Source organism: Glandiceps talaboti, chromosome 6 (assembly GCF_964340395.1).
Source record: "Glandiceps talaboti chromosome 6, keGlaTala1.1, whole genome shotgun sequence".
NCBI classification, from domain to species: domain Eukaryota; kingdom Metazoa; phylum Hemichordata; class Enteropneusta; family Spengelidae; genus Glandiceps; species Glandiceps talaboti.
Window position 1 is genome coordinate 9730641 of NC_135554.1, and position 127334 is coordinate 9857974.

The window sequence follows — 127334 nt, forward strand, 5'->3', positions numbered from 1 at the left end:
TCATTGGCAGTATGTTTTTTTGCAGTTTTATATTGTATACATGTGCAAAGTTTCATTTGTAATCTATGGTTGACATAACACTACTGGATCTCCTTAATGAGTAATTTGCATAATTAAGCCATACATAAAGAAGGTACTCTTAAAAGTTTGCAAAATTTTGTACATTCATCAACCATAATTAGCATACATACCATATAAAGCCTGTTGGCATAATATTTAGTTTTAATGACTATTTTGCATAATTAATGTTTTGTCATTAGGCTATATCTTAATTAAAAATGCAAGCTTCAAATTTCATAAAAAATTTGGTACATATATCAACCATAACAATGTGCACATGTACTGTATGAATGCTTGTTGATGTAGCTGTTAGTTTTAATGAGAATTTTGCATAATCAATGATTTTTGGTAATTAGGCTATATCTTAGGATGCAAACTTCAAATATATAATTTGGTGCCTCAGTACACCAAATACAACACAGCACATATATTTGATGTAGTTGTTATTGTATGTGTAATTTGTATAAATACGCCTTTTTGATAATAAGGTAATATCTTTAACCACAGACAGTTAAGAAGACTTGTCTGTGCTTTAACAGAATACAAACTTTAAATGTCAGATAATTTATTAATACATACATTGATGGTAAAGAAGCGTATTTGTCCTTTTAAACCTTGGTGGTATAGCTTATAATCTTAATAGTTTATTTTCATAATGAATGATTTTTCAATAATTTGGCAACATCTTATGTATGTATGTATGTATGTATGTATGTATGTATGTATGTATGTATGTATGTATGTATGTATGTATGTATGCATGCATGCATGCATGCATGTATGTATGTATGTGTGTGTGTGTATGTATGTATGTATGTGTGTGTGTGTGTATGTATGTATGTATGCATGTGTGTATGTATGTATGTATGTATGTATGTATGTATGTATGTGTGTGTATGTATGTATGTATGTATGTATGTGTGCGTGCGTGCGTGCGTGCGTGCGTATGTATGTATGTATGTATGTATGTATGTGTGTGTGTATGTATGTATGTATGTATGTATGCATGTGTGTATGTATGTATGTATGTATGTATGTGTGTGTGTGTGTATGTGTGTGTGTGTGTGTGTGTGCGTGCGTGCGTGCGTGCGTGCGTATGTATGTATGTATGTATGTATGTATGTATGTATGTATGTATGTATGTATGCAAGTTCAGATTTTATACATTTTCATATATTTTAATTTCCTAGAGTACACATCATGCATAGCTATAACTCAGAATATATCACATTTCAACAATGTATATAGGAACAATAATCTATGGTTTTGCCCTTTCGAGAGGCATTCAATTCAAAACTGGTTTGTTATCGTTAAAAGCATGGACAATAGAATTGCTAGCATTAAGTAGACCAACAGATGGCATTCTCGTTCAGTCAACATTGCAAACAAAACACTCACATAAAAATGGTGTAACACACAATAAACCACTCCAATATTCCATACATGATGGCTGAATATTTTTTCAGTTTTCTATTGACTCTGTATGACAGGCACAAGAAAGAAGACGCCAAGCATGTATGTAAATCATGAATTCTTTTATTTTGAATACAGTTACGTGTACACGTAGATCTGAGATTCAAAAAAAAAATATACACATTAATCAAACATGCATTAATTGCATCCTACATCATATTAGACAAAACATTACATATTGCTTATTATCTGTCTACTATCTACACCTATACTACTGCATGGGAGGGAAATATACATACAATTTAGTCAATTTATACATTTCACGCAGCATAGTTTATTAGACCCTACCACAGTAATACTTTATTTACAGTGTCCAGGCCCCACACTTTACAAGATCCCAACCAATGAATACTTTTATTTGTAGCACACACACACAGACACCTCCAAAAGGTAGTAAGACCCTAAATGGTGAATACTTAGTATTCATAGCACGCACCTACAAATTAGTAAGACCCTTACTGATGAATACTTTATTCACCGTTAAAAGTCAGACCCTGACAGATGAATATTTTATTCATACACTGTTATGTTAGTAAGACCCTTACTGATGAATACTTTATTCACTGTTAAAAGTCGGACCCTGACAGATGAACATCTAATTGCCTGGGCTGTCAAAGTTAGACCCTAACTGATGAGTACCCTCTTCACTATTAACAGTCGGCTACAGACAGTTGAATACTTTTGGTATTTAATAGCCTGTACTGCCCAAGTTAGACCCTAACAGATAAATACTTTATTATAGCATTTACTATTAATCAAGTAAATACTTCATTCACAGTGTAACTGCTAAATTAGTAAGACCCTAACAGATTAATAAGTTATTCACTTATTAAAGCTTACACATGTAAACCTTTGCATACATTTCAAAGAAATTTATACAACACAAAAGTTTTTTTTTTTTATACTGCTTAGGAATAACTGAAAAGTCATTTAGAAATGAAAATAACTAACAAGGCTTTGTCTCTGACTGCCTTGAAAATATGTATTCAACGAAAAGAATGATGAATTTTTTTTGTAATCACAAACCCTAAACCCCAAACTGACACCTTTCGTTTACCAGAGTATTACAAAAAAATATCAAATGCAAAATGGATAATAATATTCATGATCATGCAAACTTTTTCACAAAATTTTTTAATGAACATTTTTTTTCTTCATAAAAACAAATTTTATCCCTTACATTTGAGACACATTAGCTGCAATTATTTGCCAGTCTACAGGACAGTAGAGACTTTGGATAATTTTTTTATATTACGCTCGTTTGACTGTCTATGATAACAGTGAATTTCCGCAGATTTGAGCCAGAAAATATGATGTGTACATGTATCATGTTAATCATACGCCGACATTCACTTGCTGCTATCATACAATAGCTGATTTCCGAGTTCTCTTCATTGTTATGCGACGCAGCGCCCTCTATCATCAAATAGATCTCGATTTCGTCTGCAGTGTGAGATTGATTTTTGGAGTTTTTGGACTTTTCCATACAAGATTAATAATAAATATAGATGCTGCAGATATTGAAAAGATGAAAGTAGGTGAGCTAAGGAAGGTGTTGGGGGATCGTGGTATAACGTGTGGCGAGGTTTAAAAGGCAAAGTTGGTATCGCTAGTGAGGTTAGCCATCGAGCTGTCGAATCAATCCCACACTACGGATGAAATTGATTGCCTTCTGATGATAGAGGGTGCTGCGTCGCATAACAACGAAGAGAACCCAGAAATCAGCTATTGGAACAACAACCTATCATGCTCAGCAACAATACTGTAAACTCCAAATCTGGCTTACGATTAAAAATTTAGGAATGAACAACAGTTGTCTGGTAGCTAGCACTAATATTTCGGGCACACCTCCTACAAAAATTTGGTCCTGAACGTAAAAAAAAATTATCATGTATAATCCTCATTGCACCACTGATATGATAACATTTTATGCGAGAACCTGGGACTGAATCCTGGGCCTTTAAGATATAGCCAATAATTACAGCTACTGTGTCTAAACATGTAAGCACATCATGGTTTATAGTTATCCTATCAAAAAATCATAATATATTATATATATATAATATATACAGATGTCCTGCAACTGTCTTTCCCTCTACAAACTCACCCCTATAAAGTTCATACATTTCTATATCAAACACAATCAAATAATGTATATCTACATATCTCCAGATCACAGACAACCTGATTAAAATATGACACACACACATTCATATATACATACGTACGTACGTACGTACATATATACATACATACATACATACATACACATACATACATACATACATACATACACACACATACATACATAGACATACATACATACACATACATACATACATACATACATACATACATACACACACATACATACATACACACACATACATACATACATACATACATAGGTACATACATACATACATACACACACACACATACATACATACATACATACATACAGTAGGTACATACATACATACATACATACATACATACATACATACATACATAGGTACATACATACATACATACATACATACATACATACATACATACATACATACACACATATATGTGAAATGAACACTATCAATATACAATTTTCTTGACTGCAACTAAACATGTGAACAACTGACAAAGTTCAGTAAATTCGCCATGGCGACACTAAGTCACATGGTAGAACAAACAAATGAAGAGTTTAACATTTTGTACATCATATTTTAATCAGATTATAGCAAAGACAATACATTGTCATATAACTACAGACAGGGTACTATAACACAAGCTTAGATAGATGGATACAAGCTGTGTACTTCAAGATTGGAAATCACAAAAACATGTGGTTTAGGGGTGAGATCAATAGTTCAATGTAAGATAAAAAAAAACCTAAATTCTTTGGGGGGGGGGGGCATTTTAGTTCTCATCCTACAAAATAAATTTTACTTTTAATTGATGATTTGTACCCCTAAATACAAATATTTCTTCAAAAACTGTCAAATTGAGAATGGAAGAATATTTGCTATAGTAAATGCGTGGCACTAAAATAGAAGAAAGTGTCAACTAAAGAATTATTCTTTACTAACTACATTCTAGCTTTGTATTCATAACACTACATACTACTACTTACTGATTTGAAATTGATTGAAGCACTTTTCAATTGTACCAGATAACCCCCCCCCCCCCCACCCTCCATATTGGGGATCCAAACACTGATGACACACAAGCATGCAATTTCACTTTTTATCTGTCTTTACTTCTCTGTAGTACCCTATCTACAGTTGTTTTATCTATAACAAAGGCACGTCTATTCAACATGTATAGAGATGTAACCATTCACATAATCTCTCTCTCTCTCTCTCTCTCTCTCTCTCTCTCTCTCTCTCTCTCTCTCTCTCTCTCTCTCTCTCATACCACAGAGCAGCTCAACAATAAATAGAATCCTCTCTCTATTTTTTAATATAGTATTCACATCTGAAATCATATCAAAGTTTTATCAGTTTGAAGATTATGTGGCCACTCTTCCCTGCTCTATTTTCACTCATTGGTTATAAAATATTTAAATTTCAAGGAATTCATTTGATTTCAATATTAATGATAATTTACAACACTCAGATACGAGTTCAAAAAAACCATTTCATAAACATTTCTGAGATTTGGAAATATTGTGGCTTAGTTATTATCTCTTAAGTATATTTATATTTATATGCATGTATTCAAATGTATGCATTTATGTAAATATTATTCATTTATGCAAAATATATGCAAGCCCTAAGAACTATCAGCCCTACCCCAGAAACCTGCTTAAAATTTACAATGTGGCCTGATAATGGGTTTTAGAGAACAAAGCACTTGATTATGATACAATTCAATTGCATTATTTTGTATAATATTTTTGACAATTCTGTACAAGATTTGTTTCAAAGGAACACTACATTATGGCTTCCTTGCATAAATGAATACAATTTACATAAATTAGCATTTTATTCCAATATTAAAACTTGACAATGGTCTGTACTACAGAAAGTGTAATATTTTTCACAAAAAAACATTTTTTAAACTTAACTTTTAATTCTCAACATTCCAGCCTTTACCACACAAGTTTGATGTGAACATTACACTCCCACTGTCCAATGATAGACATCTAAAAGTTGAACAAATTGCCCAACAATCGGTGACCATACTAGTCAACCAATCACGGGTGATCCATTAATGAGATGCATCACTGAAATCATCAATCATCCAATCAAAAACCATTCATTTAATGAGATGCAAATATTGCATGAGCTATTGTAAACTCTTTGACTTTCTAAAGTTGACAGTTATAATTGTTCTCAAAAAAAGTGAATAAACTCAAAAAAAAAATAAAAAATAAAAATTATGAATTATGTGATTGGATTGATGAAACAGTTTTCATTAAAAGTGAATGTCATTTATGATTCTTTGGGTTTGCTTTTTTTTACACAATAAATTGTAAATATGATCAAATGTGAATTTAAGTACAGCAGTTGTTATAGCAACAAAACTTGCTGGAAATTAAAAGATGATTTTGATAGACAACCTTCAAAATGTAATCTAATTCACATCTGATACTTTTTAACAACTAATAAATACTATTCAATCACTCAATCATTCATTCAAACATTTCACAGTCAAAATTGCAGTTTTCTTCCCCAACAAATATTTATTAAATCTGGCAGATACAGGTTGCTATTCAAATCCTGACATATGTAATAAACTTTCAAGTCCTTTTTTTCTGTTAGAAACTGACATCAAATTTGAAGATAAACTTGTTTGATTTGTACTTTTATCAAACTGACATCGGTTTTTTCACACATACACCTGTAGGTTCTTTCTTAAAGGGAACTGAATCAAAATGAGGTAACAGTCTTTCTTAACTTCAAAATGTGATAGTTTTTTTTTTCGTGACAGAATGTTCTAAACTACTACGCAAAACAATAAAGGCTATAACACAAGAGACAAGTCTTGTTTCAACTCAATGTAGGTATGCTAAAAAGAAGCCTGTAAGCTCTAGGGTAGAATGTTATCAATACACAGGTTAGTCTGTAAGGTACGCCATGACAGGGCGCCCTCACACATTGAAGAGGCCAATGAGGGTGGAACGACACGTCGTATCCTACAGTCTATACACAGGTTAGTCTGTAAGGTACGCTGTGACATGGCGCCCTCACACACTGAAGAGGCCAATGAGGGTGGAACGACACGTCGTATCCTACAGTTTATACACAGGTGATCTCTTACTACATTTTCTGATCCTTTTTTTTTTCCTGCCAACATCTGCAGAAATTTATCATGATATTATCTGTGAAACTTTTTCTTGTCCCTTGATTAGCGTAATAAAAAGAAATGTCTTGCTGAAGAAATAATGAAACATAAAAATGCTACAGATATTAAATGAAAAAATAACGCAAACATGTCGTGGTCTTGGTGGGTATATTTTGATCACTTGACCGAATCTGAGTCACTACAGACTGATACATAGAAATGCAACTTACATCCTAACAAGCTTGTAAATTGGTCATACAAGATATATCGGACTTTGGTGGGAATATTGAAGTCTATAGAATATTAGAATTAAGTGGATATGGTTTGTTTACCTATGTCACTGACTATAGTACACAAATTGTGACCTGAATACAATACAGTAAAATACATTTGATTCAAGTTTTAAACATTTCTATAGTAAAGTCAGAACTTAGTAAAAACTTACAAAAATTTCACAATTTGATTTCTAAGTAGGGTAAGGCACTTCTTGGATGACAAATCACTATTAGGCATAAAAAAAAAGAGATATTGTGTGGTTCCGATTATATTCAATTTTAGAATAAATGGGGGAGGTAGATTTTTTTAAATATATATTTTTTTTAATTATTTTTTTTCATATGTGGGTGTCTAGTTCAGTTAGTTATGTGTTAGAATAGGTGAATGTCTAGTTCATGAGTAGCTATGTTTTCCGTTGTTTTCAATATGGTCTCTGTGTTATTGGTTTCTTCTCATCAGATGTGCAGCCATTACAGATTGGAAGAACAGTTTTGTATTGCCTTTTTAAGTTGATTTCAGTTTCTGCATCCACTATTTCTTCACGATTTTCACAATTTTTTTTTCTCTTCTCAAATACGTTTTTAAAAAGTTTAGGGTCGGCTTAAAAAACTAGGTGGGGTCGGATAACCGGAACCAAACAACTTTTTTTTTATTAGGCCTTACCACACTATTTTTTGTAAACTAGAAAGTCATGTGACCAAGTACACCAGCATTAATTCATCCCACAAGTTACTTTCAAACTTTCATATATACAATATGAATTTATAATGTTACATTCATGAAGTGTCATTCTGGATAACTTTACAATATTATTCATCCCTTTTTTTCCTTGTTTTTTTTTTTTATACAGGAATTATCTTTCCTTACATCTTTTACTGGAAAAGGTTATTTTGGATCAGGAGAAGGCACTGGAATGATTTTTAGTTTTTGTTGGGTTTTTTTTGGAAAATTTTTATACTTCATCTAAAAGTTAAGTTTTCTGGTACAATCACCTCAAATACTATGCACTGTGATTCAAACTCTTAACAATCCTGTTTATCTATCTAGTTCATACAAGTTTTTATTTTTTACAAGTTTCTTTATACATAATTCATTTCTAAGTTTTTTCATCTGTACATAGTCAAAATTCAAAATGTTTCTTACCTTTTATATATGCAAAGAGAAAATGGCAAAAATTCTGATCAAATTGAATCTAAATATGAAAAAATGGCATAAAACACATCATTTTGTGGTTACTTTGTTTTACTATGATGATAGAATAAATTACACAATTTTGAGGTTGAAACTTTTCTTGTTTTTTTTTTTCTGGTTCACTGAAATTTGCAGACACAAAGAACAGGTATAATAACTTGATCGAAAAGAAAATATAACCAAAGCAGGAATAAACTCAAAAAATTAGAATTGTCGTGTCAATTTATGAACAAGACAACTGTTACAAAATGATATATAAATGGTAAACAGTCAAACAATAAAAAGGAGAACAGACTAGAAAGTATCACTTATACAACCTGTGAATAAACACCGGTGCATTCGCTTGCTCCTACGTAAGGCAAGAATGAGACACGTTTCATGCAAAGACATACAATATAATTAGTGTCAGTAACTTATCAAAGTATAAACACCACAGGGAGCGTGGCTGACATAACTCTGTTTACTGATAGAACACTACATGTTAGAACAATCAAGTACGACTGTTACTGTTACTTTACAAGTTCAAAAGACATAACAAAGTGATAAAAGCATCACATAAACCTACATCAGACCCGCCTGTTGTTGTTTTGGATCATTTACATAGTTGTTTTACCTAATTCTGTGTTTACATCAAGTAGTTTCTTAGCTCACTTCATTCAAGCAAACATACCGGTGTATTTTTGTGGTTTATAAGTCCTGGCTATATATATATATATATTTTATATATGTATATGATAGAAACTGAGCTGCCTATTAATACAATTGATAAGGGTCAAAGGTTGACTTTTATTTAAATTTATCCTCCCATTGTGATGCAAGTAGACTCTTCCTTTTCATAGGTTTACTGTAACTTTTATTATCCTGAAAGATAAAATATCAAATAGACTTTTAGCTAAGGGACGTGGAATAGCATAATTATTGTTACCAGTTGAGGGTATGTACTTGTATGGAGCTGGCATCGATCAAAATGTAGGTGGAAGGGGACCCTGGGGGTTGAGGGGGTGTACCAGTGGCCAGCTCTGGTAGGGGTGTGTGGCCAATGCTGGAAACTCTAGGCCCCAAAAATCAATACCCCATTTTAGACCATTATGGGCTTTTAAAAGGTGAAAGTTTAGACCTAAAATGTATTTAATACATTTTACAATTAATGGCAGTTATGATTTGGTAAAGGACAATGGACCATACTTTTAGACCAAGCAAAAATCGAAAAATAATGCAAAGTGGACCCAGTTTTCGACTCTTCAGCTTGAATAAAACAGATCCCATTTTAGACCAAAGGGCCAGAAAACACACCCCAGGGCAGCCTGTATGTATGTATAGTCCAATAAAGGAGAGTAGTGGTTAGTTAACCAAGTCCCATATAGCAAGGCCTATACTTGACTTCTGCCTATTAAAGTTGAGATCAATGCCAGCTCTGTACTGATAATAGAATGTGAATAGTGAATAAACCAACACATCTTATCTTGTATGAAGTGTTTTCATGTATGGAAGTATGAACGACAAAGTACTGCAACATATATTGATACATTACTGAACTTGTCCTGATACACTGATGTAGATTTAGCTATAAGTAGTCATAACATTGCCTACTCAGCGGCAAATTTGAATTACAGTTTACTTTGATAACATCACTGAACGGGCATGCGATATTCAAATACACCCTTGTCTAGTGGTAGATATCATCATGGCTAGCTGTACAGAGTGATGTATTAGACAACAAACCTCGGTAACTGTAAGAGGCGCCAAATTTGAAATTTGTTACGATTGAATTTATCAATAATGACGCACACAATAGCGGCACATCTTTGATCTGACCCTACTAAATTATGTACAAAGACACAGACCTACTTTGATAATGTAATCAATATGTTGCTGTAATTTATCATTTCTACTTTGATTGGAAGCACTGTAACATCCAAGTTTTTCTTGTACATGTATCTTTTCCCAATGTAATCTTTCCATTGAATGATGTCCTTGAATGTAGACATTGAAATCTACCAAAGCTACATATATGTATATGAAAATGATATAAACATAAAAACCCAACTCACATGATACTCTGACCCCGTTGATGAGTCCTCACCCAGTGTGGATGGTGATGATGATGATGATGGTGAAGGAGTGTGTGATATCTGATTCATGTACTTAGCATAGCCTGGTTTGTATGTGACATGTTCTACAGGTGATTGGGGTGGTGGAGACAGTGATCCATGACTGCTTGTATCTACAGAACTAGTTGGTGACTTAACCGATGATCCGTTGGCGTTTTCCAGTCTTAGATCTGATGGTCTGTTTGGGTGGTGTGCACCATGTTCCCGCTTGAATGTCTCCTCTCGTTCTCTCTGACGTCTGATTTCTCTCTCAACAATAGATTCTCCTGCAGGACCATTGACTCCTTAAAAAATGAAACATGAACAAGTATTTGTTGAGGACACTGTCCTAATAAGGTGCAGTATATTGTGGTACAATTTTGGACAACACTTATTCCAGCTACCTATAACCTCTATGACCTGTCATTTCTGTGAAATGTTTCAGTATAAAAAAAAGTTCTTTATATTTAGTGGGGAGGAGGGTGGGGTAGGGGTGTTAGATCATACTATATCATACAATTATTATATACACATTAAATTGTGGAATATTCTAGATTTATCTGCTTTTTCTTCATTTCCCCATCTATTACTTTTATACAATGCACAGGCCAAGTTATTGTCTTTGAACAGAAAATATGGCTTATATACTTTGGTCATTCTACGTCACAACAACTTGTGTCTACATCACTAATTCTGTGGTTGCTAAAACTATGAGTCAGAACATTCAAAATTGCTGTTGTATATTATTGAGGAGATATGACTTTGTCATTCCCCAATATTTTTCTTCATTCAGCTAGAAAATATTCATAACCTAAGGCTTTGTCACTATAGGTCTAGCGACTCGTAGTGACAAGGCCCCTTAGGTCATCCATATTTTCCTCCCTTGAATGAAGAAAAATATTGGAGTATGATATCTAAATATCTTTTATCAATACTTTCACTAAAACTGTCCTTAAAAAATTGTTAATTCTTGTATTCAGATTATAAACTAGACATTTTCTCCTACAAAGTGAATTTTCGCACAAAACAATTTTTTCACACAATTTACCGTCAGTTTCGTTGTCATCTTCCTTTGATCTTGTTGATAGTCTTCTTATTTTGCCTTCTTTTTTCAGTTCTTCTTCTTTCCTACGACTCTCTGCCATATCTCTTTCGATGTAGTAACCAGCAGCACGTTTCATGTATTGGTCCTTAGCTACTGGGTCGGCGGAATGGTAATGTTTGCTTGTTGGTACTGGTGTTTCCTCCACTTCTGTAGGTTTCCTACGTTCTGTGTAAGTTGACGGTCTTCTGTCGTGTCTAGATGGTAGACCTGAATGAATTTGACAAAATTTCATCAATTCGTAAAAAAATTATCTTGGAAGTTTTTAAACTGATTATGCTTTAGAGAGATGGGACAAAATCTGACAACATTGAAATTATAACATGATATTAAAAAACTACTCCATAAGTTCTGTTCTTGTGAACCTTTAGAAACCAGTACTGTCATTGATAACAGATAATAATAATGATAGTGTTGGTTTTTATATAGCACTTTCCCACTCTGTGCTCAAAGAACTTTACAATTATTACTCCTGGCATTAATCTATAAAGGCACAACGGCCCTTTATACTTCCTCAACTCCCTGGGGAGCATACAATCCATTGCAGCCTTTATAAGCGCACATAATTGAAGCATTCACATTGCAACCTCTATCCTACCAGGCCCCCAATTATACAGCTGGGTTGACTGAGGCACAGTCATGGTTCAAATCTTGCCCAAGGACTTTAGCCACTCGTAAACAAACGGCAGTGATGGGGTTCAAACCAGCAACCTACAGATTCCAAACCGGCCATTCTAACCATTTGCTCATCATGACTCCACGATTAACTTACAGACAACAAAATACCAGGTCGAACACTGCAACCTAATGTAATATATTGTGTACATATACACCACACATTTCAATAGTTATGGCAGCATAGACAGTGAACTCAGCCTCAATTCTGAGGACTTTTCAATGTTACCTGTTGAAGCTTAAAGCTTTTGAAATTCAAAACATGTCTTTATTTTGGTGCTTGAATGTATATGATATATATTAATTTATATTTACTATAAATGTTGACAATTTAAAAGTGTATTGCACTTATCAAGTATGAATATACTAGTAATATAATTTTTAATTGGCTATCTAGACACATAAGACATTACCTAATTGGCTGGCAAAATGTTGTCACCCTAAAATTACCATAACAATAGACCAAACTTGACATGTCTCAGAAACTATATACCTACCTCTTTCTTCTCTATATATGTCTTCCTTTTCTCTGGCAAGTCTGATTTCTCTCTCAATAGGAGTTTCTTTATGTGTAGTGACTGTCTCTGTAGGTCCATTCTGAGTTGGTTTGGTACTCTTGGTACTAGATTCAGATGTTATCTGTTTGTCATCACTGGTAGGTGTTACAATTTTACTTTGTACACTGTGTACTGGTTTGGATGGCACACTCTGCTGCTGTGTGGTTTTAGTGGGTTGGTTGAAGATCGCCCTCGCTTGGGCAGTCCTTGATTTGGCTTCGACATTGCTGGGGGAGTCTGTGTCATCATCCGCTTTTCTTGTTCGAGAGACCGGTTTGGTTGCTGTGTAATGATTATTATTGTTAACAACACTTCCAGTATCTTCAGTTGATTTGACAACTCCAGCAGCTGCCCTCTGTCGCTGAAGCTCAATCTCTCGTTCTCGCTGAAGTCGGATCTCGCGTTCAATTATACTTTCATTGACGGGAGGTGGAGGATTGTTTTCATCCATGGTAAACCCAAAGTCATCAGAGGCGTGAGTGTGTATGTATTCGTGATCCACTTTCTATTAAAAGGAGTGAACATTTGTAGAGAAAAAGTGAAACCAAACTCTATAATGGTGAATTTTACTTTCAAAGTCAAATGCATTTGAAGTATGTCCAAAATATCAATATTGTTTTTTTCTCAGAAATAATCGATCTTCAAACATTTTCCAATTAAGAATAAAACAATTGACCAAACAAATAAATCTAATAAATAACTACATACATGAAAAACAAAATAAACAAAAAACAAAGTTAATAAAATAAAAGAAAACGCAATCAAATATCAAATAATGTAACCAACCCAAAATGGAAACTTAAGAGACAAATAAGAAAAGAAACTGAAAACTACAAATTATCAAGAAAGGAGAAAGTAATTAAAAGTACATGGAATGGTACACATAAGATCAGAGTTCTCAATATACTACTGGTAACATATCACCTCACAGTCTCATGTTTTCCAGAAAACAAATTTTATAAAATGTACCACATTTTTTTTTGACAATAACCAGTTGTATTTGTGTACCCAACTATGTGCAATAAGAAAATAAATTGGGGTAACTTGGGGTTTGGCAAATGAATGGTTTCACCATGAGAAGACATCAGTTTGGTGAAAAAATACTGACCTATGCGATAGATTTTACTGTCAAAATTTTCAAGTATTAGTAATCAGAGGGATTCTTTTTCTAAGTTTTAACAATAAATATAGATATATAATCAAGGCACAGTGTGAATTTATGTTTACTAAAAAAATTTCATCCAGCTCAAAGGAAGAACAAAGATTTTTTCATTGGACCACACAATATTCAGACAATTACAAATTATCATAATGGAACTGCAGTAGTGTGTTCCTCTATTTTTCACACCTGCATAACTTCAATGTGCAACAGTGCTATTGTATTAACTTGTACTACTATGGCAATCAAGGTTTCAGTTCACTAAGATAGACACAAACTAAAACTATATGCAACATGTTGATACAACAGTGATAAGCTATTGAATGGAGTCTCACTCAGTATGGCGGCTCTCTGAAAGCTATAGTTCCACAAACTTGCAGTGTACTGTTTTGGGACTTCCAATGTTTACACTATCTTGATCACAGGGTGATTACAGTCACACTACTGTGGGACTGCTATCACCCACTTGTGTAATCTACCACATTGACCAACAATAGTTTTAGTTTGTGTCTATCTTGGTAAAACCGAAGCCTTGATTACCAGAGTTGTATATGTTGTAGAATTGTCATTATTGGTATTCCAGTCAATCATTCACTTCACCTGTTTATGACAAATGATTAAAATGGAGTAGACAACAACGTATCCTTTACTCTACTCTAGTAAGACAGCCATTTCTGAAATACAGATTTTTTTTCTGAAATATTACACCCCAAATGCATCAACACACTTTCTGTACACGACTTTGTATACACAAAGCAACCATTTATATACACATAATTAGCAGTGTACAAACTTGTAAATGCAGCTCATTGAAAACTGTAAGGTTTCATGTTACCAGTAGTGATTAATTTGAAACTCTATACACACACAATATGCTGAAAGGGAAAACATGGTATTTAAAAGTGGAGATTCTGAAACACATTTAAACACAGCACACAAAATATGAAATACATGCACAGTGAAAAAAACAGACAGACACATGCAAAATGCAAGCAATGCATAGACCTATAGAAAGGTATGAAAGCCAAGCATAAGCGTAGATAGCAACTATATGTATGCGTGGAATATGTTTGTGATGAAAATTAAAAAACTTTGCGTATATCTGACAAAGTATACAAATATACCCACTACGTATGTTTAAAGTGAAGTGTATGCAGACCGAGGGATATTAGGGTTTTATAGACATAGGGTTGGGAAAGTGTAGATGTGATGTGTAAGTTGGTTAATTTCTGTATGTTAGAAGTGTTCATGATTCTAGTGTACGCGTTAAGAGTCAAGTCAGATTTATCCTTCCCCTTCCCGGGTATGATTCCTCTACAATTCTAAAATACACCATGAGGTACAACAAACAAATGTTTGATACTTCAGAAAAACAACCTAGAAATAAAAGATTTCAAACATGCAATCACCCGTTGACAATTACAACTCTAATTACCTCATCTTTATCAATCTTTTCATCAACTTGTTCTTGTTCCACCAAGATGACTTCTTTTGTCCTCTGCTGAGGTTTACTCGGTGTGACCGTTGTCTTGGCGACAGGTTTGTTTATTTCTCTTCTCCTGTCATCTGGTTTTGCATACATCTGTTTCCTTTCACTAAAACTTAACACACTGTCTGTGTTTCTAACTTCAGTGTGATGTGGTTCATATACGACATGTCCCTTTGTTTTAGGGTCTGGACTTCCAGGTGGTGTTACATCGCCATCATCAAACGATACACGAGTATTTTCTCTTACTGCAAGATATGAATCATCTGGCTCCGAGGGTGGTGTTGGTAATCCTCGTTCTTTTCTCAGCATTTCTTCCCGTTCTTTGTGTTCTCTGATTTCTCTCTCAATACTACTTTCAAATGTCTTTGCATGTCTATCAGATTCTTCTTCATCCTCTGCAAACATTGACACACTAACATTTTTCACTCTGCCTTCTCGTCTAAGTTCTTCCTCCTTCTGTCGTTGCTCTAAGATGTCTCTTTCAATAGTTGACAAACCATACCCAGACTGTTGAGGAGCTTGAGTGTCATCATCATCATCTTCAACATATGAAGTATCTTCATATCTGTACTCTTCTGGGCGTGGTGGGAGGGGCTCAAAATAATCTTCCTCTTCATCCTCTTCTTCTTCCTCCTCCCCCTCTTCATCTATCTCATAACTAGCCTGTCCGATGAAATCTGTACCTCTCTGTGATTCATACACACCCTTAGCAATCTGTCGTTGTTTCTGCAGCTGTCTTTCCCTCTGTCTCTGTAGTCGGATGTCTCGTTCGATGATAGTTTCATTTTCTGGTATTTCTTCCTCCTCTTCTCCCTCATCCTCTCCATCGGTATATATCTGTACAGGTTCACAGTAGTAGACTTCCTGATTCTCTGGGTTGGCGAACTCAACTTCAACACTGTGTTCTTCCATATCACGTGTCTTCACTTGTTGTTTTGGTACAAACGCCGGAGTATCCCTGTGAATTGAAAACCTCTTTTCCCACTCTAATCTGGTCTTAGACGAGTCGCTGATGGAATCTGCTTCGACATCTTTCTGGATCTCTTCCCGCACCCTTTTCTCCTTTTCCCTGATAGCATCGATATCATCTGGCTCATCAAAACTTAGTTTCTTATTCCACTGTTCAAGCAGAGCTGCTCTGTTGATGTGTTTGTCATCAACAGAAGATTCAAAACTCTGATTTCCATTCTGTCTGTTCACAGGGAGCACGGTGTCTGTCTCGGGCTGGTGTTGCTCATCTGACAGACTCTTCAAAGTATCACCTAATCCACTATCCCTAGATTCATTCAGCGGGTCATTTTTAGGTCCACTGTTCATCGCAGGTGTTAGCTTAACCTCATACTGTTTACTTTTCTTTTTTCTCTCTTCATACTGTTGTAAGCTAACAATCTTCTTTTCATCTAAGGGTGCCATGTCCACTTCATCATCATCATAATCATTTTGGGGGTTCCAAGACACTGCACTTCTCTTTTTAACTTTCTGCATAGCTATAACATCCTTCCTTATTTTCTCTTGCTCGTTGTCACAATCCTCGGCTGTAAGTGTTTCAGAAACACTCTCGTCACTGACTTCCTTTTTCTTGAATTTCGGTGTGGGGTCTAAGTACACATTTAGTTTCTTTTTCAGTTGTGGACGTTTCTTCTTGTGTGTGTAATCCTCAGGAGGGTCATTGCATGAGGCTAGAGTGTTTTCCCACTGTTTGATCATGGCTTGCTTATCAATAGGTTGATCATCGATTTTTTCTCCCTTATCTTCCTCTTCTGTGCACTTATATGACTGTACAGTATCCGTGGTAACCGTGTATGTTTTGATATCATCATCATCATCGGCATTATCCGTTTCACAAACTTGGAAATATTCTTTCTGTGGTTGAATGTCTGTGTTTAGAGTAGGTATGGCAGGTGGGTCAGTTAAAATCTCAGGTGGAATATCCATGGTAGAAGTAGTCGTCAGCGGCGGTGTCGAGTCAACACTGGGTGGACCATATAAATCCGATAGGTCATCAAGAGCAGAGCTCTCAGTTTGTGGTGGGGACGATTCCTCATCTTTGGAGTCAAACAAACTAAAATCATTTGACATGTAAAATGGCTGACTTTCTACTTTAGCAGGCTGTATTGGTTCATCCAATTGTCCAAAGTCTATAAGCTGTCCTATGTTATCATTATCATCTACAACAACTTCAGTAGGTGATGGCTTCGTTACATAAAACGAGTCATCATCGTCATCATCCCCCGAACTGAAGAAACTATTCCTTTTCTCTTGTATCTCCATGTTTTCGTCACCTAGGACACCCTCCCCTGTCACCTTGACAACATTCTCATCACTATTATTATTCACAAGGAAACTGTTTTCCCAATCTTTGATGGCATCTGCGTCTAATGTTTCATCACTTGGAAGCCACTCCACTTCACTGCTGTTTACTTTCTGTTAGTGACAGAATGAAAAATTCCAAGACTTTTTTTAATTTTTGTGATTTCACAGAATTTTTCCTCTTCATCTGTGGAGCGAAAAGCTACAACAAAAACATGAAGCTGTCGAGGGAGAAATGAGTTATTAAAACCAAACACATTTTACGCGACACATTTCAAGAAATACATTCTGTGAGGTACTGTAAACTTGGAAATTTTCGCTGAAGACTTATTTTCACTGATTTTGCTGGAAACCACAAATGCAAGAATAGGTTGTGACTAAAATACCTTCTTGTACATGTACACAATGTACAAATCTGGTAATTAGTAAGAATTATTCTTTAGGAACCAGCTAAAGACTGTAAAATCACTAAATTTTCTAGTAGCAAAATTATGTACGTTTACAGTAATCTAAGTCTAAATTAATTCACACATCTACATCAGAATTAGTAACTACTTTTAAATACATTCAAAGTCACTACTATAATCTACAAACTTTTTTTACACTACAATAAAAGTGGGTTACTTTGAGAGGCTTCACACAATTTAACATTTAACCATATTAAATTATTTTATACTTCTTAGGAAAATCTATAAGTTTTGAAATACAAGATTAAGAAAGTTGATAGTTTAAAAGTTGGCCATCTCTCTGATATCCAGCCATTGATAATAATCTGTTGATTGATAGTTTCCTGAACTCTGAAACACATGGGTCACCCGTGTCATTTACATTCTATCATAATGATAACAGACTTGAGTATTATATTTTCAATTTATCAACAAGAATGCTAGTCTGTAATCACTTGAGAGAGTTTTAGAGTTAAAATTCTGGCACTCCTTCACGTAATACAATGTATAGTAGAAATGCAGTGATGCATGTACACAAACTCTTCAAATGTCAACAAATTGCCATTTTGACACCCCACACTACACAGGTGACACTTTTAATCTATACAGGTCCCACTGAGACATAAAGGAAGACATTACCATGCAGCTGCAGGTGGCTCTGTCTTGAATACAGTGAACAACCTTGAAATGAACTAAAACAACATTGCAGATAGTATCACTGAGATTCCATACATCAAACCAAGTGTGTATTAAACACAGTCTCAAAATATTAGCAACCACCTGTTGATTAGTAGTTCCAACAAAATACTTCTTTCTCACCTAACCTTCACATCTGAGATATTATCGCTAGAATGTTAATGTCCACTGTAAAGACTCCAGCGTAGAGTGGCATTCAACCATGTGTAAATGAAAGGCAGTACCTGATTATAAACCCTTGACAACTTTTTTGTAATAACAGTAAGTAGATAAAATTTATCCGAGTTCCCTACATATTTTACCATGGTTTCTCCACCAAAATGATGGTACAAATGGTACCTGTGCAAATATTACCAGCATATTCTCTCCCTTGTTACTGGGGTTCCCAAACCATATATTAAAACCACTACTTGAAGCAAAAGTCGGTCAAGTGTTGAAACTTGACGCTATAGAAAACGTAATCATTCTGTTCACATTTGAAAGATTTGTTGTTGTATTAGGTTACTACTTGGAAAAAGATGGATTAAATGAACCATACCTAACTGTTGTACCACTTGACTGAGTTTAACATTAGGAACTTGAAATGATGTGTGCAATAAATCATAGACCTACCACCATGGAGGGTCTATGGATAAATCAGGACAACCTGATAATACATCTAAAAACCACAATGACCATCAACATAAGATTTTCAACTTTCAACCTGTGGAGCACTTGACTGAGTTTAACATTAGGAACTTGAAAAGATGTGTGCGATAAATCATAGACCTACCACCATGGTGGGTCTATGGATAAATCAAGACAACCTGATAATACATCTAACTGTAATGACCACCAATATAAGACTTTCAACATGTGTTCTGTCAATAGAACTCATAATATTAATTCTCAACATCTTTCAACATACTGGTGAAGTTTCGATCAAATTACAACAACTACAGATATAACCAGTAGGACTACACTGTGTAGAAATTGAAGGTAAAACAGTTCTCTAAGATGTGATGTTGCTTAATAACATTTTGAGCAATAACTCTTTATCAAAAACAGAGATTACAGTTAGATGGCTTAATAAGAGCCAGCCTATCCTATGTACCTGGTAATGAATATTATACATACAACTAAAAATGTGTTGTTGGGTACAAAATGTACAAATTTCAGAATGAAAAATAGATGAAATATCAAGCAAGAGAGTCAGTAAACAAAATGTTGTTAGTATCACCCTAAGTATACTACATACACATTAATTTTTTGCATATTACCGCTATGTTGATTACGATACCCTTCTTCACGTAATGTAACTCGTCAACATTTGTTCAATTCCTGCAACCGGAATCAGCCATTTTTACCAAACATCTGGTTACGAAGTCACAGGTAGGTATAAAATCAACAACACATACGGTTCTCCTACTGTGTATTCGGTTGTATTTACCAGGCTACAAATTTGTGCAGTAGAGCTTGAAGGTAAACTGTGCCACAAGTAGACGATGGCAGAATGCCAAGACTTCGTTATATACAGCCAACATTATACCATTTCATGCCTGTGAGCTACTTTCAGTCAATGTCCTTCACCTGGCCTTATAGCCTATATAAATCAAACACTTTACATCTGGCAGACACATACCAAGGAATTAAAAAAAAATTACAATTCTAATGATCTCAGCCTTCAAACTTTGTCATATGACTGAGAGGAATGCAAAAATACTTTTACAGAATTCACAACATTCCAGTCTGAAGTGTCACCCTTTCTGAAGACATTTTACTTGTGTTTATGCATAGACCTTCCATGTTGGTGAAGGGTCTTTGGTTTATTCAATAACCACAGTTTAGTGTACACATCACATCAAACTACTCGGCTAGTATTCCAATATCACTTCCCAGACTAAATCCAACGACTTGACGAAAATGAAAACCTGTTAGTGACGAACATCCTAGAGCAAAATTCACCTGTGTTTATGCAATAACAAAAGTGTATATAAACATCATATCAAATCACTTGGGCAAGTATTTCAATACTACTTCACAAACCAAATCGCACACCTTGATGAAAATGAAAACCCGTGGAGAAAAACAACAACAATTATTTGTAAATTATAGTATACACACTTTGACTAACCTTGTCTTTTAGTGTTGGTATGTTGTCACCCATTTTAACCAGAATTAAGTCATGGCACTACCATGACCACTAAATTCATGTATACACCTACTGCTTTCATCTCAACCCTGACAAGGGACACGCAACAACACAATTGACTGTAACCCCCTATACCATTACAAACCATAAGCTACTGATCACTGCAATTACTCCAAGCACTGGGGATAATCTTTCACATGTCACACAATACATGTTTTTCTGTACAACTGGTATAGATTTCCTTAAACCCTATATACTTACTATAGGTCACAAACACACACACACAGTTTAGCTACTAGACATAGACTGCCCTTTAGCTGTATATTATTGTATTCAGTACACAAGAAACCTTTCAACTGTGCATATATATACCAGTGTTTTTTCTAACAACACTGATGGCATACAGCTCACAATTGTAGATCAACAACCAGTAGAGATGCAATTTATAGTTTATCAATAGAAGATAGTTAGTATCACACTTTGTATGCTGTGTAAGACTTTGTATCATGTATATATACAATGTGAATGTACAATTGCACACTGCAACATGTTAACTCTTTCAGTTTACAAAAGAACTGAGACACAGCTGAGTAAAGTAAACATTTTTTTTCCCCTTATCCAAAACTTTTAATGAACATTATACCATGCACAAGCCAATGTATTGTCTCTGAACAGAAAATATGGATTATATACTCTGGTCATTCTATGTCACGACAACATGTGTCTACTTCACTGGTTCTGTTATGCTCAAAACATGGGTCACAACGTTCCAAATCACCATTATTCTTTCCAATTTTTCATCAGTCTTACTTGTGCAGGTGTAACTGTATTCCTACCCAACATCTTACTTCATTCAGCTGGAAAATATTTGTGAAGTTAGAGTCTAGTGACTCATAGTGACAAGGCCCCTTAGGTCATTCATATTTTCCCAGGCAGAATATAAACAAATATTGGGGAATAATATCTCATTATTCATAACAGAAAATGCATTTCTGAATTCAACTATTTTTGGATTTATGCCAATTATTAGATTCTCTACCAACTTTTTACCTGAGATGGATTAGTCTAAGATTACAGTAAACTCCATACCCTCAAATTACCATGTGACTGTATGGCATTTAATAGAGACAAAACAGTGAAGTCATTTATATCGCTTTGTCACAATTATAACCATGCTGAGTACAGGAAAACATTTGGAAATAATAAATTAATATTTATACTTTTTATGAGCTACAGTTATATGACATGGATATTTGTAGATAATATTTACAACTGTTTAATGTATGTATCGGTAGTCACACAGTGATGACATGGACACAGGTTGTCAACCTTATAACAGCATTACATTGCAAGATATTCAGTCTTGTATTTCATTTCATGTACATTTCTCCACACCTACAATCTCTAAGTATATAAACTTAAACGCTTTCCTTCTACACAGAAGGAAGGAAGAAAGCATTGAAGCTGAGACACTTCATAGATTCTACATTTTCTAGGCTAACTTCTATATAGCTTTACCACCCAAGAAAAGACACAGAGGTGTGGTATGTAGTTATAAAAGTAGTAGGGACGAGGCTCCACAAAAATAGTCTAGTCCCTATACAGTATAGTTACAATTTAGACCTCCACTCGTGGTTTAGTTAGTCTAGTCCTTACACCGTATCATTACAATTTACATCTCCACTAACGTTTGCATCCACACTACAGGCCTTATAGCATGCAAACAACTCTGCTGTGAAACCAATCATAGCTTTGAGTGAATTTAACACACGTGGATGTTTACAACCTAAAAACTTAAAAAGTTCCCCACCCTGAATAAACTTAGGACTTTGGAACTCAACAGTTAAGTTTAACCTTGACAAACTACATGTAAGCCATACACATACACATGGCCTTTGTTGTTATAAATTAAGCGCTACATCTATCTCTACAAATACAATAAATATATTTACTATGTACTGATATTGATTAAACCATTTAAGACTAATACATCAATATTGTGGTGTAAGCTAAAACAGATTAGGAGAAGTAAAAACACTACAAGTACAACACATTAATTTGTATGGATGTAGCCCTGCCTATAAAACAAACATGATATAAATGGTGAGAAACCAGGTCAGAACATAAATAAGACAACTGTTAACGTCACAAATTACACTGTAATCTAAATATATCAAGAAATCCTGTAGTATAAATATAGAAGTTCATGTACAACTGATGAGTGAGTATCAGTGTATCTGCTAATGGTAGCCAAATTTTGTTGTTCTGGGTCAAAATGATAAAAACTTTGATTTCTTGTGAGTCACCACATAGTAAGAGACACAGGGGCGTGTATTATTGCTTAGATTTCCGTTTTCTTAGGAAAATATCATACGAATCTTGCTGCTACAAATGTATCGATCTATAGTACTACGTATACTATAAATATGAGAAGGGTGGTCATCTTCCGGGTCATCTTTCTTCGTAACCTTTCAAATTTGAATAAAACATGCACATTTGCAACAAAAACATACCTGCATGAAGAATATGTGCCAAGTAAACTTATACACTATCACTGGGGGGCAAAAATGCTTTTGTAACGATAAAAATAGACCTTTTACAATGAGCGGGCGCTGTATAAAGTCCTCTGTATGTCAAAGGCAGGTCAAATGACATAGCCGTCTAATGTTCACTGCTGATTGGCCAAGAAAGAGGCGTTGACTAATGACGTCAGATTACCGCTACATTTCAAAATTAGAAGCACGGCCATCACTAAACCCGGAACCATGGATCTCGAAAAGTTTACGACAGCTTCCTGTTGAGTATACTTATACGATTTCCAATACAAATGCATTTTTACTATGTCAAACTGTGAATCTGTGTATACTGAAATTAATTTCATTTTTGGTGGCCCATAAAGTAGTGATGCTTCCGGGGGATTTGAAGGTCTTATTGTCGACAGCCATATTAGACTAGAATATCACCATCCTGGAAATGGTGGAATGGAATATTAGCTCACATGTGACTGTGAATCTGACACTTATGGAAGCGTATTAGTGCCAAGTTGTAAGGAAAAAAATAAAATTTAAAATCTCGTAATTACGAGATTTCAATTCTCGTAATTACGACTTTTTTCTCGTAATTACGAGTTTTCAATTCTCGTAATTACGACTTTTTTCTCGTAATTACGACTTTTCGATTCTCGTAATTACGACTTTTTGATTCTCGTAATTACGACTTTTCGATTCTCGTAATTACGACTTTTCGATTCTCGTAATTACGACTTTTTGATTCTCGTAATTACGACTTTTCTATTCTCGTATTTACGACTTTACGATTCTCGTAATTACGACTTTTTGATTGTCGTAATTATGAAATTATGATTTTTTATTGTTTGTTATTTTTGAATTTTTGAATTGTTCAGACACGAATCTTATGATTTTGATGTACTAAGCAGATGCACTATAGAGTGTTTGACACGGTAAACGGTTTGTATGATTTGATTGCGTTTTTCGTTTCTTTAAAAAAAAATCGAGTGCATTAAAACAGCGAAGAATATTCTTTCATTATATGTCGGCAAAATGAATCAATAATGGATTTGAAATTGAAGAAAATAGTATTTACCATCTGATATTTGGTAAAATTCACAACTTTAGTTTAGAATTTTCTTCATTAAGGTAAATCAGATTTATACGGTTTTGAAATTTAAAATTCAATAACGTGGCACCGTAGGTCGTTCGATCAAGTTTGAAAATGTGTGGAGACCTTTTCCACGGTTGATAAATACTTGAATATATGTATTTGGTATGGTATAATAATATTGGTTTGATGAGGGTCAGTTAGCCAAGTGACCGGTTTGTCGAGGTTATTGACCCTGGTATATCAGGGTGTTAGTAGGAAGACATTGGCGAGACTCCCCAGATAGAAACTTTATTGATCCTTCTTTTAAGACGTTTCGGACCGGCCGTTAGGTCCTTCATCAGTCGTAATCCTGTCTTGTATTGGACAGTTTCCCTACATCTTCATCATTGGATATAAGTTGGAGTTGTGTCCGAATTTCAGAAGAACATCTATATGTTTAATATTGGACTCCATTATTTGAACAAATTCTTTGCTGATGAAGAATTCTTGTTGTTCTTCTGGAATTCTTGTTTTGTGTTTATTATTTGGCTAAGTTCATTGACAGATTGCCTGTTTAAACATTGCAGTGAACCTACTAACTTCTTGTTGCATCCAGTATATGTGTGTACATATGTGAACACGTTATTTCATTGCCATTTCTTTTTTTAACCTATAGGTGTTATGTAATTTCACTGGACTTATATTAGAGTGTTCAGTTCACCTTAAATGTACTTACTACCCGATGATCGGGTGTTGTTGAGAACTCAGCTGTTGCTTATATACTTAAAATGGCAGTGTGATTTTCCCAGTTAGATATCAACTTACCGGAGAATTGCTTCGTAATTACGAGAATCAAAATGTCTTTACGCTATACGATTCTCGTAATTACGAGAATAGAAAAGTCGTAATTACGAGAATCGTAATTACGAGAAAAAAGTCGTAATTACGAGAATCGAAAAGTCGTAATTACGAGAATTGAAAACTCGTAATTACGATAATTGAAAACTCGTAATTACGAGAAAAAAGTCGTAATTACGAGAATTGAAATCTCGTATTACGAGATTTTACTTGAAATTTTATTTTTTTCCTTACAACTTGGCACTAATACGCTTCCGTAGACATTTCGTTTCCAGAGAGAGAAAATATATTTAGGCTGACTCGGTCCACCATAAATCGCCAAAAAGATTTGTATAAACCATGAATACGTTTTGGGTCGAAATACGGTAAATTTGATGAAACAATCCCTTTTTGTTTCGAACGCGGAAGTCATTCCTTACTGTAGCTATGCGTCTAATCTTCAGGTAAGCTAGGGGGTCTTTTTTACGTAGGCGTAGTTCGAGCAGCCAATCGGCAACGAGCGGGTTATTCAAAATAGCTAGACGTACAGAGGAGTTCATACAGGGTCGACAATCGTGTCTTCCCTTCTCTCTTTCCCTATACAGGTAGGAATATATATTCAAAAGGTTGTTATATTTAGTCTGTAGACCTGGAAAACAACAATCTATGCAATATTACACGCCCCTGTGGTAAGAGATAGGGGAACACCAAATTTTGGTGTGTCACTAGAAAATTGTGTGTCAGTGGAGCATCAAATTGGCTTCAGAGGGCACACTGGTGAGTATGTGATTGACTGTTGCTCCTGACTCACATTTGTACCTCAGACAGTTGAGACCCATATACTGAATTGCAACCTAGACATTGGCCCCCCTGTTGTACAGCAACAACCCTACTTTAATTGTAGAAGCCAAAACAAACTTGCATTTCGTAATGAATTATTTAAAAAGTGTGGTTTCCAGTCAGAAACAAAATATTTTGCATACTTCAGTATGATTTCAAAAACAGTGCCACCATATAAAATCAACATTTATGTTTGTCAACAATCTATTTATTAAGTATTATAATGACACCTCAATATGCATACACAACCTTCAATTTGCATACAATTATTACGCCACCATTTTGAATTCCAAATCCCACAACTAAAATTTGAAACTGATATCCAGATTCAGACTTCATGTTAACTGATAGGTAACAATGTCTATACCTAGACTAAGAGTGTGTTCATGGTCACAATCCAAACACTGTAGCTATATCTAGCCACTTCAAACATTGGCATATAAATAATATGACAATGTCTACATTCCTAATAATACTAGATAAGAAATACTGGTACAGAAAAAATGCTTGTATCAACTTTAAGATCAAGATAGTTACCTTACTTTCTTGATGACTGTAAAAGACACCAACCAGAGTCGAAGTGTTGAAATTACAGAATAAACAAAAATTATGTAGACAGACTTAAACACTCCTACCTTACTTTGTGAGTTCTCTCCACCAATGGGATTATATTTTGTGTAGTTTACATAACAAATACCATGAGTTACAACCTGAATGCGACCTGAGGTCTCAAGCATGGACACACTTGACAGACCAAATATTTGCATAATGGTTCAACAACATAATTCAGCAGTTTGACAGTACCCTGGAAACCATAACCACAAATATTAGATAACATACACCCAGTCTAATATTTGTAGCGTGCAATTATTTGGAACGATGAAAGACTAGATGTCTGCAATTTTTTGAACTTATCAGAGAACTGTTATCAGAATGTTTCTGGACATCAACGTGTGAACACCAGGTTGCCCAGGTACATGTACCTGTTTGTACTTCAAAGTGTGTGTGTGTGACATAAATTCAAATGATACAGTAGTCGGAGATACAGCTATATTTACAGTGTTAGTCTATGATAAACTTTACACTTGACATACCACTAAGACAGTTGTTGTTATCTTTTGTGTTTACAATATTTTGTGTTTACAATATTTCTCATCCATATACCTGAGGGAGCTTTAGTTTTGTGACAATTTTGCAAACAAAATAACTTTTCAAAATTCATGATTAAACTTTACAGACTTTTTCAATATGTGATGTCTGAGACAGCAATTTTTCAAAAAAACTGCAAAAGAATGAAAATTTTGAGATTTCAAAAGTTGAGGTGTCACACACTCAATTTTACACTTCCTCTCTAAATTCTCACTTTTCACTTCAGTCAAGATTGAATTAATATACATTTTTGTTCAGATTAAACAATTAAGATACTTATAAATCTAATTACAGTCCCTTTGTGCTTTACTGAGAGATAGTATTTAACACCTCCAGTTCAAGGCTTTTTCCAGAGATCCTTTGCCAAATATAGGGTTACATATATGCGGTAATAAGAAAAGTGCAGCTGGGCAAGGACTTGAACTGGGTCCTCCAAAACACTAGACTGTCAGTGGTACACTACAAACCATGCTGCCAAGGCTATCATCCCAAACATATTGATATTAAACCTCAGTCTTACCACAAACTGTTACTCTTAATTACCTTGTTACTATGGTTATAGAATGTTACATGCTGATTTATCTCTGGGGGGGTCATTAAATAATATGAGTATCAAAACAGACTTAAGGACTGCCTACCACTTTGATTGGATAATTAATGTAACAATAACAGGTGTTATTTATGGCCACTATTTGATTGGATAATTAATGGTGACAGTAACAGGTGTTATTTACAGCATTGTCAACAGGACATAAGGAGTCAATGTTAAGTTATAACTATACATTCAATTGGAAAGTCAACGACTTGGCTCTTAAAAAAAACTGTGTTCTATTTACAGTATTGGCTGGGTTTTGGTATTCACTTCTACTACATAGAAAGTGGATGCCAAAACCAATAGAAACACGGTCAACACTAAATGACTTGTCATACTTCCAACTGAGCCTGAAGATTATGTGCTAACATTGGCCAAGATTTAGTTTTTACTTTAAAATTCATAAATGAAATAAAGGTGACTACCAATTTAATAGGACAATAGACATACTACACACCTTTTTGTAGTGTAACTTAAGCCATTGTGCAGGTAAAGAGGTGACTCAATACCATGGGTAGCTCTATAGACTACCAATCATAGTAAACTACAAGGCTCTTTGTGACTCCATCCAAGACATATATAATACCTGCCTTCATTTTTCATTGCATCAGTGGAAGATAGTACACTGGCTTGAAAGAATGAACTTAGCCTGTCTACTGGGTAGCTATCTGTAGCATCAAATCACAAGATCTCACTTTACTAGTAAAGAGATGATTTTATACCACAGGTAGATCTAGAGCTACCTGTCTACACATGATTGTACTTAGCATTAGATTTGCCACCTTCAGAATACCAAGCTGCAGTGAATCCAATGTCATTGCTACTGATGATTTGTTACATGGTAATATTGCCAGCTTAGCAATGTCTACTTGTGACAAAACTCAGATCAATCTTCACACTAACCTGACATTAGCTGATTTAGAACTCACTGTATCCTCCTCTATATAGGAGAAGTCAAATACCAAACACAGAATACTGCTGTCAACAGAATACTGCTGAAGTCAAACCTATTGTCAAATGTCCTACTTTGCAACTGATAATTCAATACCAGTAACTTATAAGTCTGTTGTTACATAGGTGTTAATATTTGAATCCTAAATAAACAGATAAGTATTTCCAATACAAAGCCAGAACATTCCTGAATTACCTCAGTCTACAACACAAATTAGCATTAATTTTCTGACCAATATACTTGAAATAGATTTTTACCACCTAGCTGCATTATAAAAATAACATCAATCGATTTCTTGGCTGACACCATGCTTTCTACCCCAAGCACAATAGATACATTACTACAGTCACACATGATAGTAAGACCCTTCTTTTTTTAAATTTTAAAATTAATAGCATGAAGTAAAATGCTGTTACAGATATCAATTCAGCAATTTTCTGCCTGCAAATCAAATCATTTACAACAGTTTTCCTTCAAAATAAAATTGTAAATACTAAGTCTGAGTGAAAATTTGGACAAAATGAAAGCAGATCCATTTACGATTTGTAATCTTATTGGAAAATTGCCAGACCTCTTGACACCACTATCACCCCATACTGTTAACGAATACTAGGGTATTCTGATTATTTCACTTTTACTGAAACCCCAGAAAAAAATAGTCAGGGGGGAAAAACCTTCTCCTCCAAATCTACAGGAATCTGTATCATTACATTTATGAACAGCATAACAGTAAAATCATTAATAACTATAATCTCACTTAGAGCCAGATTTGTACCGCTTTTTGTTCATAGCTGTCTCACCCAGTAAATAATGGTCCATTCTAATGATCATTTGATGTGTGTAATGTACATAATTTTCTGTGATCGTTCCAATAGATCAATGTCCATGTGTGTAGTATAATAACATTATCTTGGGTGTCCCACCTTTAGAAATACTTCCAAATATGGGAATGAAATGTGACCACTGAAATGTTGACACACCACTGACCTTTGTCAGTTGTTATGCAAATGATGTAATTTACTATGCGATAGTGAGGAAACAACTATGTAACAATGTTGCTTTACTTACTTTTTTGACCTTGATGACTAAAACCTGTTATCAACCAGACAGAAATAATTTTTTTGTACTGATATGCACACACCAAAATGTAAATTTTTACCCCTCCTCCCTAAAATAGTTTTTTTGGTGTGATATAAGTAAAACTTTGAAAATGTTCAATGTTTAAACTGAACAGTTTTCTACCATGATTCTGAAAGTTATAATAGTACAAACTCTAAATACTAATACTTAGATTAATAAAAATGTGACCCTAAAAAACACAACAGAATTTCAATTTAAAAATTAACATCTTTTTGGGGTAAAAAAACCCCATACATATATGTTTAAAACCAACAGCTCTTGTCATGGTCATGTCAAAGAAAGATAAAAATTCAAATAAAAATGTTCAGAGGTTCAGACTCAAGTCAGTTAATTCAGCATTGACATTACTACATTTACAATCACGGTATTTTTGTCCACTCTACATAATCATTCATTTTCATTTTATGGCCACACTTAAACTAAATTTATTTCAAGTTCACAGTACCATGAGTGAGTTTCAAACAATAGTTACAACATTCTAAATCAATATTATCTAGCTAACAATTGACTGGTATTAAAAGTTATCTGGCAATAATTCTAATAAGGTGGATGGATATTAAATTTATCTGTCAACTAATCTACAATTTCTAATAGAGTCTGTATTGAGTACACTTAGTTTACATTGGTAGAGTAACTGGTAGATGGTACAAGGTGTCGGTGGATCTAATCAAATAAACCACAATACACCAGATCATAGATAACTGTACAATCTGTACACAACTTCAGAAGTAAGGGTAGGGTTATCTACACAGTAACACTACTATTTCAGGTTAGACGACACATTTACTAAAGTTCAATCACCATTGATAATGGTATCTCTCTCTAATTACTAAAGCCCCTATAAAAAAGTACCTCTGTGATAGAGGGATTTTGACCTTTAACCTATTTAGCATTGACAAAGTGTTTAATCTAACCCAGTGTCATTATAGTTCTTAGACTCTGGGATAAACCCGTTAAAAAAGTGTTCAAAATGTTGGGGTTTTTTTTTTTTTTTTTTTTTTTTTGGGGGGGTGGGGGGGGTGGGGGGAGTTCTTCAGACTTTGTTGCTAAGATGTTTATGAACTATGAACTTGAAGCAGTTTTTGACACTACATGCCACATTTATTAATCTCACTGAGACAAATAAACAATTTCAAAATATATGAAAAACCTGGTTTAGGTTTCCTAACGGTAAATTTACCATACTGTGGGAAGTCCCTCAAACACAAATAATCAACAAGTTACAAACGTATTGTCCATGTCTATGGTTCAACAATGTTGAACAGAAAGTTTCATGAATACATACAGTCACCGTACAATATTGACACGTCAATTTAGTACATTCACATTCACAAGATTCATTGACGCCATGCAACAAGATTTTTCAAACATAAAATTTGTGATGAATGAGCACAAAACTCAGACAAGTGTATTTGCCACACTTCACTACAACCTAGTTCTCTATATATATGATTGCAAAGGCATACAAACTAACACTGGTATGTGAAAAGTGACAGACATACCTATATATATACAATGACTCTCTTTCAAAAAATCATTTTTCAACTGTCTGCCAACTCCTTGCATTCCCCAAGTAGTTTTCGGTGGTTGTTATATCATTGCAAGGTATGGTTAGTAGATAGAGTATTACTGAATAAAGCTAGCCTGACAGTTCAGCTAACACTTGGTGTACAGTTAGTGTTTTATAAACATATGGTCTCAATACAACTCATTCTGTGTATAATAACCTTTGTCAACAATGTGCTGCTTAGAGGCAAGGGTATCAATCTTAGCTTTTCACACTGAGTGTTATGTTCTAAGGACAGCCATAAAGAATACACAAGATAATTCCTATGTTCATATTCAACTTTTTTTCTACAGCTGTGACAGATAACTATTTTTTACACCTAAATTTTAATCCTATTCGAGACTGGACCTATTACTTGGATTTGCTGACACAGCAGAGCAAAGTTGGGTAAAGGGTATTTCGTTGCGTCAGTGCAGTAAGGTCGTATCTGCCTGTACAATTGCTTAGAAGATACGATCTTTCTGTACTGATGCGATTTATATTTGTGACTGATAAAAGTAAGTGTAGAATCAAAACTATTGCAATTATGAAGACAAAGAATTAAATAGAGTCACAGAGTGTCTATCAGACTATCACCTGCATGTGTTGCATAATAATAAATCACAACATGTACATCATGCCAGTGTTCTGAGTACAGCGGTTACCAATTCAACACAACCCATTTACATCACTTTGTATATAGTCTACGGAGCATTGTGATAAATGTTCAACAATTTCACAATTTTTCGCATCTTACTGTCTTCAAGGTGAAAATTAGTTGACACTCAAAAGAAAGATGGCAGCTGAAACTGTACAATGTCAATGAACTTTGCAAAGACAGGAAGCAATTACTATATTGTCTGTCGCCTAGGGTGTATTTACTGTAAACATCAACAAAATACTCTTAGTATACACAGCAGGGTGGCCATAGTTAAATTTACAAACAGGTTGATCAATACACCTGATTTTCTTTTGTATACCTTTGTCAACTAAACAATGATAGAATCTAGATATCCTCTTCCCGTCAAATCCCATAGGGTGCATGTATTCATATTATACAGAGTACAAGCTTAACTCCCTGCTCTCAATATTCATAAGGTGCATAGCTTCATCTAACAGAGGCCAAGTAGTCGAAGAAGGTAACCCCCGCACCAAACAAATGCATGGCTTCATCCATTGGAGGTAGACGTCCTTCCTACCTCCATGCTTCATCTGAACAGAGTTCAAGTATGTAGTCCAAGGCAGTATCCCCCCCCCCCTCTCCCTCTCAATCTTCATGCCTGCATAGCTTCATCTCAGAGTCAAAACATTGATAGTTTTAAATAACAATGATGGTGGTTATACTCCTTCTAAGTTTATACACAAAGAAAACTTAACGTTATTAACTTAGGATAAAGGAAATAAGTATCTTCCTTTAAGTCTGACCAAAAAACACCCAATAGAAGTCTCTTATTTCTACAGTGCAGTTATCATGTATAAAACCTTCAACATTTTTTATACAACAACAATAATATCCTATAATATACAGAATCTTGAACCACTAGATTAGAATCTAAACATATCAACTCCAATGCTTTCCTTCCTCTACTAATGTAAACATATCAACTTAGAAGAAACACAGATGACTCCCTTCTGAGGAGGAAAGCATTGAAGTTGATATGTTTACATTTTAGGTTATGGATCACTGGTATGTACAATACAGTGAAGGTATACACCACTATATGCAATCTGTTGACAGATAAACCATAGTATCCCCAGTATTATTCATCTTATAATCTTTAATCTGATTATCATAATACACTATGTTAATATTTGTTGGCAGATTTAATTTTATAAATACTAGATACATATATGATTTAGATCTAGGCTTGTAGCTACTTCATGTATTTAGACTGTATTATGACACATGTCATGTCGACCTATCAACTAACTGGGTTAGATTGGCAGGCCAATAGGTAGACTGTATCATGACACATGTCATGTCAACCTATCAACTACCTCAGTTAGATCGGCAGGCCAATAGGCAGATTGTAAGATAGGCCATGTTGTTCAGCCCTATCAGGCTTCTAAACCAGTGAGTGGTAGCCGATAGCCTGGCAAGAGTGTCATATCTTACAGACTAGCCAACAGGGTGCACTTGACAGTGCATATATATCTTACACACTAGTAGCCAATATGAGCTGCCACTGTAAGCTGCTACTGTAAGCTGCCACTGTAACCACAGATCACGTTTTTTCATAATTATATGTAAACACTTGGTATGAAAAACAAATAATTGATAAGTTTATTACATGGCACAGCTAAGAAACCCACCAATTACAATCACCATTTTTGACTTTAAATTCCTGGAATTGAAATTTTTCAAAAGATTTCTTTAAAGTTAACTTGTTACGCTAGTTTAGTTGCAGCACTGTTAAGTCTCAAATGTTTGCAGTGTTTTTAAGTACCTCGGCGGACAGTACTTACTACATTAAATTTGCAAAGCTGTTAAATGATAACTTGACTTGAACTAATAGATAAAACTTACCAAATAAAATGTTCTTATTCTCTTATCCATTTTTTGTATACTACAACAAATCATTCAGCCTGAGGGTGAAGAATATTTGTAACCTTCAAAGACCACTGTGGCCGTCACAACTTTTTCACTTACAATGTTGAAAAAAACCTAATTACAGTGTCTACCACCTACACTTGAAACCATCTAAATAATCTGTCCCTAGTTTTACAATGGAATTGACAGAAGTTAACAACTATTCTATTGAAGGAATTTAACCCTCATTTAAAAGTCAAAACAATGTAATGTAATGTACAATACCTCAATGAGTTAATTTATGCTGGAATTTGTTTCCTTTCATCTCCCTGACAGAAAGCATAGATGAAAACAAGCCTTGCTGGAATAATAGTACCACACTTCTTGTGTACATCACAATATGTTGATGAACTACCTTCATTAGAATAAGTCCTGGGTTGACTTACAGACTTATTTTGTTCCCGGTTACTGGTCAGTGACAGTGTCAATCAACTTGGGTGGATCATGGATACTACAGCATCATTATAGTATATCTAACTTTGTTTGGTGATAACAGTTAAATGTAATGAACAACCACCATGTTGAATAGATTATTTCTTTCAACTCATGCAAGACTTTTTCAAAATACACACAGTAACTACCAACTGTTCTACTGCTGATCCTAAGTCAAAGTGTGCATCATATTAGAACTGTATTCATTCATTCATTTTATTGCCAATTTAAAGCAAGTTACAATTACATAGTGACAGGAAATAAATAATCAAATTGGCAATTTGGAGTAAAAAAAAAAAGCTTTTCGGTAATCAAGTTTGGCTCCACCTCAGAGTTCATATGCATCAACAGCGATAAGGGCTACACAGAACTAGTTATCATATTATGGAACAGTTATCATCTAGCAAAGTTAGCCTGTATAATGTGAAATGGTTACGGAAAGTGATCAACCACCTGTTGAATCTACTATCATTATGCATAGTGAAGAAGGACTGTGCACCATGTTGTCTAAAAACACAACTGTAGCTACAAAATGGCTCCTAAGTGTACTTCAAATTTCCATCTTAGAACTGTTTAATGACCTGTATAACATGTAAAAGTGACATAAAAATGAACAACCACCTAACTGTTGGATTGACTAGTACTGTTACCCTCAACTGACATCACTAGGCAATCTCAGAACACAACCCATAACTACACCATGTAGTCTACTACTGTGTGTCTCCTAAGTGTACATCAAAACGACACCTTGAACTGATTGAGACATTTAGTAGAGTTAGGGTGATGTGTATATTAAAACATGTGACAGTAACAGTAACAGAAAATGAAAGACCACCTGTTGAATCAACTGTTGTACCCTCAACTCACATCACCATGCAATCAAAAATATACAAAGTGTGCCTACCATGATGTAGTCTACTGCAGTGAGGCTCCTAAAGTGTACATCAAACTATCATATTGGAACTGTTTTGAACATTTAGCAGAGTATAAAGGTTGGTCTGTATAAACATGAAATGTTACAGAAAATGAACAACCCCCCTGTTGAATCAACTCGTGCCTTAAAACTCATATCACCGTGACGTTTCATAGAAGGACTTAAATGTGCATCATACAATCTCAAAATACACCTATAACTACCAACTAGTCTACTGCAGTATACTAACTCTCCTAAGTGCACCTCAAATTGCCATCTTGGAACTGTTTGCAACAGTTATCAGAATAAAGGTAGCCGGTACAGCATGTAAAAGTGACGTAAAAAATGAACAATCCCCTGTTGAATCGACTACTTCCCTTCAATTCATATTACTATGCAATCAAAAAAATACACAGCATGCCTACCAGTAGACTACAAACAGTTTTGTCTCCTAAGTGTACATCAAAATATCACACTGGTAAAGTTCTGAACATTTAGGAGAGTAAAGTTAGCTTGTATAACATGTAAAAGTGAGATAAAAACAAACGCCCACCTGTTGATTCCACCATTGCTGTACATATCAGCAGCACTCTGTATACTAAACACTGTATACTCAATACCCTCGATCCTACCAACTAAAACACACATACACAAACAAACCAGGTCTGCAACCCCTGTATGCCCACTTGGGGAGATTTTTGGCTTCACTCCATGTCTAACAATGCAAGACAATAAAAGCTGAATGCTTAAGGTAGTTTATAGTTCAATAAAGTGTTTGGTTATTGACCAGTACACGGACCAACAATACCACTAACACACTCCAAAACTACAAGTAATATGGAGACATTCATATACTGTATTTACTGACTATGTTATGTGATTACAAAGCACTGAATACAAAATATACTACTATTACTAACCTCTTAGTACTGACAACACTCGTCACGCAAATTTCCATACTGTCACGCACCTGTAGTTGACATATTTAAAGGTCACAATCTTACTACATTCCATGTCGCTGCATTTTTTTTATGCGTGTGTTAATGTTATTCAAATTCTTAATGGCATACATTAGAAACAAAAATCAATAGTCTTTCATTCTTTCATAATAGTGATTTCCCACGCCACCAGTGGGTAGCTAACATGTGGTGCTACAAACTTAGCACTTGACAACTACACACAACAATCAGCTAAGAATGTTATATTGTTATATACAAAGGAATTGGTGCAATATATCAGCACAAGTTCAGGGACTTGTGAGTAACAATTGGGAATAAATTTTAGTCTGACTAGTAAATAATACATTGATCAATATTCAAGTTCATGGGTTTGATTGCAAATCTTTGGTTGTAACTTGTGAAAAGGAATGCCAAGTTCATTGATTAGAGTGACACGGTACTACAAGTTCATAAACAAGTGTATCCAATTTTTCAATTTTATATATACAATGGTATTAGTTTATTGATTGCTACACAAAGTCCTGGACTCAAGAGTGCAATTTCTGGGCGTGAAAGTAAAATTTTGGCTATAACTTTAATGCAATGGAATTGACTGATACTATTTTGTAAGATAAATATCTTACAATTCTATATTCCATGGCAATCAGTACTTTGAAGTGGTCAAAATTATGTAACATCTAAAAGAATCCTTCAGACATTGGGTCGATCCCTTGGGTGAATGAAAAGTTTTTTGTCTATAATATACCTTAATCATCATCATCATCATCATCATCATCATCATTTTTGAGTTCTGACACATTTCCACAACTAAAGTTACGACCAAGTAGATAAGTACTGATTTACCTTGAGGAATGTCTTTAATATTTTACATGTAAAGTTTCTGAAAACTCCCTACACAGGTACAGGAAATGTACAAAATGATATAATTAATATGAGGTAGGGAAGTTAGTTACAAAATCTTATCATACTTTTTTTATGTACATATTCAGTGTTTCAATTCAAAGAATCATTTTTTAAAATTTATTACAAAACACAATAAATTAGATAAGAAAGATTTTTTTAGAGGAGAACTTCTTGTTTTTTGTGTTGATAAAGAGAGATAATGAGTGCCTATTACAATTTGACGAAGATAATAAGAGGGTTTCCATGACAACTGTATCATTTGAAACTACTGATTAACTTTTCTATGCATGTCCTTCCCTATCATGTATATCAGTTATGTGTCTACAGCTTTCAAAACTAAACAGACAATTACAACTATCTGTTATTGTAGTTAACAACCCTACCAGATCTTTACACTCAAGTCATTATACAACACTCAAGGTTCCCATAACAAGACTGAAATCATATGGAAATCGATCTTTTAGCTACACCACCACAATTCTGTGGAACCAACTGCCAAACGCTGTCTGCTCTGCACCAAGTATTAAGACTTTCAAATCAAGACTAAAGACATACCTTTTTCAAGAGAGCTTATTTGTGACAGAATCTATTGTAAAGAGCCAGTGAGCATTACTTGATGGATACTGGGTGCTTGATAAATCTCTCTATTATTTCATTTATAAACAACAATGATTCTTTAATAAAGCACACCATGATACAACTTGATCTCACTCACAATTGTGAATAACTGGCAGTCAAAACAACATGGTTATGAGATACACACATTCATCATAATATGTACCATATATTGATGCCCCATACTAAGCAGGAAATGGGGTGTATCTTACACATTTATGATCAAATTTTATCATTTGGCATTGAAGTTGAAGTTATTTTACTTGCAAGTTTCAGCTAAGCACAGCAGGATAATTGACGACAGTCTTATCTGAGTTAATGTAAACAAACCCCTCCCTCCCTCCCTCCCTCCCCAACAGCCTCCATCATACCCCTATTGTGTTCAACAGTAAACGGTCTGTTGTCAAGCACTTTTAAGTAAAACAATAACCTTAACTTGCCAAATGAATGGCTTTGATCATAAAGTGTAAAAATAATGTATATTACAATCTTCTGGTGAACACTCCCCATTTACACTGTAAGTTTCAAATGAACCAATTCTACAACTTGAAGTGCATAACACACCCCTGTGACAATACAGGGGATACGTGATGCTATGCATGGCTGAATGGTTCCACTTGGCTACACATGAACACTACTGAAATGTGGTTCAATAGACCAGGCAATAAAAGTGGGTATAGTAGCTATACACATAAATCATATGATACTATGGTCATGTACTCATCCATGAGACATCACTCACTATCACTACCAATTAGTTTGAAAATATGACATCATTTTCATATTTTGTATCAGCTATATGTAATAAGTACATAAAGTATGTTATAGTACTATACTGCTGTTTCTTCATTGTTCATTTTCTCTCATTTATAATTTTATCAAAGTCAGTTTTCTGTACAAGAATGTTAAAATATTACCTTATGATTACAGTGTACAAATACATAAATAACGATTACATTATTTCACAGAATACACATATTAATCAAGTTGATATGATCCATCAATGTTTACCTGTCATTTTTTAATCCCATCCCCCCTCCCCCTCCTTCCTCCACCCCCATCCCCTGGGCTTTGAACTCATCACTGTCAAAACACTGAGAGAGGGCATCATTTCAGAAAAGATTGGTCAAGTGTTTATTTTTGTGCTACATGTACGTGCAGAAAAAAAATATTCTTTGACTTATAAATGAGAACGCTGAAAAGCACTATTGCTTAGTACTGGTAAAATAACTGGTGCATATGTACCATCAGTTGTTACCCATAGCATGTGTACAGTATACTAAAACTACTGCTGTTTAGTACTGGTAAAATAACTGGAGTTTATGTACCATCATGCAGTTATTACCTGTACCGTTAAGTCTAGTCTAGTTTCCTATACGTTAGTTATGATCACTATGATCATCTAGTAGATAGTGATCATAGAAAACATTGACAGGTATAGCTAGGGCTAGACTGCATTAAGTTAGTCAATCACTACCAGTCTATTTGATATTTGGTGTGTATACACTTGTACTACCTGCATGTATCTGTTATGTAAGTCACAGTATCTTATCATTATCATGTTATCTCATCTTTAATAGTCAAGTTTACCCAGTCTACACAAGACAATTGGTAAAACCAACACAGCACTGTGGTTTGAACTCTTACACACTTCAAACTCTGCAGGGTACATTGTATCAAACCCCCATAGTATTTAGATTGTACAGTGTACCAAACCTTTACAGTATCAAACCCCCATAGTATTTAGATTGTACAGTGTATGAAACCTTTACAGTATCAAACCCCCATAGTATTTAGATTGTACAGTGTATGAAACCTTTACAGTATCAAACCCCCATACTATTTAGATTGTACAGTGTACCAAAGTCTACAGTATCAAACCCCCATAGTATTTAGATTGTACAGTGTATGAAACCTTTACAGTATCAAACCCCCATACTATTTAGATTGTACAGTGTACCAAACGTCTACAGTATCAAACCCCCATAGTATTTAGATTGTACAGTGTATGAAACCTTTACAGTATCAAACCCCCATACTATTTAGATTGTACAGTGTATGAAACCTTTACAGTATCAAACCCCCATAGTATTTAGATTGTACAGTGTACCAAACATCTACAGTATCAAACCCCCATGGTATTTAGATTGTACAGTGTACCAAACCTCTAAAGTATCAAACCCCCATAGTATTTAGATTGTACAGTGTATGAAACCTTTACAGTATCAAACCCCCATAGTATTTAGATTGTACAGTGTACCAAACCTCTACAGTATCAAACCCCCATAGTATTTAGATTGTACAGTGTACCAAACCTCTACAGTATCAAACCCCCATAGTATTTAGATTGTACAGTGTACCAAACATCTACAGTATCAAACCCCCATAGTATTTAGATTGTAGAGTGTACCAAACCTCTACAGTATCAAACCCCCATAGTATTTAGATTGTACAGTGTACCAAACGTCTACAGTATTAAACCCCCATAGTATTTAGATTGTACAGTGTATGGAACCTCTACAGTATCAAACCCCCATAGTATTTAGATTGTACAGTGTACGAAAACCCTACATATGATAACATTGAGGTACAAACTATGATAGCCAGTTTACGGCACTGTTGAGATATATATATCGTTACCTGGTCCTACCTCCTAACACCCCCCCCCCCCCCCCCCCCCCCCAGTATCATTACCATTTACACCTCCACTCACTGGTTTAGTTAGAAACCACCACATTGGCATCCAGACTAGTATATTTAGATTGTACATTCCAAAATCTGACATTTGACACATTGACAGAGACATATTTGAAAACTAGTAAATTACTTCAATTAGTGGTCAATTTGACCCTAGATGTGGGTTATATAAAGCATAAACCAATTTGACAGAAATGACAGGCAGGCACAAGTACACGATGTCAAACCAACACAGTATTTAGATTGTCCAATGTGTGCAAAGTCAACTCAGACATGATAACAGTGAGGTACAATGTACAAACACTGACATATAGAAATATTTGACACTAAAAACTCTAATAGTCAATTTGACCCTAGGTATGGGTAATAGGCTGACTGAGTTGGTAGGAGTTGTTAATTCAAACACAGCATCAAAGCTTTTTAGTATTTGGATTGTATACAAACATGCATAATAGTGTACAGACACTGTTTGTTTTTAGTATAAAACTAGAAGTTTGACAATAAAAACTAGTGGTCAATTTGACCCTAATAAAATGGGGCTAACAGCTCTACTAAGTTGGTGCAAATGGCAAGTCATTTCAAACACTGACTACACAATATCAAACCCACACAGATTATACAATTTACAAAAAATCTACATATGGTTAATTATTGAGGTACAAACTATAGAGACAAAGACATTTTTGACACTGCAAATTGAGGGTCAATTTTGACCCTAGCTGTGGGTATGACACTCTCAATGAGTTTAATAGCAAACAAAGACACAGGTCCCTGGCAAGTTGGTAAACATGGCCCAGGTTCCTGTGTTAAAAGTCTCAAGTTAGTAAACATGGCCCAGGTTCCTGGGTTAAGTCTCAAGTTAGTAAACATGGCCCAGGTCCCTGGGTTAAGTCTCAAGTTAGTAAACACAAAACAGTTATCAAGTTGACACTAGTTCTTGTTTACACTTAGTGTTTACTTTGAACTGTGAACACACTGTCAACATAACTGTTTTCCATTGCATAAGACAGTTATTTATGCTACTTGATGTAATTTATGCCACATGTTTACTTTTAATTTATGATATTTAAACACATTTTACTACTTTTTTCAACAATTTATAGCATTTTGAAGTATTCTGTCTATTTCAGTATGTTCCAAGGACATATCAGTGCATTATAGCAGTTCCACACTTTGATTAGCTAACAAAGTCACATGACTGAAAGTTCTTCAGTTTATTGGACCAAGGGTAGTACTTCAACATTGCGTGCTGTGACTAATGACAAAGTAGACAATCTACATTATAAGCTTATTGGCATGGCTTTCATTGACGGGTTTTGTATGTATTTATTTATTAATTTGATTATTAGTGTTGAAAGGAAAAACTCATACTGTAACACAAAATTGCCAACTTTTAAATTTACCTATAAAATGCTTTTATCAGACATTTAGTAGTGAATGTCTTCTAAATTAAAGTTTAAGTAAATTGAAGGCAGAATGGGTAACTGCTCCTTTTTAGAAAATGTACGTCTGTTGGAAATAAAGAATTCAACAGTGTTTATTTGTACTAGAAAGAGAAAGAGAAAGCGTAAGTTTTCTGCTCTCTTTGATAAAAATGGAGAATTCAGCTTGTTGGTAAGAAAAGATGAAGTTGAACAAATATGCCCACAGTCACTTGTAGGCTGAGTATACTATTCTCCTTTACAGTCCTCAGTGTTTTGACATTTGACAAAATTTAACATTAATAATCAATTTTATAATGACTCACATTTTGAACATATATTAAGCCCTATCAGTTTTCATATTTTATATTATGCATATATATCACAACCCACAAGTGCCTGTGAATAGTACATTGTCAATAACACATAATAGAACAAATGTGGGAAAATTACCATTTCATTCATTTACATATATCACAACCTACAATCCACAAGTACCTGTGTGAATATTGTGCACATAGTAAACAACTCTACAAATAACAATGCAACAAAGTATGCAATATGTTGTTTCATCTTTCCTTTCAACATACAGTAGACTTTACCTCACTATCTGGCTTTATGATGAAGTTGTTCAAGCCAGTATTAAAGTCAAGTCAGACAGCCCAAGTTTCTATGCTAGACATTACATACACCTAACCACAATAGTGTAAAACTGACTTTTACCTTTCACAAATCCACAACTTAGCTAACAGTTTATAATAATGGTATAATTGTATATTCATTAATTTATTAGCCTATCTACACTGTGATAGAGGACACGTCAGCCAACTAAAGTCCACAATTCCATTATTATGAATACCTGTATGGTGACCTCCCATAAACTTACAACCTCTACATATTTTCTAACGCAACTGATATATTTACCTATGGTCTGAACAACATATGACGATTTCCAATACAGTGCATATTCTGTTTGTTTCCACGAAAACATGCCACACTTAACATTATATAATTTTTTTAATAAAATGACATATAATTCATATTTATAAAAAAGATCTCCAAGGCAACACACGTCATACAGATCAATAATATATTAACTTTAAGGAAACAGTTACGATGGCAATTTTCAAACAAAACCACAGAAAACATTTTTTTTTCTTTCTGTTTACAGAAAATGTGATATATCTCACTATTAAAGCTAACATATATCTCAAATTTCAACAAAAACTATTCTTTATATAGTTAAGGTCATTAACAGATCTCTGAACTACCCCACACAGTACTACCAATGGTTTAGGAAACAGTTACAACATTAATTTGCATACAATACACAGTGCACACTCTTCTTCTCTTTTCCGATAAAAAAAATATGTCATGCTCAACATCATATTTTTGAATAAAGACAAGTCATAATTATGATAAATCATAAACAATATCACCGTAGTAACACTGTACATACCAATGTCTGCGGAAACAGTTACCAAGGCAATTTCTGTTTCAAAAATGCACTCTCTTTCCTAGTAATTTTCAGAAAAAAACGTGTCATGCTCTTGTCACCATATTTTTGAATATAACTATTAGTCATAGTTGTGTTTTATCATAAACAATATCACCATAGCAACGTACTACATACCAATGTCAGCGGAAACAGTTACCAAGCCAATTTGCACTATAAAACCAAAAAAATGCACTCTCTTTCTCCGTTTTAGGAAAACATGTCATGAACAACATAATGTATAATATTTTTTGTACATAGTTATAATTCATAACTGCAGTTATAAATATCAGTAAACAGGAAGTGAATATAATGCTCAGATTCAAAACATTCAATTATTAAGTAAATATTGCCATAGCAGGTGGCAGCTTTCACTGTGTCTCCTTTCGCAATGACGGCAACTTATTTGAAATATTTCATTTATAACTTTCCGGTCTAACAGGTGTTTGTTCATTTTTCAAAGCGTTTTTTGGATTTTTTAATTAAAATTAGAACGTTTTTAGGTATGAATACACAAGCTGGCAGGTTTGTTTTTTAATGATGTGAAAATACCGACCTTACAATTTAATTATATTATGACTGTATTTTGTATGAATAGCAAATTAGAATTGAAATTTGATAAGTTGTTGTACCACATTTCAGAGTTCACAAACCTCTCTATATATACATACAGGAGAAATGAAGTTGCCTTGGTATTTCACTCATGGTACATGGTGTTTTTAACACAAAGATAGACACAATTCAACTCTAGACTATCAATAACAGAGACACAATAAACACAGCAGGATCCTTTACCCAATCACATTGAACACTGATAAGCATTCTTTCACAGTGCAGTCAAAACAAGCTTCTGCTGAAAACATTACACATGAACTTGATGGTTTTAATGGTTTCAATTGTTTACCTTCCACACTGATAATCAATATGGTAACTTATCTACTTCTACATCCCCCACAGTACGTGGCACCTATATAAATTATAATTGTTTCTTTTGCATTTGAAGTTGTCTGTGTATGTGTGTAAAATAACAAATTGTATATCACAGGGTGAAACATCAAGACATCTTCATTTCTCCTGTAATATATATTTCTATATTTGTAGTAGTATTAAAATTAATTCTCAAGAGCTATCAACTTTGATATTTACCACTGATGGCATAATACTGAATATGAATGACTCAAAATTTCTATATCAAACATTGATGGACTTGAAAAAATAACATCAAGTGTTTTGTTTGGGTCACTGTTTTTATCATCAACAAAAAGTCTGCATGTCTCATATTTATATATAATTCTGACCATTTTGATGTATACAATTTGAGATCAGGGTTTTAATGACGTTTTTTTTGTGTGTTCATGTGAATCTTGATTGTTACTAGGAGACAACATGCTGAAGTACTGAAAGGAGAAGTTGTTCCCAAATATCTTTTGATTACTGTGAAACTACTGCTTCAAAAGTACACACTGTTATAGTTCTTGGTACTACTGCAATTTACATTGTAGAGCACAGATTCAGGATCCCTCATTGAAACTACACTTTTACTAACAGAGTTTTTGGGATATTTGAACAGTTTTTTTGTGTTTTTTTGTTCAGGAAGCTCGTGAAATTATCCTAAGATATCATTGCCATTATAAGGTCTATCATTCACAGTATAGTCTAGTTCATACATGGTATCGTTATGATTTACACTGCCACTCAGACCACGTTGGCATCCAGACTATTCACAGTGCTGCTGTATACATATCTATCATTGACACACAGACTGACATAATAAACTGACACATTGCATATAGAGTTCTCAGGATGTCTGAAGTTTTTGTTCCGAAACCCACAGAAAGTAGTCCAAAGGTATCACTACATAGGTCCTACGTACGTCTCACATTCACGTTGCTGTATATACACCGTTACATATAAATGTATCTATCTATCATGGACACACAGACTAAAAAACATTACACTGACGCATTTCTGTACCTTGATACATTGACACTTGTCCACTAGATTCATATCATTAGAAGTCATCAATGATAAAAATTAATGTCACAACCTGTTTTTAAAACGAGTAGTGTCTTACACTACGAGTCTTTACTGTCTAATGTCACTTTCTAATGAACTAACAGCTATCATACCTACGCTACATATCTATGCATCGTCACACTAAAGTTTATCCCTGCCACTATTATTACATACCATAGTTCTAACACACTGGTCAACCATTAACAAGTATAGATTACCTACTATTATCAACTCAACACATAAACTTCACCAATCCTCTCCATTCTTTTCTAATACCTACAATCCATTTATTCCTACCGACTCTACACATAGTAGCGCTGAATGAACTAGTACAATCATATACTCACTAAGTCAGTCATGTTGTACCAACAGAACAGCACAAGAGAACCCCAAACACAGAAACAGCTAGTGCCTTGTCTATACTTTGTACATACTGTACTGTGACCGTTGTATGAGGCATATAATATGTACATACATGGGTAACATATTTGCGTTACCATAGTACAAATAGGGTGAGGTAATCTAACTTCTCTCTGCTTGCTTCTAGCTCTACAAGTGTCAAAGGTGACGCACAAATGATCGTCCATCATCCAAATAATCTTAAAATCGTGGTATGTCACACAAATATTTCTCATTCTCACATTTGATTTAGTTTACAAATTTATATAACAGGATATATTTTATTTTTTTGACTTGCAAAGTTCAGAGTTCAGATTACATGGTACCGTATTGCAAATAGAAGTTGACAGAAGTTATCAGTATGTCTAACATGATCAATGAAGGTTTTGACAGATGCATATTATACATTTTACAATTATTTCAAGAATGGACGGTCACACAAGCTCAATAAGCGAACTTAATTTGTTGGGGGGGGGGGGGAGGTCTGGCATCAATGTGATTACTGAACTTTATCTTCGCACTTCCGATCAAATTTCGAAAACTTTCACACCTTCAATGATAAAAGCTTCTGTATTTACTACTGAGATGTTGATAAGGTGATAAAAATTTACTTCTAATGTCAGATACAGAGTTGGATTTCCGGTAGTATTTTGAGGTGTTTACCACCATCTCATTATCAGTAAACAGGTTTATAAAGTGACAACTTCATGTTTTCTGTCGTGTTTTTACATAGCATCGATTGTAATGGTGTGACTGCTACAGTTTTCATCATGGTATACATCGTATATAAACATGTGATGTCACACTTGTGAACTTTTAGGGCAAGGAGGTTTTGTCCTAGACGAATGATGTTCGTTTATTGACTTTGTGCGACAGTGTGCGATCATCACTTACAAGTTGCAAGTTTCATGTCTACAAAACACACAAAATATGACAAAAAAATTAAAAGGTATCAATATTAAAGTTGAATATATCAGTATCTACAAACTCAGCTCCTAGAAATACATATGGCCCTAGACTAAACTGTATATTACCAGACACCTTATTCCGAGTTACAAAATATTTTCATTTTTTAAAAAAAAATCTTTTTTATTTACATGTTAAAATCAAACTATTTTTCCTCATATTTGCTAAAACTTTATTTTGTAAATTTACTGCTATGTGAAGCATTTCTGTGAATCTTTAAGTGAATATATACAAGCAAAATGTTTCCTTTACGACAAAAATCTATCAAAACTACTGCAAGAAAAAGCATTAAAAATAAAGTGTTTTTTTTTTTTTTTTTTTTTTTTTTTGGGGGGGGGGGGGGGGGTGAAAATTACAAAGACGCCGACATTCAAAGGTATTCTGTTTAAAGACTAGAACACAAACAAATCTTAACACACCTAAAACTAAATAAATCATAAACACCATGGAATTTAAAGAATGCAAACTTTTGTTTATAGGTCAGGACAGGAAAAAAAACTACACAGATCTGAAACTTGAAAATTAAAATATCTTGAAATTTTAGGAACTCAAACTTTTTTTTGTTGAGGCATAGAAAATAAATCTAAATATACGCTTTATCTAAAACATTTAAATTACAAATACCATAAATTTTAAGGAATTTAAAGTGTCATTTTGACCTATAACTTTTAAAGTGTAAATAGATCTTTATCAAATAAAGAACTCAACCTTCTCTGCCTGAGGGCAAGAACTGAAAACATCTAAACATAGAGAAAACTTTAAAAACCAAATAACATAAAAGATAAAAAATTTTAAGTAAACTTCTGTTTGTGAGGCCATCAAGACTGAAAATTAACAGTAGTCTCGTGTCCACAGACTACCAATTCTTGTCATGGAGCTACCATAATTTGCAGCTGGTAGCCAAACTCAGGCTCCTACTGATTATGCAATGATTTAAAGGATGTAATATATACAGAAATGACAGTATTTTAATAATATACATATTTCCAATAGAGGAATTATTTTCAGATCAGGAATATAATTTATATCCTTGGGTTACAACTTCTGAAATTGGTAGCCCACTTAGACTACCATGGATAAAAGTTAATTTCAAGTCATGGCTACAAAGAGACCTACACCACCACAGAGACATAAAAACCAGTCATTCTTATTTATCTATTCAGTTTGTAAGATAAATCCGTAATCAACAAGTCCAGGGTTTAAGATAACTTTTATGAAACACCTCATTAATCTTACTAAACAACCAAAAATCTGATGTTGATATCTAAATGCCAATTAAGATATTTCTATAGTTTGGTTTCACATCAATTTTTCCAATGATAAACTTTGGTGATCTAAATTAGCTATTGGCGCCACATAGTCCAGTAGCTACAATTACTGAATATACAATATGCAGACTTCCTTATGTCATTCAGTTGTAGTGTTTTTGTAAACTTTGTAGGTATCAAATCTACCTGAGTTATTCCCCTGCTACTTTCTATAGGGTTTCCTAATTCACACGGTATGGTAACTTTTACCAGACGTCCCACCCCCACCCCTACCCCCACTCCCAAGCACACACAAAGAGAGTCACTGTTGCATCTTTTTTTAGTGTGTTGATGTGGCATATCTTTGTATGTTATTCTAATAATTCTTAAAGGAAAACAGAAAATAAATTTCACTACTAGTTACTTTCAAAAAATGCTAAAAAGTAATCCACTGAATGGTACATTTATTGACTGAATTTCAAGATCTCTTTTAGAGATGATATGTAAACCATGTTGTCATCCAGACTATAACTTTTGATAATCGAGCCAATTCAACAATCTTCCCCTTACTTCCAATATGGAAACCTTGAACTTGCTCATTCACAATGTCAAATTTCTTTTCTCCAAATTGAAATGCAAAATGATATGAACAATAACAATGTACATTGTCAAGGAAAATACAAATTATATAAAATTGTCTGTTGTATGTGGTTGACCCTAAATTGTAAAGCAATGTCACACTAAGTAAATCTTTGATCAATCCAAAGTTCAAACAAAGCAATGTAATCTCAGATAGCAGACAAGTAGTTTACAATGCATTGTGGGTAATCTACTCAACTGTCTCCATAGTCCAATCAGAACACATGTACTACTACAAGTCCATACCTCCACATTGACTTTGAACCAATAAACAGCAGGTTTACACAGAGATCAATACATGACTAGCTGTCCTATCACATTCATTGTTGTAAAACAAAGATAGCATTCCCTTTACACTAGTAAAACTGATCTCAGTCAAACCTATCTCCTAGTTGTTGTCACTCAACAAAACCATTACATGTATTCCTAACTGGAGAAAGTATGTAAGGTCAAAGGTCAATGTTTTATAACAATGCAGTTACTGTAATGTAATTGCTGTGATCATTATTGACTGTTTTGATACAGTCATTCACTATTGAATACTAATATCTTGACCCTGTTAGGGATCTTTAGGTTTGGGCTAGGTCAGAACACTGTCACTCACTATTCAATACTAATATCTTGACCCTGTTAGGGGTCGTTAGGTTTGGGCTAGGTCAAAATACTGTCAATACCAATATCCTGACCTGTTAGGAGTAGTTAGGTTTGGGGGTTGGGTCCAAACACTCCTTCACAGCTTAATTCCTATAAGAATCTAGTTTCATTGTCCAAACATGTGACATATTCATTACAAGCAAAAGTTGGCGCCAGTTATTTTTGGCTTCTTTTTTTGTTGTTGTTATTCTATTTTGTTTATGGTTGGGTGGCTTTAATTTATTTGATTGATTGCTGTTTCATCAAACTGATTTGTTTGTTTGATGGTGGTTGTTTGGTTGAATTGTTCATTTGTTTGTTTGTTTGTTTGGTGGTGATTGGTTAATTGGATTGATGTTTCATCAAACTGATGTGTGTGTGTGTCTGTCTGTTTGTTTGTTTGTTTGTTTGTTTGTTTGTTGGTTGGCTGTTCAGTTGGTTTTTTTTGGTGGTGATGTGGTTCATTGATTTGATTGATGCATACTTTTACACTTGATATGAATGTTATAAAAAAACGAGTGTAGCACACAGAGACAGTGCTTTACTTCAGTGTTTACTTATTGTATATGTTTCTACACTACACTACATTACAGACATATCACATGGATGTAGGAGGCTATATAATCAGTGTCCCTCTATCAATGTCAGGCCGTATGTTCTATAATCCACCTGGATAGACTATTTAATCTCTACCAATCTGACAACCTCATGATACACATGTATATATTATTACATTTATCCCCACACTAGTATCACCAACAAATAAACTCTATTCCCAAATCCCATTCCCTAATTCTCTTTATTCTATCTCTATCATCAACTGATAATTTCTAAGATAGTCGTACAGAATGTATTTCACACAGGACCTCTCACACACTAAAAGACTGTACTGTATACACCATTGGTATCAGCAGGTCAAAGGTCGCAGTGATGTCACTGCAAGGAGTCAAATGGCAAACTAAGATAAAAGATATTTCATGTAATTTGGTTTGCTTATCATTGTTAATAGATCATAAAATCTATTCTTTTCAGGGTTTAAAGTACATTTTAACTAATAAAGGGGGGTACCTACTTACACAGACTAACAATATCTACAGATACTGTACATGGCATACTTCTCTGACAAAGACTACAGAAACTGCATTTAAATCTAGATAATGCTAACTGATTAAATTAAATCAAATATTGTTTTGTAAGGAGGAAAAAGACTTAGTTCCCCTTTTTTTTCTCTGGGTAAGTTCCTTGTCAAATTAATCCTTACATAACATGCAATGAAAAATGACACAATTTTAAAAGTACAAGTGTTACAGTATTCATCACATTGAACAAAAACAATTTAAAATTTATAATCTTAATTTACTTCAAAACTTTGGGGTCCCAATTAGTTTATAAAGCCACTGATTGCTGGTTTAGGCAAACTGAAGACATTGATATTGTTGAGACACAGAACAGTCATGAAATAAATACTGTATTTTCTGTTCAAACACATACAACTTGGCTTGTGTGTGTGTGTGGAACAACTTACTATAAGTGTCCTAGTTCCATTGATTGTTCTAGATACAGTACATATTATTATGTCATCAAAGTGGCTACTTTTGTCATTGCTGTCTTAAAAACGTTATTTTATTACAATGTTGAAATTCCACAACAGTATGTCAAGTACCCTTAGGTCTAGACACAAGTCTGAGGTTTACTGAGGTACTAGGTACTCTCATAGAGGTAGGAACTAATGGTACTATCAGCAAGGGATGTGCCAACACTGATGGCAAGGAAGATTTCATTAAAAAAACACCAAAATGGCAAGTTGTCAAAAATACAAATAGGAAATTTTCCAAAGTATCAATCCTGTATTTCCCAACCTATAAGTTATAGTTTTTTTTTGTGTACAAACAAATACTTCCCTTGTAGAAAGAGGATTTTTAACTTTTTTCGTTTTTGATCACTGGTTAAGATTTATTCATGTCATAACATACCACACTATCTTTAAGTATGAAAAGAGAATCACTCCTTGGTGCTCAAAAATTGAAAATGTAAACATTTGATAGAGCAGAGATCAGCAATTAGGAAGCAATGTTATTATTTCAGTACTTAAAAATCAACTAATTTGGCTCATTTTCAGTGTAAAAAAGCAACAAGTCAACAGATCTATGACCCTCCTTTGTTGTAAAAAAACAAACATTAAATATTGACTACATTTTAGTACACATTTGTTTAGTTCCTGGAAAGAGCCAATATCACAATACCTTAAACACATCTTCACAAAAATCTGGCCTCAAATATCCCAGTTCAAGTATCGTACAATTGTACAATAAATGCACATACAAACAAAATCTTCAGCACTTTTCACACACCCTATTCAAGTATCATACATACACACATACACACACACACACACACACACACACACACACACACACACACAAAACAAAATATTCAACACTTTTCAGAAAGCAATGGCCAGTACAGTAAGAAGTCAACAGCTAAGAGAGATCACACCCTTCCTTGGCAGACATCCAATTCACAGCACTGCAAGACAAAGAAAGAGGGCTTTCCCCCCTAGACCTGTGTTTAAAGATCTTAGACACCCATTGATCCGTGTACTTTTGTTGACATTTATTAAGTCAACTGACCTGAAAAGTGAGTTGACATCATGACTCCACAATGTGAGCAGTTTGTACATTTACAGCCCTTAAACCTAGTCATATAGTAGTAATGTGCTATATCACGGTCATTTAAAGGGGCAAGTCACAAACTGTGTGTCACAGGTAGTCTGTACATTAATAGACAATAAACTGTCTGGTACATATTAACTGTCATTTTAAAGGGACAACTCACACACTTTATGTCACATGTAGTTTGTACATTTATAGCCAATAAACTGTCTGGTACATAACTGTCATTTTAAGGGACAACTCACAAAGTATGTGTCACAAGTAGTTTGTTAATTAAAATGTGGGAATTACTACGAATTATTGCTTTAGGCTGTATACTTATCAAAATAGACCTATCTGCTTGTAAGTACATGTATCTACTACAGCTCTAAATAATCCCATGGCTTCGCTGTTGTCAAGTGTTTGGTTTATAGTAATTGGTCAGATCAATCTCAGTTCCCCATTGTTTTACTGGGGTTCCCCACTGAAATTATGCAACTTACAGAAATTAAAGTTATGCAAGTTTTGTATGAGTTCACTACTTCTGTTACCAGGGTTCCAAAACTTTAGTATAAAGCTACTACTGTGTACATGTGTACATAAATTGGAATACACCACTAGCCACCATTATTTACTGCTATGAACACACATAACCAAAACACAGACTGGGCTAGCATTTGACAAGCAAGCCTGCAGTCAAATAGTATTATCAGGTTTCCCTCCTTCTGTTACCGAGGTTCCAAAACCTTAGCATGAGTTAGAATACCTATACTACAACTCAGTAACATATTGGAACACACATAAAAGCACAAACCAAGTTTGGCATATGCACTGGCCAGATCATTCAGTCAATCATTACTAAAAAGAACATTGCAAGTGAGTACCAAGGAACTAGAGCTTGGAGTCATAAGGTGTAAGCTCAGTCAGATACGGTAGGTACTATGTTGTTAATCTGGCAAATTTCAGAGCTTGTCTGGTCCAGCAAATCAACACTTTACTCCTAACACAGGAATCCATTTACATCAACAACAGGAAAAATTATATTTTACACTGAACACAAACTTAGACTGTGAATAAACCCCTACTGTGTTTTTCAGAAGCTTAAGAAACATTTTACAAAATGTAAAAATTTGTTGTAGCCTATTAGTTTGTCTTATCCAAGCTGTCAATGCAGTCATAAACAGAATAATTTCAAAATGGACGAAGACTTGACAACTTGGTGTTAAATGAATTTATATAAAGTCTAAATATTTGTACAAAACTTAAGCACACACTAAAACTTTTATAGCTCGGATTCTATTTCAAGTTCTCTGTGATTTATCGCTGCCACACAAAAATACAGTTTTAATTTTAAAAGTAGAATGTACTGGTATTGAGGTATGAATGAATAAAGGGGTGTATCATCAAGGGGGTGGGTCTCCTTATGTCAGTGTAGTGGGTCTCTTACCTACACCTCGGTATGCCCGACTGATGGTGAATAAGACATTTCTAATTTGTACATAACCTTGCAAGTACTTAACCTTGGTTTGTTGACAGTTAGATTATGGACAAGATAATAATATCTACTTTATTTGAATTTGACATATTGGGTAAACATACTCTCTGTAGAATCAGTTGTTAGGTGGTTCACTTTACTTTTGGACACTTTTAAGGTCAACCCTATAGCTAACTCTGGACTCTGGTTTGTTTGTTTTAACTTCTGTCAAGTGATGAAAATCAATAGTTTTTGTATGTCTCACTGTGTTCTTTTGTATAGGTATTATTAAACTGATTGAATTAAAAGGACTATGATGGATCAGTAATTGTAATGTATCTTGTGTATGTATTTAGTTTTTGTAACTGATAGGAGATTTGACAAAGTTGACAAAGTCCATACGAACACTCCCTTTAAAATAAAAACTCTACTATTTATACACTATGCACTTCAAAACAACTGTGGTTTGGTTTCTGCATAATGCAATAAAGGGGAGGTGTTCATTGCAGTTGCATAATTGGAACCCGCATCCACCTGAAATTACTGTGGCTCATAGTATAAATTATACACTGCTACAACTACACCCCAATATATGTTTAAAATAAATGGAACATTTCAGTTCACTTTGATTTCAGATGTTCCTAGACACAACTAAATGAATACACAATATTTACCAGGCTACCCAGACTGATGAAAAAAGTCATCCAATCTGTTAATTTACTGTCACAAAATCAACTAAAAACTCTACATATGGGTGTGTACAGGTTATTTTTTATGTCTTCAACTATAGTTACATTGTTTTGTTGTTATACACAGTGGCAATATTACAAACATACAGCGGTATTTCTGGATCAGTTCCATACATGTACAGTTTATACTTGATATATTATTGATTTAGTTGAGATTTCATGTATGTATATATTGTACATGTGTGTGTGTGTATGTATGTGTGTGTGTGTGTGTGTGTATGTGTGTGTGTGTGTGTGTGTGTGTGTGTGTGTGTGTGTGTGTGTGTGAGATCATTGCAGGGTAAACTACTTGCAGCAGAATTAGTATTACCTTCTCGCAATGATGGCTTTGAAAAAAAATTTCAAAAATCTTTTCACAGCTTGTAAATATCCACATGATCAATAAATGATAGCAATCATCAAAATTGACCAATATCATGAAAATATATCGCTGCTTGATCTGATTACTTTTTAAAAATTTTCACTAGCATGCTTAGAGGTCTTTCAGCTTGGATGACATCATGCGATTTGGATGAAAACACTGCATTTTGTGTTCCAAAATATACACAATGTAAACAAATCATGATACTAAAATAAATGCAATGAATGCTCAAACCACACAGACAGTAATTATAGTGCAAAAACAAACAACATTTTGTTGTATTTGCTGGTATATTTGCTTATTTTTTTTTGATGAAATTATCCGGCAAGCTTTGTAGGATATTTGCCAATCATGATGTATACATAGGCAGTGATACAGTTTTAAAATGGTGGTGATACGTATGAACACTAATTACCTTAAGAATAGTCACAGTTGATAAGATACATACCCCATGACAATGTGGACAAGAAAATACACCTTTAGGTAATTCTGGATGAGAGACAGAACCATTTACAACACCCTCCATCATCATTTCTTTCCTTCACACAACAACCTGGACAATTTTTGATTCAAGTGATCTACTTGATCGACAAGTCTGATTGGTGTATCGTTTTTTTGTGTCAAGTTTTGACAAATTCCCTTAGTCTCCCTCGCTATCAGACGTAGTAGTGGTGATGTATGGATCGATTTGACCACAGTTACGGTCAAGAGACTGGCAACCAGCATATGCAGACGTTGACAAATCTTCAACGGGTCGATCAAGGTACAACACAATATGTTGGTGATGGAGATATTAAAGGATGGGTGTGCAACACCTTTTTTTTTTTATCAATTCTGTCTGTTGACCGTACGACCCAACACAGGTTACCGGGTATGGTACAGCGGTGAATTTTTAACATGTAACATGCCTTCGGTGACAGCCAAAGTTGAGGATTTTGAAATAGTTGGGATGGCCAATCAGAAAGGTGCCTTGGTAATTATTATAATAATAGCAAAGTCCAAACTTGTAGCCAGTCAAATATTAATTTAGTTTAGTGAGACATTGCAAGTGTTGAGCAAGTGCAGGTGGGTGAGGACCTAATGGTGAGGTCATGACTACATTATTTATTATCAGCCAGGTTTACAAATCACACGCTAGACATAACACAAGCAGAGATGGTGTTAGATTTCAGCCAGGACACAAAACATCTTACATAACGGAAATCTTAATAATATGATAAAATACTTACCTGTAGACTTTAAAATAACACAGAAACTGATTAGGCTACCACCAGACTGATTTGACAATCTGCTCTATACTAACTTTACAATCATTGAGATGTGACCACAGGAAGTCGGGGGAAGTCCATTTCCTAAGCTGCTCACAATTGAACTACGCACTTCCAGACTTGCAAAACGATTAAGATTACCTAGCACTTAGCATTCCAACAGGTGGGTGGCAATCCCCTCACAAATCTCACATCCACCCCTAGTCTAGCAATGGACTGTGCTGGTACCAAAACAAAGATGGGGCAATGCCAATTGTGTGTTATCAGGCAATAGATTTAAAAAAAGATAAAAATGTTATCTACTAGTACCTGTATCTGTGCACCTCTACGCTTCCTCCCCCATAGTACTATTACTTTCAATGTGCTCTGGTACATTGTCAAATTTTTTCAATGAATATGCAAAGTACGAGGTAAAAAAAGGTAACAAAAGACTCCAGTAACCTTTCCACTCTATTCACATGTAAACTAGTTGAAATGAGCCATTTCCAGAATGTACTACATTGACAGCTGAGGTCAAGCCAGTCTTCCGAATACTCCAATATTTGACAACATTTGCTGTAGGTCACTGCCTATCAACGTACACATTCACACACACACCCACTGTTACACTTCGATCCTGGGGATGGGGGTGGCGGCAGCAATGGTAATTCATTGCAAAATCATTCAACTTAAAAATAGAAACACAGCGTTCATGAAAATATGTGAAGGATTTGAATAACAGCTGCTACGTTAACTCAGTTGTAATATTTACAGCCATTGGACCATGGCACTAGCATTGAATTCAAGTGACATATGTTGACTTGAATATGAGCTTGATTTTAAATAATCGCATTTAAAAATAAAAGCGAATGTTACTGGCCTATACAACTGATCCAAATCGGACAAACAGATCAATTTTCTTATAAAACATTTAATTAAAGTAATACAATTTAATTCACTAATTTACCAACATAGACTTTGATTTCCTAAATTAAAAGGGAGCTCTACTCCAGGAAATAGATACATTTTCATGAACTATGGGTTCTGGAGAGTCATGTCATGATTTTACATCACCTACAATTACTTGCAATTTCAGAGAAACATTAAGTTGATCTTGTGCCGTTTTAACTATGCTGTGGGCCAATGCATCATGGGAGTCAGCAGAAATGATATATTCATGGTTGAACAATGAATATTCATGACTCCTAAGTGTCTATTAGTAAGTATTACCTTCACTTTAAAACATATTTTGTTGTAACTCGAGTATCATTTTTTCGATCAGACAACCACAATATATTCACTGAAAACTGTTAAAATACCAATAATTAGAAATTGCACATATTAATCAGTGGTCAATATTATCCATAAGCAGTACAGAAAATGGTTGAAATTGTGATTACTATTGAGGAGGGTGCTGATTTTGGGGTAGACCCTTAAATCAATTTTAATTTTATTTATCACAAATACATCTACAAAAAATATGTTTACCCACAGGTGAATCAATAATTTTCACAGAGTACAATATTATGTGTTAGGTATTGTATCAAACAAAACATTCGAATACACAACTATTATGGATATGCTAGTCATAGTGGGAGATGGTGAACTAAAATTGCCGCACGACTTGACTCTAGACCAAATGGTTAAGGGATAGGCCTGGTCAATAACCTTGATAATCCAGGTAGATTCCCCCCTTGACATTTGTGACCCCGAAAACACTGCTGACATTGTTCTCGACTGAAAGCTTTAACAACCGACCTAAAAACAACTTGAGTCAATAAGTTGAATAGTCAAAAACTAAGTATGAATGGCACGCTAGCTGTGATAATAACATGACACTCTATATGACCCATCTACTTACTGTAAGTTGTATTCAAGGTAATTATTGGGGTGGAAAATCATGGCTGAAAGACATCTATCATTACCCACTTGTTATGATGAAAAGCCTATTTGTACACTGAGTATAAAAAACTTGTTCCTTGGCATCAATTCTTGCTTTACTTTTCTTAAGTGAACTCATAGCTATTGACAGTGGACGGTCTACTCTCTATGGTGGTGTACTAGAGCAATGTCAATGTTTTGTTAAAGGTGGTTAATGACTTTATCTACATAAATCTTGGCTTTTCAACAAAGTTTGCCCTCTAGAGCTATTGAAAATTGTCAATGTTAACAGATTTATCACTTCCTGTTCCAGGGGTTGGAGAACAATGGCAAAAAAAAAATTATGTGGATGTGAGTGTGCCCTCTAAGCCAAATTGACGTGTCACTGATATTCAGCCATTTTTACTATGTGCTGACTTACAAGTTACAAGAAAACCTATTTTCCATCACTTTGACTCACAACAAAATATTTGCCTCTCATCAGAGGGTGGTGATATAGCCAGAAAGCATCACAGACAATTCAAGAACATTACGAAAAGTTGTGTTTACCTGCTGAAATTAGTCTCAATCACCTACTCTTGATAAATTCACGATAGATACATGTGTATTTCTCTATTTAAAGTCTTGTCTCTTTGAAAGGGCTGCTTTCTACATTGTGTCCTTAATTTTCTTTCAATATAATGTCTTACTTGCATTTCATCAATTTATATATGATTTTGATCATAAACCACAGCCTCTTTTACGGCACTGTCCAAGACACCCCGCCAAGAGGCAGTGTTGTGGATCAAATAGCAGCTCTGGTTTGCAAGAATGATTTCGATGGATGGATCGATTGATTGATTGGTTGATCAATCTGGTTTTGTTTTTTCTTTTAGTGAAAGAACAGCCATGCAAATTAAACTGTTTTTTGTAAATTGTTTCCCAGTAAAGAATCACTGTAACCATGACAACAATCCATGAATTGCATTGGAAATAGCAGCCTTAGCAGTCTTGATTTGATAAAAAGGAAATCTAGTTGTGTAAAAATGAAACTGATTTACATTTGCTTGGGTCGGCAAACCCTGATATAATACTGTAAAAGCTGTGGCTGGTTAAGTAACTGACACTGTTATAGATATTCAAAATCAGGAAAACTGATTTACATTTCTGTGAATGTTTTCCAAAATTAGAAGTGAATTTGACTTAATTAGTAGACGACATTTAGTGGAGAGCTGGAAAATGGTCAGTTGGTGTTTCATTTGCATATCTGGTGTATTTTGGAGCTTCATTTGCATAATATTAGCATATAATTAATATGTTTTACTTTCCTATACGTAATTTAGATCACAATTTATGTCAGTAATCATGGTTAAAACTATACACTCGCGGTAAACTTAGACTTTTGGGACATTTTTTTCCATAATAGTCATCACATTCTTAAGGCTCCAATGGCAACATTTTTACTGGCCATGCATCACTACCAAGATAGCATTGGTAAATTATTGACAAAAAAATGAATTTTAGGAGGACTGACTAGACAGTGACTGTGAAGTTGCCACGGTCTCCCGCTGTTTAGTACTTTTATATTTAAAAAAGCCAACTGTGTTCTTTTGTGTGAAATAATAACCTGGGTGAGTGATTGCGAAACAGTCTACTTCTAACTTGGTAAACAAAACAAAAAGTTGAGGAAAACATTTTCCCTACAAGCTAAAAATGAATAAACTGAACGCATTCAAAGATTACAAACTCTTCCATGGAACTGGTGCTAGTCTAGAGGAATGATTTTTTTTAAATTTGCATTTTTCTTGTTTGTTTGTTTGTTTGTTTGTTTGTTTGTTTATTTAGATGTTGATGGTGGTGATTGATTGATTTGTTGTTGTTGTTGTTGTTGTTTCAAAAGATTACCAGACAGAGTGGTATGTCTTAGACATATAACATTTTACCTTATTATATAACTTAAAGGTTAACAACAACTGTCCATTTTCATTCATTCATTTGTTCCTTCAAAAGGATAACAACCTTGCACAGTTCTTAAGCAATGCATCTTAACTCTTTCTTGAATACAGTTTACACAAAAGGTATTCCTCCCTAAACTGGAATTGATGGGATTACAACCTAACATAGTTAGTACCAATGTCACTACCTGCCTTACAGTTAAAACTTTCAAAACATCAAATTCTTGACATACTTTGAAACCAATCATCTGTGTAGGCACAGGACTTGTTATATCAAATGAAATTAGTGTGGTAGAGTTTTGGTGCACTTTAAAGAAACATAAATATAGTACTGTGTTTGTGCATATGTAGTGGTAATCTGTAAGATACATATTGACATTCAGCTCTCATCTGCCCTGTCTAATTAAGACTTGACTGCAATGTTAAATGTAATTATTAAGATATTTCAAGTTGTTCAGTCTCAACAAGCGCTATCTTTTAAACTGGTAGCTAGGTTTAATAATAATCCCCTCCACTGTCTATGGTTTAATACATGATATTATGCTGTATCTTAGACTAGTTCATATACATTGCAGAGAGACAGATAGTAAATGTGGACAAACAAGATACATATTTCTTAGAGGATGAATCAATGATATATGATGGTGTGTTTTAGTATGCATGACTTGAAAGACGATGACACACATAAAGACATGTTAGATCATATCAGACTCTACTAGTAGATAGTTCATACATTGCAAAGAGGCAATGTGGGCAAACAAGACACATAGTTCTAGGGCTGGAATCATCACACAATGAAATAGAGCAATGATAGATGATGGTCTGATTTAGTATGCAAGACTTGAAAGAAGACGACACATAAAGACATGACCTTACACCTTCCTACCTTGTCATGATCATCAGTGCTATGAGAAAAAAGTAAGCAGTATTACCTGTACTGTCTGTACATCTACACTCTGTACATCTGTGTTCTGTACACTGGCATTCTGTACATCTGCTTTCTGTACATCAACATTCTGTACATCGACTTTCTGTACATTCATTTTCTGTACATCGACTTTCTGTACATCGACTTTCTGTACATCGACGTTCTGTACATCGACGTTCTGTACATTCATTTTCTGTACATCGACTTTCTGTACATCGACTTTCTGTACATCGACTTTCTGTACATCTGTGTTCTGTACATTCATTTTCTGTACATCGACTTTCTGTACATCGACATTCTGTACATCTGCTTTTGGTACATTCATTTTCTGTACATCTGCTTTCTGTACATCTACGTTCTCTTTATCTGCTTTCTGTATTTCCTTAGCAAACTGTTGAGACTTCCGTGTTATGATACCATGGCCAATTAGAATAGTGTATATACATCCCATGTTGTTTTGGCTGGTAGCAGGTAGCAGAAGTTATGCTAGATTGTTAATGATGTCACCTTGATGGATTGTTAACGCTTATTTTCACACTGGAGAAATTCCAGCTGTTATCAAGTTTTAGTGCATCCTTGAGAGTGCATAATCCCTTTCAGTGAGCAACTTTAAATGACAAGAATCCTAAGACAACAGGTTAAGTCTTCATTGCAAAAACATGTTCACCTTAAAGTTGCTGTATATACTAAAATCAACTAGTGATGTTATAGTGTTTCTTCACTGCAACACGATGTAATGAATGGATAAAACAGAACAGCATCCAGGCTGTTGGCTCAACAGATTGTCTGTGACAAGTTTTCAAACTTCAGCAACTTCAGCTGCTATCAACTTAGTGCATCCAATTCACTTTGAAACTCTTATGATGTAGACACTAAGACAACAGACTTGAACACGACATCACAATTCTAAACCTCACTTCCCTGTAGTACCGTTATCATATACCAGGACCAATTAGTTGATGCAGGTCTCCTGAATGTTAACGGATACACAATGTATATATATAACCAGTACCCGTCCCCAGAGAGCTTTGTGATGCAAACACAATTAACTCACCAGTCATCAGAACAAGAACATATACATCACAATACCACCATACAACACTATACTTAATCCTCAAAATGTCCGTACAACAAAATGTAAACATTCAGTCTTCAGTTATTTTGTTCCTACCCAGTACACCGTTGGACGTTTGTTATAATTCAAAAATGCCATCATATCCAACGCTTACACTGTTTGCAGTGAACTAAGAACCATATGTCTTTTGACGTTGAGTATACCAGCAATTTTTTTATAGCAAAAATATCTCATTTCACAACCCTATAATTTACAATTGCAATAATGAGTACATATAGCAGTATGTATTGACAGCTTAAACAAAGACCATTCTATAGACTGGGTCAAATTTTGGTGTACTGAAAAATATTTCAATATTTATTCGAGTTTTTACATGTTTTAGTTGATCTTAACCACTAATTTCATGTTTTCTTTGTGTATATAGAACCAACCCTTTCATTTAACTTTTTAATAAAATTATGAAAGCTTGCAAAATTGAAATGGAGCCAACATACAGTATATCGTTGTCATGTTTTCATTTATATTTTCAATTTATATTCAATGGCTTAAAAGATTTAAAGTGAAATTGATATGGAGTTTACACCTCATGTTATCTCCTTCTTCCTCCATATCTGGCCACCTTCAATATGTTGGAGATTTTTTATCGTATCATTCGGATAGCTAATTAGACTGCCATCAAATTTTATTGCAATTTTATTTTTGTTGATATTTTACAATTACGAATAAAAGTCAAAATGTTATTGATGAGTTTACACCTGATATCATTTTTATCATGTAAGTCTGATAGCTAATCAGACCGCCATCTAATTTTATTCTGACTTCATTTTTATTGATATTCCACTTAAAATGTCTGAGTTGCATACATTTGAGTATCATGTGAATAGTACTTTTATATACATTATCAAGAGTGACTTTAATTATCAATAATTATCTAACAAAATTAGTTTCTCTTCAGTTTCGGTATCTTTCAATTATGTAATAAAAATTAACAAATTTCAAAAGATTGTAAGCAGGGAACACTGCTTCATTGTAAATGGGATACAGGTTTACAAAATTGCAATTTTGACAGATAATAGCAACCAAATGGAATCAAATTTCAGCAAAGTTGAACAATACAAATTTGACATTTTTATTTATGATGACAGCAGTGAAAAAAACCCCCGAAAAAAACAACAATTGCCTTGTAAAAATTGAAAAATATGAAAAATATGACATTAATATACACATGTATCAAATTTTATCATAACATAAAACAAACAATATTTTAATGTTTTTTTCTGATATGTTGAATATATAAAGAACAAACTGTGCAAATATGAAGTCAACATCTTTATTTTTAAGAGAGTTATGACATTTATACTAAGCAAAGAATGGGGATGAAAAATAGTGTGCAACAACCTTACAAGTATTCAGGTACACTAAGAGAGTGCAAACTTCCAAAATGACAAAATATTTCCTTTTTAATGAATTGACATTTTCAAATGACAAGAATTAGATATCTTGTAAGATTGACAAAATGTTTATTTTGTGTGAGTTGCAAATTAAATTGATCAATGGGCAATGAGGGATGGTTTAACAACCTGTTGATTTCATTTAACTTGCAATTAGATATATTATGCAAATTTTTGATTAATTGGCAGCTTTAACTATGCAAATAAAACATCGACTGGAAAATATAGACAATTAAAAAGGAGAAAGTATAGGTCTGACCACCTGTTGATTGACCTTATTATGCAAATTTAAAATTATATGTAAATTTTAGATTATCTTGTTAGTTTGGGTAAGGATATGACCCTGATTGGATGAATTTGATTTTGGATTAACTTACAAACTAACTGCCAAATGTAATTTTTCAGAATGACTTAAATGAATTTCTTGTAAATTACATATAATGATAAATGAAAATGAGATTACAAATTATTGTACAATTCATTGGTTTCTAAATTATAGCCATGTACAAATTATTAACAATATTATTAGATCAACATGTTTAGTTGTACTGAAAATATTCACAAAAATTGTCTGACTGAGATTCACATAACAGCAGAATTACTGTTAATGTCAATATATGTTACTGTCACTATTAAGGCCTACATAATATCAACCAATATTCAATACACTGGTACAATTGAATTAATAAAGGTAAAGTGGGGTTCAAGGTCAAAACTAACCAAATTACCAATAACAGATAATGAGTGACAGCTGTATAGTTATTGGAACAATGACTTCAACTCAGGCCAGCATGTATTCTGGTATAGATAGTATTATGACCTCAACTAAGGCCAACTTGTATTTCATGTACAGATAGTATTATGACCTCAACTCAGGCCAACATAATCAGTTGTGTATTCATCAACTGAATCCATCTATACTACTTACAATATCCATTTTCCATTTAATTCATGACTAATTCATTTATACTTACATTAAGTCAACTAATGTCTAATTATTTTCACTTACAATGTCTTTATGTTTGCCTCCTTCAACTCATAAATGTTGCAATAATTCATTTGACTTCCTACTGGTTTTACTGAGACTCAGTGAGAGTTAAGTTTATATGTGCCCCCATAATGAGAGGCAAAATATTGTGTTTTGTTAAAAACACCCTGGGTTTTCTGTGAAAGTCAGTACATATAGGATAATCATGACTTATCATAATACTCATAACCTAAGGGTTGTCTAGCGACTCGTAGCTTGACAAACGCTCCTTAGGTCACTCGTGTTTTCCTTGGCTGAACAAAGAAAAAATATTGGGGAATAACAATTATACAACAATAAAAATCTAGACCATACATAATACCATTGAAATGAAATCCGTTTTACTTTAAGTACACATACATGTATGATCTCAGAAATTTTCCCCTATTTGTTCTTTACCACAGACTTTATAAGTTACATATATTATATGAAGTCCACAAAGAAGCCATTGTAAAAAGGTGTTCTCATAAAACTTATTCAAGTTGGCCATAATTAAATCAACAGTTATTCAAATTAATTTATCTCTGTTTATGTACATTAAAATTGAATTAAATTAATTGTAATGTGATAATAATTTTCTTAAATTCCGACAGTTTTGCATTTTTAGCTAAAGTGAAATCATATTGTGATGTTAAACTTTCTTACCTGGTTGTTTTCATCTAACATATAAATCTGTTGCACACAGAGGGAAAAATAAAATTTAGAAAACCTGTTAATTGACTGAAAATATACATTATTTAATTAGTCTATTTTACTTTATGACTAGTCTATCTTTTCCATGATTTATTATATACCTTATACCAAGAATTTTTCTTTGCGCATAACACTATACCTTCTACATACACAATGACATCATTCTACACTGCATGACATTACATTTTCTACCAAGATACAATTTCAACACTGCATCACATTACTTTGTGTGGTTGTACCATTCCTACTGCATGACACTATACTAACATTCTACCGTGACATAGTTCATAACTACATGACATTGCACCTTTGCCCATGATACAATTCATATGCTACCATGAAACATGACATAATTCCTACATTGCAGGACACTACACAATGTAAACATTGTACCTGCCACCATAACATGATCTATCACGGCATAACACTATACATTCTACCATGACACAATTCCTATACTACATGTGCATGACCTATACACCTTCCACCACCATGGTATTCTTTCCTACTCTACGACTTACATACCTTATATTACCATGCACTAACTCCTTTATCACATGACATGCATATTTCCCACTGATTGGCAATACAATAAGTTGTGGCAATGTTTGTAGATATCATTCCCTTATCACCTGATTACTGTACAACACGATATGTATCATCTAATGTGATAACATTCCCTTATCACATGATTTCTCTACAGCATACATGTACACATCATCCAATGTGATATCATTCCCTTATCACGTGGTTTGTTGTACACGGCATTCCATTATGCATCATCCAATGTGATATCTGCCCTTATCGCATGGTTTCTCTACAGCATACATCATCCAATGTGACAACATTCCCTTATCACATGGTTTCTCTATAGTATACATCATCCAATGTGACAACATTCCCTTATCACATGGTTTCTCTACAGTACATCATATTACATGTATGCATCATCCAATGAGTTATCATTCCATTATCAAATGGTTTGCTGTATACAGCATTCCATTATGCATCACCCAGTGTGATATCATTCCCTTATCACATGGTTTCTATAAAGTATGCATCATCCAATGTGATATCATTCCCTTATCACATGGTTTCTATAAAGTATGCATCATCCAATGTAATGTTATTCCCTTTGTAAAGTTATCACATGGTTTACTCAGCTACATATTATACATGATATCCAACATGATTATTATCACTCCATTATCACATAAATTCTTGACAATGCTAACATACGTCATGTAGTATACATTCTAATGTGATCATACAATCATATTATTACCCAGCATGCAACAATACTATGAGCATAGTCAGCCACTCAAATTCTAATGACTGTCTCGGCATCACGAACTCTGTATTTATATATAATGGTTTCATTGTATCAATAATTGTTGTAGTTGTGTGGCTTTTGATATTAGAAACAGATATTTCAATGCACTTGATTGTAAAGTGGTTCTGCAACAAGACAATTCCCTTACGTTAACATTAACACTAACAGACCCTTACAATTAAAAGTCTGGATTTACAGGAAATAATCTTGTAAAAACCAGTAGAGATGACCTGCACTATTATTTGTATCACAGGTGTGTGACTACATTTTATAATTGAGTAATTTAACTAATCCGTGACTCGTTGTTTGCAATCTGTTCTTTCAACTAAGCCAGTGACAATAATCTCTGGAGCACATCAGGTCATCTCATACCCCCTACTATTCTAACAAAAATTAACTCCATTCATAGACAACGAGTAACTGTCACATTCATTTTCAATAACTAGCAACAAATATGATATTTCTGTGATATACTACTTTGAATTCATGACCGTAATACTAAAACAAGGATGTTTCATTTCACATGAAGAATTTGATGAAAGTATAATACTACAAAAGATTTATTTAGCCCTATATCATTAGAAATGTGTGCAAAATTATTGTAAAAAGTTGTGACGTTTTAACAGCAATTAACTTATGCAGTGCTTAATATATACATAATTTATTAAGATGTGAAAAATATAGAGAACACCTTAACAGCCATGAACAAATATTTACTGTACAGCAGATATATTTCACAACAAGTTTATGATTAGAAATGATTATTTACCTCAATCAGCTCGTCTTCATCTTGATTGAAATTGTCGTTTTCATCTTGATTGAAATTGTCGTTGTCGTCTTCCACTGATGTTATAGTGAGGGCAGGAACTGACATCAGATTGGTTGGTAGCCTGTCAGGAACAGGTGGTGCTTCTACTGGTTCTTCATCCTGATTGGTTAACTGGCTGTCATTGTAAGGTGTGTTGTCACTTGCTTCAAAATGATTGGCCCACTGAATGTCATTCCCAGGTGTGTTGTCAACCCCTTCAATACTACTTTCCCATTGGTTCTCAGTACCAGGTATCTGGTCAACCTCCTCAGTACTACTGTCAAATTGGTTGTCACTACCAGGTGAGTTCTCATAAGTTTCAATGGGATCAGCCCAGTGAATTCCAGTCCCAGGTGCATTATCAACTACTTCTATATTACTGTCAACCAAGTTCTTATTGCCAGGTGTATTTTTGCTGTCTTCAATGTGACTGTCCCACTGAATGTCATTCCAAGGTCCACTACTGTCACTTTTGTGCTTAGTACCAGGTGTGCTTTTGTTGCCTTTAATATTAGTATCCCATTGAATGTCATTCCCAGGTGCACCACTGTCAAACTTGTGCTTAGTACCAGGTGTGCTTTCACTATCTTCAATATTGGTACCCCACTGAATGTCATTCCCAGGTGCACCACTGTCAAACTTGTGCTTAGTACCAGGTGTGCTTTCACTATCTTCAATATTGGTACCCCACTGAATGTCATTCCCAGGTGCACCACTGTCAAACTTGTGCTTAGTACCAGGTGTGCTTTCACTATCTTCAATATTGGTACCCCACTGAATGTCATTCCCAGGTGCACCACTGTCAAACTTGTGCTTAGTACTATCTTCAATATTGGTACCCCATCGAATTTCACTTCCAGGTGCACTACTATCAAGTTTGTTCTTAGTATCAGGTGTGCTTTTGTTGCCTTCAATATTACTGTCCCACTGAATTTCATTGCCAGGTGTACTTATGCCAAACTGGTTCTTTTTACCAGGTGTACTTTTGCCGTCTTCAACATTACTGCCCCACTGAATTGTATTCCTAGATGCACTGTTAATCAGTACTATTCTACTGGCAGATTGTTTTTTATTTCCAGGCACAGTATCACTTGTTTCATTGAGATTGGGTGACTGGGCTTCATTTTGAGACACATCTGCTCCTATAGGATTGGTTAAGTAGACTTCGCCAGCAGGTGCACTCTCATCAGCTGCCACGGGATTGGTCAACTGGTCATCATTCCCAGGTGCACAATAATAAGCCAAAATTGGATTGGCTGGCTGGATTTCATTACCTGGTATACCATCATCTGCCTCAATAGGCTTGGTCAGCTTAAACTCATTACCAGATGAACTCTCACCTGCTTCATTAGGATAAACTGACTTACTTCCATTGTCAGCTGCTTCTCCGGGATTGGTTGATTGTGATTCGTTAGGTGCACTCTCAAATGCTTCAACCTGATTGGTTGGTGTGTTAGGTATTGATGACCAGAGATCATCCTCTTCCGCTGAAACTGAGAGTCAATATGCATAATTAGACAAAAATATTTAATATGGACATACTGTGGTGTTATGATGGATGGTCTAATGGTTTGTTGTTGTTGGTTGTTTTTTTTCGGGGGGGGGGGGGGGAATGACTCATAGTCATACTCTGCATATGGCTGGTTTAATCTTTGCCAATATGCTATTTATTTCTGGTCAGCTTAAATCCTTTGACAAGGTCTGAACTATTTGCTGTACACATGGTGACCTGATAGGACACAGGTTGTTATGTAACAGGTTTATTCATTTTCTTTATTTTTGGGCAATTACAAGTTACAACTGACTGAGAAATTTACGGACATCTGACACGCCTATATTCATTTGGGAAGAAAACTTTAACAGTGAGAAAATAGTTGTTTGGCACATCTCTGAGAACCTGGCAATGAATTATGTGCTTTTAAGTTAACTCTCATAAACTGTATTTTTTTCATTTATGATATTTTTGTATGATTCCACTTCTACTTTGACTCAAGAATTTTGAGAGTAGTATTTCCTAGATCATTATACAACTGCTGACATCAGACCATGGAAGAACGGAACATGTTACAAACAGGGAAAGTAAACAACTGAATTGGATTAATAAACTAATAACACTTGGCTCAACATGTTGGAACAACAGATACTTGTATTACACACCATGGTTTGGTTTGACAACAACTGTTTTTTTCCCCCTTGTTTTTCCTTTTATAAACAAAACAATTTTTAAACAAGGATAACAACAGTTTAATGGCCTCGTTTACATGTACATGAAATGACAAGGGGAACGGGAAATTTGTTTGTGAACGTGAATAATTATGTAAAGTGGCCATAAAATTGTCCATATCAAATGATGAAATGTCATACTTGTCTCTGTGCTTTCAACATGCTGTGCTAAATTTCATTAGTCCAATTCTGATCAGTTCTTTACTTTCCCTGTTTGTAACAGGTTCTGTTCATCTACAGTCTGATGTCAACAGTTGTATTAGAGTTTCTTTTGTCATCTTTAATATCAATTTTCTGTTTACTTCAATTCCTCTTTTATTTTACTTATTTCATCTGAGGTTCTTAACCCTTAATAATTCCCCTGGGAATTCTATTATGTGTTCCAATAAAACCAAACTATGAATTATTCATTTCCAGCAGAGAGTTTGACCAAGGATACAATAAATATGACTATCACCCTTACTACACAAACTTTATCACCTTGTACTAATCATTAATCGCTATGATATTAATTTCCACTGGGAATATATGAATATCAATGTCATTAAATTATGAAATCAATAATGGCGATCTAAAATGTTGAAGTGTTTTTTTTTTAATTATTTTAGTTTCATATTACAAGCTACCTACTACTAAGTGAAGCAAATAAGTAATTCTAATTATAAACTTGTAGAATTCTCACGAATCATTGAATACCTGTATTTGTTTTAGCTAATAAAATTATCTCTGTTACACGTCAGGCTGACCTAATAAATGAGCCTTGTGTCATTAGTTTATGATGAAAGTGTTTTATTAAAAGCAGTAGGTAGGTAAAATACACTTTACTTTCCCTAGCATTGACGGCTAAAATTATGTTACAAGCATGGTATATAGGAATCTATACAAGTTTTCCCATATTCCCATCTCTGTTACTATCTAAGTACCCCAAATTTTAACTAAAGCCCTGCAAGGTCATTCTATTCCTGGGGTTCCTCAAATACATAGAACTATCATTACTCCCCCCCCCCCCCTCCCCAAACCACACCATCCCTCCCAACCCCCATCTCTATCCATGTTACTTGGGCTGCCAACACTGAACAATGAAACAAATTTTAAGTGAGCAGAATAATTTATCACAAGTAGTTGTGATATGAAATGTAAACATGTCAATATCCAAGTAAAATCATTAACTTGTAGACAAGGGTTATTGAAAGCTTTTAATTACTCATCTGTTGATACATTATAAGTGTATTATTAAACACTCTAATGACTAACCTAAGGGGTACATAAACACTCTAATTACTAACCTAAGGTGTACATATACACTCTAATTACTAACCTACAGGGTACATAACTCGTACAACTTGTATGAGTAAGTAAGTAGTCAACTGGTGATCATTATATACTAATCAATAATTTAATGTGTTTGTTATGAAATTACCTCCCGAGTGCTGATATACATACAATACATTACATATCATTGTGTTAGGTTGAACTAACAATGATTACACAACTCCTTATAATACAAGGATACAGTTAATAATATCAAGTTGAACAAAAAATATGGAATATATACTCTGGTCGTTCTACGTCACGACAACCGTATCGGCATCACTGGTTCTGTTGTGTTCAAAACATTCAAAATTGCCATTACCTTCCCTGGATTGCCTTTGATATTACTGGCACCGATATAATTATGTTATTCTCAAATATTCCCTCATTCAGCCAGAAAATACTCTTGACCTAAGGTTTGTGAATACTCGTCTAGTGACTCGTAGTGACTGTCAAAGGCCCCTTGGCTCACTCCAATTTTCCTTGGCTAAACGAAGAAAACTAATGGGCAATAACATCTTTCTATGAAATAAACGTTTTTTACTGTATGTACATAATATGAAGAAATACTATAATATTGAAATATTTTAATTGTTTATGACAAAAATGACAGCTAAAAACACAATTTGGCTTTGTACACTTTAATGATGGTTCCTCTGGGATTACAGTACACACATTATTAGTATACATTCCATATTTTTCTTTGGTCGATATTATGTATTTTATCTGAAGTGACTACAATGAGGATAATGTCTTTCATTCTCAATTTTATCTTTTATTAAATGTTGTTTGGAAAAGGTACATAAAACATCGTTACTATTTTTCGTATGATTTTAGTTGAAAGTAATTATATGAAAATGAAAGTATAGTATTTCTTGTGTTTTTAAACTCAGTTCACTTTGAATATTTGAGTAATATGCATAATATGAAGAAATATTGTGACAGTAATTAGACATATCTTTAATTGTTCATGCTACACACAGTCACTGGACACACTTGACAAATGTGTAAAAATAACAACAGTTGTCAAGTTTGGATGTCAACATATGATAACATGGAATTTCATCAACAAAATTTCTCAATATCATGTACATCTTTCTATGAAATAAATGTTTTTTAACTGCAAAATATTAATAATTTTTCAAAAATTGAGATCATAAAGAGGAATTATGAATTATTGTTCCTGACATCCAAATTCCCTATTAAACAGACCAACATATATCATTCATGCATTTGGTAACAGATGTGACAAATATTTCAAAAACATGATTTTTTTTAAATTATCTTTTTCTGCTAACATCCATTTTATCTGCTGATTCATTCCAGGTTGGTGTCATGCTTTGTAGCAACATTTTGTAATAAATTTTTCAAAAATTTAGTCTCAAATAATGTTTTTCTCCTCAAATCCATTTTACAAGCTGATCACTCTTGGTTGATATTAATGATTTTTAGCAACATTTTGTTTCAAACGCAATCTGAAATTATTTTTTTCTACTGCCGGTAACATCCGTTTTACCGACTAACCTGGCCATTGACAATATATGAATCATCCTTTTGATAATATTAAACATTATACAATGTTATATCTCCACCTGTCACACCTACTAAATAAATAATAACTCTATTTTTTGAATGAATAAAAGCATATTTTTCTACTTGATTCCTTTACTTTACTCACTTCATTGGGAAGCTCAAATAGATTTCTTAATCATTCCAAAAAATCGTTCATCACTAAAAAAACCAAATTACTGAATTCTGGACTACATTCTAACTATATATTTTACTCAGTGTTTCATGGTTCAAGGTATATCATTTTGACTAAAATTTTCCAAAACTACAATCGCTGCTTGAACTCCAATTAAGTTGTATATTTAGTTTTGGGGTATTCTAAATTATATCATTACATTCTACAGCAAAACATTTAAACTCCAGAGTGAATACATCATTTACCCAAATATTTGGCACTGAAAGTATTTATTCTGGTCAAATTTTCCAGTTTTAATGACTTCTCCGACAGAGAATTGCTTCAAAATATTCTATTTCTGTATCAAATACATTACGGCAAAAATTGTCCAAATTTGTATACAGTGTATATAATATAATTTTGAGTGAATGTGACCAAAAACTCAAAAACATTTACCACAAAATACACACAATCAAACATGGCACATCATATTTTGCTTCAGTTCAACAATTATTGAATTTTACTAAGGTTATTTTTACTAAGTGTTTCTTTATATAATTTTTTTTTTTTTTTATATTGATAAGATTTTTATTGGTAACTTCAGTTATTTACAATATAAGTTGCTCTTGTTTTACATAATAAGATGGTGTGACTTACTAATTTAAAATCATCCCAATAATCATTTTTGAAAGTTAAATTTCATTCATTCATCACTATGCAATTTACACCATTACAATCACAATTAACAATGTCACATATTATTTTCAACCATATATTGGACACACACACACACACACACACGTGTTACATGAGGTAATCCTACCTAGAATAATACAACCCCTTGTATTACTTCAGAAATGTGTTCATCTCATTTGCATTTCAATCCAATAACTATTAATACATCACAACTGTTGAACATTGTAAAATATTCAAACTGTGACCAGTAATGGATTTATATTGATGTCTTTGTACTACAAAATCTCAGAAAAATACTTTTAATCATAATAAAATATACATACATACATACATACATACATACGTACGTACGTACATACATACATACATACATACATACATACATACATACATACATACATACGTATGTACATACATACATACATACGTACGTACGTACATACGTACATACACACTATACATACACACATACATACATACATACATACATACATACATACATACATACATACATAATACACACACATAACACATACATAAATACATACGCACACACACACACACATTTGCTCTCTCTCTCTCTCTCTCTCTCTCTCTCTCTCTCTCTCTCTCTCTCTCTCTCTCTCTCTCTCTCTCTCTCTCTCTCTCTCTCTCTCTCTCTCTCTCTCTCTCTCTCTCTCTCTCTCTCTCTCTCTCTCTCCCCTTCTCTCAGTGTTGTCATATTTCTAACTGTTAACAACTTGGATGAAACTGCACATTGTATGTTACATAGATACATTTACTTCCAATATTACCGAGGTCACTACATACATTCTGAAATAAGTACTACGGTATATTTTTAACAATATCTTGGAACAAATAAATTAGGTTTTTACTTACCTTGCACCGTAGTAGTAAACTTGACACAAGACACAAACATTGTCCTGAATGTTATGATTATTCTATAGTCCACGCCCTAACTTAATTCTCATGTATATATGTTAAACTTTTCACAGAGTTGTTTTTTTTCAAATAAAACCTACCGGATACAGTTTTAAAGTCAGTGTCCAGTTCCACTGAAATGGTAAACTCAGCCTCGCTTTCTGAGATGTCTACAAAATTATCCTCAAAAATGCTTCCAGCGGGAGACGTTGGAACCTCTACTCTGCAACTAAATAGATCTCCACCTGTGAACTGGGGTTGACCTGACTGACTGGATGATTGGAATGGTGATTCTGCTTCCGAGGATAATGGACTATTCAATGGAGGGATTATCCCTTTTTTCCTTTCCTCTGTAAAAACAAAGATAATACGGATGATGGCACTGGCAATCCGGAGTACAGAGACAGCGGTGAGTTAACGACAACAGCCTTGGGAAAAGTACTGCGCTAGAATGCCGTGAGTTGGAAGGCCTAATAGGCTGAGAGTCACCAGAAGGGGAAATTCTCTGAGAGGTAGTTCACTGTTGCATGACCGGATGGGTAATTGAATTTGCATTTCTAGTAGACAGATGGGTTTTATTTCCCATTTTTATGCAAAACAACAGCACACAAACCGGAAGGGCCAGCAGAAAGGGAAAGTCAGGAAGTAAAGTTGGAAGCGTTGATGTCATTGTAAGCACACGAATTAATGTTTTAGTCTGTTGTCATGGCAACTAAGAGAAGGGTCAACTGAGGCCACTTAATGAACAGTTGACAACAATGTAAGGTAGAGTTGTTACAAATTACATTTGATAGCATTAATCTATTGATATACATAATGTAGTCATCAACTGTCAACTCATTTCATCACTGAGACTGTCATTGTTATTAATGGATAATTACGACCAATAAAGAGTAAGCTTGCATGCAAGGAGATAATGAGGGTTGCTTAGCAACATAATAATGTTTCCATCTGTGTAAACCCATCATAGAATCACTAACAGCTATGGGACAATCGCACAATGTCGAACAAGCTCAACAAACAAACACCGTTCGTTTAGGTCAAACCCCTCCCCCCCCTCCCCCTAAATGAATGTTCACAAGAGCAAAATCAGATGTTTTATATTATGTAAACTATGATGAAATGTGTAGCTGTCACACCACTATGATTGATGATTGTCAACACATTAAACACAATTAAATACTACCAGAAAGCCAGCACCATATATCACATTAGAAGTAAATTTTTTTCCAACTTTAATATCAACATCTCAGTAGTAAATACAAAAGCTGTTGTCATTGAAGAAGTGAGTTTTTTTTGTTGAAATTTGAGTAGAAGTGCGAAAATGAAGTTCAGCAATCATACTGATGCCAGACCCCCCCCCCCCCCCACCACCACCCATCCACCCACCACCACCACCACCATGAACAAAGTTTGCTGATTGAGTTTTGTGACATTGTGCAATTGTCCCTAAGCAGAATTTGGTAAAATATCATTAGGATACAATTTTTTACAAAGTATACAATTTTGAATCATTGTATTCAGCAATTTTTCACAAGCTTCAAATAGATTATCTAATAAAATGTCCCTCCTTTTTCTATTTCAAAATGGTCACACAAATAAGAAACTTTTCTCAGAAATAACCAAGTTAAAGACAAATTTTCCACTCAAAATACAATACATACAAAAGAAAAGACAGTTGGCATTGTTTCACTTCTAAGCAAGCATGATTATTGATACAGGGAGAAACTACAGAAAAATGATCATAAAATTGTTAGTACCAGATTCATCATCATCAAGTGCCCATACATCATCAATATCCATCAAGTCTGCAGCATGTGAATGGGAGGAGGAAAATGCAATAATAATAATGATGTTAGTATGAATGGATATATGGTGATGGTTTTTAAATGAAAAAATGACATGACGCACATGTCACTATAAGGGCAGCCATTTTTAATTTTACGTTTCCCATCATAACACCTTAAAAATGATGTCGGTTAACAAATGTTTAAAAAGTTTTAAAAACAAGTATATAAGTATATGTGAACAATGTTACATGTTGATAATTTAAATTCATAATGATTGTAAATGATTATCATATTTTCACTGTCTGAATGACTTACAAATGACAATTAAAGTGAGAAGGGAACTCTGAATTATTTCTTTTATTACAAATTTATTGAAGAATTTTAGCAGTGACCATTAATTTTCATTCAGATGTGTGTTTGTGGGGTTGTCGTCTTACACTCATGGCACTGCTAATTCTCCCATAGAGGGCATCTATTTTTTCTATTATTTCACTGGATTGATGAAATAAAAGATTAACCAGGTAATGAGAAACATAAAATTGAAAAGGTGTGTCCTTATGCTATATGCCTGAATGACAAATCAGTCATTTGTGATTCTAAACATTATGTGTTTTCGTAGCTTTTTCAAGATGATAATAGACAATTATTAACAAGAATTTCCTGACATGGCCCAGCAGTCTGTTGTTGCCATGGAAATTAATCTTGTTAAATTCTACAGATGTGACATGTATTTGAAATTGTGAAAGGTGATAAAATGTCCCTTTTATGTTGATTATAAACGTGTTATAGATGTTTGCATATGAAAGCTTAGTGAAAAGTCATATACAAAAGTTGGATATCGTTCCTCCCCCCTGTCCGTGTCTGTCTGTCTGTCTGTCTGTCTCTTTCATGTTTTCGTTCTGATTTATCAAAACTGAAATTTTTACTGATATCTTGAATCTAAATATTCTCAATCAATCAATCAATCAATCAATCAATGATTAATTGATTGAAATATTCTCACAAAGTCGATACAGTTTACTTTGTACTTACAACATTTTAAATTTTCATGATTTTTTTCCAGGTTTAAAAGAAAGATGTTTTGGAGTTTTCCAAACTGAACTTTTGATTCTGAACTGAACACTACAATTAGTCTAAATGACTTATTTACATAAGGTATGATGTCGTATTCATGCACAGGTTAACTGGAGAGCTTCAAGGACTACTGGAAAACTTTGTGTTTCATGCATAAATAATTCTGAACTTATCCATTTATCATTTCAATTTTGTTTCCATTATTCTAATGTTTATTAAATCAACATTTTATTATGCAATTTTTAGTGTTTCTATTATTTAGAGTGGCCATATGGATGAGGATTGGGGTATTTATTTTGGTTTATAAAACAATTTTATCATGGCTTCCTACTTGAGAAATCAAAGTGAAACAACATGTTACATTGAAAAAGTCTGTGTTTGTAAACTCAATGTATTAGTGTGTAAAAAGTGTGTTATTGTATGTACAATAACAACCATTTTACACATTTACCGGTATTAATCTTTTGCAATTTATTGAGTTACAAACAAGGACTTGGTCTATGTTGTTTTACATTCACTTTTCAAGTATGAAGTCATGATGAAAATGTTTTATAAATTCAAAATTCAAAATAAATACCCAATTCTCATCCACATGGCCACTTTAAATAACCAAATACACATTTTAAAAAACTGGAAGAAATATGAGATTTTGTAAATATAAATCGTATTATATTAAACACACAGTATGTAATAATCACACAAGTAGATGTTTCTAATCATATTTATAAACAATCAAATCAGGTGATGTCATGAGGTCAACAGAAGGTCATCCAAGGTCAATTCATGCACAGCAAAGTTAGAAGCAACAAGGTGGGTGAATCCACTATCAAACAAATCAACTCAAATTAGTTTGTGTGGTAAGGTAAGAAGATTGAAACAGTCAGGGGGTGCATCCCCTAGTGGACAAATCAACCAAATCTACCTTGTGTTCACATTAAAAGCAAAATACATATTATGCATAAAAAGCTAGGGAGTGTATCCCCTTTTGGATCAATCAACTCAAGTGAAACAACAAAAAATAAGCATTCAGGAACAGTCAGGGGGTGCACCTCCTATTTGACAAATCAACTCAAAATCTACTTTGTGTCCAAAGAAAATAAAAAAATGTGCATACTACAATCACTACAATAATGTTAGGGGTGTCACCATCACACAAATCAACTAAATATCTACTCTTTACTTAAAAATACACATCAAACATTTGTAGTATAGAATCACACACACACAAACAGAGATACACACAATACTGACAAAAGCAAATTTATCAAAACATAAGTAAGAGAAAACAGTCAAGTACCATCAAAGGAAGATAAATCATTTTTGATACTCCATGGATCATCTAGCAAAGCTTTTAGAAAGAGATGAGAAGAAAGAGATGAGAATGATGTGAATGAGTATTAGTATTGATAATGACAGTAAAATGAAAAATACGATAATGTATGATCAATGATATAAAGACAACTATATCATGCATTACTAAGGATCTCAGCTATTTATGTACTGCTATAATGCTAAAGAAATGTTTAGGATAATCACATTTATCTCCACCTGTACAAAGTATACACTTGCATATATTTCTACACCAGTATGTTGATTATCAAATAAAAATTTATATTCTACTGACAAGAAGCAAAAAACGAGTTGGAGCGAATCCGAAATTTTTGGACTCTGTGAGTAGAAATTTTCATTTGAGACTATGAACCCAGCGCCCATAAACATTTATTGTCAAGAGTATGTTTTTTTGTTTATAGAATACTAGTAGCTTATTTGAGTTAACAGAATTAAGCTCAAGATTGTCTATTCTCTTTACAATTGTACTGTACACAAATTGACCATATGCAGTTGGCTAAATGTGAGCGTTCCTGGTGGAAATCTAGAATTTGTGGTTAGGTATGAAAACCTTCTTGTCCTAGATCTTGTGACACTTAATTATTAACTCTTCTATTTATTTCATTCTCCATTAGTTTTTTCTACATCATAATGTTAGAATTACTAGCAGCTTTGATTGTAAGGCTATAATTGCCATTACTGTAAGTACCTTTTCTCCTTTCATGAAGCGAGTGAAATGGATCTATCTCCCTGCTCACTCTATTTCTAGCTGCCTCCTGTGAAATGGAGATAGGAAAACACAAGATTTGAGTAAACAAAAACCCAGAAATCTGGCAGAGTCATACTGTACTCATATATGTTCTAGCAATAGATGTAAGCCATTGAGATAGGTGAAGTGCGCCCTCTGTAGCCAGATTCTTGAATTTGAATTCCTTTTGTTTACAGCAGTCAAACCTTTAGTATGCTTATTTGGTCATTCTGAGGGAATGACACATTTTTCTAGTACATATTTTGAAACATGTCATCATGATACATTCCGACAAAACTCAAAACAAATCTAAAGAAAAATTAGATAATTTACTTGTTTAACTTCGTCAGCTTCTTTTTCATACAGTCTCTTTTCATGTTGTAATCTTTCTTCCTCTAAGTTCAGTCGGATCTCTTCTTGTAACAACTTGTCATGGTCAGCTGCTAAACTGTAGAAACAAACAGGAAAAAAAAAATTACGTAAATAATCACTTATAAAATGTGTAAAATGAATGTTCATCGACTCTGGGTTCACAGTATCAAATGAAAATTTCTATTCACAAACAAAACTCTGAGTTTTCATTTGACATTCATAAAACATATTTGCCAATCACTACAATTGTTGATAATCATATACAGCTGGTGTTGACATCAGAATTATAATGCATAATTGAGATTTCATGGGGCTCTGAGTTCAACGTTATACGTAACATTTGTCTAATAGTAGACAGTATTAAGGTAGCACGCATTCAAGGATTTCCCAGAAAATTAGTTTTTCAATTCTTTCCAAACATTGCCATATAAAAGCTTGTTCCCAGTCCTTCTTAAACAATAAAAGAAATGTTGGGATCACCATCTTTGTTTTCATGGAAATCATCAATCTTTATTCCCATAGAGTGAACTGTATTCGGCGGCCATATTGGATTCTAATATGACTGAAATCATTTTGACTTCTATTTCATAAATCTGTAGGGCGAACCCCGATTTGTTTTTGTTTTTGTCTTTATTTTAGCTGAGAAATGGTTTGCCTTTTCTTGCACAGAGTAACAGCAAAAATTTAAAGAGTTGAAATTATTTCTGAGGTGCATTTTACATTGATAATAAATCAAAACAGACAGCTGGCCCAAACAGTATACATCAAATACTATAGGTTTGCCCATACAATGTAGCTATCTAAACTCAGTTTCAGTACTCATATTACTTGTCACTCTTATGTCTTCAGGCACACAAGCTGTTTTCATACCGGGGTATTTTACTTTCTATGGCATCAAAATGGTAATCTAACAGACACACAACATAATTTTTTATTTTTGTACATGCAGTTTTACCGACTTATAAGCTAGTTTCAGTGTCAAACTAAACACAGTATAAAACAATATGTTTCTCTATTTCCTCCACAGACCTAAATGACGTTCTCTCCACTGAGAAGCTATGAAAGTAAGGACCTTTATACAAATACCAACTTACCGACTAACAGCTACTTGAAGTTTTTCTAGATTCAAGGTGTCAAACTTTAGTTGTTTTTCTTCTTGTTCAATATTGCTAAGTTGTACTATTCTACTGTCTTTGGACCAATGCTCCTTTTGTGCTTCTAGCTGTAAGTACAAAGTCAAACACAATATCAAATTAAAAACTTGAACACAACAAACGTAATCAACAACACAACAAATGTAATTAACAACACAACAAATGTAATCCACCACAAACGTAATCAACAACACAACAAATGTAAACAACAACACAACAAATGTAATAAAAAATACAAAAAAAAGTAATCAACAGCACAACAACCATAATCACCAAGCCAAGAACAGTAATTAGTTCAAAAAGAATAAAAGGATAAAATAGCCTCACCTTCATTTGCATAACTCTAATTTTGTCTTTCTCAAGTTCTGCTCTCTTGGTTTCTTTTTCCATCTCCAATCTTGTCTTCTCCTTAATGGCAAGTAGTTTCTGCTTTTTTATCTCAACTTCGGCAATTCTGTGAAAAAACAAGAATGAAAATAAATTACACAAAATAAAGTAATATAATCATTTTAGTTATATCTCAGGTTTCTTTCAGAACAACTGGAAGTCCTGTCCACTATAAGTTTTACATTCAACTCATAGAGTTAAAAAATCAAAATGGAAATCGAAATGATGGTTTAGATGAACCAAAATTTTGTGACTTTCAGAAACTATTTGCTTGATTTCCCTGTAGCATTGTTGCTAAGGTCTGGGAACCACAGTAACAGAGGCGAGAAATCTGGTAAAATCTGCAAAGGTTTCCATGCCATGTACCATAATTTGGGTAGTGAACCCCTGGTAAAATGCATGGGGAACTCAGGTAGATTTTACCCAAACACTCCCCCTTTATCACATACACTATGCTGAACGCCAGTCAATTCAGTCTTAGCTCTGTTCCATCTGCTTATTAAACACTATGGACATTGTCATACTTTCAACAAATATCTAACGATACAGTCACTTTGCGCACAGGATTAAAGCATTCACATTACAGCCTCTATCATATCACATCCCCAATTATACAGCTGGGTTGACTGAGGCACAGTCGTGGTTCAAATCTTGCCCAAGGAGTTTAGCCACTGAGAAACAAATGGCAGCAATGGAGCTCGAACCTGCAACCTGCATATTCCAAGCCGGCCACTCTAACCATTCGCCCATCGTGACACAGTTTTCCATATATTGTACTATTTTTGAAAGAAAAACTGACTAGAAAACTCTGGTAGATTTTACTTACTTACCACCCTTATCAAAAACAGTTGCACAAATCTGACAATATATAACACATAGACTGTACTTGTAAGAAGCCTACACTATGTGCATGTGAAGAGCTACTAGGTGTTATGACAAGACTGGATAGATTTACACAACACTTGCCATAAATAATACAAAACAAAATGCCATAGGGAAAACAATCTTGCATCATTACTATTCAAGCCTCAATGTCTATTTGTTGCATCTCTACATGTACATCGTCATAACCAAGTCAGAGAGTGAGATATTCCACTCATGTAAAATATAAAATCTCTGGGGAATGCGATTTCGCATATATTACCATCGAGACCGCAAGTTGTTGACAACGATAAATCAAAAACATGGATTGCCATAGTAAAATTTTACATATGGTATACAATACATACTTGCGACATCAAAATAATGAAATTCTACCAGCATAACGCTATTCATGTATTTACCTCCTTAAGATCATGATAAAATTGATAACTAAACTATTCCTTGAAATGATAATAATATTGTTATGACTTGAGAGATAATTTTAGTAATGCTAATTATGTAGAAACAATGTTACAACAACAAACTATTGAGCCAAAGTAGTAAAAATAATTGTGTATTTTTTTCAATGGGGAAAAATGTCTAATACCAGAAAAAAAAAGAGAAAAAAGACTATCATTTCAACTCACTGTCATATAACTTGAAGTTTATAACTGTTCCTTTTTGTCTTTTCATAATTTCACCTTCTATTAATACTGTCATACATACAACCTATTATTCTGTTCTCAACTGACAAAGCTAAATAAGACCTTGATAAAATCTATAGTGATGTTTTACACTGAAGGGAATAAGCCCTCAGGAGTCATGAATATTCATGAATGTTTTACATTGAAGGAAAAAAGCACCTTGACTTATGTTCATGAATATTATATCCAACGTGGGAAAGTGCTGCATAAAAACTAACATTATTATAATTATTAAGGGAAAAAGCACTCAGAATCATGGATATTCATCAGATATATTTAACACTGAAGGGATTAATCACTTAGGAGTCATGAATATTCATTGTGCAACAATGAATATATTATTTCTGCTGATTTGCATCATGCAATGGTCCACATCACAGCCCATGTATAAAGGCACAGGATCAAGTTAATGTTTCTTAACAAGTAATTGTAGGTGAATGTAAAATCATGAAATGACTCTCAAGATACATAGTTTATGAAAATGTCTCTATTTCCTGGAGTGGAGTACCCCTTTAATATTAATTTGATACTTGACAATGTTTTAAAAGGTTAAGATGAACTGGAACCAGCCTACTAAGTACCATACTGGCCAACAGGTTTTAATCAAAATGTCTAAAGCCAATCTCATTTCATTTCAGATCGAGTGAAGATTTTCTGTGCAACAAATATCAGAATCAAATACAAATATTCATGTATATATTTATGTATGAGAATTCCATCAAAACAAAACAAAATTGATACAATAAAAACCAGATTTATACAAAAAATTATAAATGATGAAAATTAAATCACTAATACCCAGTACCTGGACCGGTGCTTAATTTATTTTGTACATAACTTTATTAAACTTTGGCATATATATTGCACATTAAATTTAGACTTTTTCAAGCCTAAGTACACTAGGGCCAATCACACTAGCTCAATAAACTGATATTCGTTCATTTAGGACTGCCCCCCCCCCCCCCCCCCCCCCCCCCCCTGCCACCGCCACCACAAATGTTCTCAAGTGAGACATCTACACGTTTATATATGATGTAACCATGGTGAAAATTATCGGGGTCCCATCCACTATGACCAATACAATTTAGTAAACACATAAAAATACTAACTGGAAACCAAGCATTGTATATAGCAGTAAATTTTGATCAACTTATCAACATATCAGTAATAAATACAGTACACTAATTTCATGCATGTTGGCTTTACAGTAGTAGAAGACACAACCTTTTATCACTTAATGTGTGAAGATTTTTTGAAATTTGGTTAGAACTTAGAAGTGGAAAAAATGAAGTTCAGTTTAAATAAAACATATTTCAGAAGGTTTTTTTTAGGACTATGACAAAATATAATCTGCATCTGAATACAGACTACCCATATAAATGAATAAAGTTCATTTATTGAGCTTGTGTGATCATCATGTGATCAACTATATGGTTATATATGTTTGCAGTGTAATTCTGATTCCTTGTTGTACTCAGTTCTTACACGTTACATTAATCTAATGTCAGTACATACATGTACATATATCTATATATTGTGTCTACTTGTTACTATGTTTGGTGTTCACCTAGCGGCTATAAACATCATCTGTCAGTAAAAATATGATGTAGGTCAATAAATCTGTACAAAATCCACCGATATCACAATGCATGTTCTCATCCAATAGAAACTATAATTCCTACACAACTGCAGCTTAGTGGACACATGATGCTCACCACATTTATAGCAAATAATACAGAGAAGTAAGACTAATTTCAGGGGGGAGAAAATCTTTTTGAAATCTGGTGGTTTCTGGCTTAATATTAAAGAAATCAGGGTACCTATAGCAGTCTAGTGGTCCTGTTTTTTGTTCACTTGTGTGACTTGCAATTCATTTATTCAACAGCCTTGATTTATCTCTCATACCACACTGGTGTTTAGAACATGAAAACGTTGGTATTGGTATTGGTAATAACGATTTGAAAATATGCACCCAATATACTGAATACAACCATGACAACATTATTCAAATAAAGTCATGATGTAAGTGTACATGCACAGCAGAGATGAACACAGGATTTAACACATGAAGCATGTTTAGTGTACATGTAATAATTTACATGTAATTAATAAATATGTAAATTTAACATACAGGTGTTTGACTTAATGACTTTTGGGGGCGTATAGCTTACAGAATCATTCAAAACTGTAATTATCAATATTTTCACATTCTCAACACAAGTATGGTATGAGAGATAAACCTATCGTATCACTAACACCGTAAACAGGCTACTTATTCCAGAATAGAATAGAATCATGGGAATAGAATCATGGGAATTTTGAAACCCTGGATTGCATGCACCATTATATTTTCTATTTTTTTCACTTGCCTAGTTGCTATCAACAAGAAAATGTTTAGCAAAAAAAGTGAACATCTTCTCCGTTGGGCCACTGTATTTACTTACCGCTGTATTATTGGGCCACTGTATTTACTCACCCCTGTATTGTATTTTGCAATTGGTTTGATAAAGAAGCTAAAAATATAGTAGGAGGTAACTGTAGCATTAGTTAGGGTCAGTGTAGGTAGGAAGAATGGGAATATATTTTGGCTGTCTCTAAATTTCACAAATTTTACCAAATGCTTCAAAAACCTTTAACTCACCTTCTTCTTTTGCCTTCTAAACTATCATAAGGCACTTTGTCTGGCAGTAAATGTAGGACATTAATTGAACCATGTATCTGGTTCCCTGTAATTACAATTGAAATGCTAAAATAGTTAAGTCCATTTTAATTTGGGATAGCTGTGACCAATCAAAACATCCACATATTGAACAGACAATGATTGACATGTCCATATATTTAGTCATGTGAAATAGCTGTGACCAATCAAAACAACCACATATTGAACAGACAATGATTGACATGTCCATATTTAGTCATGTGAAATAGTTGTGACCAATCAAAACATCCATATTGAACAATCAATTATTGACACATCTATATTTACTCATGTGGGATGACATTGATCAATCAGTTGTCCTTATATTCATATCTTAATAATATATGAAATAATAACTACTTGTGACCAATCAAATCACTCCTTACATTGACCAATCAGTTGTAGTGTTTCAGTTTAAACTTACCTCTTTTGATAAATCTGAGTAAATGTAAGGCAATGGCAAATTCATCACAATCTAACTTTCCATCTCTATCAATATCTGATAGATTCCAAACCTGGGCTAGACTTCCTATTGGCAGCTTAGAGCTTACAAAAATATTCCTGGCATGGATTGCTGAAAGACAAGATCAAAATTTACTTCTCCCCTTATGATTTTTGAATTTGTAAAATTGTTGAAATTGTGGTACTGTTTTTGAGAAGTGGGACGATATATACCTTGTTTGGCTCACATAATGAAGTTAAGATTGTAGTAAGGATTATTTTAATGATGTACAAATCCTGCTGAAAAGGAAAATTGTGGAAAATGTTTATGCTGTTCCAAACTATAGCAGTGTATTCAAAAGAATTCACAAATTGGTTAGTGTTATATGAAGAGCAACAGTCTCCAAATATGAATTGATTGTCCTGAACCAAAAATAAATCATACAGACTCATCTATCCAGGGATCTATCCAGTTCATTTGATTATTTAATAAACTTGATAACTCGGGATACATATTATGCACATTTGCACTCAACTGAGTCCCTGATCACGTGATCGTCTGGTGACTCTGCATGTAGAGTGAGTGGGCCACAACAGCAAAGATACTCTAAGGAAATCCTTATATGTCATCAGAAGCTCGTGATCAGGGATTCAGGTGAATTTGAAAGACTAATATGAATAAGTATGCAATTTTTATCCACAGTTACCCCAAATCCAGACTTTATTACTGATTCATACACAAATAGACATTTATCAAAATCCTAAATTTGAGACCAGTCAGGGTAGTTTATAAATAGATCAAATTATTCTGATTGATATGTCTGTGATTCTAATCCATGTAACAAGTTCACTATACCTGTATATCCTGGGTAATAATTTTGTGATTCTAATCCATGTAACAAGTTCACTATACCTGTATATCCTGGTTGAAATATCTGTGATTCTAATCCATGTAACAAGTTTACTATACCTGTGATATATCCTATTCTATTCTTGTCTTGTTTGTGGAAGACTTGACGATAGGCTTCTCTTTCCTTTACAGTCATAACACATACTTCACTGGTAGGTTGTGGGGTAGGGATAAGTTCTGTAGGCAGTGATGTTGGGATCTTTGTCCCACTGAGTTGGCAGTGAATAAGATGCATGGCTATGGCAAATTCTTCAACATCTAACATGTTATCACGGTTTAAGTCTGACAGACGCCTGGTAGGGGAATAAACATAAAATAACGTGAGTTTACAAGTATATAACTTACTAGTTAACATGTATCTATACAACTTACGAGCTACCTATTTTATATCTGCATTATTTATAAAAATGATAACTCTCTCAAGCAAAAATTAAGGTGGAGATGCACAAAAAGCAAAAGTTAAAGTGGCCATATGGATGAGAATTTGGTATTTATTTTGGATTTTTATTTGATAAAACAGCTTCACTATGTTTTTCTACTTGAAAAAATAATGTGAAATAACATATACCAAGTCTACCAGGGTATGTTCATAACTCAATAAACTGCAAAACATGAAACAATGTGTAAAATGTTTGTTATTGTACGTACAATAACAAACATTTTACACTTTTTGCATCTTTTTGCAATGTTGCAAACATGGACTTGGTATATTATTTCACATTAGTTTTTCAAGTAAAAAAACATAGTGAAGCTGTTTTATCAAATAAAAATCCAAAATAAACACCAAATTCTCATCCATATGGCCACTTTAAAGGGTGACATATTTTGAAGTTATTATTTCCCAACAATGAATAAAGTTTACTCCATCGACCCATAAGTTTTCTGAAAGGTTTTTCTCTCCTCTACATGTATAATGCTATTGTGTTTTCTACTGTCAGTGGCTGAAAGTGAGAGTGCATTTCAGGTATGAATAGAAATGTCTTGATTATCTCAAGGCATCAAAATAACTACTTCAGAAGAGACCACCTGTCACCAGATTTTCCAGATGTTCACTTCACACATAACATGGAGTACACCCCTAACAATGTTGATGAAAATATCATCAAAAATTTGAGATTTGCTTCCAAAAAAATTATCAACTCTAGACCTGTGACTAGATATTTTCATTTGATATGTAACTTTTTGTCGTCAGTTCACTACAATTACATTGTATATAGAATATTATGAATATCTGTATGAAAAGTGAAGGATAAACCCAGTGATCAGTTTTTTTGGTTATGAAGGCTAACTTTAGAGTAGGACTAAAATCTAGGCGTACAACGACAGTAATTGTTTGGCAGAGCTATAGAAAATAGTTGGTACAGAGTACTAATAGAATGAGCCCATGTAATCCTTAATAACATAACACTATTGCAACGACCTGGGAGTGAAACATGGCCTTTTAAACTTACAATATTATATACTAACGTTATGGTACCATTTTAACAGTCTCTGTGTACTGGTCAAAGTAATTCATTCTTTCATTCATTCATTCATTCATTCATTCATCCATTCATACATACATATATTCATACATTCATTCATTCATTCATTCATTCATTCATTCATTCATTCATTCATTCATTCATTCAATGACATTCATTCATACATTGGCCATTCATTCATTCAATGACATTCGTTCATTCATACATTCAATGACATTCATTCATTCACTCTTTCATTAATTCATTCATTCATTCATTTATAAATTTATAATTTCAATGGTAGGAATATGTTAATATAAGACCTACATGTATTATGGGACAACCTTTTTTGCAATGTGAATTAAGTTGGGTGAGACGAATTAGTGGGTTACTAAGATAAGTTGAATCATACTGCATGAGTCAATCCACTATACTTTTACGTTATCAGGAAAGGACCAGAGAGTTTTAAATCAGCTGTTAAAAGTCGATATGATACTAGTTGGTATGCATGTTCTTAGAAATAAAATTATTTCTAATACATGACTTACAACATGATTTGCTGTCAAGAGTTTTTTTTCTAAATATTTTAACTTTTTATTTGAAAAGTGACTTGACAAGAAGTATATACTAATACTTTATAGTCATATACAATTTCAGATATCCACATATAATAGTAATATAGTAATTTTGTATCTTAGTCCTTGAAAAGAGACTGTCTATGCACAGTCAAAAACGTCAGGATTCAAATAAAGCAGAAGTATTACCCAGACTTGAACTTGTCCTTTTAATCAAACTCAATATTATATTACCCGTTGGGAAATGAAGTAAGCAGCTAACGTTGCTATTATTTTCATATTTTTATCTACAGAGCAAAATATTTCCAGACTATGATCAATTTGTATATCACGACTACATTCAATTATGGAAAGAAAGTATTAATTATTTACAACTGCACAGGAAACAAATAGAGCCAGTGGCTGAAAGTAAGAGGATTGTATCATAATGTACAGAAAGAATGAACCTGTATTTATAAATAATCGTGTTTAAAATATTAAAGTGACCATATGGATGACAAATTAATATTTATTTGGGGATTTTTTAATTCTTAAGACAATTCTCTACAATACTTTCCTACTTGAAAAAAAAGAGTGAAATAGCATCGTTCAAGTCCGTGTTTGTAACCAAAAAAATTATTAAAAAGCTAAAAACTGTGTATAAAAGTGTGTTATTGTACGTACAATAACAAATATTTTACACATATTTTAATGTTTTGCAGTATACTGAGTTACAAACAAGGATTTCGTATGTGGTTTGACATTGTCTTTTCAAGTATAAAGACACAGTAGAATTGTTTTATGAATTAAAAATCCAAGATAAATACCATTTTGATATCTATATCGCCACTATATGGATGAGGAATTGGTATTTATTTTGGATTTTTAATTTATAAAACAATTTTATCATGGCTTCCTACTTGAAAAATCAACATGAAACAACATATGTCAAGTCCTTGTTTGTAACTCAATACATTGTAAAAGTTTAATAAATGTACAAAACCTTTGTTATTGTACGTACAATAACAAATTTTTTACACATGTTTTAGCTTTTTGCAATGTAAAGACTTACAAACACAGACTTATATGTTGTTTCACATTTATTTTTCAAGTAGGAAGCCATGATCAAGTTGTTTTATAAATTAAAAATCCAAAATAAATACCAATTCCTCATCCATATGGCCACTTTAAGAAACTGTATCTTGTCTTACTGTATGCAGGTGTGACACATGTACATACTATAAACCTGGACGTTAATGCTAAAGACTTATTTTTATTTTTACATATTTTGCTGGGGGTAAAAATGATTTTTTTTGCTAAATGCCTTCTTGTATATATTAATACTGTACATCAGCCTTCTTGTATATAAACATAGTGCACAAGGTTTAGAAATGTGTAAACATTAGTCTTTAGGAAGACAATAAACTCACAAAATGTTCCAGTGAGAAAAAATACATGCATCTACATGTAGGTGTACAGCGTAATGTATGTATGTATGTATGTATGTATGTATGTATGTATGTATGTATCATGTATGTATGTATGTATAATATGAGTGAATGTTATCCTTCCAGCACACTAAACAGTATTTAACTATTTATACTTTAGCTATCTGCTTGTTGCCATGGTAACAGTTCCCGACAGCCACACCAAGCTCTAATATGTTTGACTAGATGTAATATTTCCAATAATATCACTTTTATTTTGTTACAATTACTATAATCATTATTATTGGGAAAAAAACCCAAATCTGTGGCAAGTATTATAATGATAGGTCCATTAATACTTGGATTAATAGAGGAAATTGGTCAAATTATGGATAACGTCTTTGGAAATTGACTACATGGACATTCAATAGTATGACAGAACTCCATGATGCATGTCTGTATTAAAGTTACTTGGAGGTTATCTGTATGTATCTGAATATAAAGTAACTTCTTTCAGATGAAAGAGAAAACTAATAATGGTGTATTTGCAAGGTAAATTTATTGTGTGACCTCTTCCTAATATAATAAAATATTATTTCAGTATTCTAAGTTGCAACTGGCAAAAACCAATACTATATATTGTATGTACACACACACACACACACACACACACACACACACACACACACACACACACACACACACACAAGTAATCAATGGTACTTAAAAATTAGCTTCATTTCCTATTGAAAAGTAAATGCTCATTTACCCTTATGGATACAAATTGTTTGTCTACTGTTCATCCTTTTCTCCAATATTTGATTGACAATGTAAATTGGATGTTTAGAATGTTATCGACAGCAAACTTAGTTACTCATGCTTTAGAATCTAGTAACAAAAGTGTGGAATCCCCCCCCCCCCCCCAAAAAAAAATCAAAAAAAAAAAATCAACAATTTCATTTAAAAACATTGAAAAGTACATGTAAACTTTTGAAGAAAAGATAGAGAAAGTCACTTATGGATAAAGTTTGCTTGATTTCAAAGTATTTGACTAGAGTACATGTATGTTAAAACTTTGCACTGAACTTATAAATGTACATGTGACTTGATTTTACCTTGTTATTCCATGCTCCAAACAAAAATAGACGAATTATTTAACAACTTAAGGGTCAAAGTACATGTAAGTAACAAATACAAGAAACTATACAATGTAGATTCATTTGATTGCACTACTAGTACTATACTTTATATTGTACCATGCAGTCAGTTTCAACAACAAATATGTAATATATACTCTGGTCGTTCTACGTCATGACAACACATGTCTATGTCACAACATCACATGTCTACATGTACATCACTGGTTCTGCTGTGTTCGAAATATGAGTCAAAATGTTACTGGTGCTTGTATAATTATGTTATTCCCCAATATTTTTGTTCATTCAACAGGAAAATCCTCATGACCTAAGGGTTGTCGACTATGATGAATCTAGTGACTTGTAGTGACAAAGGCCCCTTAGGTCACTCATATTTTCCTTGGCTGAATGATGAAACATATTGAGAATAACATCTAAAAGTTATTAAAAATAAAACAAATATCAAAGTTCAAAGCCAAATTTACAGAAATGTCACAAAATAGCTAGTTTGAGGGTTATACTTGTATTTCTATTTTCTACTTTTTCTGTACATTGCAGTATTTACATCCTTTAGTTACAATATATTGATAGCTGGTACCAGCTGTGAAAAATAAATAGAACAATTTCACAAAACAGATAATTGGATGGGCACATGACGTCATGTATCAACACAGACACCATATTACTATACATTTGTATTAGTTTTAATAGCCAAGACATAAAACAGACAAACTCAATTTCTAAAAATGATTTGTGAAATATGATATTTTAAGGACAAAATTCACTTGAAATGTTTGTGGTTTACCATTCTTTTAATACCACACACACATATGCTTTCTTGTTGATTTAAACTCATGATGCGCTCCCAGCAAAAACACACCAACTTAAGCAACTCAGTATCTTGTACATATTGGATATGTTTTAGTAAATTGTGGAACAACCCATTCATTTATCATGATATTATTGTATTGTATGTCATCCATTGTCACTTTGTTTGGTTGAATTGTAAATACTTCACTGTGACATCTAACACTATTTTTATTGCTTGTATGTATCTATTACACTTGTTGAACTACCATTTACTAAGTAATCTTTAACCCACTTAGCCTCCATTATTAAGGTCAAGGGGTCACTAGGTCATGGGGTCAATTGAGGTAATCCTGTTTTGACTACAGTTTTTTAATAAGGCTTTTTAAAATAAATTTCATATGTGATTAAGTTGTCATTTATAATTTTGAATTTGATGTGATATCCGTTAGAAATACAGTTTATGTTTTGGGGAATGACACAGAAACGGTTGATTGACTGCCTGATTGATTGATTGATTGATTGATTGATTGATTGATTGATTGCATGATAAATTGTGTGTGAGTGAGTGAGTGAGTGAGTGAGTGAGTGAGTGAGTGAGTGGGTGTGCAAGTGGATGGGTGACTAGACTTTTTTTCAATGAACAACATACATTGTATTGTATACCCTTTCTGATGACAAACTTCCTTGAGTTCTATGAGATTTGGGTTGTTGTTTTTTATAGATGGTATGATTGATTTATATTTTTCATGTAATTCTCATTTTCTTGATAATTCTGTCTGACATGTTAATATGTCCATTGTTCTCTCTAGTAATGATTTACTCTGTTGTAGGGCAATAAAGATGTACTGACTATAAAGCACTGAATGTGTGTGTGACTGATTGATTGAGGTCAAAGGGTCAACTGAAATATAGCATGATTTACTGAACACAAAGAATGTTCAGCTTCAGATAAAGATTTTCACATTTCACCCACTACCACTGTGTTCATTATGGTGTTGAGTAGATAAAACCTACCTATCTAAATGATGACAGTACATGGATGATGGTATGGCAATACATGTATGCCTCGTTTTTTACCCCCTCAGTTACATGTAATTCACATTACAATTATGCTACACTAGTATCTAAGGTATACTGAAAAATCTATGCAAGTTTACTAGATTACATTTGTACTTAATTCCGCCCCACAGCCCCACCCCCCTCCCCCCCCCCTCTATTAAACTTCTAAGCCTCCTTTGTTACCAGGGTTCAGATACCTTAAGAAGCCAAAACTGCACTATGCTGAGGTCATAAGGTCAATTAAGGTCAAGTGAAGTAGGTCACAGGTTGGCAAATTTACATGATTACCTTGTAGTACTACTACTAGTATAAACTTTAAATAAATCTTCCTGTATTTCAAAAAATTCCTTATGTGTGTATATAGGATAAAGAATTGGTGATGAGCGTTATACAATAAATCTTTCTTTTTCAATTTTCAATACTCAAAATGTCATCTACCTATGCCTATACATGTATCCTCTTTTTTGTTTTTTGTTTTTCTGTCTGTCTGTCTGTCTGTCTGTCTGTCTGTCTGTGTGTCTGTCTGTGTGTCTGTCTGTCTGTCTTTCTTCTATTCAATTCCATTCATATAGATAATGTCCTATCAATATTCCACTGTTATAAATTTAAAAATATTCAATGAACCAATTGGATCTATACCTAGAGGCTAACATTCAGTAGTAAGGGCATACGAAAAAGTACTTTCATTTCTAGAAAATTCTTATCAATCATATTCTTAGAAGGACATTCTGTATACAATCACAATGTTGCCAATTGAAAAAATAAATAAAACATACTATACACGATTCCCGTTTCAAACCTAAATTTCATTTATACCACATCATTTTTTTTCTGTTTATTACATTTTATTACAAATTGTATTATATTTTATAGCTCCTACCAGTAAAAGCTTTATCATATTTTAATATTTATTCATTGTGATATTCAATAGAATTAAACAAGATTGATGGTAAACTGTCAGAGAGGTGAAAATATAATGAGGAAATAAGTATTAATAATGAATAATGTGTTGCCATGGTAGAATTATCAATATCAATTATGGAACAGCGTTACGCAGATGTTATTGATATTTTGATTTTAATACTCATCAACCTGTTACTCACGATTAATAACATATTTGAATTTTTTTTTAAATCTGAATATTATTTATGATATTACTAATATGTCAACATTTTTTTCAGATTTTAAGGTCGTTATGAATATTAGATATGCATGTACATGATTCTTTATTCTGAATTTACCAATCTTAAAAACAGTTTGAAATAACAAACCAACATTATGGATAACTATAATTGTACAGAAAACTTTCATTCCAATGTAACTTTTATTGAATTTCTCTCCATCTCTGTTACTCACAGCCAGAGTTCTAATATCTAAAACACGTTTGTATGGTATTCCTAAAATTTCCCACTACAGTACAAGATGATATACATGTCATGGTCAACTTGTTTATTGCAGGCAGAGATGACTCATTCAGATTAACATGTGGCGTAAGAGAGAGACCTTGCCTGAATATTACCTAATAAGCCATTTTTTGTTTCGCACCAGATCTCATCACAGGGTAAAGGACAAATGATCAATTTTGTACTCGCGATTTTCCGGATTTCTAATATTATTTTCTGTATATTTCAAATAAAGTTTTAATACACGTGTATTACCATTAGTCGTATATAGATGTTTACACTCACGGTATAATGCGTTAATTTGGGCAAATAGTGAGTTTGTTCTAGCAAGCTACTAATTAATGCAAAGCTGATAAACTCAGATACGACATTGATATCAGGTAGGAAATAGAAAAAAAAACAGTGAGAGGAAACAGTATTTACAAGTACAAAATTGATCATTTGTCCTTTACCCTGTGATCTCATGAGAAATCCTGCGTGAGCCATCGCATTCTTAGCAACCATGTGAGGGTGGTCAAGCTGAAAGTGTCAAATGCTTATCACATTATTGTTCTCAACATCATGGCCATGGTGAAAGCTTGACCAAAATGACATGTTTGACAACCGTTGTTACTAGGCATATTTGCATATCTCACGAGATCTGCAACGAGACGTAAAACCCCTTATTGTTATAAACACATACATGACATTCTGTACATACATACATGCAGAATTATCATGTCTGTCATATCCTCTTTACTAAGTCAACAGATTTTAGTAACTCTACTCATCCTAAGTTGATTGCTAATTTTCTGCTGAATTTGATTGTAAAGGTTGGAAGGTACAGAATGGAGAGGCAATGATTAGTAAATTTAGATCTACCTAAGTTCTCAAGACATTTCACCAACATTCCCAACTACAATTATCAATGAATAATTCATGAATTAATTAATTTATTTGACTGATTTTCCCTTTCGGTTAACAGGTGCTAATATCGTTTATGATCAATTGATATAATGGAAATCCACTGTTAAAACAGGAAGAAGGCTTATAATATACAAAATGTACACATAAGTTATAGCTGAAAAAGGGTTTATAATATTGAACAATAGTTTACCCTGGATGAATGCCTCCCAAATCATGAAATTAATAAATTTAATCATGATGGATAAATGATAAGTTGTGTAAAATTCACTTATTCCAATGCATCATAGCATATACCTACATAAGTATCACTTTCAATGTACTTCAATGGAGAGCAATTTTGTGCATCACGTTGAACCCATGCAATAATTTTCTGTACTATACCCTGGCACACTTTGTCCAAATATGGCAATGGCATTCTTGTGGCACACTTTGTCCAAATATGGCAATGGCATTCTTGTTTATATCTGTTCGTTCAGTGATTTTGGCCTTAATTTTTTCTTAATCTATTTAAACTTTTTTTGCATAAAATAATGTTTCAATATCAATTTATGTGGTTATGTGATTTAAATGATGTTTCTGTACCTCTCAATGTATATTAACCTTTACAACCCAGATATATGTTTTGCGGACCTCAGTAGTACAGCTTATAGTCAGGCCCTTCCGCCGTACAAACTCAACGACAAATTTTAAGTAAAAGTTTTACAAATTTGTTCATATCAATTAGATGACATTAAACATCATTTAATTTTGATAGTGTGATATTGATGTGGTAGTCAAGGAGATAGCGTTCAAAAAGTCTATTTTCAATGTATCTTTAACAAACCAGACAATGCCATTCTATATCAACTTTCTTTTTAACTGTTACAACGTCAGACTAGTGCGCAATTTGTGCAACTACATTATACAACATAATTAGGTCCCGGGGGTCATGCAACTATTTGCTAGTCCTTTCACTACCACAACACATTAGTCTTCATGAACTTTTAAAAGATCAATTCTTATATTTGTTCACTAGTCTACTGTTACAAAAAGTGAGATATGATCAAATATTACCTTGTATGTGTGCACCAGAAAACAAAACTTGGGAAATTACAATTTGCATAATACTTTCAAGTTTGAAATTGATTTTGAATACACTCAGTTAAATAGTATTAATGCATGGTAACAACAAATATCTAGATAATGAGTTCTTGCATACATGTACATGTATTTCACATACATGTATGTTCCTCCTCTCACTTCAATTGCTTAATGCACTAAATACTTCTAAGTACTACATGTACATACATGTACTTGTACTTTCAATTCAAGTTCAAATTAACTATTCATGAGGTGCTAGGGGACGATTGTTACTCTAGGTGTAAAGGGTACATTGTATGCATGGTATTCAAGGGTTCATTTCGAATATTTCACAAAAAATGTATCCAAATATGCAGGGGGGAAAAGATTTGAATTCTATCAATTTATTATACAGCATAGAATCTAATCTCTTATTGTTCTCCTCCACTAATTTCACTTCTTTGATACACCAAAATCTTAATTCATTCACCCTCAGTATGTTATTTTGATTAGGAATACTGGTAGGAGCCTCCAAGTTCCACCCCAGGGGTTGAAATTAACTTTTATCTTTGGTAGACTCCTAGTGGGCTACCAATTTCAGAAAGTGGTAGTCAAAACAATGATGACAATAGTCCTATATTCCTGAACTGAAAACAGACTGCCTCTATTGGAAATATGTTTGTTATTAAAATACAAATTTATGTTCATAAATATTCCACCCTTTAAATCATTGCATAATCAGTAGGAGCCTGAGTTTGGCTACCAGCTGCAAATTATGGTAGCTCCATGACAAGAATTGGTAGTCTGTGGACATGGGACTACTATTAATTTGGAGCCCTGTCACCCTTGTATCTATAATGATGTTGTATGGAGAATCAATCACTAAATATTTTCTTGGATTCATTGGATATAATTTATTGCTATATTGCAGTATAATATTAATAATTCAAATCACACTTGAACTCTACTATTACACACTGTAATCAAACATTGCCAACTGGTTCCACTTCCAAGTCAATAACTATGTATACCCATGATATTCAGGACTCTACCTAGAATCAATGTCATTGACCTACGCTACATGTACAACACACACGGATGAGAGGAAGACGGATTGGAGACTTATGGCATTGCACATGTACATGTTGTAAGTGCCCTCATAATATATACTACTCACATAGTATATATGTCTAGGAAAAACATCATGAAACAACTATGAGATTACAAGGTTTTGCTTTTAAAGCAGACAATGTGAGTACTGTTCACATCCAGACACTTTACACAGCCTAGGTTTGCCAGCAACTACTCTATTGATAGGAATTTCCGTTGTGAGTTTACTACATACATGTACATGTACACCAGCTGTGATTGACGTCAACTCATCAATATACAATTGTTAGTTTTCAGCTTAGAGTGGGATCAACACTACTCACTGCATAACAAGTACCATTGTAACAGTCACATCTCCTTGTTAACAAACCTCTACATCAGTATATATATGTTTACTACTAATATGTCACATCAAATGCAGCCTAGGTTTAGTTCACTTTGAGTCTACTTTCACTTATAAATAAAGCATAATAACGTGTGAAAACTTAAAGTCAGACACTCAAACCATTTATTTCCTCAATTATGAAAATCATCAAGTGTGTAGTCTGGAAGCCATGTTGTCCTGTTCTGCAGAACACTAGAACCATTTTTTTCACTTAGTTTGAGTCTACTTTCACCAATGAGTTATTAAGCACTCGGAGGTACAAAACTAGTCAGATGTTAAAATTTTTTCTGTATTCAATTAATACATTTTATGTTATGTCAAATCTAGTCTGGAATTCACGTTGTCCGAACATGTTCTACAGAATATTGTACAATATTGACATCATGGTTGCACACGTCAATTATTTTGTTCACTGTGACATTTTTAATTTTGTTAAAATTCAAACAGGTCTACATTTTTCCAGTTAACTGATTGCAAATTTTACATTTTATCCTATGAATGATCAAATAGTAAAAAGATACAGCATTATGGTAAAGTCAATTTTATAGGATAAGTGTAAACCTTAATCTGTTTTTTCACTATTTTACATAATATCAGAAAGTAGGAAATCTGTGAATACTCTCATTTTTTTGTCTCATAATTTTGATTTGGCCAAATAAAAAAAGTTGTTTGGTACCTTTTACCCAACCCCACCTAATTTTTCACGCCGACCCTAAACCTTTTTTTACATATTCAAGAAAAAAAAAAAAGAAAATTGCAAAAATTGTGAAGTCTCGCAAGAAATAATGGATGCAGAAACTGACATCAACTAAAAAAGACAATATCAAACTGTTCTTCCAATCTCTGTAATGGCTTACTTATCAATATGTCTTTTTTTATATGTAAATTTGTCATCAAATTATAAAGAAACTATTTGCCATGTACATGTCAAAATATATTATCAATAAAATGTATTCCTCAACTTTTCTTTTGAAAAATATCGGCCCCTAGCCTTAAAAAAAATAATTGTTCAGTTCCAGTTACCCGACCCCACCTAGTTTTTCACCGCCAACCTTAAACTTTTTTTTTCGCATTCGAGAAAAAAATAATAAAATCGCAATAATTGTGAACTCTCACAAGAAATAAGTGGATGTGGAAACTGACATCAACTTAAAAAGACAATATAAAACTACTATTCCAATCTGTAATAGCTGTACATCTGATGAGAAGAAGCCAATAACACAGAGACCATATGGAAAACAACAGAAAAACATAACTACCTGTACTAGACACTCTCATATAAAAAAAAAAAATAAAAAAATAAAATAAAATAAAAAATCTAACTATCAAACTTATTTTAAAATTGAATGTAACCAGAACCACACAGTTTTTTTTACGCCTTAGGACAACTAAATAAAATGCGAGTAATTTTGGTAGATTTACACTTAAATTTCATTCAATTTTTTAAAACTTGGTATATTACAAATACAATGTAGCTAATCAGAGTTCTAAAAATTATAAATTTACATTTCAGCATGTTGAATAAATTAATGTATACATTTCTCACTTTGCCAATACCAATGTAGTACTTATTTATATCTTTCTTATCCTACTGTTACAAAGACAAATAAATATCAATATTATAGTTATTACTAGATGTTTAATGTGTTTTACTCACAAATAGTGTTCAAACTGCATCATTTCTTTACCCTGTTGTGAAATGATACTGTTTGACAACACAATACATATGCCACAATAGCATTGTAAAATAAGCGGTTGTTTTTCATCAAGGCTCGTGTGTGTGTGTGGGGGGGGGGGGGGAGCAATCTGTTAAAGTTTGCATTTTATTAATTTCCCAAATGATACACCATAACCGTGGTTGGAAAACTTGGTGTCAAATCTGAATTCTGAGATTCAGTTATTTACGGCATTTGAAAGTTTGATGAATACACTATGACTTTATACCAGAAGTTTGCTAGTAAATTATCACATTTATTTATTTTTTTTATAAATATTACAAACAATATATACACAGACATCCTATTATCATTTTTGAATTGAAAAAAAAAATATTTTCAAAAATAGTTCATTTGAATAATTCAAATATTCAGTGCTGAGATTATTTACCAACCTAAGTTAAAATTGAGAGCCACACCTATGAAAATACATGAGTTGTATTAACTTGTACTGATTTCACAACATTGACTGAAAAATATTTTAAAAAATCTATTTTCTGGAATTTACATGTATGTAAATGTACATGTATAACCCTTGGGTATGTGCCATCTGTTGCACTTCTTGTTTGGGAGATTTTTATTAAACCATCTCTGTCATCATAATGATGTAAACAAATCCATATTTCGTAGATTTGATAAAAATCATTTCCAATGATAAAATCTGAAATAAAATGCACGATTACTTTTGATAAATTTCTATGGTATGAGTAACATTTATCTGATTTCACATATTGCGTCATTTTTATTTCTATAAAAGATTATAAAAGGTTAGCATTTATAATCTTTATCTCATAATAAACGTAAAAAAGAGGTCAGGATTCTGTCATCAAAATATGACCCGAGGTCATGGACACAGCTGTTATGCTCTACACTCAGGGGGTGCCACACCTCAGCATAAAGAGTTAGCTTTAGGATAATACTAGTGTCTGGCTAAGTTTGGTGATTTTTGGATCAAATCAAACCATGATTTTCTTGTTGCATGTAGTTCGTTCTTACTTTTTTTTTTATTATTCAACACTTTTGGAATCATAAAATTCTTACATGGTCAATTCTCCACCAATATAACTGTTTTTAAAATATAGTAAACCTGCAAAACATTAAAGTTAATTTTAAATAAAAACAGTTAACTCTTCATCGCATAAATCTCATATTCCTAATTCTTACATTTCATTCATTTTATAATTCATTTTTCATATTTTTTTTTTAATTTCCGCATATATTTTTAAACATATATGTAATAAAGTTAATATTTGGATTTGGGTATAGCCAATCTGAATAAAATCCGATGTAGTTGTCGTACAGAAATTCATTTGTATGGGTGCCAGTTCAGATGTAGAGGAGGCGATCAGGCTAAAAACGTAAACATGTACTACGAATGTCAATTCTGGCAAAATAACGAAGGTAAAATAGCAATGAATGATTAGCCGACATCTACATCGGATTTTAATCAGATTGGGGTATAGCATACCAGCCAAAGCAATAATCCCCAAGACAACACATTTTTGTCATTTTATTTGCACTCATTTATTTTTATATTGTTATAATTCACATACCATATCTGTTAGTCTTTATTTGACTACAAACTTATGCACTTAAGTTGTGGCACTCGCCACTGTGTTATTAGTTTACACTGAGTAAACAAATTTATAGATTTACTTGAATTGGACCACCTGTATATTATGTGAACTGAATTTTTTAAGTATTATAAAAATGTACAAGATTTCAATTCAAAGATTTCATTCCTTTTAGCAATTGATCACACTTGAAATAAAAATGGCCAACTGATCAGTCTAGAGTGAGCACAAATCCGTAACAGTAACAATTACTGGTCTGTGATGAGAAACGCAAATTTAACATTAAGTATATGTACTATGAAGTTTGTTGTCATGATCAGAACAGAGACCAAACCGTCTGTCAAGTTCAAATTTGATAAGTTAATTCAGACTTCAATGGCTCTTGACCTTGTTTATAAAGATAGCGTACTTTAAATAGTTCATCCATGATATATAACAAGCGTTCTTTATAATTTATGGTGATATGTGTGCTAGCTGAGTAGTACATAACAATATTGGTTTACCTTTGCAGTTTAATTTTGTGCTTTTTACGTCTCCAATATATGCTGACAGTGAGTAATAAGTATCAATAATTCCAAATGAAAACCATACTAAAAAAGAAAAGGTGTGTGTGTGTGTGTGTGTGTGTCTATGTACAGTTCCTTGCAAGTAAATTAGTGTTCACTGGTTCTGTTGATACAACCTGGCCAACCACACAGAAACCAATAACAAACTGTACACGCGACACTAACTTAGGACGGCAGGATCAACCTTTTGTCTAACGTACCACCAACCATGCAGACATAAAAAAATGGCACCCACGTGTCTGCATGTAATTGCAGTACATTTACATGGTTTTATTTCATAACACACAAAATGTAGCAAGAAATGGTAATCTAGATAAAAATGACTTAATCATAATATCGCGCACCCTGCACAGTATTCAATCACCTGTGGGTAAACATATTTTTGTGTTGAAGTACACATAGTTTTTAGCAATACATTCATTTGTAGGTCTGCACCCAAAGATCAGTGCCCCGAGAACCACAATTTCAACTTATTTATACTACTTAGACTTCTAATTGGAATGTACAATATCACTCTCACAAACCAGAGCTGTTATTTCTTCTTCGACAGTGCCGTAAAAAGAGGCTGTGGTTTATGACAATGGTACAATATCTAACTAATATTGGTATTTTAACAATTTCCAGTGAATATGTTGTGATCAAAAAACACTACCCTGGTTACAGCTAGTGCAGCTTTAAAGAAGATAACAGATTCTATATGACTTTGGTAATTATTAATACTATCTTCTACCTGTGACTAGAACCACTGAACATTGTCAACTCAAATACACCAAACCCCCATTATGACATAAGTTAAAAGATAACTCAGATCTTGAAATTAATTTTTATCTTTGGTAGTCATAGTGGGATACCAATTTCAGAAAGTGGTAGCCCAAGGATGGTGACCAATAGTCCTACATTCCTGAACTGAAAACAGTTCCTGTATTGGAAATATGTTTATTATAATACTTTTATATCTGTAAATCTTCCATCCTTTAAATCATCGCATAATCAGTGGTAGCCTGAGTGGGGTACCAACTACAAATTATGGTAGCCGTATGACAAGAATTGGTAGTCTGTGGACACGTGATTACTGTTAATTTTAAGCCCTATTATTAAGTCCTATTGGAATTATAATATAATTTTCATTTCCTAGACCTACCCCAATAACTACAGCTAAACATCACAGAACCTCAATCACTTAATTTTAAATCAAAAAAGTTCAAAAGTACAACTTTTATTCTACGTCTCAACAAAACAAGTCAACCGGGTGCAGTGAACCATTTTATCAAACAAGAAGCATTTCCATGACAAAATTCTCTACAGAATCCCATGCCTCAGGGTATTATTAGTTCTTCTTTGGCATATTACTCAAAGACAATCTGACTACGGAATGAAGCTGGTTTATTGAGGAATTTAGAAAAGATTATCTCAACAACAATAGCAGCTATTAAAGACATTACACCTGCCATTGAAAGTCTGCACAACAGAACGGAAGATGTCAGATTTGCATCACATTACTTTACATAAGAATAACAGAAGGTAAATATTTACTCGTTACTCTTTAATCCTAGGCGAAAAAAAATCTTACGGATGATTTCAATAAGGCTAAATTCTTTCCCTTAATTCGCAAACACGACTGACATTTTTTTGCTTTTTTTTTAATTTCCTATATAGCTTTCCCTTCATTGTACAGGTTTCTAGGACTAACTAATTTATAAATGTTCAGTGTCTATAAATAATCATGAAACTGTTGTTACAAAGGAAATAATCAATTATGACTAATTTCTTGTTTTTCAACTTTTTAAAATAGCTTCAGTAAACTGCTTAGCACATTATCTGTGTGAATTAGGTCTATGAATGTAGGACATAACACATCTAACAAACACCTATTCATTCCTTGAATGTAGATTGACAAAAGAAACAATGGCCTCTTTGATGGCTTGCAAAGCTTGACTGCACAGAAGAAAAAAAAAACAGAAAAGAAAAGAAAAAAAATTGTGTACTTGTGTGTGAGAGTGATCAAGTGTTGTAGTAGTAGCAATGAGAGGAAGGAACAGCATTCAGTTTTACGTCGTTGTTGGAATGCTTTGAAATTAAAAGTTGCAATTTTTTTTCTTCAAATTGTGAATCTGATGATTGCAAATATATTTTTGCTGTTTTGATCATGTAAATTTACTGTGTGTAAATGATGTTATGGTGGAACGTACAGTGCGGAAAACGTACACTCTTGGGAAAATATCTATTAAAACTTCTTGGGTTCTTTTGTACCTGTCTCTACTATTGCACAGGACAGGTCGACAGACACCATTAGTATATGTGTTATACAGTTCTTTGCTTCCAAACAATGTTACCTGCCTGCAACCTGCAAGAAACGTTGAGAGGGAGAGAGGGGATAGGTCCACATTGTTTGTTTATATTTACCATATTCTGCTCAATGTCTGCAATGGGAGCTTCGATCTCAGTAACAATTCCCGAGCCTTGTCGCCTGGAGAAAAAGGTGAAAACAAAAAACACGAAAATCAATGTTCACATCTAATAATCGATGTTTTGGCTGTCTCGTCTCCTAATCATGTACACATTCCTTCACACGCAGAAACTGAACACAAACGATGCAGTAAAGCGAGTACTATCGATACGTGTAAACAAACTTACCAGTTAGTAAGCCTTCTACGGGGTTTTGGCTGTAAAATAACGCATCATAACGTGTCCTCTCTTCATCGCTGATAGTCCATGCTGTCAAAGTATGAAAGGAAATTGTGTCAGTGAACACATACACAGTAGCTGAAAGTTTAAATGCACAGTAGGTTAAAATCTGCACGATCGTAGTGTGTGCTACCCCGCTGCAGCTGGTAACGTTACACATTTATACAATCTGTTTGCAGACTACACTTACCAGATGTTGACGACTCCATTTTACTTCGTCCTCCGATTCTGGTCAGGATTTTGACTACAATCCAGTCATATTGTAGATCACCGTGTATCAACACTGTCCGGGTAAATACGCTATTGAATGAACGGCGAAACTACACTATTTACAAAGGAGTTATTGTGAAGAGACCTTTCACCTTCCAACAGTGAACGATGAACGTATTGAACACGGCACTCTGCCGTGTGAGGGCGATATCGCAAACTTTGAATTTTTATGTATCGGGAACGAGAAAATAATATTTGAAATCGTTATTTTTTTATAAGTTGAGAAATACGCCAAACCAAACCTTTACATGGAACTAGTCGAAAGTAAGAATGATTTTAATGAAACCTAGCTATAGTTACTAGCTTAGGCCTAGGGGCGTATTATGGCGTCGAATGCCTGTCAATATTCGAAAATGCAATACACTGCAATGACTATATATGCAATACTGCAATGACTATATGCAATACTGCTATGACTATATGCAATACTGCAATGACTATATGCAATACTGCAATGACTACATGTGATACTGCAATGACTATATGCAATACTGCAATGACTATATGCAATACTGCTATGACTATATGCAATACTGCTATGACTACATGTATATGCAATACTGCAATGACTATATATGCAATACTGCAATGACTATATGCAATACTGCAATGACTATATGCAATACTGCAATGACTATATCATGCAATACTGCAATGACTACATGCGATACTGCAATGACTATATGCAATACTGCAATGACTATAAATGCAATACTGCAATGACTATATGCAATACCACGACTATATGCAATACTGCAATGACTACATGCGATAATGCGATGACTACATGCGATATGACTACATGAGATGACTACATGCGATATGACTACATGAGATGACTACATGCGATATGACTACATGTACATGAGATGACTACATGCGATGTGACTACACGTAATGACTACATGCGATATGACTACATGAGATGACAACATGCGAGATGACTACATGCGACGCGAGATGATCACATGATATGCGGCGATTTTGTAATGACGTTATGCCATTTGTAGATTATTCAATATGCATATAATGCAAGTATTAAGGGGTGGACCATTTGATATCGGGGGGGGGGGGGCTTGGAAGATTTTTTTTGGGAAAAAGATACCAAATGGAGTTGCTCGAAAAAAAAATCCGGATATGAGTGGGTGATGGAAAATAAAGATGGACCACTGCTGCTAGGAAAAAAAATGTCTTGGCAGGGAAATGATGCACAGGTTCGAGTATACTATTCAACATGCTCGTACCTCTCCAACCGGGACACTTGTCAAATCATGACAAACATTTTCAAACATGCGTACGTGTCAGGGACCAGTCAGTTTCGTTAGCCTGTGGTACATATATATATATATATATATATATATATATATATATATATATATATATATATATATATATATATATATATATATATATATATATATATATATATATATATATATATATATATACTAATTCAGTGTAAGAGGTAAGTCATAAACTGAAGGAAAAGCGCTCAATACTGAGAAGTAGAGCTGTATTACACAAAATACACAAGTTATGGTACGGAGCCGTACCATAACTTGTGTATTTTGTATATATATATATATATATATATATATATATATATATATATATATATATATATATATATATATATATATATATATATATTTGTTCTTGTCTCTGTTTCTTTCATAAATTGTTTAAATATTACTTTATGTAAGGGTTCAAACATAACTATACATAAAATTATACATATAATACATGTATTACCTAGCTACCACATCAGTTACAGAACATGCCATGTATTAAGTGTTTGGCTGTTTCACAATCAGTGCTTCACTTATCTTGCACTTTGGGGCAAAAGTGAACTTGAAGGTTTTGTTATCGTAATCTTCATACTATTAGATAGTTTATAAAAGAACTTAATCTAAATTGTTCTAGTCTCTTCAGTATGAAGTTGTCAGAAGGGATGAATATACTTCCTATTTCGGACACTACATGTATCGACACCACAACTCAAATTCAAGTTTCTACTGTACACTAGGTATGACCTCCTAAAGTGCTCTAACACATCAGTAACTTTACTATACATGCAATATCAATGCCCCTATAAAAATGTTACAGGCCCACTTTTATAACATGGAAAACTTACTTAAAAAGTTATATTTACTTTAGTTTTTCGAAGCTTGGTAATATATATCTCAGAGGCTATGAATAACCAAAAATTGCCTAAATAGAAACAAAAAACTGCAGATCTGCAGGGGGATGGGGGAACCCCTTGGACTCCATCACCACAGAGGCCACTCATTCGTTAAACCAACAATAAGATTCACCAAAATTGGTAAAAAGCTTCTAGGGAGACCCCCTAAGACCCCCCCCCCAATAAGAGGTAGACATGTCCAAGCCTCAAATCAAAGTTCTTCCCTCCACCTCTTACTGTCAAGATGCTATGAAACTTTAGGGAGTGTACAGTTTTAACTTCCAGGGGGGGGCGGAGGATTTTCAGGGGGGCCACCAATTTTTCTCAAGAAAAATTAGGGGGGGAGGGGCTAAACAAAAATTTCACTATTTGTTAGGGGGGCCACAAAAAAAACCTAAACCTGAATGTCAGGATGGACAAGTGCCAGATATGTATATAAAATAAAATATAGGCAAAACCCAACACTTGACTGTGCACAATGTCCTACAGAAGTAGCATTTAACATGGATTGATGATAAAACAGTGCACAAACCTATTAAATCACAATATTTGTATTCAGTGAAACAAAAATTGACCGGCGACTCTGCCACTTCTCAAGGTAACTTTCCCATGAAATTGTGTAGGACTTGTTTCATCACAATCACTGTCTGAGATATCTATATTTACTTGTTCATTTATTTGCTAATTTATTTATGTCAGTGATGGGCTAAAAATCCAAGAAAAAGTGTAGCCAGACCAGTAGTCTATTCTGTCACCCCTCAGTTGTAAGTAGACATCCTGTCAGCCAATTTAACTTATAATAGTCTTTATTTGTGATTTTATGACTGTCCATGATTCAACAACTTTGTGCACTGGTTCAATTCTGAAGTAAGTATAAATATGGAATAAATTAATACATGTAGCAACTGCTGGCAAATCTATGTGTTGCTGTATCTGTGTTTCATCTGTGCGTATTTTTGTTAGTGGTTTCAGGGGGGGGGGCAGATAATTTATACCAGTTTTTGTAGGGGGGGGCTACCAATAAAAATCCCTTGCTTCATTAGAAATCCTCCGGCCTCCCCTGGAAATTAAAAATGTACACTCCCTTATTTCAAACATTTTTCAACCTCACGTAGTTGCTTTTTACATGTTAGAGCTGTCTTGTAAAGTTTGTAAATTATTGTCTGAAAGTGTCTGTTAATAGCCTGAAAATTGGCTTTAAGAGTAAAAAACATCCTCCAGCAGGGCTTCTAGGGGGAGACCCCCTACAACACCCCCCCCCCTCTCCCATAAGAAGTAGACATGTTCCAGTTTCAAATCAAAGTTCTTTCCTCCCGATCCACCTCTTACTGTCAAGATGCCTTGAAACCTTATTTCAAAAATGTTTCAACCTTATGTAGTTGCTTTTTACACGTTAGAGCTGTCTTGTAAAGCTTGCAAATTATTGTCTGAAAGTGTCTGTGAATAGCCTAAACATTGCCTTTAGAAGTAAAAAAACCCTCCAGGGCTTCTAGGGGGAGAACCCCCCATAAGAGGTAGACATGTTCCAGTCTCAAATCAAAGTTCTTTCCTCCACCTCTTACTGTCAAGATGCTGTGAAACTTTATTTCAAAAAATTTTCAACCTCACGTAGTTGCTTTTTACATGTTAGAGCTGTCTTGTAAAGTTTGTAAATTATTGTCTGAAAGTGTCTGTGAATAGCCTAAACATTGCCTTTAGAAGTAAAAATCCTCCAGGGCTTCTCGGGGGAGACCCCCTAGAACCCCCCCCCCCATTCACACACACTCACACAAGAGGTGGACATATCCCAGTCTCAAAGCTCTTCCCTGTACAGCTTACTGTCAGATGCTATGAAACTTTATTCACTGGGGTCAGTGACGTTTTGTCGGCCCAATGGAAAAAAACACTGACACCCCCATCCCCCCACGCTGGAGAAACTGACCGGTCTATCTGAATGTTTGAGCTCACCAATCAAGTTTGCATTTTCAGTGTGTCATCATAGCATAAAAACTGTCAATGATGTTTATTTAAATCAAACATGTATGAAATATGTAGTTTTCTAAATAAAATCTGTGTGTGATAGAACAGCATCTTTTTACTCTCTGTATTACCCTGTGCGAAAACCAAACATAAAATTGTGGCAACAAAAGTAGGTGTTCAACATTGACGTAAAAAAAATCCGGATATCTCAAAGAAGCAAAGAGAAAAAAAAGTTGCCAGCATAGGCGAAGGAGAAAAAAATAATTCTCAGGCAAGCAGGTGGGAAAAAAATAATGACTCTCCACCAATCTTCCAAGCCCCCCCCCCCCCAGGATATCGAATGGACTACCCCTAAGAACCTCAATTGGTTTTCAGGGATATTGAAGGACGGCTTTCCAGTGACTTAAGCAGATATGCTCTGTAGCCTTCATCAGAATCGAGTGGACAAAGTTCCTCGATAGCAAAGTGAAGGTGACTTATGACGTCCTTGTCAATTATGCCCAAAGCGTCTAAATTAAATGCAAGACGCAGAAGTGTTACACACTTCCGTTGGAAGCCATCAAAGTTTCTATCATTTAGTGATCGCAGGTCTACCAGTAAGAAATGAACACTCCTCTGTAAATTACGGATTATGGAGGCTGTGGTCGACGTGGAAGCCATGGGCAGACGCCTACGAAAAACAATTCAGCACGAGACAACAGAGACCACGTGTATTGACCGGTTCATTCTTGACCTGTTTCTTCTTGTTAGACAGTACTCCCTAGCCTGTTTCATATTAATACTCACATTATGCATATTGAATAATCTACGAATGACATAACGTCATTACAAAATCGCCTCATATCATGTCATCATCTCGCATCGCAGTATTGCATGTAGTCATCTCATGTAGTCATATCGCATGTAGTCATCTCATGTATCATATCGCATGTAGTCATCTCATGTAGTCATATCGCATGTAGTCATCTCATGTAGTCACATCGCATGTAGTCACCTCATGTAGTCACATCGCATGTAGTCATCTCATGTAGTCACATCGCATGTAGTCTTCTCATGTAGTCACATCGCATGTAGTCATCTCATGTAGTCATTTCACATGTAGTCATCGCATTATCGCATATAGTCATTGCAGTAATGCATTTTCAAATATTGGCAGGCATTCTACACCATAGGGTAACACTGAAATAAAGCACTTTCTCTGCTACACTTGTTTATGGCATTCATATAAAGTAGAAATATATACTGTTTCAATTGCTTTATTTACAAGCCTAACATGTGGCCTTTCTAATGTGGGCAATTAGTAAATGAAACAGTATACTTTTACTTACACTTGATGATATGGATGAAAATGCTTTACTTTAGTGGTAAGGGTTGTATTGATGTACATGTATGTTTTAGTTTTGGTGATTCATTTGAACTATCAATGATTATTTGGTAATTAGGTAATATGTAAGTTTCAAATGTCTGATTCCTCATATAATTAGGTGCATATATTGATAATAACAAAGCACAGTGTCCTATAAAGCTTGATGAAGGTTTTTACTTGAAAGGATACATTTGCATAATTAAGGGTCATTCGGCTGACCTCTCAAAAATTCAGTCATCGAATTTCCTATCACTTGGTACATTCATTGATGGCGACAGAGTCTGCTGATGTAGGTATTCATTTTAATTTTTGTAATTTGGCAACATCTTCTGTAACTATAATAACAAGTCTTCATTGAAGACATACCCCAACATTTGAAATTACAAATTCATAATTATGAATTTTTATGATAAAATATGATCCCATTTGGTCTTTACCATGAAGGTCTCTTTAGTGATGTGCATTTATTTTTAGAATATAGTATCTCATAGTTGTGTAAGAATTGGTTTAAAAAATCCTAAAATTAAAAAGCTAAACATGAGCATGTTGAACATATTGTCTTTTGACCATGAAATCAGTGGTTATGGTCAATGGTTACATTGTTATCGAAAAAGCCGTCATTGATTTTGTGTGGAGACATTCAAATCAGGACACAACTGCAAAGCTTCCAGCGTAATTGGAAAAAAATATGAATTTTGGTTATAAAAACAGCCATCATTTGGCCATTAGTGTTAATGCAACATAGCAAAAGTGATATATGCTGACCTCAGTACCAGATTTGTTTGCAATCAGCCAGTGAATGTAGGTGTGCATACACACTTTGAACATTTTAGCTATATGACCTTAAACTTAAAGGTCAAGGTCAAAGGTCAGGACATTACTAGAAAACTGTTGATTGGGAAACACGGGTGTAGGTGTTCACTACATGTAGGTCTATCTATTATGCTTTCAGTGTGAGAAGTCAAAATGAATGTTTATAACAAAATTTGTCTCGGTCCAGAAATTACCACAAAGGTAATAGAAAGAAGTGATGAACCCATGTGAACTACTATACCTGATATTTGAACAAGGTTTAGTACAAATCGGCGCATTTATGTCACCTATATAGTTGCATTTTAATATTATAATGCCTATGTGTCATTGAAAATGAGGGTGAAGGGTCCAAGTGTCATTAGAAAGCTTGTCATTGATGACACAGATAAAATAAAGTCAATCTACTATGTTTTTGATGCTACTATTAAGTAAAATGTTAATTTTATGACAAAATTACCTTGAAGGTCAAGGTCAATGTGTCATTAATAAGCTTGTAATTGATAACATGGGTGTAGACACTATTAAAAAATCTGTCTACTAACCTGATGTTACTAGGCAAAATTTGAACAAAAATGGCTGCTATTTTTTATGTTATTGAAAGGGTCAGGAAATGAAGTAACGTGCATATGCATAGGATAGTAATTGATGTCTACTAAAATTTTGGTTGAAATTGGCTAATGCGTATTTGAGGTAGAGGTGGACACAGAGACTCACACACAGTAACCTATGGAGTAGCCCCTCCTCTCGGCTTTGCCATTGGGGAGTATTTAATATGTTATTGAAATAAAGTGATGTGCATACGTTATCTACAGTACATGTACACAAAATATATGTCAGGTATGATTGACCTTGATTTATGCATATCAGGAATAGGACTGATAACAGAACAGATATCAGTCCCAAAGCATTCTCCTGGCTCTGGGAATAAATAAGGATGGAAACTCTCAGAATAAGTATAATAATGCTTTATTGAAACTTAAAAATTCAGAAACAAATATAAAACTAATATGAAACAGTTTCATGATATTAATAAGTAGCATACAAGTATACTAGCATATATATATATATATATATATATATATATATATATATATATATATATATATATATATATATATATATATATATATATATATATATATATATATATATATGGTAATATTACAAAATGGTAATATATACAAACTGTTACATGCAAATATAGTGTTGGGTACACTCTAACAACATTTGGAAAATCATTATTATAAATAATTGGGGTTGGTATGGAAACCAGACTAAAATGCTTACAATAGAAATACATAGGGAAATCACTAACTGTGGTTTTATTTCACAAATGGTTATTTGTACAAAAAATCTGCATATGTACCAGATGACCATGTTTCACATCACATGACATAATCTGCTCAAAAATTACAACTTGTAAATGTCCCCAAACTTGTAAATGTTCCCAATCAAAGTAAAGTATAACTATATTCCCCAATCAAATTAAAGTGTAACTGTTCCCCAATCAAAGTAAAGTGTACCTGTTCCCCAATCAAAGTAAAGTGTAACTGTTCCCCAATCAAAGTAAAGTATAAATATTTCTCACTCAAAATAACTTACAACTATTCCCCAAACTGAAGTACAAAAGTAAAGTGTAACTGTTACCCAATCAAAGTAAAGTGTAACTGTTCCCCAATCAAAGTAAAGTGTAACTGTTCCCCAATCAAAGTAAAGTGTAACTGTTCCCCAATCAAAGTAACGTATAAATATTTCTCACTCAAAATAACTTACAACTATTCCCAAAATTGAAGTACAAAAGTAAAGTGTAACTGTTCACCAAGCAAAGTAAAGTGTAACTGTTCCCCAATCAAAGTAAAGTGTAACTGTTCACCAATCAAAGTAAAGTATAACTGTTCCCCAAGCAAAGTAAAGTATAACTGTTCCCCAAGCAAAGTAAAGTATAACTGTTCACCAAGCAAAGTAAAGTATAACTGTTCCCCAATCAAAGTGAAGTGTAACTGTTCACCAATCAAAGTAAAGTGTAACTGTTCCCCAATCAAAGTGAAGTGTAACTGTTCCCCAATCAAAGTAGAGTGTAACTGTTCACCAAGCAAAGTAAAGTGTAACTGTTCCCCAAGCAAAGTAAAGTGTAACTGTTCCCCAATCAAAGTAAAGTGCAACTGTTCACCAATCAAAGTAAAGTATAACTGTTCCCCAAGCAAAGTAAAGTATAACTGTTCCCCAAGCAAAGTAAAGTATAACTGTTCCCCAAGCAAAGTAAAGTATAACTGTTCACCAAGCAAAGTAAAGTATAACTGTTACTCAAGCAAAGTAAAGTATAACTGTTCACCAAGCAAAGTAAAGTAGAACTGTTCACCAAGCAAAGTAAAGTATAACTGTTCCCCAAGCAAAGTAAAGTATAACTGTTCACCAAGCAAAGTAAAGTATAACTGTTCCCCAAGCAAAGTAAAGTATAACTGTTCACCAAGCAAAGTAAAGTATAACTGTTCACCAAGCAAAGTAAAGTATAACTGTTCACCAATCAAAGTAAAGTATAACTGTTCACCAAGCAAAGTAAAGTATAACTGTTCCCCAAGCAAAGTAAAGTATAACTGTTCCCCAAGCAAAGTAAAGTATAACTGTTCACCAAGCAAAGTAAAGTATAACTGTTTACCAAGCAAAGTAAAGTATAACTGTTCCCCAATCAAAGTAAAGTATAACTGTTCACCAAGCAAAGTAAAGTATAACTGTTCCCCAAGCAAAGTAAAGTATAACTGTTCACCAATCAAAGTAAAGTATAACTGTTCCCCAAGCAAAGTAAAGTATAACTGTTCACCAATGAAAGTAAAGTATAACTGTTCCCCAAGCAAAGTAAAGTGTAACTGTTCCCCAAGCAAAGTAAAGTGTAACTGTTCCCCAATCAAAGTAAAGTGTAACTGTTCACCAATCAAAGTAAAGTATAACTGTTCACCAAGCAAAGTAAAGTAGAACTGTTCACCAAGCAAAGTAAAGTATAACTGTTCCCCAAGCAAAGTAAAGTATAACTGTTCACCAAGCAAAGTAAAGTATAACTGTTCCCCAAGCAAAGTAAAGTATAACTGTTCACCAAGCAAAGTAAAGTATAACTGTTCACCAAGCAAAGTAAAGTATAACTGTTCACCAATCAAAGTAAAGTATAACTGTTCACCAAGCAAAGTAAAGTATAACTGTTCCCCAAGCAAAGTAAAGTATAACTGTTCCCCAATCAAAGTAAAGTATAACTGTTCCCCAAGCAAAGTAAAGTATAACTGTTCACCAAGCAAAGTAAAGTATAACTGTTTACCAAGCAAAGTAAAGTATAACTGTTCCCCAATCAAAGTAAAGTATAACTGTTCACCAAGCAAAGTAAAGTATAACTGTTCACCAAGCAAAGTAATGTATAACTGTTCACCAATCAAAGTAAAGTATAACTGTTCCCCAAGCAAAGTAAAGTATAACTGTTCACCAATGAAAGTAAAGTATAACTGTTCCCCAAGCAAAGTAAAGTATAACTGTTCCCCAATCAAAGTAAAGTATAACTGTTCCCCAAGCAAAGTAAAGTATAACTGTTCCCCAAGCAAAGTAAAGTATAACTGTTCCCCAAGCAAAGTAAAGTATAACTGGTCCCCAAGCAAAGTAAAGTATAACTGTTCCCCAAGCAAAGTAAAGTATAACTGTTCACCAAGCAAAGTAAAGTATAACTGTTCCCCAAGCAAAGTAAAGTATAACTGTTCCCCAAGCAAAGTAAAGTATAACTGTTCACCAATCAAAGTAAAGTATAACTGTTCACCAAGCAAAGTAAAGTATAACTGTTCCCCAAGCAAAGTAAAGTATAACTGGTCACCAAGCAAAGTAAAGTATAACTGTTCCCCAAGCAAAGTAAAGTATAACTGTTCACCAATCAAAGTAAAGTATAACTGTTCCCCAAGCAAAGTAAAGTATAACTGTTCACCAAGCAAAGTAAAGTATAACTGTTCACCAAGCAAAGTAAAGTATAACTGTTCCCCAAGCAAAGTAAAGTATAACTGTTCACCAAGCAAAGTAAAGTATAACTGTTCCCCAATCAAAGTAAAGTATAACTGTTTACCAAGCAAAGTAAAGTATAACTGTTCCCCAATCTAAGTAAAGTATAACTGTTCACCAAGCAAAGTAAAGTATAACTGTTCCCCAATCAAAGTAAAGTATAACTGTTCACCAATCAAAGTAAAGTATAACTGTTCACCAAGCAAAGTAAAGTATAACTGTTCCCCAAGCAAAGTAAAGTATAACTGTTCCCCAATCAAAGTAAAGTATAACTGTTCCCCAAGCAAAGTAAAGTATAACTGTTCCCCTATCAAAGTAAAGTATAACTGTTCACCAAGCAAAGTAAAGTATAACTGTTCCCCAAGCAAAGTAAAGTATAACTGTTCCCCAATCAAAGTAAAGTATAACTGTTCACCAATCAAAGTAAAGTATAACTGTTCCCCAATCAAAGTAAAGTATAGCTGTTCACCAAGCAAAGTAAAGTATAACTGTTCCCCAATCAAAGTAAAGTATAACTGTTCCCCAAGCAAAGTAAAGTATAACTGTTCCCCAATCAAAGTAAAGTATAACTGTTCACCAAGCAAAGTAAAGTATAACTGTTCCCCAAGCAAAGTAAAGTATAACTGTTCACCAAGCAAAGTAAAGTATAACTGTTCCCCAAGCAAAGTAAAGTATAACTGTTCCCCAATCAAAGTAAAGTATAGCTGTTCACCAAGCAAAGTAAAGTATAACTGTTCCCCAATCAAAGTAAAGTATAACTGTTCCCCAAGCAAAGTAAAGTATAACTGATCCCCAAGCAAAGTAAAGTATAACTGTTCCCCAAGCAAAGTAAAGTATAACTGTTCACCAAGCAAAGTAAAGTATAACTGTTCACCAAGCAAAGTAAAGTATAACTGTTCCCCAAGCAAAGTAAAGTATAACTGTTCACCAAGCAAAGTAAAGTATAACTGTTCCCCAATCAAAGTAAAGTATAACTGTTTACCAAGCAAAGTAAAGTATAACTGTTCCCCAATCTAAGTAAAGTATAACTGTTCACCAAGCAAAGTAAAGTATAACTGTTCCCCAATCAAAGTAAAGTATAACTGTTCACCAATCAAAGTAAAGTATAACTGTTCACCAAGCAAAGTAAAGTATAACTGTTCCCCAAGCAAAGTAAAGTATAACTGTTCCCCAATCAAAGTAAAGTATAACTGTTCCCCAAGCAAAGTAAAGTATAACTGTTCCCCTATCAAAGTAAAGTATAACTGTTCACCAAGCAAAGTAAAGTATAACTGTTCCCCAAGCAAAGTAAAGTATAACTGTTCACCAAGCAAAGTAAAGTATAACTGTTCCACAAGCAAAGTAAAGTATAACTGTTCACCAATCAAAGTAAAGTATAGCTGTTCACCAAGCAAAGTAAAGTATAACTGTTCCCCAATCAAAGTAAAGTAAAACTGTTCCCCAAGCAAAGTAAAGTATAACTGTTCCCCAAGCAAAGTAAAGTATAACTGTTCCCCAAGCAAAGTAAAGTATAACTGTTCACCAAGCAAAGTAAAGTATAACTGTTCACCAAGCAACGTAAAGTATAACTGTTCCCCAATCAAAGTAAAGTATAACTGTTCACCAAGCAAAGTAAAGTATAACTGTTCCCCAATCAAAGTAAAGTATAACTGTTTACCAAGCAAAGTAAAGTATAACTGTTCCCCAAGCAAAGTAAAGTATAACTGTTCCCCAAGCAAAGTAAAGTGTAACTGTTCACCAAGCAAAGTAAAGTATAACTGTTCACCAATCAAAGTAAAGTATAACTGTTCCCCAACCAAAGTATAGTATAACTGTTCACCAAGCAAAGTATAGTATAACTGTTCACCAATCAAAGCAAAGTATCAATGATTCTCAATCAAAATAACATACAACTATTCACCAATCAAAGTGAAGTATAACTGTTTCAGAATATCATTTTTTGCAATGAAGGCCACAGGCCCAAAGAGTTTATACAACACAAAATATACAGTTCAGAAAAGATAATGGAAGCACTGTATGAAACTTAGGTTCTTATTTTGAAAGGATAATAAGTGAAACATGCCAGCTTACTTAACTGTGTGACATTTTGAGAGCTTACTAGTGATACATAGTGATCATGTGAAGAGTTTTCATAAAGCCATCTTGAGAGGAATTTCCTTCTCAGTTCATTGTAACGAGGACAGAATGTTAAGAAATGATACTCATTTTCTATAATGGAAATATTGTCTAAGGTAAAAAGTTATAATGAAGTAGGCTTTCTGGAATGTTTTGATGTCTTCCTCTCTCAATATTCAGATCACGAGGAACAATGAAATCTAGACATTGCAATTCTAAATTTACATGGATGACACAATTTAAATATTTCTCAGGTTGCAAAGTTGACTTGAAAGATGAGTAAGTTCGCAGTTTTGGGATGGACATTCTTTCATCATGCCAAGTTTGCACTGCAGTCTTTCATTCTGTGGGTTAATAGTATTAACTAATAGCTATAGGACACATTAGCGGACAATATAATTGAGCTCTACCCAACACTGTCCCATTATTTTCAGTTAATCATTAATGACCGTAGATGTGTCCTATACCGAAGTAATACTTGAATTTGACGAGTTTTTATGTTTTTCACCAGAGATCGAGTCAACCTTGTCATCTAAAGCCCTGTTACATAACCTCTTACTCTTGAATTGAATTTGAAGTGTAATTACCAAAATTAAATTATGCAAATTACCAAAATATAAATTATGCAAATTATTCATTTAAACTACAAGCTACATCAACAAGCATTGTGACAAATATGCATTTTATGTTCAATGAACCAAATCGAATTGAATTTGAAGTGTAATTACCAAAACTAAATTATGCAAATTACCAAAACATGAATTATGCAAATCTTTCATTAAAACTATAAGCTACATCAACAAGCTTTACAGCAGATATGCGCTATGTTATGAGTAATGTATATACTAAATTATATTGAATTTGAAGTTGTATTTTCATGATATATCTATCCCTAATCATTAAAAAACATTAATTATGCAAATGACTAAATAATCTTCATTGGATGTTTACTACAATCTAATCAGTTTTTTTGTTTAGTATACGTAAGACACATAGTACATTTCACTAGAATCGATATGGTAGTTTTTTAAGATATCACGTCCACAGACAGACAAACGCACACACAGACAGACAGATGCATAATATCACCTTCCCATAAGGAAGGTAAAAATCAGTGGTTGAGCCAACCCCCTGATTGAACCACACGTCTAAAACTAAAACGAGATACCAAATTCTTCTCATGGTAAACCAAACTGAATTTTTATCTCCATATTTTCTTCAAACACTTTTTAACATTAAGTAGCATCTTTGTGGATATCTATCAAGGTCCATTTCTAGTCTTCTTAACCAATATCTAATACATCTCTTGAAATAACAATACATATAGTGAATAATGACCCAATTTGCCAATGGCAGCTTGATCGCTAACATTACAACCAACACTAAGAAATTTACAAAGCTAATGGTGGAATTTTTCCATCTGTGAAGAATACTTGAAAACCTCCAGATCTTGCTCCCATACAGAAAAATTGGAGCAGTTATGGTATCAAAAAGATTAAAAGCTTCCACGTTTGGGAGTCATCCAAGCTAATGAATCGGCAGTTGAAACGTAGTTTTTTTGCCTCGTACAAATTAGCTTCATGACATTCACAAGCCATTAACGGTCCAAGTGCAACAAACCAGCGGGCTTGCCTGACGAAAACGGGTGTCATAAAAGTTGTTTGCATCTCTAAAGCTGTTTGTAGTGTTACTTATAATAGCCTAATAAATTGATAACAACTGATATAAGACGGAGATAAGGTTTGCCTCAATTGACCCACTCCTTAGAAATGATCTTACGCTGTGAACTACACTGTTTACTTGTGTTATGTAAGAGCCCATCATCACATGTGTAAATATTGGTACTCTTTGATAACAAGTGGACTTGCTTCTTTAATGGCTTGTCCCAGTAATGTTCATGATTCCAACTTATGCAGAGGCCAGTATTAAACCAAGGTATTTGCACTATCCCCAAGCAAAATAAAGTGTAACTGATCCCTATCAAAATTTAGTAAATATGTTCCTCAATCAAAGTAACATAAAACTGTTCCCCGGTCAAAGTAAGAAACAACTGTTGCATAACTAAAGTAAAGTAACTATTCCAAAAGCAAAGTAAACTGAACCTGTTCCTCAATCAAATTTTAAAGTAAAGTGTTACTGTTCCCCAATCAAAGTAAAGTGCAACTGTTCCCCATGCAAAAGCAAAGTATAACTGTTACCAAATCAAAGTAAAGTGTAACTGTTCCCCAGTCAAAGTAAAGTAAAACTATTTCCCAAGTAGAGTGTAAGTGTTCTCCAATCAATGTCAAGTAGAAATGCTTTCCAAGCAAGTAAAGTGTAACTTTGGCAAGTTCGGTAGCCAAAACGTTTTGTCATTGTTTGACCAGGGTGACCTGACCCTCTTCTGGACAGCATTATGCATGTTGCACAGGAAAAACAAAAGATGGCAGCTCATGAAAAACAAAAGATCTTTGCATTTGGTGTACATTCAGCACTCATCACTGAAAAGACGATGCACGTATAGTTAAATCACACCATTGCAGTACTGTCAGGGTGCAAGAATGCCTAAAATAGGCGTGTTGTTTATGCATATACTATTCTTTTGCTAACAAAGTGATCTTTGATCTGTGACCTGACCCAAAGTTTATCTTGCATTGCTCAATGTATGTCAAATCGATTGTACCATTATGCCAACGAGAACTTGTATTTCTAAACATAATGGCCAAATGTAAATGACAATTCCATGAATATTTTTGCAGAAGTGAATCAAAACTAATGAGCACTAAGTAATCCTACACAAAACCTCAAGTTCGCCAATGAAGTGAGAATTTGTGGCCGCCATCTTGGCTTTTGGCGAGTCACCTCACTCTTCCACCTTCCTTTGTCCTGGGTCGCCTGCGAAACTTTTGACAATTAGTCGTTCATGAACAAACAATTTTGAAAAGTCCATGAGCATTTTGTCTACCGAACATGCCCCTATTCTCCAATCAACGTTAAGTGTAACTGTTCCTCAATCAAAGTACAGTGTAACTATTCGCCCATCAAAGTAAAGTGTTACTCTTCCCCAAAACAAAGTAAAGTGTAACTCTTCCCTAATTAAAATCAAGGATTACTGTTCCTTAATCAAAGCAATGTTTAACGCTTCCCCAAGGAAAGTAAAATGTAACTGTTCCCCAATCAAAGTAAAGTGTAACTGATTCCAGTAAAGTATTACTGTTCCCAATCAAAGTAAAATATAACTGTTCCTCAATCTATGTGAAGTATTCCCAAACAAAGTAAAGTTAAAAAGTGTAACTGTTCCCAATCAAAGTAAAGTGTATCTGTTCCCCTAAAAGACTACAGTATCATCAATCTAAGTATGGCTGATTCAATTATAAAAATAAAGTATAACTGCATCTGCCATAACAGTTGTTCCTCTATAAAAGAAAGTAGTTGTACCATCATAAAAGTGAACAAGTCATTGAGAACGACATACTAACTGCTATGATTGGCTTTTAAGGAACTGGCAGTTTATGTTGTCATTTTCTTGATATCACTACTGTGATCACGCAACAACACTTGTGAACCTAAATCAAACAGACTTAGATATGTTGTGTCTGCTCGTTGGACATGGTACATGCCTACTCATGTTGTGTCTCCTCGTTGGACATGGGACATGTCTACTACTATACTATACTCTTCAAGATGACGTGATGGAATAAACCATTCAACAATAAAGGATGTGTCGGGTACAGGGGGAGGGGGGGGGACCTGTTCAAGCATGTCTGAGTTATGGCTTTGGACATGAAAACTGCACCAACAAAATAGCTGCCAGGCAGCCATATCGGATTGTATCACGACGAAAATGGATATGCACATGTATGTCATAGAACACTGTCCTAATACCAACTTTGAATGAGATCTGATTCAATCTGTTTGACTTTGAGTTATGGCTTTGGACATGGAGAATTGGCAAACAAAATGTCTGCCAGGCAGCCATATTGGATCGTATCACAACGAAAATGGATATGCACATGTATGCCATAGAACACTGTCCTAAGACCAACTTTGAATGAGATCTGCTCAAGCATGTCTGAGTTATGGCTTTGGACAGGGAAAATTTACAAACAGAATGGCTGCTAGGCAGCCATATTGGATCGTATCATGAAACAAATTGATGTGCATATCTATGCCATTGTATGTTGCCTCTGTACCAAGTTTGAAAAAAATTGGTCCAGGCATCTCCAAGAAACGGCTCAGGATGGACGGACGGAACACAATCCATAAGTCCCCGTCCCGGACTTCATCCGACAGGGACTAATTATAACTGTCCCCATGGCATAACAGTAGTAAATTTGTTCCCGCATAGAATTAAAGTATAGCTGTTTCCCCAATATCAATATCTGTTCTACAATCAAGGTAAAGTGTAACTGACCCTCCCCCTATAAATGTAGTATCATAAATAGTAATAATAATAGTAAATCATAGCTCTTCCCTTATTAAAGTACAGCTGTTCCCTCATAAAGTAGTGACAACTGTCTAAAAGTAAAGTACTCCACAAAATGAAGTATATCTGATCCTCCCATAATATTAGTATAGTTGTTCCTCAATGGACTATCAAAGTAAAGTGTAGTTGTCTCCTCATAAAATGAAAGTATAGCTGTACAGTTAATATCACCCCCCCCCCCCCATGAAAGTCACCCCCCCCCCCCCCATGAAAGTAGTACAGGTGTTCCCCTTTAGGAAAGTAAAGTATAACTGCCATCCCCTCTCATAAAAAAGAAAGAAAGAAAAGGAATGATGTAAAGCTATCTCCCCCTCCCAGAAAGTTGGTATATTTATTCTGGTACCTAAAGGGATTCTAATCAAAGCTTTGAGTACAATTAAAAATATCATGATACAAAACGTATATTAATAACTATATTCAAAAAATCATCATTATATAAAAATGGTAGACCAAGTTGCTCTTTTTTCTTTGTTTAATCTTAACAACCACCTAAAGTTGGTTTATGTTAGTCTTTACAGATATGGTTAGGATTATAGTTAAATTTATTAGTATGGTTAATGGTTAATTGTTAGGGTAAGGGTTAGCGTTAGGTGCCTAGACTAGAGGTGACCAAAGCATACACAAAGGGACTGGGCAACAGTCTACCAAATGAACACAATGAAGATTTGTATTCGCTAGGTATTCTTCAATTGTAATGAAATGATAATAATTATATTCATATTCTCAATAGTTGTGACTAGCAATTCATATTTTACATGCAAATGTTCAGCAACAATTCTCCATAATCAAATGAGTGAGAAGGCATTTGTTTTAGAAGTAGTTTTAGAATATAACAATAACAATGTTGGTTTTTATATAGCACTTTCCCACTCTGTGCTCCAAGTACTTAAATACAATTATTATCCCTGACACAGATCTATAACAGCACAATAGCCCTTTACTTCAACTCCCTGGGGAGCCTACGATCCATTGCAGCTGCGATAAGCACATAGGATTAAAGTATTCACATTGCAACCTCTATCCTACCAGGTCCCCAATTACACAGCTGGTTGACTGAGGCACAGTCATGGTTCAAATCTTGCCCAGAGACTTAGCCATTCGATGAAGCTAGAACCTGCAACCTGCAGATTCAAAGCTAGACACTCTTAACTAATCACCCATCATGACTCCACAAGATGGCACTTTTAAGTAACATTGTATCACAAATGCTGTACTGAATGAAATTAATTATGGCAGTTGATATAATTGCGGAGTTTAAAGTTGCACATGCCATTACTATGATTGCTGGGGATTACATACATTAAAAGCCAATTAATCTCACTTCTTTTGACCCCAACATCAATTGGTTAACATGTTGCTTGGAGTGTGGTGGTTGTGGTGGTTATGTTACTCTTGTCCCTATTTCATAATACAGCCACTAATGTGCACTCACTAAATTTGCACATCATCTTTCACTTAACAGGTTATCATTCTTACTATACCAAATGGATTATTGCAGTCTAGTACCAGACAGATCAACTAAGCCATGTCTGGGGTTATCTTTAAGTCTTTTTTACCTTAACATCTATGGCAAAGTAATAGTTTGTCTAACAATTTTCACAAGTAGACACCCTAGTTCACGTAGGTCCTCATCTTCAGGTCAAGTCCATGCAAAAAAGACAGTGGCCATGGCAGGGGATGAGGGTTTTACTAAATACCCCCCAAAAAATTTAGAGAATGGTTGCGCTTGTTTAAGGATACAGTAACAGGGGTTTTCACAAATTATAACATTTCTCAGAATTTACAATCAATGATTCCTAAACACCTACAAATGTATGTTCCCTCCTACATTATATAGCATCATATACCAGGTAGCCCACAAAATATTCAAGCCAGCATGGCTTTTAAAAAGAAATCTCAAATATTGAAACCCCAGTAGCTGTAGTCATTTTTCATTCTTTTTTTCGTTTGTTTGTCAAAAAACATTTATTTAAGAGGTGGGAGGGTGTGGCAGCTATACTTGAGGGAAGTCACTGGGAACAGTTTATACAATTCTTTTAATTGCTTACTAATTATAGTGATGATACTGTATTTGAATTTTGATAAACAATCCTGAGCTGGGTGTGGACTTGTGGACAAATTATAAATACATGCTTCACATGGAAGTTGACAATATGAGCAATAATTATGAAATAAAAGGTGTTCATTTTACAACTTCTGGTTCTTACAAAGACTATCTCTATGTGCTAGGTCACTCATTTAACTTGTGTCATTGTTGATTCAAATGCAACATAGTCTTCCAAATGTCTTGGAGACATTACAGACTTGATTCTTACCAAAACAAGCTGACCAATCCTGAAAGTAACTGGTAGATTTCTTCCTCGTCCTGTGCAAATTAACATTGTAGTGGATTGCAAAGAGTGTTCTTGGTGATGTAACTGGTAGTCTCGACTTCTTCCTCTTCTTGCACAATATTTACACCTTGTGGTGGATTGCAACAAGTGTTCTTGGTGATACTATGGTACATTGTAGTCTTGACTTCTTTCTCTTTCTGTACAATATTTACTCTGCTGTGGACTTTGACATGTTCTTGATGATGTATCCAAGTCTATGGATTGTAATTCTGTGGTAACTATATCTAATATTGGGCAAACATGTTGTTCACACTTAAGGTGCTCTGGTCAGGGGATGTTGATGCCTAAAAATCAAAAATCATTAACACCTATATATCAATAACTGAAAAAATTAGGACATAACAAGCCATGTACATGTACATTCTAAAATAATGTGTACATTAAGGAAGACCATGTCAAAACCAGAAGGGCAGCAGACACCTATTTTGGCAGCTGTGGACCATTGGCAATGTATGAAAACATAGTAATGGCAGCCTCCTGTTTTGTATGCATTTCTATTTTGAAGGCTGGTTGGTCATTTGACAGCTCATTTTAATTTGGTTTTGTTTTTAATCTGTAAAGAATACTGACAATCAAATCAAAACAAACTGCAGTAGAGAGCATTACAGGTGTTTCTCATAGAAACAATGTGCATTGATCACATAAAACTAGACAAAGACTAGCACAGGTTTTTCAAGTAAGAAAGACATATCTCAGAATATAAGTAAAACAACAATCAGCTCTAAATACCTTCTCATATAGTTTTGTAACATATTTGAATCCAGGCAGGCATCTATTGCACATTTTGATTTTGTTGTCCGAGTGGAAAGAGAAACATGTAGGTAATACATGTCATGGTCATGTTGATTCTATTCAATACATTGATTATCTGCAGATTACCATTCTATCTTGGACATTAGTTTATAAGTGATGAACATAATAGAGATCTTGTGAATGATCACTAATTAATCATCCAATATCTTCAAAATATCATGCTGCCCAGTTGACGATTTACACAGGATGAACACTTTGCAAAACTGGGCCGAGAGTGAAAATAACTCACTTTGCAGGCAGCATTTTGTAACTCATCAACAGTGGTTTGTAAATAAAAAACAGTAGTCTGCAGAGCAGTATGCAATTACGAACAATACTTTGAGATTGATCATTTAATGTGTTTGGAAGTTGACGTACTTGCTTCTGTTCACATGGAGCAACACATGGAGGGCTGCATTGATAAACAAAACAAAGAAATGGCTACAAATGTTGCAAATATATCCATACTCCATCCTTTGCATTGCAATGAGTACTTCTCACTTTTCAATGTAAAATCTATTTGCATTGACAAAAAATAAACAAGAAATTGACAAAAAAGAAGTGGTGAAATGAATATGAATTTCTCCAATCGTGGAGCACGTTATCTTGGGTGTGTCTGATGAAAGTTCATGCCATGAACATTGAGACAGATATATATATAGGAAATATGACATTATTGTTTCAATACATTGACAGTTGGCATTGATGACATGTTGGAAAGAGATGGCAATGTGACAAACTCTTTCACATTGAATCAGGCACATCAGTTCATTTAACTTCCATAACTTTACCAGTATGGTTACCCCCTCAATGTATATGACCTGGCCTGACCGACAACATATCTGGATATCAAAGGCATCAGATTTTGATTGGTTTGAATAAACTTTTTTTCATTGAAGTTCAATGGTAGAAGTGAACAGAAGAACCAGACATCACAAAGGCCAAAAAAGAAAATGCAATGTACATTCTATGTTATTGGTGAGTTTAGACCAACCCGTATGGTGTATATAGTCACAGCACCCTCTAATCCAATTCAATACATCATTGATGTACAACAATATTTGTGACCCATAAAACCAACCAACAAATAAGTGAACTTGACAAACAACCACTAACCAATAGACAACTAACCAACAAACTCAAAGGACCAATCACCTAACCAAACAACTATAAACAAAATAATAAATGACAACCAACAGACAACCAACTAATGCAGACAACAAACCGACCGACTGACCAACCAACCAACCAACCAACCAACCGACCGACCTACCGACCGACCGAATGATGACAAATCCAACTAATAAACAAAATAACAAACCCATCAACAATACAAACCAGAGGGTGATGTGTTCATATAAACTGTGGGTTTGTCAGAACTTATTAATAAAACAGAATGTATTACATTTTCTTACTGGACTTCATGATGTTTGGTTCTTCTGTACACTTGCATCAAAAAAGGTTTACCCAATGTGATCAATATCTGATGCATTCAATAACATATATTGTCATTCAGGCTGTGCCATAAAGACTGAGGGTTTGACCATACTGGTGAAGTTGCGGAAGGTGTTTGAAGTGCTGTGCACGATTCAGTGTGAAAGAGTTGATCATATATGTCTTCTTATTCCGATATGTCTTCAAAGGCAACTACCAAAGTATTGATCCAATAATACCCTACATCCAATGTACATCTGTCTCTATGTTCATGCCATTAACTTTCATCTGACACACTCAAAATGATATGCTGCATGACTGGTGAAATTCACATTCATATCATTGCATCTTTCTGGCCAATTCCATGTTCATTTGTTTTCAATGGAATCGATTTTGCAAAGAGAGGTAAAAGGTACCTGTCAAAATGAAAAGGACAGAGGATGCGTAAATCTACCACATTTGTGGAAATTTCGTTGATTCTTTTATTGACATGCAGCCATCCAGGTGTTGCAAGATGCAAACTGAACCGAATAATAATTATACAATGAAATGTATATGCACATAAACAATTTCCAAAATATGAAATTTAAACATTGTCTATTGTTAGTTTTCATAGATATTTGCTTGTATTCCATCGTAACAATTTAATAGTAGAACTTATCTTGGTTGTCTCAAATCTTCACCTGCTTTCAGGTTGCTGTCAATTTTGTGAAAGATGTTTGAAATTTCTTGATTTTCGGTCATTGGTGCATCCATATCCTTTTTAGCTGAAAGGACAAACAAATTAAAAGATTAACATTAAAACAATAGGATATATACTCAAGATATATGCTCTTCTGTTGCATTCAAAGATAGACAATGACACAATAGGTGTATATTATTATATAATATTCATATTTTCATAGATATCAAGTACGTGCTTGTGCCAGTTGTCGACAACTTTATTGTACTCAACGCTGCACACGGCACTTTGTTTAGTCCGGGCGCGGGAATTTTTTAAAAATGGAGGCAACTTGGACAAGCACATGTGAAGCCCACGCACTAAATTCTTATTTTTAACCTTGCTAGTTTGCACTGAAAAAAACTACACACATGGGGGATTTACAGTAGTTATGCAAGAAAATAAATGGGATAGAATTTTGCTGGCGTAAAGTTTGAACGAAACAATCGAAAATTCGGTACCAATTAACACCGTAATATTGCGTATACTGGTTACGCTACCATTGCCAAAAA

At 34.0% G+C, this 127334-nt stretch overlaps 1 protein-coding gene across 1 annotated transcript; it reads right to left on the minus strand.

The window, feature by feature from the left end:
• Nucleotides 1-6113: 6113 nt before the first annotated feature.
• Nucleotides 6114-104609, minus strand: LOC144436806 (uncharacterized). Its single transcript, XM_078125665.1, has 18 exons — nt 104480-104609; nt 104239-104319; nt 104008-104071; nt 86441-86730; nt 85511-85660; nt 85030-85114; nt 80764-80890; nt 80377-80504; nt 79244-79358; nt 78872-78938; nt 74071-74319; nt 67096-68627; nt 64946-64972; nt 15305-17782; nt 12651-13215; nt 11425-11688; nt 10338-10681; nt 6114-9147 (listed from the first exon to the last, which is right to left on the minus strand). Exons 1-18 carry the CDS (start codon nt 104496-104498, stop codon nt 9073-9075), a joined length of 6660 nt encoding a protein of 2219 aa, XP_077981791.1. The 5' UTR covers nt 104499-104609; the 3' UTR covers nt 6114-9072.
• Nucleotides 104610-127334: the final 22725 nt, after the last annotated feature.

Bases quoted from the DNA above. Each gene is read 5' to 3' on its own strand.
- LOC144436806 (XM_078125665.1), bottom strand. The intron at 85,661-86,440 runs GTATAGTGAACT...CTTGTCTTTCAG, and splicing joins ATTTCAACCAGGATATACAG to CAATCCATGCCAGGAATATT. The intron at 64,973-67,095 runs GTAAATAATCAT...TGTGTGCAACAG, and splicing joins ATGAAGACGAGCTGATTGAG to ATTTATATGTTAGATGAAAA.